This window comes from Thermobia domestica, chromosome 13 (genome assembly GCF_964235325.1).
Source record: "Thermobia domestica chromosome 13, izTheDome1.hap1.1, whole genome shotgun sequence".
In the NCBI taxonomy this organism is placed as follows: Eukaryota; Metazoa; Arthropoda; class Insecta; order Zygentoma; family Lepismatidae; genus Thermobia; species Thermobia domestica.
The window spans coordinates 210,332,961-210,477,139 of NC_137466.1; the positions used below are offsets into that span (position 1 = coordinate 210,332,961).

Consider the following 144,179-nt stretch of genomic DNA (forward strand, 5'->3'; position numbering starts at 1 on the left):
ATTCTCATTTTGCTTTGTGAAGGGAGCACGGTAACTGAGTGGTAGAATGTTGGTTACTTCTGTTGTCAGTAGTCTGTGGTTCGATCCCCGGACAAGTAAGTTTATGGTGGACATCGTGTCCGTGGGTTTTCTCGAGGTACTTACGTTTACTCCCACATTCTCATTCCACCAAATTTTTCCATCAAAATTCACTTCAAAAATAATTCCATCATTTCATTAATTCCCTTTTTCCATCAAAAATAATTCGTTCTCCCTTAGCCTAAAGGGAATAATCATGGGACGTTAGAAAACATTAGTACGCTAAGTAATTAATTCCGTTACTAGAAAAACTATATTTGAAGTATTAAAATACTGTAAGAGAAGAAACCCTTATATTGTAGACGTATTAAAGTTAGTGCTTTATAAAAATATTTTAGAAGTATTTTCTCCACATGGGTCAATTAAGTTAGTACTCATCTGGGTCGGATTTATTAGTTTGTTCGGTTTGAATTTAGCGTCCTATTTCAGCGCCGAGGCTATAGGAGACGTGGACCGATAATTTGAGGTTAATTTAGAACTATCATAGTGCGTTCACATTGCAATAATCCCCCACTGGGAATCGAACCCGTACACCAAATGTCCGTGTTACCCACTAGACCATTGGGGAGAGCTAAAAGATCAATGTTTGCTCTCATATTGAAGAGTTTTACATTTTCAATCCAAAAGTACCTGAAGCATGGAAATACTGCTTTCACATTAATTTCATTTAGGTTCAACTTATCCTTTTTATTTTTTCGAAAAACTTGTGCACATTGTAAAACTTCTTATTTTAAGGTAGAGCTAAAATATGATACACGGAAATTTGGACTTTTTTCGATCATCTTTTACTATAATTTTTTTTTCACTTATACAGGGTGATTTAGAAGGAGTTGAGTTGATTTTAGTTTAGCGTCCCTTTCAGCAGCGAGGCTATATGAGACGTGGACCTACTGATTAACGTGGAATCCGAACCACATGAGCTCCCGCCGGGAATCGAACCCGGGTCTACCACGCCAAAGACGCGTATGCTAACCGCTTAGCCACGAGGGAGCTCGTGATTTAGAAGGAATGTCACATGATTTGTGAGGTGATTCTACATATGAAAATAAACGGAAAAAGTCCTATGAACATGTGTCCGATTTTCGATCATCACGGAACTGGAGCGGGTTGAACACTACACATATTTGCAGGGTTAATAGTGTGAAAGAACGCGGGGGGACGCCGTACCCCAGTTCCTAAAACATTACAATGAAAGATAGGCAGGAGGAACGGCGTGAAGTCATGCCGCTACCTCCATCTCCCACCTTTTCAAATCCACCTTTACACCTGCATATTTGTAAATGATTATGAGGGCCGCGGTGGCTCAGTGGTAGAGCGTTCACCTCTGGTGCTTGGGGTTCCGGGTTCGATCCCAGCCCCCGCCAAGTGAACTTTGTGGTGGACAAACACCGTGTGCGTGGGTTTTCTCGGGGTTCTCAAGGTTCCTCCCACTTTCTTCATTCCACCATTTCATTCATTACTCATCATCACCGTCTCCTTTAGCCTAACCGGCATAACCGTGGGACGTAAAACTCAAAGATTTCATTTTTTTAAATGATTATGAAGACAAGTGAATATTACTCACCGAAATGCTGTGCAGGCGAAGTGGTAGACAGTATAATGGTGGGACACATGATTGATCCATTACACAAGAGGTATAAGGGTTCTCCAAGAGATGGTGGCACTGTGACGTCGCATCGAGGTAACAGCTGCAAGCGTGCCCAGTGTTCACTTTTGGAAGACGTGACATTAGAGCACGGCAAATGTGCAATATGATGGAGCACCTATTCACTGTACCAGACAAGTATCCCAGTATCTGAATAACACATTTCCTCAACGGTGGATTGGCTGAGGCGGACTCATTAACTGGCCTCCCTTATCACCCGACTTAATCCCATTAAACTTCTGTATATAGGGCTGGTTAAAGCGGGGCTACGCTACGAAGGTGGGTACGTGTGAAGAACTTGCTCGCATCACCGATGCTGTTGCCCGCATTAAAGCCCACCGAGATGATGTTCGATGTGCAACACAACACACCCTCCAACGCGTTGCCAAGTGCATTGACATGGGTGGGGACTTCTTGAACAACCTATTGAGGATGAATCAGTCAGCTGTACCATCATTATTCTGTCCATCACAGCGCCTACACAGCATTTCGATAAGTAATATTCACACCTGTCTTCATAATCATTTATGGATGTGTGTAATCTTCAACGCATTCCAGTTCCGAAGGATCGAAGTCGGACACATGTTCATCGGACTTTTTCTGTTCATTTTCACATCTAGAATCACCTCACAAATTATGATATATTCCTCCTAAATCATCCTGTTTATAGTGGTAATAAACATTACAGATAAAATGTAAGTTCCTCTAGATATCTCGGTGGTTTGCTGATGGATTTATAGGAGCCCAATGGCCACGCGTCTTAGTGCAAAAATCTATTCAACTAGTGTAAAATCAGCAAAGACGACTCTATTAGATGCTATTTTCCACCGGCACTGTCTTTCTGTATTTTATGTTTACAACTGAAGCGTTAATAGTACGAAACCATTCTTTTCACTACCCTTGCTCATACGTATACCCACCATCGCTAACGCGCCTGCTTCCTTTGGATGAACCCCATCCAGCCCCAGTAGCTTCGCCCTGCTCTTACTAGGGTAAATAGCATTCGTGCTTTCTAGTGGCCATCTAGCACAGATTTTTTTGCACTGTAGCTTTTATTCCATGCATTCTGAAGCTGTACTTATACGCAAATCGTAGAAGAATTGCAATTTTTCAACAAATACTTCTGGTGAACTCCTTCAATTTTATCTATGCCAAGTGAAATATTTTCATGTCGCCCATCGCAAATCTTTTAGGGGATAATAAGAGGGGAATTAGTGAAAGAATAATATTTTTTTTTCAACAATTATTTCAAGTGATGCGTCAAAGATAAACCTGCACGGAATTCTGTAGGTTTCTGCTGTTTGAGTGATTTACATATTTTTATTTTTTATTTTAGTTCCAGAATTATACCTTTATGAATTTTTTTTTCTTTTGTAGGCGTTCAAGGAAAACAAGAAGAACGAGAAGTGAGACAGCGATTCAAAGCAGCTTAATATATTATTATTATTTTATCACATTGTAAAGACTTCGTTGTCAGGGTAGAGAATAAAGAAAAAACACTGCTGTATTCTGGGAATAAGGAAAATATCACACACGAGAGAGCGGATATCGTATCACAGTTAAAAGAAGAAATTTGATTGGCTTATTTTTATAATAGACATATTTTCCATACTTTCATTTTGTTTGTTCTAATGAAGTTGATGTAAGAGAGGAAACTATATATGTTTTAATTGAAAATTATATTTATTTGTCAACTAGTCATTTAAAATATTACTATTGCAGGCTAGAACGCAATATTTTCGAGAATTCCTTCCTTCCTTCTTCACCTCTTAAAGGGGTTTCATTTGATACAAGCTGTTATTCTGATTGTCTACAATCTGATTTAGTTTCTAAGGCATCACGCTCGAACCTAGCCATAAGAGCTAAATACAAGGTTCTCGTCACGTAGCATACATATAGCATAAATCAAACGCCAGACTTTGTCGGTGCTAGTGGCCAAGAATGCTAGTAAGCAGGTTAGAAATGAAAATCGCTTTGGACATGGGTTCAAACCGAGCCCACAGAAATATATTTTTTATTTTTTTTTAAAAAAAATCATAGCACTTTTATCATTAAAACAGCGAGCGAAGGAGGTTAGAAGCGCCTCAGAGCTTGTTTTTATTCCACTTTTACTCCCATGATAATATCACGAGACATTACGTCACACTCGCGTGATGCAACTTCGACGTAAATCTAACCTCATCCGCTTCCTTGTGGCAACTTAAAAATAGCTGGCTAGGGTAGCGCGTGAAAAAAATTATGCGTATCTAAGGACATTTCAATTTGTGTTGTCATCTTTTTCCGTAGTAGAGAATACTGCTGCTGGCTATAAGATGTTAAGATTTAATTACTTTGTTTCCTTATTTAGGTATTTCCCTCAGATGAGTAGATTTTGAGTTAACTTTGGTTTTCTCTCCATTTTTCTCTATTTTTACAGGTTGATTCCTGTTCAATGTAAATAACTAAATACATGTTTAATAATAAATCAGTTCTCTTCAGCCAGTAATTGTTTAACTGATAGAAAAACACATCCTAGTTGACTGTAATATTATGAATAGTTGTTGTTACTTTTTAAATAAATCGCATGAGAATATTATGGTCTAGAGTTCCTAGCCCTTTGTCGCACCAGCAGTGATGAGTTCTTTTTTTTTCAATCTTCTAAATGCTTGTAGGAGCTAAGACAGTACGGAATAAGATTCTATACCAGGATGTCCACACATGTTGGCGAAGAAAAATACCTGACATTTCCTTGATTTTCCATGACCAAAGTCCCTGACCATTAAATAATTTAAAAATAAGAAAAAAGAAACTCTAGTCTTTACCTTCCGGATAGCTGGCCTTGTTATCTCTCCACTTCGGTTTCTGTCTCTTTACAATTTTCTTTAATCCAAAAGAACGTAAATTTACAATCATATGCATTAGGCCGATATTACAGTTATTATTTCATAAATTCGATAACTGAACAAAGGACCTATATCGATTTTTCCTTGACTAATCTGTCACTTCCCTGATTTTAACTGACACATTTTTACTTCCATGACTTTCCAGAATGTGGACACTCTGTACACGTTACCAACATAAGCTGAAGCGAAAGTTATGAGCTACCTGAAATATGTTGTGGAAGGGAAAGAACTGATTGCAGTACTTGTAGTTTGTAATAAAATTTTAGATTTATGTGCATAACTACCGTTGCTTCGTACTCCTTCAACGGATGCATCCATCATCTTTGCCCTGCCCTGAACTTGAATAGAGAAAAATCGTGCTTCCAGTGACCCTCTAGACAGGATGGTTCGTGTTTTACGTATTTATAAAGTTTAACACCTGTTTACACGCATATTATAAATATGAGCAATTTGTGGGTAGTATATTGGTAAATGTGCATAACAGTCTTTTTAGAGTATATCAAGTTTTACCGAAAAAAAACTATAATTATACTCAAAACGGTTATTTGCCCCTTTAAAGATAACCAGTACCAACGAATGCAGCGCTACCCATAACAAACGATTCTTAAATGTACTAATGATTGATTCAGTAAAATTGCAATAAATTTATATATGGATTCCTACTGTAAATCTGAACCATTAAAAAAAAACTGATTGATTCGACTTTAGTATCTCTTTCAGCAGCAAGCTTATGTGAGATGTGGACCTGCAGTTGAATGTGGGATCCGAACCACATGAGCCAAAGCTGCGTATCTATGAGGAAGCTCTATTGTCTAAATAATACACGGTTAAATTAATATACAACATATCACATACACACCACACTAATTACACAACACTGAACAGATGTAAGCCTCATTTTGAAAACTGACATCTTTCAGTTTAACGTGCCATGATTACCCCATGCCGTAAGCGTTCGTGGACCACCGATGGACAACTAGATATATCTCGCCAAACATTGGCAGCCCCGTAGCAACGATCCACGGTGGCCCCAGTTCCGTTTTGAAAATCATACCACCAGCGTCAGAGACACGACGAAACGCCAATGAACAACAAAATTACTCCCCCAAAATATGTTAAATCGCATATATGCGTAATTTGTTGCATTAAAAAGAGTCTTACAAAAAAAAAAAAAAAAAAAAAAAAAAAAAAAAAAAAAAAAAAAACGTGCTTCGGAGTGAACGCGAACCACCAACCTTTGGATTACTAGGCGCGTGCTGTTCCAACTTGGCCACAGTGCTCCTGTAACCGTGTATATTCGATAATAACAGTTTGAGATTAGATAAAATCCTTTCGCCATGTAATTTTATAACAAAATAACGCGCGTCTATTTACTTTATTTCATGGTTCTCCCATAGTCACTTTCAAATGATCGGCTACAGTTGTCATCTAAATTCATACAATTATACGTATTCATCTCAAGATTTTTCACTTCATGATGTAGAGGCAGGGGATACTCTTGACCCCCGTAGCTCACTTTAGGAAAATTCGTCAGGAAAAATAACATAATAATAACCGCATGCATGTGACTGGCGATAGTTCGTGTTGGCCCCTTCGCGATTCTCCGCGACGAATCGAAGGAGCGCGGACCAAAACGAGGTCCTCGCTATTACGCGGTGGTAACTTCAACACTCGACTCGAGATATCTGTTTCGACTCGACGAAACCCTGCCGCCAATGGCACACTAGCGGCAATCCTTCGACGCGTTGCTATATCGACGATCTACATTTACCCGCAAGTGTGCCACTAGATGATGGCGACATTTACGGCATGGAGAAGCACTCTACCACTGAGCTACCGTGCCCCCCTGCCTCACTTTAAACACCACGTAAGTTTGCATAATCACTATTAAAACCTACTAATAAAAAAGTGGACCGTTATAAAACTAACTTCTATCATTTGGAAATAACCTCATACGAACGACTACAATCATTTAACTTATAGAAAATACAAACAAGTCAACTAACCTGACAGTCTGTCTTCCGCGCTTGGTATCCATTCAGGTTAGTCAATATTATTTAAGACTTTTTTTTTCTCTCTCTCTCTTTGTGTCCACAGGAAATCTTTTTTAGTTTGTGCTTTTTTGTGCTATGATTCAGCCTCTAGCACTACATTTTTGAGAAATTTCCACCTAACTTACTTTAGCGAACATGTGACAAATAAATCCGTTCTTCTCAATAATTAATGCTTTATGAGCAGAGTATAAAGTCTTCTTCTTCTTCTTTCTCATATCTACCATAGGTTGGTGGGCAACATGGAAATTAAAAATTTTTTTTCTCTCTTGGGAGAGCTGTTTTATACTTTGATAAGGTCTGTTCTTCGTAACTACATCTAAATATTCTATCCCTGGTGTTCCTTTTCCTGATTTTTCTTCTGTCTTTCCCTCTATCAACACGGAAAACAATCGGAGAGCCGAATAAGATGGCCAGGCATGCTGTTTCTTCTTTTTCCAATTATCTTCATGATCTGTCGTCCTTCATTAGCTTCCTTTAGTACGTCTTCATTCCTTTTCCTTTCGGTCCATAATATGCGCAGCATTCTGCCAACAGAGCATTTCAAATGCTTCCAGCTTGGATATTTCAGCTTTTCTCAATGTCCACGTCTCTGATCCGTAAAGCGCCGCGCTCCATACCAGTGTCTTAATAAATCCTTTACGAACGTCCAGCGACACATTTCTTGATGTTAGTAGTCTTCTTTTCCTATTGAATGCTTGTTTAGGCTCCGCTATTCTAGATCTTACGTCTTTTTCACTTCTTCCGTCCGAGGATATTACACTTCCTAAATAGGGAAACGTCTTAACGTCTTCGATTATCTCTCCATCTAGCCATGCATTTGCCCCTTCCTGTCCTGCTCTTGTGCACTTTATCACTTTCGTTTTTTTTTTGGGGGGGGGGTCGTTCAGGTTTGAAAGTGCTTTCTTTAAGTCCTTTTCGTTCTCCGCTATCAATCGTATGTCATCAGCAAACCTTATTGTTCTGAAAAACCTGGCCATTTACGCCTTTCTCGTTTTCCTCAAAGAATTCTTTCATAGCCTCTTCTATATGGACGTCGAACAAGAGAGATGAAAATCCACATCCTTGCCTCACTCCTTTACTTATTCGTTCTTCCTTGTGGTTCCTGTAAAGTTGGTATATTATTCTTCTGTCTCTGTAATCTAGTTTCAGATTTTTCAATACTCTGAACATGATATTCCAATCTACGTTGTCAAAAGCTTTCTCTATATCTACAAATGCTATCACAATGGTTTGTTTATTCTGATGTGCTGTTCCATGATCAACCGTAGACTCAGTATTTCTTCCCTTGTTCCCCTTTTCCTCCTGAATCCAAACTGGTCATCCGATAGCCTTTCTTCGATTTTTCCTTCTATTCGTTGTGCGATAATTTTGCACAGTATTTTTGATGCATGGGAAAGCAAACTTAATGTTCTGTGTTCTTCGCATTTCCGTGCGCCTTTCCTCTTCGAAATAGGGACTAATATGCTTTTTCTCGAAGTCTCTTAGTATTTTTCCCGAGATGTGCATTTCTTTAATAAGAGTAAATAGTTTCTTCCTTGTTCATCTTTGATGATATTCCGAGGTTATAAAGAGTACAAGTATGTAATATAAGTTTAAAGTTAACGAAATATGATCAACTCTGATATACAAACAGTAACAGAGTTTCTCGACGCATTTTATCAAGAAATATTCAAGTGTTAATTTATAATAGTAAGCTTCGTCTTTCTCTTCAATTTTTGGGGGATTTTTTTTTTTTTTTTTTTAATATTTCTGAAAACTGCTATGGTCTCTGAGGGAAACCATCTTGGAGGTACTGGGAATAAGTTTCAGATGATTGGTAGATAGTTTGAGGTTTTCTTGTTGGTGAGGTTTTATAGCCCATAAGTGAGAATAGTGTGTCATTACTCGTATGTAATATCTATTTACTCTGGCATGAGAGTCTCTTGATACACACAAAGAATCATGCTCTCATCTACACAAGAAAGAAGAATGAAGATCAAAACAATGAAAGATAGCTTGTTGCCCCTTTTCTTCTCTTTTGCTTGGGTTGCACACAATCTATTAAGCGTTTCTACCTTTAAAATCATGTGCGTCATGACCGTAACTTAGTATAGCGTGCTGTTCTCCGTACTCGGCATAACAATATAAATTAAAATGACATGGAATTACTATTAGGTTTTTCCATGAAATGTTACTTTTTACATCGAGATGGTTGTGATCTACCATCTCCTTAGAGAACAGCCGCCGAAAAGTTATCCCATACATTAGCATCGATTCATCCAAAACTATTTGAGGCAGAACTGCCTAAACTACTCTCACAAGTAAAGGGTCCAAATGGATGAATCGAGTGGCGGGATGAAACATAGTGCGCCTGATAGAGAATGTGAAAATATTTATATGTGCAAAGTTATACTGGCTGAACGCCATACGAATCGAAGGGAGAGAGGGAGGGAAGTTTTTTCTGCTATTTTCTACTTAAGTCTTTGATGGTTTACAAAAATAACTGCAGTAACTTATAATGGTATTAATTTCAATCCAAAAGATAACATGTACGTGTCATTTTGAAATTGACGATTTATTATCTGAAGGGGGAAATTTCGATTATAAGCCGCACCATGGTTTTTCAACCAAAATTTAGGAAAATTGTGCGGCTTATATTCGCGCAAATGCGGCATTTCAAATTCTTTTAGCCAAGATGAGAGAAAGGTTGTGAACTCAAATTTACAAGTTTTAACAAAGCTAGTCCTCCATTTGTATCACCAGATCACGTACTCTTCGTCACCCTGTCGATAGTTAAAAATAAAAACACAAAATACTGCAATTGATTTTTGTACTTCTTTGCTTACTGTACAAGTATGTTAATTAATTGCACAATATTAATCACCCAATCTATCATCAATAACACAATAGTTTTGTTTCTGAACGAAAGGTCTATCGTTAATTATGTATACAATTCATCGAAAAATTTCACACATGACATTCAAAGAAAATTGTAACTACTGCATCCGATGCAAAGAATGATTTTTTTTTTTTAATGTTCATTTTCTTTATCACTAAAAACAAACGAAGGAAGCATAATCAAGTAAAAAAAATGTAGGTAAACTCAATGTGCATAAAACAGAAAGCGAAAAAAACCTGTAAAATGAACAAAGTAGAATCCAAAGAACTTCTTATGCAATGGCGTAAAAAAGTCAGTGTTGCCATACAACGATAAATAAAAACATTAATCTTAAGAGGATATTACTGAAAACAAACTCATTAATAAGAAGAGGTGTCTGTACATAAAAGTTTGTGATAATACAACAACTACAATAACTAGAAGAATCTAAATAATGATCTAACTTAACAACAATGGTTTGGTAACAAAATATTACATTATATGGTAACACTTACTTTTGTTCTACGTCATTAACTTGTAGAATTTCCATAAGGAACTTGCTGAAGATAGGTTTTAATTTACTTTAAGAAGAACTTAGTTGCTAAACATAACATCGGAGGAGGTTCTTGAGGGGAGTCACACGGTAAAAATTAATACTTTATCGGTACACACTAAAGAAGAAGCCTTAAAATATGTATCAACTTTTGTAGACAGTTTGTAGCGACAGAATATGTGCCAATTCCCTAACCATGTAGCAATAAAATGTTGATTTTTAGCAATGTAACTTCCCAGAAAAGCTGCTACTGGATCATTTCGCTTTAAAAAGATTTCTTTGTCTTCTCTGAGGAGATTACATAGTTTGCAAGTCCTCAGTTTGGAAGTATGCTAAACTATGCTATTTGGAAACTAATAAGTGAATTACGAGGGTCATCCAGAAAATGAAGTTATTCAAAATGAAAAACACAACATTTATTGGAAAAACAATTCTGTTACATGCCTGAAGCTTCCCTCACTTCTTTACATAATCACCTCCTACATGGCACGAGCTTCAGAATTTCCATGTTATACTCTTCTCCCGCCAGTTGATAACTACATTCAATTCGGATGGGAAATTTTTGACCATCCACCCGATAGTTCGGACCTTGCTCATAGCGATTTCCACCTTTTTCCTAAGCTGAAAGAGTTTCTGGGCGGTAAACGTTTTGGAAAGAATTGGAGAATGCAGTGACCATTCGTCTTAATGAACTGGCAGCAAAAGAGTATAACATGGGAATTCTGAAGCTCGTGACCATGTAGGAGGTGATTACGTAGAGAAGTGAGGGAAGCTTCAGGTACGTAACAGAATTGTTTTTTTTTTTTTTTTTCAATAAATATTGTGTTTTTCAATTTGTATAATTAAACCGTCTTTATTTCCTGGTTGACCCTCGTAATATAACAACAAAAAAGTCATTCCATGTGCCGGAAACAAACTAAGTTTCAATTTTCTTTGCTTCCACATTTTGATAAAAAACACTATTTTACAAATTTTCTATTATGTGCACTTTCTCAACAGTTACTTCCGTATCTCTGAGCAAAGGTACAACGAGATACACCTTTCACACAGCTGTCCGTACACACAAGAATTCAAGTTTTCATTCTTCAGCAAGACGCAGTACTGCTTACTACCGAAAGAAACATACAATCAACATTACGAAAAGAGGACAAATATCCATCACAATTAAACAATGATTTCTTTTATACAAGAAGCTTATCTTGTAAAGGAAGAACTGTATTATATTTAATGAGTAGGAGTCCTTCTGTACCAAAATCGTGCTCGAAAATCGTCTGAGCACGTGAGGAACGCTGGTGAGTTGGGAGAATGGACTATATGCCTCACTGGGCCATTGTGACCTGAAAAAGAAGAAAAACGAACTTTCAATACATAAAATACACACAGATATTATGCAGGCTTTAAAATCTGTTCTAATTTTACAAAATTCAAATACGAAAACACATAAGTTTCGTTTTACGGTGTAAAACTTCGGTAGACTTCCAAACTATGCTATTTCAACACTCAGACTTGAAACAGTAACTACTGGTTGTAATAGATAAGTAAAATCAAAGATAGAGCCTGTTTCTCGGAAGCTGAATCGACATCAAAAAGTCATTACTTGCAATCACTTACAATTTTTGTTCTGTGGTGATAATGGTTGAAAACAAAAATCATTAATTTCAATCATTTCGACTTCGAATAGAGGATTATGTGAAGATAGAAAATCTGTTCTTGGGACACTAAATCGATTGCAAAAAAGCAAATATGTCACGTTATTAGTTACTTATTGAAAGCAGAGGTATTAGTAAATTCAAAAATTTCCGGTTTCGATAATGTTGCCGGTATACTCTTCAGACGCTGAGTGGTCTCGCGTAGTGTAGTCGCTAACGCTCTCGTCTTTGGTGCGAGCGGTCCCGGGTTCGATTCCCGGAGGGAACACACAGTTGAAAAACTGTAGACCAGCCATCCTGAGTGAGGTTTCTCTGGGTTTTCCTCATCCACACCAGGCAAATGGAGGGAGGGTACCTAACATATAGGTCCCAGGCAGCTTCCTTCCTTCCCTTTCCTCAGATAGTGTGATCGCCGAGTGACGTCATCCTCCGTTTTCGAGAAAATTAAGAGGAAACGAAACTTTTGTGGTGCTACAAAGTAGACAATAACAATTGACAGCTTATGTTTTGCTGAAAAAATTTAATGATTTGTGTAGTATATATTGGCAAAATACGCGTTAACTAGCAGATTCTATGTAATGTTGCTTGTAATTTCTTAACGGTGACACCACATACACACACTTTTACACACATACTACTTATAAACAGTGTTGAATTATGTATTCCATTTTAATTATCATTTGATAATTAAACAAAAATGACTGATCCGTGCGAGAACGCAAGATCTACATGTATCAAAATCGAAACTCCTGATTATTTCATTTATCATTTGCAGGTATACACATTTCACATGCCAAATACTGACACAGACATATAACCATTTAAAACGTGAGCCATCCCAGTAGAAATATCCTTTAGCTAGAGTCCCAAAACTAAATTACAAATTAACTTACAGACGCAGGGCTTAATAAAGAGTAACTTGTTAAATTCAACCTGTAGTTAACACTTTAAAGTAGCATTGAAATTCAAAGAATGAAAATATGTGAGTGGGCTAAGATCGAATTGAAGTTTCTGGCCTATTGTGCCGGGAATTTTAATTAGTGTTTACCCCACCAAAATAATAAATAATAAGCCATATACAAGTTGTTTTTTTATTATAGCTACTGCTACAAAAAGTAAAATATAGAATAGTTCTAACGAAGGTATTCGGAGAAAAAACAAAAGCTTTTATCCAGAAACCTCGACAAAGAACTGAAGAAAGAGCTGATGAAAGCATATGTACGGAGTCTGCAATTGTATGGATGTGAACTATGGACTCTACAAGAGGAAAGTCTTCGAAATATTTGTGTTACAGAAGAGTGCTGAAAATAGGATGGGAATAAGGTATTAAATGAAAAACTTGTACATGAAATGAAATGTAATCGTTCAGTTTAACGTCCCACGATTATGCCCTTTACGCTAAGGTAGACGGCTGATTAAGGAAAGTGAATGACAATGGAAGAATTGGTGGAATGAGAATGTATAAGGAAACGAGACTCTCCGAGAAAATTGACGATGTTGTCCACGAACTTACTTGGTCGGGGATCGAACCAGGGACCCCACGCGCCAGAAGTAAGCTCTCTACCACTGAGCCCCCTTGTAGGAGAAAAAAATGTATACAAAAGACTATTTCGAAAAGAAGAGATAGACTAATTATGCACATTATAAAACATAGAGGAATCACGCTAGTAGTTATGGAGAGAATTGAAGAAGGAAAGTGCCTATAGGATGGTCAAGATTGAAATATATGGACCAAATAATAAAAGATGTACAGAAGAAGAGGTACACGAAAATGGAAAATCTGGCTCGGAATACAAAAGACTAGAAAGCTGGCAATCGAAAGACGGCTGACATGAGAGAACGACGATCCACTGCGCTTGGGCGTATCTACTGTTTTTCTTCTTCTTCTTTGTTTAAACCATTGGACATATCTCCTTTTCTTCTTCTTATTTGTTTAAACCATTGGGCGTATCTCCTTTTCTTCTTCTTCTTCTTTGTTTAAACCATTGGACATATCTCCTTTTCTTCTTTGTTTAAACCATTGGACGTATCTCCTTTTCTTCTTCTTATTTGTTTAAACCATTGGGCGTATCTCCTTTTTTCTTCTTTGTTTAAACCATTGGACGTATCTCCTTTTTTTTCTTATTCTTTGTTTAAACCATTGGACGTATCTCCTTTTTCTTCTTCTTCTTTGTTTAAAGCATTGGACGTATCTCCCTTTTTCTTTGTTTAAACCATTGGGCGTATCTCCATTTTTCTTCTTCTTTGTTTAAACCATTGGGCGTATCTCCTTTTCTTCTTCTTCTTCTTTGTTTAAACCATTGGACGTATCTCCTTTTCTTCTTTGTTTAAACCATTGGACGTATCTCCTTTTCTTCTTCTTATTTGTTTAAACCATTGGGCGTATCTCCTTTTTTCTTCTTTGTTTAAACCATTGGACGTATCTCCTTTTTTTCTTATTCTTTGTTTAAACCATTAGACGTATCTCCTTTTTCTTCTTCTTCTTTGTTTAAACCATTGGACGTATCTCCTTTTTTCTTCTTTGTTTAAACCATTGGGCGTATCTCCATTTTTCTTCTTCTTTGTTTACACAATTGGACGTATCTCCTTTTTTTCTTATTCTTTGTTTAAACCATTGGACGTATCTCCTTTTTAATTCTTCTTCTTTGTTTAAACCAATCAAAAATTAAACACATATTCTTATTCTTTAAATATTTCTATCCAAGAATTACAAATGTAATTTCATCTTGAAGTGGATGTAAGTATTCACGTCATATTTATTAGCAGGCATGGTCGCTCAGCTGTAAACTGCTTTTTTTTTACACCATTGGCAAACAGTACATTCGATTCAAAGCTTCGCGAACAAACAGTGTGGACAATAACAATAAGTTCATTGCTGAAATATTTGCTTTTCTCAAAGGATGTGAGTGATATCCTGCCGAAGTTTTAAGAACCTCTGTCCAGAAAGTGAGGTGAATGACGCCATGCTGCTCACGGTCGAAAGAGTGCGTCACTGCCACATCCCGCACCAGACAGGTTACGACATGTCTGAACAAGTTCCCGAGCAGTGCCGCTGCAAGTGTGTTTATCATTATAAACAGTAACTTGTAGAATGAAGGAGTAGTGCGCACAGTCGAAACCAAAAATGTATACCAAAATGGAGCAATAGACGAATATGCTGTTCTGTTTTAAACTAGGAAAATCAGAGAAAGAGGCTCATGAAATGCTGATAACAGTTTATGAAGAACATTCTGCTGTCTTCAAGTGTGTTTATGAGAAGTTTTAACGTTTCCGAGAAACGTAAAACACCGTGGAAGACACCCGCACCCCCGAATTGGCGGCCTGCAACTGCGTGCACCCCGGATAATGTACAGAAAGTGAAGGAACTTTTGGGCCAGGATCGTCGTGTGACAGCACGAATGATAGTGGAGAGGTGGGAATTGGTCGTGAGATGATACCCCTCATAGTGACCCAAGATTTGGGTAAATATAAGCTTTGGTCCCGACTCACGTCCCACACTTCAACACCGGAATAAATCCAACTTCTGCTTGATGTTCTGTGAAGACTTTATCGACATGGCGGATCGTGATCAAACTTTCCTGAAAACCATTGTCACGTGCAACGAAACCTGATGCCTGAGGTATGATTCCCAAAGCAAGCGTCAGAGTATAGAGTTACGGGTTCAGGGTCGCCGAAAAGCAAGAAAGTGCGAAGTGAGAGATTCTGCATTGAAACAATACTTGTGGTTTTCTTCAACTCTGAGCGTCTCATCCATAAGGAATTCCTCTCTGAGGCCACGTTAAACGCCGCTACGTACATGGAAACATGGAAATGTCTGCTGCAACGGATCAAGTGGTACGCCCGCCCCAGTACGCCAACAAGGCTACTGAACCCTGATCCACGACAATGCCGGCCACGCACTGCCTTTCTAGTACAGTAGTTCCTGACCAACAGAGGAGTTGTCACTCACTCACCCACCATTCTCCCCAGACTTGTCTCCTGCAAACTTTTTCTTGTTTACCAAATTAAAACCAGCCCTGAGAGGCCAGAAATTTTCGGACATCCTATAATATTACGACCCAGTTGAAGGCCATCTCTAAAGCGAATATGCCAGGAGGGGATTACTTCGGAGGACAGTAACTGCTGTTTCCGGCAAGACAACAATCCATTCAAAATATAGACACATTCACCGAACTTTCTGGACAGAGGTTGTATATATATATTTGAAATTTGCTACACATACCGAGCGAGAGAAGTTGTTTTCTGGAAGCGTTTCTGGAATTCCAGCAACAGAGACTAGTAGTCGCTTCGTCTGGAAACATCACATAATCTTCCGTGTGGTTAAAGATTGCTTGTGCTTTGTGTTCTTGTTTCCCTGAAATAAAATAAAATAAATAATATATGTGTCTAGAAGTTCACATCGAAACCTATGTTTTATTTATGATTTATCTGTATCACGTACGTGATTTCATAATTAAACTTTAAAAAATACCATGTTTTTTTTATCATTCAACTTCTCCAAAGTGCCCTACAACGGACTTCAGCATGTACCTAGAATTAAATGAAGTTAAAGCAAAGGATCATAGCTTGTGCTTGAAAAATTAAAACACTACCTTTTCTTCATGTACAGAGTGAATATCATGCTGTAATCTACCAGGTAGAGGAGTATAAATAAATTCGTTACCGAATTATAAATAAAGCCTGCTTCTAACATTGAGTAATCCGTACTAGCTCTGCATTCTCGTTTACACTATTTATTTTAGTGTTATATTGAATAGGCCATCACATATGTACACTCATGTCCAAAATTATTGTCGCATGTCTGTAAATATGTTGTTGTAGGAATATAATTTGATAACGCATTCGCCTGGTATATCTTACAATGTTAGTACGTGAATAATCGGCAAAGACATGTATGTGGCAAGTTTCATGTCAAAAGAGCAGTAAATAAGAACAATAAAACAAAAATAAGACTTTCTTGTCCATTTAGCAACATTTTGTTTTACTAGTGCTACTTTTCGTATTTATAATTCTTTTCCTAAGAAATTTACCACAAATATACATTTCCCGATTATACACATAGTATTTGTATTAAAAGTACCCTGCACATCATTATCAAATTATATTCTTACAAGAAGACAGTTATAGACATGAGCGTACATCTCACAAAACCTACAACTTTCTCCGTTTAAATTTCTAACATGGAGCATACTTTCTTTGAATACTTTTCCATACTAATTTACAGCCAGCACTCCACTTAAAAAATATAGCTACTTATTTACCTGTTGTTCCAGCTCCTGTGTACGCAATAAGACATCTGCTGGTGGACAATTCCCAGAGTTTAATTAACGAATCTTTTCCGGAAGACAGCACGTACTGCAAACAAAGAAAAAAAATACACAATTAAATTTACATTTCCTTTACTTAGTATAACTAATATCATATTCAGTAGCAATTAACACATTAGACTTACTGAAGAGTCCCAAAAACTTGGCACTCGATAACCCTGCAGACCGGATAACTCGGGCACACCCTGGCAGGACGAGAAAACCCCGCGGCGCAGACCCGCTCAACAGTGGCGAATCTAGAAGGTAAAAACCAGGGGGGGGGGCAGCCGAACTCAGACTATGATAGGTATATCATGAGTTTACTATAAACTTTCAAAAACATATAAATAAGAAAACGTATGAAAAAACATGTCTGAATGCTTAAGGATAGGTAGTACAGTCTTAGAAGGAAACTAACTGATTTTTACAAAATTAATGTAAATCAGGTTTTATTAGATTGTATACATAATGGATTACCGTCACCAAAGAGTTAAAAGGAAACATATAGTATATTAAACATATGTACGTATGGTAAAGTAATAACAACTAAGAATTCAAACAACTCGGGGTACATATTCTCATTTTTAATGTTAAGTCTGTCGTATGTGTATTTCACTACAGAACCAAACTGTGTTCATGGCAGCGTACTTACGTTAGATAGATGTTCATGGTTATACACAATCAATATTGGTTAGTCCGTATACCATTAACACTAAACAATGTCTACTGGACGAAAATTGTAAAGAACCACTATAGGCTGGATGTATGAGATTGTAAATATGTGATGATTTAGTAAGATTTTTTTAAGGTTTATATAGTTATTTCTTATACTTTCATTTTTTATTTGTTTCATCGGTTTACGAAATCGAAAAACAAAATTGTTTATAAAATGGTTTATTATCACGTTTTCCAAGGCTTTCCGTGTTCAATAATGCATGTTTTTACTTTCACCATATTATTTAAAAAGATGTTTCACTTTCACTTGTTATTGTTTGTTTTGTCCGAAGGATTAAGTAAGTACTTGAGTTTTTATATCTCAAAATAAGATTTTTTTTTTGTCATAATAACTTAAATTTATGATAGGCCCCCAGCCCCGGACTACATCCACTACTGCCGTTCAAGGTCATTGTCGGGTATTTTTCTGAGGTCTGTCTTATCAGGTATATTACTGTACCGTGTGTTTTTATTAATTTTCATTTTCACGTATGGTAAAGGCTCTATGCCTTCATAAAGTACGTACTTTTCCTTTGCTTAAGGGTAATTGGATAGTTTATCCTCTGTTGTATTTTCAAGCAATCAATACATACAAGCACAGTACAATATTTTCTGACGAAACACTGGTACTTATTCTTTTTAACCCCATTCCCGATGACCCGGCATTTTCACAAACTCGGCCACCCTTCGGTCTACATTAGGCCGAGTTTTCGGGACTCTACTATCCTATATACGGCAAAGTCAATAAATTTCTTATCTTTACACAATGACCCTACATATACAGGTGCCTGGAAAGGAATCTGCAATACTCTGATTGTGGGCAGTTCTAAGTAAAGTTAAAAAAAAAAAAGTTTATAAGAACATGAGTCCGGCTTTCAATGATTACCGAGATAGAATACAACATATGGAGCTGACCCAGAGCACGGGCAGCAAATTACGTAATAAATAATATCACGAACAAGAACACATGCATGAACACTGTGTTCTTCGTAAGCTGGAATAGATAGAACCATGTCTTGACGTCTGGCACTAGGTCTTCAAAGGTGCCGCACTAATCTCAACGCTCTTATCAACCCGTTGCGGAGTACTATATGTTGCACATCATAGCGCATGGAAGTAGTCCTTGATGAACTCACAGGGATTGTTGATTAGGGAAATTGGCAATTAGGATTTTTAGGCTTTCGGCATCTATGGCCGTGTTAGCCCGCTACATATGAAAGATATCCCTCGGCGAGCACACTATCCAAGGAAAGGGAAGGGAAGGAAGCAGCCTCGGACCTGTGTGTTAGGTACAAACCAGGGCATTTGCCTGGTGTGAATGAGAAAAATCCACGAAAATCTTATTCAGGATGGCTGGCCTGTAAAAGCTCTATACTTTTTTCGACCAAGTGTCCCCACCGGCAATCGAACCCGGTACCACTCGCACCAAAGACGAGGGTGTTAATTGACTACGCTATGTGGGGTCACAGCGATTGTTGATGTGGGCTAAAGTTCAGTCCATATGTCCACCTTGTGGCGATACATTTTCCCTTTATTATTATTATTATTATTATTATTATTATTATTATTATTATTATTATTATTATTATTATTATTATTTCAGAATCGCTATACTATCATTTTTCAGAAAATTGCAGATTCCTTCACAACACACTACATATGCGTCTATCCAACACGTGATCCGGCATTTAAAAAATAAGACGGGTTACAAAGAAAGAAAGAAACCTACGATATAGTACTACGTGTTTGCTATTCAAGGTGCATCTCTCCTGTATCGAAACAGTGAGAGCTACGATCTAACAAAGAATGGAACGACCTCTGGAACTCTGATCGTGATGTGGCTCGAAGACGGAGTGTTAACAGCTTTGGATCAGAGAGACGTACATGCAATGATAACTTAAGCTTTAGGATCAGTAAATAACTGCAGGTAACAGATCTAGGAAATAGGAGGGATGAGTAAGTACACACACTTGATTTTAGGCCGAAAATTGCTGTACAACTAGTGCCTAGTTAGCTAATACGTTATTGTGCAGGAGGACCAACCGCTACGTGTTTTACTGAATACTTGAGACGAATTCCGAGAAACTTCTATAGATATCCATGAATACTCGAATACAAAGTTGCTGGGACAAATCCGTGGTGAATAATTCCCTTGTTGTCACCTTCACTTTTACACTTTTGAGGTCGGTATTATTTTACTTTCTTTCTTTTGGTCCTGAGTTCCTTTAATGATACGGACAACGTGGTAGTACTGCGTTCACACTCTCTGCAGCATTAGTCTTGTGTTGAAAAAAAAAATAGTGGGTAACGTATTAGTGAGTGTTCCTCCTTTTGTAACGTGCTGATTGTGGTCGCAAGGAAAAGGAAGAGCAAACTTCAAGAATTTAAACTGGAAACAAAGGCTAGTAAAAGAAGAAAAATCTATTAGACATTGGATACGAATAGTGCTTTAATAAATTTAAGAATGGCGATGAATTTTTCCAAGACGTCAAGGCAGCTATTAAGGTCAACAATGGGCGAACATGGAGGCACTGGGAGAAAAATTCAATTGCAGTGATTAACCATTTGTTAATACATCACGCTGCTTCCGGAACGATATAAAGTGGGACCATAGGTTTTACATGAATTCACTGCGATTCGGAAAGGGACATGAACCCGTGTCTGTCTCTTTGACGTTTCCTTAGGGAAAGGACCCGTTCCTGGACAGAATGCTGATGTTCGATAAGAAATACGTTCTTTATGATACTCTTCAGCGGCGTCATTATTAGTTAGCGCAACAGGAACCTACTTTCCAACAACCAAAATCACTAATGCATGAATGGACAACTATACTCTATGTTTGGTGAACTGTTTGGGGTAACGCACATCGTGAAATGTTGTTGTTACGTAGTCAGATGGTCAATGCAACTGCACGATTACAGCAATTTAAATATATACATGAAAAAAATCGCAAATGTGTTATTGTGCTTCACGATAACGCGAAGCAGCAAACTGCTTAGATTTCATATGACAACCAGGAGCTTGAAAGGATATCTTAAACATATTTTTAAACTAGATAATACCATTTGCATTGCAAAATTAACCTTATTACTGACGTGTGTGAAATATGCAAATTGCATTTAGATACAGTTTTTAAGCGTTTTGGGTTATACGATATTTCTAGTTTAAGTCCACGAAGGGATCATTGGCCACTATTTCTAGAAAATACGATCAAGATATCTCGGTGAATGAAATAACTGTTCATGAAAGAACAATCCCTAACTTACTCCAATGTCGTTCCATAAGCCTTTCGTCCTTCTGGGTTATTGACGGTATATTCGACAAACAATTTGAACGCTCATTCTGTTGAATGTTTCGGTTTTAATATTTTTCGGATTCTGAATTAAACACTGTTTCTGGGAATATAAAGAGTCGGTAAGGCATCTACCTACCAAACTAGGCGGCCCGGGTTCGATTTGGACTTATTTTCTCGTTTTACGCTTATTTCAATGGAGTTCAGAAGTTCATCCAGCTTCTGTAGAAGGGTACTTGGGGAAAGCTAAGAGACCTGACTGTCGTGCTAACTACATCAATTTCTGTATGTGTCGATGTCTATAATCGCAGCAGCCTTACCTTCACAGCCGTCTAGGGCTCTTTACGATTGTCTCGAATGAGGGCGGAGCTCCCTCATGGTTATATAGTAAGTGTTCTTGCTTTTGGCGCGAGAGACCCTGGTTCCATCTCCAGTGAAAGTTTGTCGTTCGGATCTCACGTTACGATGCATCATATAGCAAAAGTGCTCACAGCTGTCTACACTCCAATCCAACCAACTGAAGGGGGAGCTCTTTATTTTTAACTATGGGAATATAATTCACTTTATCTAAATCCAAAGAACAACTCAAAACCAGTAATCCAAGGTCTAAAATTAGTTCTCAACTTTAACAAACAGTACCAAAGTGTCTTACTGTCTTATGCACGAAGTCTATAATCTCGTTGCACAGTTACCGTTAGTTGAAGGATATCTCTGGGGACAGTGCCCTTGTTGGCAATGCTACTCGGAAATGGGTTTTTGAATTCAATGAGGGGTGAGAATCACATGAATCTCTTCCGGATTCCCAATTTGTACCACCATCGCAGTAAGCATCATTCATATTAAGGCCCTGTTCATGAAGTGAAGAAAGCGAGCAAACTATGGGGGATATTTTCAACCTTACACGATTCTCTCATGGCGAAGTCAAAAGAACTGTGATAGACCATTTACAGCTGTCCAACCTCCGTTGAAGATTAGGTTCCTGGACAAGTGGATAAAAAGAGCAAGGTTCCCCGCATGACAAGGAAAAACGACTTCGGTGAAAAGATTGATGCTTGTAGCAGAGAGAACATCTCTTATAATCAGGTATTGTTCTCCACTTGAATAATGTACCGCTTTACTGACCCGGATTTATGATCGGTTTTCTACAGGGTATGAACACCGAAGTGTTTTATCATTAACCCTTTCTACCCGATCTTGCCCAAGTGACTTGTGACTGTTTCAAGAACTGAATTTATTGCGAGGTAGGCGTTTTGTATGAAGCGTCCGAATCAGAATGGCGACATACGCATATACACTTAATACTGAATATTTCACGGGGATAACTATTGGCATCGATCTTGCTGCCGCAAATCTACTACCAGTTACCTTGGTTCTACCAGTTTTGCCTGCTTTTCCTTACTCTTTTCTAATTAAGTGCATGAGTTTATACAATTTCTACTACACTTCTATACTTTTACAGTATACAATATTTGCGGAAAGTTAAAGGGAAAAAATAGCACAGGAGATGAGTAAACAAGCCCAAATAACTTACCTTTCCATTCCGAGAGAACGCCACTGAACATATTTCCGCTCCATCATGCGATTTGAGAAAAGTGTTGACACATCGATTAGACACACCGTCCCATATTTTTATGCTGCCATCTCGTGACGCAGAGGCGAATACTTTTGCGTCTGGTGAATATCTGTATAGGACAACCAAAATGATTATAAACTTCAGACAACAGAACTGTCCTACTGAACTATATTATATCCATTATTATTCTTAGCCTAACACACGTCTTATTTTTACTCTATGGCTTCACTTGTAAGTTAAATATTTATGATTAACTTCTTTCCTAGAAGTAATACAGATGCGTTTATATGAATTCCAAAGTAAAGTCCGAATACGGGAATACTTGTTCACGAGGTTTCAGGTCGAGAATGGCCTGAAACAAGGAGATGTGTTGTCGCCATTATTATTTAACTTTGTTCTTGAATACGATATAAGGAAAATCAAAGATAGCAACCAGGGCCTAGAGTTGAACGGTATTCACCAGATTATGGCATATGCTGATGATGTAAATTTAATAGGGGATGACAGGAGAACAACAGAAAAAAATTCAGAGATCTTATTAAACGCTTGCAGGGACATGGGTTTAGAAGTAAACGCAGAGAAAACTAAATACATGGAAGTGCGTCGGGACCGGAATACAGCAAATTATGGACGCGTTAAAATATTAAATAATACATTTGATAAAATGGATAGTTTCAAATATCTAGGATCAATATTAACAGAGAAAAATCATATTCACGGAGAAATTAAATGTCGACTAAAAGCAGGGAATTCGTGTTACTATTCGGTTCAAAATCTCTTGTCGTCGCGAATTCTGTCGAGGAATTTGAAGCTTAAAATATACAAAACGATAATCATGCCTGTTGTTCTGTATGGCTGCTAAACATGGTCACTTACTCTGAGGGAAGAACATAAAATGAAAGTATTTGAGAACAAGATCCTGAGAAGAATATTTGGACCCAAGAGGAACGGGAATGGGGAATGGCGGAAACTTCATAACGAGGAACTACATAATTTATACGGTTTACCCAACATTGTTAGGGTCGTCAAGTCTAGGAGGCTTAAGTGGGCGGGTCATGTAGCTACGATGGAAGAAAGTAGAAACGCTTTCAGTCTTGACTGGAAGACCCATCGGAAAACGACCATTAGGAAGACCTAGGCGCAGATGGGAGGACAATATTAAGATGGATCTCGCAGAGATAGGAATACAAAGTAGAAACTGGATTCAATTAGCTAAGGATAGAAGTCAGTGGAAAGCTTTTGTGAACGCGGCATTGAACCTCCGGGTTCCATAGGCCATAGAGGTAGTTAGTTAGTTATCAATCTGATAGGAGATGATATGAGAACAGCAGAAAGACATGCAGTTTTTTTTTCTTTAAATGCCTGAAGATATATGGGTTCAAAAGTAAACTAAATACATAATGTTGACTGGAAGCAGGGACTTCGTGTTATTATTCAGTCCAAACTCTTTTGTCTTCGCGAATTTTGTCGAAAAATCTGAAACTAAAATCCCAAAACGATAAGTAAGCCTATTGTGCTCTATGATTGCGAAACATGGTCGATTACTTTGAGGGAAGAACGCAGACTGAATCCTGAGACGAATATTTGGACCCAAAACGAATGGGAATGGGGATTGGCGGAAACTTCATAACAAGAAACTGCATAATTTATTCTGTTTACCTGACATTCTAAGGCGAGTAAGCGATGTAGCCAGAACTGAAGAAAGAAAGGAGCGCTTCAAACTTTTAACTGGAAACCCAATCGAAAAAGTACAATGAGGAAAACCTAAAGATAGACGGGAGGACTATAGTAAGATAGATCTCGCAGAAATATAAATACAAAGTAGAAACTGGATATAGTTGGCTGAAGACAGAAGTGAACGTAGAGCTTTTGTGAATGTAGCATTGAACCTTTCGAGTTCAATGGGCCATACAGTTAATTAATTAGAGACTTGAGCTACTTTGGAAGAATTAAAGGAACTGTTAACTAAAAAATAAAGTTAACAGACATGATAATATACTTATTCACGTTCTCTCAAGGTATAAGATATTTGTGAGTGTGAGAAATGTAAAGAGCCTTAGGGATAGGCCCCTATACAATAATAGCTGCCATCATAAAAACTGGCTGCTGATAAACTCGAAGACGGCTACTTATAGAATGCGATAAGTAGCTGATCATATAAATGACTGTCAATACGACTATGCATGATCGCGAGCTCATGATCAGTGCACAATCAAAAGTATTTGTTCTTACTTTCCAGGAAAGACAGGATGCCGACACACACGAGAATTCACTTCTGTATGAGGAAGAAATACACAAAACGCAGAAAAAGAAACTTTTCCTGGATTCTGAAACTCATAAAGAATGAGAAAGGTTCGTTTGTGTGATCTCAAACTTAACGTAAATGTTCTCTCAATGATACTGATATGCCTGATTTTTTTTTTTTTTTTTTTTAATGTCCAGTTTATCGTCTCACGTTTATGCCCTTTAGGCTAAGGGAGACAATGATTAAGGGAAGTGAACGATGATGGGAGTTTTGGTGGAACGAAAATGTGGGGAGAAACGGAATTACCCCGAGAAAATCCACGGACACCATGTTGTCCACCACAAACCTATTTGGGCGGAGATCGAACCAGGGGCTTCACGCACTAGAGGTAAGTCTCTACCACTGAGCCACTGTGCCATCCTAAGAAGAACACAGGACTGTAATATACACTACGCTACTCGTATCAAGGAATTATTTGATTAATGCTGCCAATACACTTCTCTCAGACACGCCATAATTTTAAGAGAATACCCGACAATACAAAAAAAGACAATAAATTACAAAAACTAACTTACGAATTAAAATTTATTGATTCATGTTTGCATGTACCTTGGCTTTTTCATGGAAAACATGGGGTCGGTACTCTGGAATATGCAGTTGCGACGCTTAACTGATTACACAGAAAACCGCTTTTCGTTATCTATGGCAATCAACGTTGAAACGGAAGTGGTTCATTTCTGTCACTTCCAGTTTCAATACGGAGTTGATGTGACGTGATTTGACAGTTTAGTGTCCCTTTCATTAGCGATCCAGCGAGGTGGATCTTCAGCTTAGCGTGGGATCCAAACCTCATGCACTACCGCCAAGAATCGAACCTGAGTTTTCCACGTCAAAGGCGCGCACGCTAATACGGGGTTAAGAGAAAAGTTGGTATATATTCTTAAAACACTAAATCGATTCCCGAAAATCTTAGCAGACAGTTAAGGAGACACACTGTTCGAGTTTGTAAGGTTTTAACAAGGTGATAATCCAGAATAATCGGACAAACAGGCAGTTTGTAAGAAAGACAAGTGAATAATGTTACTATGTTATGTTTGTGGTATATATGGATTATTGATAGTGAAACCCTTGTTAATGTCAGAATTTGAGCCATAAGTGGTTGATGTGATTATAGAGGATATGAGCCAAAAGTGGCTGAAGTTAGAATATTAGTTACTGTGTTAAATGTAGTAGGTATTAAAAGTTGCAGATTGTATTATACAACAACTAAGCTTGTAGAAAAATACATGTAACAGAACCTTAGTGGTTGAGATGGGATACAGCTAGATACCTTAAGTCTATTGGGATATTAAAGGTGGATAGAAAGAGTATTGAAGTTTTATATTCAGTAGTAATTACTTGTAAGATGAACCAGTTAATTTAGTAATACTCGGCATTTGAGGAAATTTTGGCTAAAAGATTTACAACCCAACAGAATCCTAACTTTAGACCTTCTATATTCTGATCAAATCTGGTAGTTCTAAAGTTTTTTTTTTTTTTTTTTCTTTTCCTCCTGGTCGAATAGATAGTCAATAGATCCCAGGTATTAAACATTCTTGTATTAAACGCTTGGTAAACCAAACTCCTTAAAAATGCTAGAGAACTCACATTAAAAAAAAAAAAAATCAGAAGAAGGTGGAGGTATTACGAACCATTGCGTACCGCCGGATAAAAACACTGCCATATACTAACTCAGTGATCGCCAAACCATCGATCGCGAGCTACGGGACATTTTCGGTAGAATGCGTTAACGCTCAGATTGGTTAACCTTGATTTCTCTTCTAAACTAACGCTAACGACAGGGGGCGCTGACAAGAACTACTTGTTTCTCCCGCGCAATTACCATTATCAGCCTCACCTCACAGTTGATTGTATACGCGTGGGGTTGTACACGTTATGTTTTTCGTGTGTATATTAGACATTTGCTAAACGTTATGTTTTTCGTGTGTATATTAGATATTTGTTAAACGTTATGTTTTTCGCGTGTATATTAGACATTTGTTAAACGTTGTGTTTTTCGTGTATATTAGACATTTGTTAAACGTTGTGTTTTTCGTGTGTATATTAGACATTTGTTAAACGTTGTGTTTTTCGTGTGTATATTAGACATTTGTTAAACCTTGTGTTTTTCGTGTGTATATTAGACATTTGCTAACTTGGAGAGTTTGATTTCGTATTTACTAGAAATGCAAGTTTATAGACAATAAATATTTTTTTTAAAAAGTTGGTAGTTCATTTGGTTGGTAGCTTACAATAGGATTTAAAAACGGTACGGAAGCTCAGGTGGCGATCACTGTACTGGTACTGTACTGGAACTGAACACACACACGGAAGAATCACTGCAGTAAGTTTTATGATTAAGTTTGTTAGGTTTGTTAGTATTACAAAAACTGTGATTTCTTATACGACACAAGAAGCACGTTCTCTTTACGGTATTAAATAACAGATACTCACTTTAAAGATGTCAGTCCTGCTACGTGCTGGTGACTGGGAACACTGCATACGTAACACTGAGCGGTATTGACATCATAAACTCGGATGACTGGATGATTCGTACCAACCACTAGGTAATCACCAGACGGGTGAAACGCCATACAACGAATTTGATCAGCATCCTGGTTCACAAAATAAAATTTTACTTGAGATTCAATTTACATGATAACAGAAATCAATAACAGAAATACTTGCGGTACAAGTTAAGATACCTAAATTTTCCTTTACAGCCACAGACAATTGCCGAAGGCATAAAGTGATATTATAATTATTTTTTGTAAACAGTTTACTATAATAATAATAATAATAATGTATTATATTATATTATATTATAGAATAATATCGGAAATCAATACTGGAGTTCAGATATATTATCAGCACTATACTCAGACAAGCTCATAGTACCAAAAGAAAGATTGTGTTTTTCTTGTGAATAATGTATCACAAAGTGAAAACAGTCAAAGTATCACTCTATTATACTTGAAATCAACTGCCAACTATCCATTATTAAAAAAAATAAAAAAATAAAAATGCGGAGTGAAAATACTTCAGGGCTTGCTAAAGCTTCTGATGAAGGAGACTGAGATTCCTTGAACAGTTCAGTACAATTAAAGTTTGAATATCTATATATATCTATCTATCTATATATATATATATATATATATATATATATATATATATATACAGGGTGATTACAAACAACACCGACAACGTTTGGGAGGTGATGCCTGAAACCAAGATAAGACAAAAATTCAGACGAACCAACCCCGGTGCACAAATGCTTTCTTTCAGAGTTATAGGCTGCCGAAAACATGAAAATACTATGGGACCTACCGTAGTCGAGTCAAAGCTTCACTTATGAACTAATATGTGCACTATCCAAAAATCCATGTTTCAGAATCCTAAGATACTCACGCTACAATTTTTTATAGATGGAGTTTGGCTATGGGCATATAATTTGAAGTACTTACCTACTACCTTTATTAAAATTATTCTGAAACATGGATTTTTAAATAGGACACATATTAATTAGTTCCTACGTGAAGTCTTGACCAGACTACGGTAGGACCCATAGTTTTGGAGCTATGAATCTTTGAAGTTCATTTTTTCATGTTTTCGGCAGCCTGTAACTTCGAAAGGAAGCATTTGTGCACCCAGGTTGGTCTATACTTTTTGTTTTATCTTGGTGTCAGGATTCACCTCTCAAATGTTGTCGGTGTTGTTTTGAAACACTATATATATATATATATCGTATAAAAAGAACATAAATATGAGTCTTTAATAAACTTCCTTATGTATTTTCAAAATAATAATGTACTTCCATTGAGATTCCTTTGTTCTAATCCTACATAATAAACATAACATATACTGTACCGTAATAGTCTTAAACGCTTTTTTTACAGATGCTTTGCTGTAGTCAAATAATTTTATAGTGAAATCTCGACTTCCAGACACAAGAATGGGTTCCCTCGGATGAAACTCCAAGCAGGTCACTTCCTCCAGATGGTCATACAACGTACGGATCACAGGATGACCTTGTTGATCTCCCGCCGGTTCAAGGGCATCTGGCGCGGACTTTGCAAGCATTCTGTCCACATCCAGGATCTATGTAATCAAAAACACAAATAAAGTAAAAATTATTTGGCTAAACACGATGCAACATTAGCACTCTGACGATTAAGAACAGACACTATTGGATGCATATAAAATAATGAAATACAAGAAACTAAAATTGTGACGTCTGAACAACCTTTTAAACTTGTTTTCACATTCAGTTTTGGAGCATAACTGGTCCCTTCGTCAATGTGACTCGAAAGGTGTCGCTGCTAAACGAACTTAACACTAAAGAAGTTTTCTTTGTGATTAATCCTAAAAATTAAATGTAAAATATCTAAATTTTGTATCTTTTTTCCCCTTCCAATTCTGTGAGGGAAAATTGCCGACGTACACTACTCTTAAACACCGTTACCTCGTTAAGAATTTTACGCAAATAACTGACACGCTAACGACAACAGCACTATTCTAGTCATCGTTCCAGGTGCAACGTGCAAGATGTTGCTGTGAACATTGTCATTGCGTTATTCCTGGTACATTTTTTTAAAAATTCTTTTTGCATTAAATTAACGTCTATTATGGTCCCTACTCTTCTTCTACTATCTACCTGTGCGAGTAACTATCAACCATAACGATAAAGTTATACTATATATATTTTATATTACTGTATATGCCTATCTTTGCCACAAGTGAATCTATAAACAAGTCAAAAAAACGATGTTTCTGGGGCGGGCGAAAGGATCAATTGGATTTGTACTAATTCAAATAGTAAAAATTGTTTCAGTTCACGAACAGCGTTACAAAACGGATTAAGTTTGTAACTTGAGGTATCACTGTACTCTCTTCCTTCAAATACTGTGGCAGAATAAACCTTTTTAAAAATAAATTTATCTCTATTTTACGAATATCATACTTTTACGAATATCCTCTTTAAATTGTAAATAATAAAAATAAAAATAAATAAATAAATAAATAAATAAATAATAATAATAATAATAATAATAATAAAATTGCAGGTTTTCGCTGTAAAATTATAGTATTTTTTTCTAAGTTATGAATTGAAACTAAGAAAATAACAGTATCATATCTGTGTATGTTACACCACTAAGAAGAAAATAACGCCGTCAAAGACTATTCGCTCATGTAAATGACATAGTTTGTGAACTATGTTGGTTAAAATTGTCTTTACATGAAAATAGGCACGTACTTGTGTTATAAATATATTTTTATATTATTAAAAAAATAAAAATAGTAAGAAAGAGCTCACCGAACATAGACGGAAATTGGTTTCCCTTTGGAGTGGAAAGCTAAGTGATACGTTTTTTAAATTGTCATGGTGTGCTCTGTGCGCCAAATAGGATTTATTAACCAAAGCACTGGTATTCCACTTAGGTTTCGAATATAATGCTTTAAAAAAAAAAAAAAACTGACTTATGTGAACCCTTTGTGTTGTAAAATGGGATGCGAGAAACGCGCCTTTCACCTTCTAAGTAGTAAAGTATCTAAAAAATGAGTATTGAATGTTACCAACATCCGTATTGTGTTTATGACAATCATAAAGCAAAGCATGTAATATAGTTAAAACCCGAACTGAAAGTTCACATTATTTAAAACAGATGTTTATAAAGCCTACTTCTTTTTACGTACTGCACATGGCGCCACATGTAACCCATTATTTTATAGAGCTTGGTGCCTGTTTATGTTTCAAGGAACTATTTTAACTTTTCTCAACCTTAGTATAGCAAAGGTGAAGTAAGGGCACAGATTTCGAAAAAAAAAATGAAATGAAATCTTGAAGTTTTACGTCCCACGATTATGCCGGCTAGACTAAAGGAGACGATGATGATGAGAAATGAATGAAATGGTGGAATGAAGAAAGTGGGTGGGAAGAGGAGAACACCGAGACAACCCACGCCCACGGTGTTTGTGCACCGGAAAGTTCACTTGACGCGAGCTGCGATCGAACCGAGGACCTCAAGCACCAGAGGTAAAGGCTCTACCACTGAGTCGACGCGGCCCCCACATGGATTTCGAATATGTTAATCAGAAAATAACATGATTGTCTAGGTTCAGCTTTAATTTATCCCTTCTTCGGCCATTTACGTCCTCAGTAAAGTGAAATAAAAAAAAAGAAAGAAAAGAAATCTTTGAGTTTTACGTTCCACGTTTATGTCGTGTGAACTAAAGGACACGGTGATGACTTAAAATGAAAACATCGTAGAATGAAGAAAGTGGGAGGAAATGGAAGAACCCGAGAAAAGCCACGCACTTGATGCTTGTCCACCACAAAGTCCACCTGGCGTGAGCTGAGATCGAATCAGGGACCCCAGTAGTAACGTGAAATAAACATAGGTAAAACAAGTAGATTGAGAAGCAATTTCTTCAATTATTATTAGTTAACTAGATTAAGAAACAGGTTAGTACTCATAAAGAGGAGTATTTAGGTGCAAGGGAAATTTTATGAAAGACTACTGGAAGTAAGAAAAGTAATGATATTCAGAAGTTTGTAATCAACGGGATGTAATGGGTATCCCAAAATTCACGTAAGATTTGAATTTTGTGCCATTTGTGGGTTAAAGTGTTGCCAACGAAAAAACAAAAAAAAAAAAAAAAAAAATGAAATGAAATCTTCAGTTTTACGTCCCACGGTTATGCCGGTTAGGCTAAAGGAGACGGTGATTATGAGTGATGAATGAAATGGTGGAATGAAGAAAGTGGGAGGAAACGGGAGAACCCGGAGGAAACCCACGCACACGGTGTTTGTCCACCACAAAGTTCACTTGGCGGGGGCTGGGATCGAACCCGGGACCCCAAGCACCAGAGGTGAACGCTCTACCACTGAGCCATCGCGGCCCCAACGAAAAAACAAAGACAGCGTGTCAGCTATAGCTCAGGGTTATTAAAAATGAAGCACTACACGAAAGAACAGTGTCTTTTCATTGTTGAGCAATACTTTTAAAATAATGAAGCTTTGGCAGCTGCAGTTTGCAATTTTCGTACAGTATGCTCGGAATAGTGATGTAACTTTATCAACTGTGAAGAGATTAATTTAAGAAAGAATAGGGAGACTTGATCAATTTGTGATCTTAAACACTCTGGCCGTCCTTCAACAAGTCGTTCAACACAAAACATCGAAGCAGTTCGTCCAGGAACATCAACTCAGCACGTGGTCAAGAATTCCACATTTCGAATTTCCCGTTTTGATTATCAGAATTGGCCGCTCAGATCATGCGATTTAACGCCGTTGGACTGTTTTCTTTGGGGGTTCTTGAAGTCCAAAGTTTATGCCAACAAGCCCCACGACCAAAGTCGCCTTGAAGGAGAAAATTGAGCGCTGTGTCAGCGAAATTTAGCCACATTTATGCAAAACGGTCGTGGAAAATTTCAACAAAAGAGTGCGTTATATGCCAGTAACAGGTGTGCACCTACAAATTTTGTTGGGAGACGCTCAAAGTTTGGGGGAAGAGCGTCCAATACTACAAGATACTACGTCTAGGTAGTATTGAGCCGGTGTTATTCTTCATTCGAAAAGACGATAAGTATTTGTTAAGCATTGCCATCTATAGTTTCTGAATAATAATGCTATATTATTTTTGTAAGCAAAGAAAGAGTACAGATAAAGTGCAAGATCAAATCGTTGGCAATATCCATAATTTTTCTGCCACACAAGCACTGTTTTGATAAGAAAATACAAAATGTATGTTGAGTTACGAAGTTTCTTTTCTCTCTCTCTCGAGGGAGAGTCCGAACTGGTGGAACCCCGCGTGGTGGTTCCTTAGCCAGCAAAGCCGTGGAGGTCATTTACTCGGCATGCTACTCTATGCATAACCGTATAGTGTATTCTTTATTAATCATCAAAATTTTTTTACAATTTTTAATTATAAACCCGTATTTTCTATCAAAAGTACTTCTTGCGTGAATATTGGGACACACTTTAGTTCCACAGACAACATTAGTTTTCTGCAAGAATCTGTGCTGAGTTTTTTTTTTTTTTTTTTTTTTTTTTTTTTTTTTTTGTCGAAACAGTCGCAGTTAGATAATGGACTATTTATTTGTTGTTGTTTAATGAACATTGGATATGAATTCTACTAACCCTTAATCCAACATTTAAATCCCTACTTTCTTACCTTACTGTAGTTATTTAAATAATGCCTTACCAATAACACCTTATAGCTTCTATTTCAAGTGTAACGAAAACTCAACATATGGTAGAGCGATGTCGAAACTTTCAGTACTCTGCATTTGGCGAGTACATGCTCTGGGTCCTGCCCATAGGACAGGCATTTAAATGACGAGTAAATTTAAATGACGAGTGACAGGCATTTAAATGAAGAGATAAATCAAGTAGCAATGTTAGAACGAGCTTATTTAATATAGTAAAAAATCTAACTTGTTTGCGGCAAGTGCAGAAGAAAGAATACCTAAACACAGAACCTAAATGAATAAGACTGGAAGAAATTTCAAACAAAATTTTCTCTCAATGTGGATGTCCATATAGACAATGCCACAAAAAATGTCCTGAGGTTATATATAGCCCATACCTTAATAGAGGCATCAACACTTCCAGTAGCCACCAGCTGTCCATCAGCACTGAAAGCCCCAGCTCTACAATTTCCTTTGTGTGACGTCACGTATGCTGTCTCATACAACGCTGGTTCCGGAGCTGTTGTCTGAACATCCGTCTCAAATTCCAAATCCAAGCCAGGTCCAAGAAGGGCTTCCGTCTTTGTCAAAGGTTTCTGTACATCTATAAAAGAATTCAGAATTGGAAAGTCAATACTAATAACAATATCACAATTAACTAGCGTAAAACCTCCATAAACTAACTACATACTATGAAATAGTCACTAACTAACTGATTTATACTAGCTTTGCTATGTACAATAACTTACACTAAAATACAAATGCTAAGCAAAGCAACCTTTTATTATAATAATAAATGTGACAATTTCGGATATCTAACATATCTTTCTTCAGACACTAACATATCATATAACATCAGATATCTAAGATATCAGATTTTATTTTCGATAGTATCTGAAGAAGGATATCTTACACATCAGAATGTGACATTTATCATTTTATTTTTTTTATAATAAAACGTTGCTTTGCTCAGTATTTGTATTTTGGTGTAAGTTATTTTTTTTTTTTAACTTGTGTAATTTTCCTTTTCGTCATTAAGTTCAGAAAAATAACTCATTCACGAAATCATATTTGTTAGTTCCTTGGGTTTCAAGATTGAAGACATTTATTATATATATATATATATATATATATATATATATATATATAAAACTGTGTGAGTCGTGAGTGATGTATTTAGTAATTACATAGTTGGAGGTCCAATGTATTAACTAGGGATGGCCAATTCCGGAATTTTAACTTTCCGGAATCCGGAATAATTTTTACTATTTCCCTGAGGCACTCCAGAAGTAATATTACAAATCGAGGAAGTATTTCCTTTATATCTTATCAAAAATTTTCTGTTAGATAAGTACGAAACAACCCAGTTAATTATACAAATGGTAGATCAAATTTCATTAATTTACATAATATTGTAGCAGGACTCGATTTTCGAGGAAAATAATTTGTATATTTCGATTTTATTTTATGTTTATGTCACAAAATTATTTATTGAGGTTATGGGAATTAAATGTTGTATATGCGAGTAAATGCAAGCTGCACAAAGTTGCTAATGTTTGTGTCAGCAGTTTATTGTAAACACATGTGTACAAGAATGTCATCGTTGAGAGTCTGGCAATGTAGGAAGGAAATGTTGACAATGTGTCTATCCTCACATTAGCCAGATTCTAGAAATTGTATAAAGTGAATCTGTAAGATTTCACGAATTTCATGAGATTACGGATGTACGGAGAATTGCTTAGAATCGGGAAATCAGAACGTGTCGAGGATTGCAATTTTGAGTTTTGACACATGGAAGGAATTTGTCTCTCCATGTGAAAACGGTGTTGCACGTGCTGCAGCAGACGACGGAGGTTGGACAAGGCGAAACAAAACTGGAGGACGAGAAGGTTTTGGGGGAGTTCGTGAACAGTCCTTGGAGAGTCCTTTGAGAGTTCGTAGAGATTCGACAGTGGACAGTACTTCGAGATTTGATAGGAAGTCTATAGTAGAGTCTATGATCAAGTTACAGTGATCATTCTTTGGTTCGAGTTTGGAGAACCAAGTTCTATTCGAGAATCAGCCAGATGACAGGAGGAGAAAATAATTCATATTCCAAATCATCCTAACAACGGAGAACGTCACGCAGAGAGTAGCATTGGAACGGAGTCATACTTCAATGCTCATTTCGTCTTTCATCAGCTAGGAGATTCAGCTTAAAGGAGCCGAGTTCAACGCCGGAACAACGAGGGAAATACACCAGGTCATCCAGGTATGTGTAGCACCGATTCAGTATTCAAAAGCTCAATACTTGACCGTTTCTGTACTCGTCTGGCAAAATGAATCTTAATATCCGTCATTACTAATGTTCTGAAATCTTACAGTTCACTCATAAACATAACGAAATACAGTGTCTTTATTTTAATGAAGTGGACGTATTGTTATTTAATTTATCCCCAAATGAGAAACCTCTCGCAAGTTAATATCAGTGTTTGTCCCACTCATTCTAGATGGTGAGTGGAAGGCGCCTAGTTGCACTCAACTTTGCATCCCCAATTAGGCACTGAGTGGCTAGGTTGTCATGGTGCAGATGCGTTGGGTTAAGTTCCAGTTAAAGAGTTTAAACATTAGTAAATTTAATTCCCTCCCAACCCTCCCATGGTAGGAGATGTTCTGCGTTTCAGTCTCAGTTGATTTAAGTAACGAAAACCCACCCTTCCCACCCTCTCTACGATGAAGTGTAATTTTAAGTATTGTGATCGTATTTTCTCGAATTAGGTTAAGGTAGTAAGTTATAATGTATTAATTGATATAGTGAATTTAAGGTTTTGCAATAAGAAAATAGTTATCCGATTCTCCCGACAAGTTAATTAAGTAGCTCGAATATACGTGTTATAAGAATAAGTTTAAGTAATTAATAAGTAAATGAGTAACGAAAGTATTCGTACGAGAGCACAAAAAGCGGCAAAAGGAGTACAGGTCGGAAATTTGTTTAATATTGCAAGTTCGAGTAAGAAAAAGCAAGACAGTGTGAAACCGAATTTGAAATTAGGACCCGTCGAGAATTTTCCGTCCAGTCCTATAGCAAAATCTTATACGGAAGATTTTACATCAATTTTTCCATTTGAAAGTAGCGTAATTCGTAATAAGCAGTCGAGTAGTACAAAAGAAGATAAAATGGCGACAGGAGTAACATTTTATTCCGATGTAAACAAACTTCCGAAGTTTGACTTGAAGACAGATAGCGATATAATTGGTTTCTTTGATGAGTTTGACGACGCGTGTCAAATGGCAGGCGTAAGTGAGGAAAAGAGAAAAGAGCTATTACCTAGTGTATTTAAAGGGAATGGTGGACAATGGATGAAGGTATTTTCAAAGAGACGGAATGTTAGCGAAACTAGTTATAAGCAACTACAGAAAAGCATAATAGAAGAATTTACACGTACAAATGTAACATTAGATATAGAGGAACGTATAAGAGAAAGGTTGCATCTCGAGGATGAACCTATAATAAATTATGTGTATGATATGCTAGTTTTGTGCGAAAGATTAGACGCTAGCATGGATGATAAAAAGAAAATAGGGATAATTGTAGGTGGTCTTCAGCCATATTTCATGGAACGAGTAGGAACTAACTCGTATTCCACAATTGATAAATTTGTAGAGGATCTTCAGAAAATAGAGAAGAATAAGTGCAAAGTAGAGAAACGCGTTAAACGGGAAAACGGAAAGGTTACTGTCAAAGACCTTTTAAAGAAAATGAGAGAACAAGTAGAAGAGGAAGATAGCGATGTGGAAGTAGACAAGTTGTTGTTAAAGAAAGAGATTAAAAATAGGGAAGACGTAAAAATTAAGCAAGAACCACCGAGTATCACTCAGTTGAGTGAGCTAGAGAAGAAAATAGAGAAATTACAGTTGACATTAGCTGCTAATTTTCAAGACCGAAATAGTAGAGAAGATAAAAGCGGTAGTGATTCGAAGCAACAGAAGAATAATAGTAATAATTTTAGAGGAAATAGAAATTTTCGGAATGGAGGACGAAATTTTTATAAGAATAATGGAAATAGGAATTGGAATCGGAATGGCAATAATAATAGTTATAATAGGAATAGAGGTTCTAGCGGATACAATAATGGAAGAGGATTTAGAAATAATTGGCGTAATAACAGAGGCGGAAGGAAGACAGGTTTTTGGCAACAAAGAGGGAATAGTTGTTGTGCGAATGGTGTTAATGGTCCATCATGGTGCCAAAATCATAACCAAGTAAATAGTCCAGTACAGTATGTTCCAGTGGTACCGAACCAGATAAATGGTACAACTTATTATCAGGCTACAAGTTCAAATAATTTAAACTAAGTCAAACTGTAAATGACAGAGGCACATTTACAGGTGGTAAATTAAAAGTTAGAGAAATAGTAGCCTCTACGTTAACTGATAATAATATGCTCTATGTTCCGATAGAAGTAGATGGTAGAAGTCATAAGGCGTTGATTGATACAGGATCGCAGATATCTATTGTAAATGAAAAGCTAGTCCCACCTAGTGCGAAGGTAATCCCTAGACCAACACGGATTCGTGGAATAACACAGAATGTGTTAGTAGTAAATAAGATTGCTGTGATTAGATTTAAAATGGCCGGACAGACATTTCATTTGGAATTTCGCGTAGTGAAGGATTTTCCGTATCAAGTTTTGATCGGGAATGATTTTCTACAGAGTCAGAATTGCCAAATAAATTACGGTCAGAATAAATTGACATTGCAGAGATTTGGAAAGCCAAGATTGAGGAAAAGGGAAGAACAGGAATCTGTGACTGTGTCTGATAATGCAGCTTTAGGAATAAAACATTGTATTAGACCAAGATGGGTATTAGGTCATAAGGTACGGTTGTTACCTAGGACTAAGACTACTGTGGAAGTGAATTTGGTTAGTTCTTGGAATAACAGGGAATACTTGTTAGAACCGGACAGGAAGATAGAAGCCCAATACAATGTGTTGATTCCGCGTGCACTTTTATCGGCTGAAAATAACAAGATCGAAATTATTAATCCATCTAATAGAGCAATTTTATTAAGACCAAATGTAACGCTAGGAAAAGCTGAAGAATGCGTGGATGAAGAACAATTGAAGAACGGAGGATTATCAACCGAAGATATAGATAGTATTTTAAGATTTCGTAGAAATTTTGATAAATCTCGATTGAAATTTGGGACCGAAACGAAACCGGAGATTAGGAATAGAATTGAGAGTTTGTGCTATGATTTTGCGGATGTTTTTGCATGGCAGGATGACGAATTAGGCCAAGTAAAACATTTTGAGCACCACATCGAGTTAGAAACAAAAGTACCATTTAGACGACACCAATATCCAATTCCCATAGCGTTAAGAGATAAAGTCAAGGAACAAATTAATATTTTGTTAAGACAAGGAATAATTGAAGAAAGTTCAAGTGCTTACAACTCTCCGATGTTGTTTATACAAAAACCGTCAGGGGGTATTCGTGCAGTTTTGGACTGTCGGTTTTTGAACAAATGCGTCAAATTACATAGCATTGCGCTGCCTCCGATCCATCAAATTTTAACGTGTATGGGAGGACATAAATATTTTAGTATTTTGGATGTAAAATCAGCTTATCATCAAGTGCCTATTTCTGAGGAGTCACGGGAGTATACCTCATTCAATATACCAGGCGTAGGAGCTTATCAGTATCGTGTTCTTCCGATGGGATACTTACAATCGCCCGCCATATACACAAAAATAATGGCGATGACCCTGGCAAATGTAAATCCGGAGTCAGTTTCCTATTATATGGATGATGTATTTATATATACGAATAATCAGGAGAAAATGGTAGATGTACTACAATCAGTTTTCAAAAGATTGAGACATTACGGACTCAAACTATCTGTAGAAAAATGTCAGTTCATAGAAAGGAAAATTTTGGCTCTCGGACACATTGTCAGTGACGCAGGATACGAGGTTAGCCCGAAGATAATTCAGGCGATAAAAGCATGTAAGGCCCCGAATAATGTAAAGCAGTTAAAATCTTTTCTTGGTTTAACAAATTACGTTAGAAAATTCTGTAAGGACTATGCCAAAATCACATCAGCGTTTCAACCAATTTTGAAAAAGGGTCATAAGTTCGAATGGAATGAATCACACCAGCAGGCGTTCGATCAATTAAAATCAGCACTACTGAATGCACCATTACTAGCTCCATTTAGGGAAGATTTGGACACGAGAGTGTACACAGATGCATCGACTAGTTCGATTGGTGGAGTTTTAATGCAAAAACAGGCTAATGGTGAATGGACACCAGTAGCGTATTACAGTCGTGTGTTACGTCCACAAGAGAAGACCAGACACATAGTGGAATTAGAAATATTGGCAGTGATAAGTTCTTTAAGAGCATTTAATTATTACTTGTTCAATAAAGAATTTGAGCTGTACACCGATTGTAAGGCATTAAAGTATTTGCAAACGTCACCTAAATTAGCTCCGAAATTGGTAAGATGGAGTTTAGACTTAGCTCAGTATAAGTACACACCGGTGCATTGTCCTGGAGAAAAGAATCCTAGTGATATTTTGTCCAGGAACACAGACATTGAACCAACAGTAGACGATATTGAGTTAGAAACGTTGAAAGTGAATTCCGAAGATCTCCAAGTTAATTTGACTTTCGATGAGGACATTGATGTTGGCGAGTTACAAAGAAAAGATTCATTTTTCGGACCGATTATGCATGCAATTGAACACCCAGAGGATGCTGACGTAAAGGCCGAAAAGCAAGCCCGATGGTATACGGTAAAGGACGATAGGCTTTATAGAACACAAAGAATGGCAGGTGGTACAAAATTATTATTATGTATTCCGTATGCGTTAAGAGAACAGGTATTCAAGAACCTACATTGTTCGGTATATGGTGGCGGACATTTTTCGTACACGAAATGCTATAGACGTGCATTAAAATTAATATATTTTCCGAACATGAAGAAGTTTTTCATGGAGAAGATAGGAGAATGCATAAGTTGCCAGATACAGAAAAGAAAGGCAGGAAGAGTACCTTTTCACGCGCAGACGTACCCCTCTTATGCTCCATTTCAGTCAGTTGTGATGGATGAGGTTGGTCCTTTCAAATTGTCTCGTAACAATAGAAATAAGTACATTCTAGTGTTTGTAGATAATGCAACTAGATTTGTTATCGCTAGAGCGGTACCCGCAGTAACGGCAGAGATCGTTGCGCAGGTAATTTTCGAAGATCTGATTACGAAACATGGAGTTCCATCTCAGCTCCATCTGGACAGGCTATCATCTCATCGCAGCAGAATAGTGGAAGAAATGGCAGAGAAATTTGGAATGCAATTGCATTTTGCGAATACAAGCGCCCATTATTCGATAGGGAGTGCAGAGAGGGCCATTGGCTCATTACAGCAAGTAATGAAGCATTACATTGACAAGGATTTTTCAAACTGGGACGAGATCTTGCCAAGTTTGATATTTACTATTAATACGCAAGTGCATGATGGTACTGGTTTTTCGCCATACTATCTATTGCATGGAGTCGAACCAAGGACGTTTCTTGAGCAGGACCTAGACATTCCTTGCGAATACGTCGACAATGAGGTGAGACTTCAGAGCATAAAAGAGGCACGCCAGCTAGCGTACAAAAATTTGCAGAGAAGATTTAGATCTCAGAAGAAGCAAATAGAGAAAAAGTTTGATCAACCGAATTTTGAAATTGGTCAAAAAGTGTTAATTAGGGAAATGCCAAGAGCAGGTTTGCCCGCATGTTTTGGTAACCGTTACAATACTAAAGGGGTAATTGTGGACAAGATAAACAATAATTCATACAAAGTACAGTATGAAACTAAAAATGGTGAAAAGAAGAGTGACACTATAGACTTAAGACGATTAAAATTATTTGTAGAAAGTAAAAATGGTGAAACATATGGTGAGACAGATAAAACATCAGACGGTGATGAATAAATTTTGATTTGGTGGAAAAAAAAAGTTTTAACATAGGGTCTAATGTAACTATGGTACAAATTGGGTCTACCGATGAAGTGTCAGAAAGGGGGCACTTTCTCAACCAAACCCTAATCCCGAGATTGGAGGAAATGCTAATCTCCATCAGGAAATTTCCCGAATCGATAGACACTTTTTGAATTATAGTTACTAGAATTGTGAATAAATAATAAATGTATGGAATGTAAAATTAAAATTATTAATTAAAATCAGTTGACACCTAGAAAGTAAAAATAAGATATAAAATACATAGGATTAAATAAATTGTTGACAGTAGACTAAAACACGAATAAATAAATAAATGAATAGTAACAGGAAATTAATATTAGGTTTTACTAATTCCAGAATTTTATTCAAGACTGAAAAGGAAACATTAGAATAATGAAATATGACTATAACGAAAAAACATCGACTTATTGCTAAAAACGCCTATTGTTTATGAAAATACTGTATCAAAAATGTTTAATGTAATTTCAATGGGTTATCTAACTAACAATTTTCGAACGTACTATAAGTTACCGGAAGTGGTATACTTAGCTAATGGAATATATCACACACTAGATCGATCGAAATGTGAATTCAAGAGTTTCTTGTATTTTTGCGAGCAGATATCACTAGATGATGCATCTAAATGCTTGAACAACATTGTGTTCAATGGATCGTTAAGTGGTTGCGAACAACAAACCGAGAAATACCTAGGCAAGGTAGTGTACAAATATACTCATGCTGGAGTATTATACTCATCATTGGTAGAAGGATATGTGACTAAGTTAGGTAAACATCACGAAGTTACATCGACGAAGGTAAATTTTGGGAACAATTGCTCGTATTTCATTGAATACGATTCATTTGATAACCTAATTTTTGGAGAATTGGCGATTCCAACAAGAAAAGTAATAAGCGTAAACAATAAGCATCTAAGTTTGATAGGGAATTGGACGCTAAAGCAATTAAATTTTAGTATACACCATGAGGAACTCAACAATCTAGCTGAAAATTTATTAAAACTGAAAGTGGATACCACTGTACCACTACTAATAATTAGAACGAATTACATAATGTATGTAATAGCAGCAATCATATTTGTATTAATTATTTCAGTCATTGCAGTAATAACGTTGTATTGTAGACTGTATAGATCGATAAGAAAATATAAAGGAGAAAATAGTGAACCATAATAATCATAATAATAATAATAATAAAAACAACAATAATAATAATAACGTTATTTAGGATCATATTGTATAAAAATTGTTTGTATTCCGCGAACTAGAGCGAGAAAAGTCTAGAAAAGGTTGTAAACCAGTTTGTAAACATTGGAATTAAGTATTGGTAATTTTGAAAAAAAATCGAATGTAAACAAACAAGTAAATGTGTCAAAGTGTATTCAAATCATGCATTCCATACTCACCAAGCAGCCATCACCAATAGTAAACACCATCACCATATGAAGGTATAAGGTTAAGTAAACAAAGTCTATAGTCTATGATAGTCCATAATAGTCATACTACCCAAACCGGATAGGTTGTATTGTAATACGGTGTACCAAACGATGTCCCATTTCCGTATAAAGTGTGAACGAAATGAAGAAAATTGTGAAATAAGGATAGAAATAGATGAAATAGATAACCTAGATAAATCTAGGATTGTGACATCAATCAAGGATAGATAAAGTCTAAAAACATTTAAACAGTCAAGAAGGGATAAGGTAAATAAATGTAGAAAGTAATAATATTAGTAATAACAACACTAGAAAATAGTTAATAATAGATAAAAATAGACGAATTAGTAATGGGTTACTATTATAGTAATAGTAGATAGTATATATGTATAATTACTACAAGTGTTTTTATAAAATAGCGAATAATAAATTTTATAGTGTATGTAAATGGTGAATTAAAAGGTTAAAAGATGCAAATAAGCATAGATAAAGCTAGAAATAATTCACAAATAGTGTTAAAGAATGTTTAGTGTATGTAGTAATAACGTATTTATTCATTATTTTTAAACTCCGAAAATTTTTGTAAGTTTTAGAAAAGAAAAGAAAAGAAAATAATGTATTTTATTATAATCAGTAATAATCAATCAATATTGATTGAAAAGAATCATTAGAATTATTAATTTTATTCTAGAACGTAATTTGTAAACGAAATGAGCAAAGGCTCACATATTATTCTGTATGGATTTGCGTCAAACAGCTTTAATACTCTGAGCAGCTAGAGGTAAGAATGAGAACTGAGACCCGTGCGAGAGAGTAGCTCCGCGAGAGGCTACGCTAGTCTCCACTCCAGGTCTCGAGCACATGGTAAATACGGAAGATTCCGAGTGAACTCGAAGTGGACACGAACAGGAGTCGCTCTATCTAGCCCCGCTGAAGTTCCGTAAAGCGTGAAGATTAATCCTAGTCCGAGCGTAAATTCATATAATATGTTTTTAGAAATTCAAGAAAAATTAGTATTTAATAAAATTTATAATATTTAACCACGTAAATGATTAAAATAAAGTTTAAACTACATAAATACGTATGAAATAAGTAATAAAAGCTTAAATATAGAGAGATATAGCGAGTATAATTTAATGCTATATTTATGATAGAAAAAGAGTGAAAACACGAGTTTTTAGGTGTGAAACATAGTCTCCAAGTTATGGTTAGACGGACTTCACACATAGCTAGAGTGTTAACGGTCATGCACAAAGATTACTAGGAAAGTAACAAGGGTGCTCGACACAGAAAGAACAAAATAAGACTGCTTCAAAATATGCGACTTTTAGAACGCAAAAGAGTGTAGGCAGACACAAGTTAGGTGTTTTAATTATTTAATTAACTATAATAAATGTAATTTTTCTACGAATTTTAAGTAGGCCTATCCCGACTTTATCTATTTCTCGTCTATTTCAGATAATATCCAAAAGCGAAGGAAATGGACATCAATACAATATTATTATTAATATCAGCGTTAGTTTTAGGAAGTGTATTAGTTGTAATAGTAATTATCACATGTTATATTTTGTTAAGATTAAATAGGATAGAAAATACGAAAATAGTGTAAGAAATGGTAAAAATAATGTAAGATCAAACATAGATGTAGAAGCAAATGGTAGAGATGAGTCTGAGACTTACGCAGTTTCCCAAATATCACCAATTTATGCCACTATTTTTAATAAGAGCAAATCTACACTAAAAACTATCCCACAAAGCACTGATATCACTATTTTTAAGAATTTGCCAGATGGTAGTATAGCGGATTGTAGTAAGAGCACTGAAACTGAACGGGAAAACACACACTTGCACCACATCACTACAGAAGATGAGAAATACACTAATACATCAATGGGACACTATAAATTCACGAAAACCGACGTTTTCAACGAAAATTCCGACAGACACGGAAAAACTGAGTGCCCGAAAAACATAAAAAGTGATTGTTTTTATCCGTGTGACATCGTTATATTATAAATTATAGTGTTTTAAAACTAATAACGCAATAATTGCTACGGAATATTAACACTCGATGTTATCCAGTCAACAGTGACGCGCGAATAGAAAGGCAGGAAATAGAAGTTAGGTTAACCTTGACGCACTTGATTGAAAACTGATGATCTTGCAGTTACTATGCTGGAAGGATCTACATGATATCCAACGCCCTGCGGCTAGATTATATTTCCGTTCATGCTAAAATATCAGTGAATAAAATTTTGATGAAAATAAAACAATTATATTTTCAAGTTTTTACAGTGCAAATGTGAATATATTAACTAACTATGATCTGAAAACTATGTTATAAGTTTTTGTTTTAGATTTCCATTCACATAGCGGTGGAAATAAATGAAGTTGATCCAGTACTGATACGGCCAATAAATTCATTGGTTGGCACGTATGGACAGACAGAGTAGTGGAAGTTTTTGGTAACTTGACACTCTAAAAGCGTTGTCGCTAAGAGAAGATAATTCAAGAGTACTTGCAAACTAACATATATGTAATTATGCACAATCATTCTTGACCAAATGTGATGAGCAAGTAGTTCTGCGAAAACTCACTAGATGTCGTGAGGATATACTTTGCTACATTACATTTGAAGTTTTTGTATTTTATAATTATAAGAATTAAAAAAAAAAAAGAAGATTAAAAATTCAAATATATATATATATTGAATAATTTTAGGTGAAGGAATATTCATTACTATTTATATAATTATTCTGCATAATAATACATGTTTTATTTTATTTTATTTCAAGTTTATATTTATCTTTCAATATTGATTCAGTTTATATGATGTACAGGGTGTTTATGGAAAATCGCCCTCTTACGAGGTCTACCTTGGATTGCGAGGCAACCAAGTTTTTAAGGGGGGCCATGTAGGAGGACTCGATTTTCGAGGAAAATAATTTGTATATTTCGATTTTATTTTATGTTTATGTCACAAAATTATTTATTGAGGTTATGGGAATTAAATGTTGTATATGCGAGTAAATGCAAGCTGCACAAAGTTGCTAATGTGTGTGTCAGCAGTTTATTGTAAACACATGTGTACAAGAATGTCATCGTTGAGAGTCTGGCAATGTAGGAAGGAAATGTTGACAATGTGTCTATCCTCACATTAGCCAGATTCTAGAAATTGTATAAAGTGAATCTGTAAGATTTCACGAATTTCATGAGATTACGGATGTACGGAGAATTGCTTAGAATCGGGAAATCAGAACGTGTCGAGGATTGCAATTTTGAGTTTTGACACATGGAAGGAATTTGTCTCTCCATGTGAAAACGGTGTTGCACGTGCTGCAGCAGACGACGGAGGTTGGACAAGGCGAAACAAAACTGGAGGACGAGAAGGTTTTGGGGGAGTTCGTGAACAGTCCTTGGAGAGTCCTTTGAGAGTTCGTAGAGATTCGACAGTGGACAGTACTTCGAGATTTGATAGGAAGTCTATAGTAGAGTCTATGATCAAGTTACAGTGATCATTCTTTGGTTCGAGTTTGGAGAACCAAGTTCTATTCGAGAATCAGCCAGATGACAGGAGGAGAAAATAATTCATATTCCAAATCATCCTAACAACGGAGAACGTCACGCAGAGAGTAGCATTGGAACGGAGTCATACTTCAATGCTCATTTCGTCTTTCATCAGCTAGGAGATTCAGCTTAAAGGAGCCGAGTTCAACGCCGGAACAACGAGGGAAATACACCAGGTCATCCAGGTATGTGTAGCACCGATTCAGTATTCAAAAGCTCAATACTTGACCGTTTCTGTACTCGTCTGGCAAAATGAATCTTAATATCCGTCATTACTAATGTTCTGAAATCTTACAGTTCACTCATAAACATAACGAAATACAGTGTCTTTATTTTAATGAAGTGGACGTATTGTTATTTAATTTATCCCCAAATGAGAAACCTCTCGCAAGTTAATATCAGTGTTTGTCCCACTCATTCTAGATGGTGAGTGGAAGGCGCCTAGTTGCACTCAACTTTGCATCCCCAATTAGGCACTGAGTGGCTAGGGTGTCAATATATAATGAGGGAGCTTGTCAAATGTTTTTGCAAAATCCAGATAAATGACATCAACTTGATCGCCATTATGAACCACAGGGAGCACATTAAGCATATTATTAAGTATTCTGCCTTTCGGCAGGTCCTGGGACAAATAATATCTTTTTTTTTAATTTTAAATTTGGGCCTGAAAATGTTTCTTTCACTTTTCTCGATCCTCAGCAGCTTCCTCTTTTAATTCCCAATATTTTTTCCTATCTTTCAAATCATCAATCAGCTGTGTTCTTCTTCCTGTTCCTCGCTTCCCTTCCATCTTTCCTTCTATGGCGGTGTGAAGAAGACAATTTCTTCGCAAGATGTATCCAATCCAATTGGTCTTTCTACAAAGGATGGTGACTAGAAGTGTCCTCTTCTCTCTAATCCGTTTTAAAACATCCTCGTTTGTTGCTCTCTCTGTCCATTTTACCTTCTCCATCTCCCTCTAACACCACATTTCGAAAAGCTCTCTAAATATTTCTTCTCTAAATTCCGTAATGTCCAAGTCTCTGAACCATAAAGGCTAATACTCCATATATATAGCACAAGACCAACTTCTTCTTAAGTCCAATATTGAGCCTGCTAGTTAAAAGTGATCTTTTCTTGTTGAATTGCTTTTTTAACTATGGCAATTCTTGACTTGATCTCTTTGGTGCAGTAAGGTCTCTTATCAAAATACTTCCCAGATACTCGGAATTATCGACCTCTTCAAGTTCTCTTTGTTCTACTCTGATCCGTAAGGGCATGTTTCCGCGGGATATTCTCATGACTTTCGACTTTTCGATGTTATTTTCCATTCCATACAGTTTTTCAGTGTTAACTAATTTGTCAATCATCTCCTGTAGTCCTCCTTCGGTTTTAGCTATTATAACCGTATTATCTGCATACCTGATCTTGTTAATGATCTGCCCTCCAGTCTTGGAATCTCCAATTCCCATTAATACTTCCTTCATTAAACATTCACTGTAAATGTTGAATAATTGGGGCGACAAACTACATCCCGGTCTGACTCCTCTTCTAATCTCCACACAATTGGTTTCTCCTTCATTCAAGCGCAACTTCACTCGTTGTCCTATGTACAGGTTTCGAATGAGTAGTCGATCTCTCCAGTTGACTTCGATTTCTTTAAGTATTTTCAGAAGTTTCGTCCAATTGACTCAGTCGAAAGCTTTTCGCCAGTCGATGAAGTACAAACACAACTCTTCCTTTACATCAAGAATTCTTTCTGATATAATTCTCATCAATCCAATAGCATCTCTGGTGTCTTTTCCTTTCCGGAATCCAAATTGATCTTCTTCTAACCTCTCATTTATCTTACTTTCCAGCCGCCTGTTCAGTATGCGTGCAATGATCTTTCCAGTGTGGGGAATGAGACTAATGGTTCTGTGATCGCTGAACTTCTTTGCTTGCTTTTCTCTTCGGCAATGCAATCACTGCATCAAGAAAATCTTTTGGCCATTCTCCACTCAGGTAGATCTTGTTAATAAGTGAAGTAGTACTTTCATTGTGTCGTCTCCTAATTCCTTGAGCAAATCTACCGGTATGTCGTCGTCTTAAGTGGCTTTTCTCCTTCGCATGTCTTTGATTGCTTGAACTACTTCATTTTTCAGTATACAGGGTCCTTTTTCATCATCATCCACCTCTTCCTCTGCTTCGATCGCAATATCTTTGGGGCGGTTCTTCTGATCATACAGGTCTTTTATGTATTCCTCCCAAATTCTAAGGATTCTTTGATGGTCAATGGTTGCATTACCTAGTTGATCTTCGATGCCGTACGTTCGTATATTTTTGTTAGCTTTCCCTCCTATTTCTTGTGCTTTCTGGTACATCAGATCATATCTGCCGCGCCGCTGAAGTTCCATTATTTCTTCATATATTTGCTCCATGTACTTTCCTTTGGCTTTGTCCGTTTCTCTTCTCAATTCATTATTCAGCCTTCTGTATTCCTTGATGTTCGTGTTTTTCTCCCTTCTGCGTTCCTCCATCTTCTTAAGCATTGCTTCAGCTATCCATGGTTTTCTCGGTGCTCTTTCTATCCTGCCAATGTCATTGTGGAATGTGTCAAGTAGATCTGTTTAACTTTTCCCCAACTATTATCTATATTGTCAACCATATCGCCCATTGCACAGAATTTTTCTTCAATCTCTTCTTTCACATCATCGTCGATATTTCTTAGTCGCTCTAAGTTCAATTTTCGATTTCTCCTCCCATTTTTCTTGATCGACTTTAACCAGGTTTGCACTTCTCCCACCAGGAGATTGTAATCAGAATCAATGTCCGCTCTTGGCAGTATCTTCACGTCTCTTATACTATTCCTGAAACGTTGCTTTACAAAAATGTAATCGATTTGGTAGCGTTTCTTATCTCCTGGACTTTTCCACGTGTACAGCTTGTTTTTTCTTTTCTTAAACCACGTGTTCATCACCACCAGATCATGTTGCCTACAGAAATCGATAAGCATTTGACCTCGTTCGTTTCTTCTACCTAGTGCAAATGGTCCCACTACCTTATTCGCAGCTTCTTCTTCTACTACGCTGTTCAAGTCTCCCATTACTATGGCGTTGACCTTACCTCTTCCTTCCTGATGCAATACATGTCACTAATCTGATCATATATTAGGTACTTCTACTTCATTATCATTATGGTCGATTGTTGGCATATACACTTGTATTATCAAAATATCCACTGGTTTTGCATTTAGTTTTACAAACATCAAGTGGTCACTGCAGCATTCTACTTTGGTTACACTTCTTGCTACTTCGTTCTTCCTTGCTATCGCGACACCATTCTCGGCCTTATCGCCACCCGAATAGTATATTCTGTAATTTCCTGATACTATCTAATCTTTTCCTGGCCATCTCACTTCACTCAAGCCCACTATGTCCACTTTACATTTGTCCATTTCCACTTTTAAATTTTCAAGTTTTCCCTCACGTCGCAGAGTTCGTACGTTCCAGGTTCCCATGCTGAAATGAAAGTTATATTTTCTACTCTGATGATTCTTCCCGGAGTAGTCCCCACCCGGAGATCCGAACGGGGGACTATTTTATCTCCGGAATTTTTTACCTCAGGAAGAACCATCATATTTATTTATTCCCCTTCTTGTCCTTTCTGGGAAAAAGATAATGTGGTAGTATTCCCATTTTCTTTCCACATCTCTATGCCGTTGACCACCTAATGGTTCATCCGCCTTTTAGGAATTTCTCCTCCTAAGGATAAGAAGGTGCCCTGACCTCCACCCGCTCATCCGCCCTCCGAGAACGCCGTTGACACTTGGTAGAAGCTATCTCCTTATCTCGGAAGTCGGTCGGTCCCCACCTAGGTTAGCTGCCAAAGACGTTGCACGTTTTCGACCGCGAGGAGAATCTACCATTCAGAAAACCGAGTTGGTTAATAACATCAATCTTGGAATGTACCAAATTATATATATATTTATCAGGGGCACACGAAGAAAATTTTCTAGGGGCGGGGACGTCTACTTGGTTGCTATATTACGTATACATTTTCGTGAGGCAAAGGGGCCAGGGCCTTACCCTTCTCCCTTCTGGCGCTCATGATAATATATATTTTTTTCAAAATTTTAGGTATAACATTCATTACAGAAATAGGTCTGAAATCACTAATTCTATCTCCACTTGTTTTTGGAATAATAATAATAATAATAATAATAATAATAATAATAATAATAAAAAGTTAGGTGATTAATAACTCTTTTCTATCCTTCTCATATACAAATACATAATGTTCGGATAATAAAGAAGTGAACATATGTACTTCTATAAGATCACTAGTCTATATTTATCCTTAACTTAATTTACTCCATAAGAACACTTATTTCTCTATTCTTAACGAGAAATAAAATGACTTTTGGAGAGTAAACAATAATTCTTTTAGCATTAAAAAAAAAAACTCTACAATACTTTTAGCCTGAATTGTACTACCTTTGCATTATCATAAATATACACGTTGAGATCACAGTTAAAACCAGTTGAGAATGCTCCAAGAGCCTTGCCAGAACGAACTTAAAAATATTAAGTTTTTTTATTAACTTCTACGGGCTACATACCAATTGTTTTATGCATTTTTGTAATATATCTATCCATTTGTAATTTCCTTGAGTACTTTTTTTTTTCATATGTTTTATTTAAGAGTTCTGTTAAAACGTTCCACGATATGCTGTTTTACGAAGACATATGCTCAAAATTGAAAAATTCGTAAAATATCATCTCTCTATCACTTACGGTTCCGAGATATGGCTCCTTAAATCTCCGAAATCCAAATTTTTTGCTCAATATCTGGGTAACGGTGGCCAGTTGGCCAATGGTCACCGGTTATTATTTAGTTCCAAAATGTTTACCATCCTCTTAAATATTGATCAACACCAATATGTTCTCCCTATGACTTACGGTTCCCGAGATATGGCATCTTAAATCTCGGTAAGAGTTTCACGAAAACTTCTGTTACTTCTTTCAGATAGTTTTTGATGCTCTACCGAATGGAGGACTCAAAACTGAAAAATTCGCAAATAATAGATTATGATCGACCTTTGTGGATTTATCGCGAATAGGATGACTTATTCTGATTTTGATTTGCTGACAGACGACTCATTTCTCTGTCTCTCTCTTTTGTTTCACTTGCTCCAAACTCTGGTTTCGTGGCTTCCAGCGCTCACAAAAGGTCATCATAAACTATACAAGCAGTCCCCGTCTCCACCGACCGCTGGAAAGATATCGGGGAAGAGAAGGGTGCTTGCCGTAAAGATTAATGAATAAAACAAATTAAAACAAATAATCTATGAACCGTTACAACACACTGTAAACCTACGAGCGATTACGGCTAAAAATTAAACGTGAGATTTAAAATTGCGAGTATTATATATTGTGATTAAAGAAACAATATACAATACACAAACTACAAGCAAATTATATATTTAACAACCTGAGCGCTCAAAACAATTACTTTAATCTTTATTTTCTTTAACCCATTTACTTTAATTAGATGGCCTTCTCAATTTATAAGAGTTACTCTTTCTCAATTTTACTTACAGTTTGCGCTGACGGCAAAGAATGAGAGTAGGGGATAATTTATATAACACTCGCGTTTCACTATGCACACTGTACTGCACAAGGAGGGTGGGGATTAAGACAGCCGCAGTTTCCTCTTCTGGACTATCCTCATCTCAGAAATCTGGTTCTCAAATCCAATCCAGTAGTTCATTTGTCATACGAAAGAAACCTTCAGCAGCTAAGCTGTTCACGACAGGGCTATCGTTTAGGTGCGCCTTAAAACGCTGCTTATGCTGAAATTCAATAACAACTCAATCGTCTTAAAATTGACTCACTACCGTTTCTTCCTTCGTTCGGCCACCACAACACGTTCAATCACAAACAATTAAATTTAGGTGCAAGGTCCATTTCGTAATTATAAAAACTTTTAGGAACGACACTCCCAAACTAAACTTGTTTCGACGGGCTGGGTGCGAGCCCACGTAAAGCTTACTTTACGTGCAGGACGCACGACAGGTGCGAGGCGTACCCCTGCCTAACCGAGTCTCTCTAATAGACTGACTTGGTTTTTTCGCGAACCTCTTGTGTTCTAAAAGGGAAAATCCCAGTTTTGACTTGAGATGCAACCAACTGATGCAATGGCTAAAATTAAAGATGAGTCTTCCTTGTTGGAATGTTCTGCGAAGCGATTCTCCTTTCTTTTTTGCCATAAAAGGGTTGCTGGGCGATTTGATCGAAGTCAGTTGCACACACACACATTCAAACATATATGTATATGCTTGCGAAGAGAGAGTTCTTGGAAAATTTCCATACGAGGCCTGATCATTACTTTGGAAGTTCACACTGCATCGACTGTCTTTCTTTTAATTAACACAATTAATGAGCCACAAAAAATTCGTAATAAGATATACACACAGAGAATATAATCTTTCTTTCTTAAACGCCAGTTTAATTTTAAAATAAAAAGGAAGTCTATTTCTTTGTGTCCCTCGAACGAGCGTCACAAATATCTGTCTTCTGAGAGAATCTACGTGAGTGTTAAAAGTATAAATAAGTATTGGTTACGCTCTTTAAGCCTAAATGTTACAATAGAGGAAGGACACACATGTTACTAACGGTGAAAAAGCTAACTAACTTGTCTTAAGGAACCTGGAAGTTCATCTTCGCATAAACAAAATCTCGCTTATCTTATTGGCTTCCGAGCCAATCCAGTACGGACTGTTGTTACCAACCTCCAGATCTTAATATATAGGGGTTGTGGTGGTTCAGTGGTTCATATGGGCTATTTTCTCTCGCATCATATCCTTTATAACAGCGAGTCCTATGAAATTCAAAGTGAAAAATCTGCGACTGGACCGAAAATCAAATTCGGATTTTTGGCTTATCGTCCCAGTGTGCTAACCCCTATATTATCCACCCCACTTCCTGACCAGTCACACATCTTCACTCTTCGGATTGTTATTCGTAATTTAGATCTCATGAATCAACAGGATCGAAGCAAGGTTTCCAGGGTTTTTTCAAACTGATTTTCCCTGACAATTCCAGGTTTTTCAGGCCAGATCCATTATTTTCCAGGCATAATTCCTTCCACCACAGGAGAATGAATGGAAAACCCTCCACAACATCCACCCACTGCCTTTCATTCATTCTTTTTTTTTTCTTTTTTTTCTACATACACAATTAACAAGGTTTAAATCTGTGATACATCTCTTTCATTATACTAAAATTACACTAGCATACTTATGATTGCAGTCTATATAAATAATTTCTGTTATAGAACTTCACACTAAACAAACTAGTACTGCATGTTTCCTTAGTTTTAACAGTTCTCTACCTTAAGGATGCTTTCACGGTCTCAATTTCATGCTCCAAATTTTTTCATTCAATGGAAGTCTCTATTGAAAGTTTTGCTTTCTTTTTTTCCTTTTCTAAAATTGTAATTTGATCAGCTATGCGCTTATTTTCGTTTTTCTTTAATTCGTATACAGTGGTTTTCGTCCTTTTACTTTGCATGGCTTCTTCATAACGTGCATATGATCCACGTACGTACTGAAGCATTTTTAAGTCTATACCAATGCCAAGAAATCCTCCAGCACCATGAACAACTCGTAAACTCACTAAAGATTCTTCATGCATATTTTCCACCAGCATGTCTTTGTTAACTAAGAAACTCTTCTCAAGGCAAGCATTTCCATGGGAAAGGACAAGTAACATTTTTAATTATGTCCCACAAATTAATAAATTCACTATTATCAAGTAGATTGCAATAAAAGACATCTAACCTTCACTATTATCAAGTAGATTGCAATAAAAGACATCTAACCTATCTGTGTATACATTAAATGATTCGAATTCCTTCTTCGTTTTCTTTTTCTGAAACACACAATTTGGAAAAGCGATGTTTTAGTTTTTTAGCTTTGGCAGCTACAACTATATTCTTGTTATAGAGTTCCTCAAGAACATTACACATCTTTTCCTCACTTACACTTTGGTTAGTACAAATTTTATTTGGAATAAGACATGACAGATTTCGCACTATTTTGTATTTTAATGCGCATTTTTCAATAATTTTTTGAAGTTGTGCCTATCAGAATGTATACAAAATTCGATTACATTTCCAGGTTTTCCAGGATTTCCCTGACACAAATCAATTTCCCTGGCATTTCCAGGTTTTTCAAATTTCCAGGTAGCTGGCAACCCTGTCGAAGGCATTTATGAATTAGACATTGGTCTGTCCAAGCACAATGGAAGTTGCAGTAAGTTTATGTAATCTAAATGATGAGCATTGGTCTGAAGAGTGAAGATGTCTGTAGTTGGTCAGGGAGTGGGGTGAGTAGTAGAGGGTAACACACTTACATGGTAAGATGGAGACCTGGGCTCTACTGACAGTCCAGATGAATATTTCTTCTCTCTGAATTTCAATTGTATGACACCTACTTTGCAAAGCATTAGCTCTACAGACCTATTCAGCGAAGTAATTTAATTCATTGCATAATGTCTCTTTACTAATGCTTTGTAGTCAATTAGCTACAAGACATTTAATTTTTAAGCTTTCTGAACAACTGATAAATCGTGAACTGAGACTTCGCCAATTTCGTTATACTACCCTTATGTTTTGAACGAAGGAAGTGTGTTAATTTTGACACAGCAAGATGTTGAATCCGCGGAGTTTCCTCTATTTTATATGATTGGCTATTTGAATGGCCTTTTGCTGAGTTAAGGAGTAGCAGATCTATCCATGATAAATCCTAGTTTCCTAATTTATGCACTGTAAATTCTATTAACTGACTAATCTATGCATAGTAAATTATATTGAGTCTATAAAACTACCATTTTCGAATCTACAGTACCATCAATAATCACATGTAACCAAACTAAGTTGAACACTGTTTTAACATTACGCTGTCAACACGTAAGTTACTCATTCCAACATACAAGAAACAACGTGAATGCCAACAGGGCAAATACTTAACCTCCTGTTAAACTCAAGTAATGTAAATGGCATAGATCGCAGGCAATACAACACTCTTAAATACATCAAGTTTCCTTTAATAAAATAATAAAAAAATAAATATACATTTTAATTGTTAGCTGTGTTTATAGTTCACAAGTAACTATTAAACTAATATAAATTTAATTTAAAATTCAATCAATGAAAAGTAAATAATAAGACTGGGCCAAGAATCCCAGCTGGATCCCGATTCGATTAGTGCTTAGCGAACCACTATGATGAGTGCCAGAACAGACTTTGTTGGGTAATAAATGTTTAAGGTATCACTAGCCTGACGTTACTATCTTTTTGCAATTTAGAGCGGAAGAAGAACAAATATTACAGATATATTTTAAACTCTATGATTCGAATCATATTTTGTGGGATGGTTGCATTTTGTGTGTTAAATAAAATATCCTGTCAATCTACTTATAGGTTTCTGTAAATCCTGAATCTTTAAATTTCCAAGTTTTCGAGTCTCCCCTGGAGTCTTGGTGGCGGAGGTTAAAAGCAGGAAGAAACTGAACAAAAACATCAAGGAATAAAAAGGAACGGACTTACCAAGGGGAAGAGTTGTGTGGAAAACACTTTGTCAAGTACGTCAGCGATCTGCCGATGTTCTTGAAGCAAACTCATTTCCACACAGCTCTTCCCCTTGGTAAGTCCGTTCCTTTTTATTTCTTGATGTTTCTGTTCTTTTTCTTCCTGTTTCTTAACCTCCGTAACCAAGACTCCAGGGGACAGTCGAAAGCTTGGAATCTTAAAGATTCAGCAATAACAGAAACCTGTAAATAGAATGATAGTCACAATTCCTGAGCGTGGTTCTGCAATGTCTAAAAATATTCTGATTGATTTATATATTTTCTTTCAGGGATTGAAAATGAAATGAAATGAAATCTTTAAGTTTAACGTCCCACAATTATGCCGGTTAGGCTAAAGGAGACGGTGGTGATGAGAAATGAATGAAATGGTGGAATGAAGGGAGTGGGAGGAAACGGAACCCCAAGAAAATTCCACACACACGGTGTTTGTCTACCACACAGGTCACTTGGTGCAAATCGGGATCGAACAAAGGACCCCATGCATCAGAAGCGAACGCTCTACCACTGAGCCACCGCGGTCTCTTTTAGATTGAGTTGGGCTGATTTTGAGTTTAACGTCCCGTTCAGCAGCGAGGCTATATGAGACGTGGACCTACTGATTAACTTGGAAACCGAACCTCATGAGCTCCTGCCAGGAATCGAACCCGGGTGTCCCACGTCAAAGGCGCATATGCTAACCGCTTAGCCACGAAGGAGCTCCCATTTTAGACTGATTTACGCATTGGTGTTATAGGTATGCCAATACCATAGAAAGGTGATTTGAACTTCAAAAACAAATTAAACAACATTGAAGCTATGACACAAAGGTGATATGCATTTTCGCCCAAAGCCAATTAATCGCAATTTAGTATATTTTTATCTTATGACGGTCATACAGTAAAATTTTAGTAAATACTAGAATAACGGTGTCAGCCTGAGATTGCAACAAGTTTGATCACTTTTGAAGTCTTACACAAATGAAACTATTGTTACGCCACTGTCGTTTAAAACATCTTTCAATACAATTGTTTATAATATGGCGTAAATGTGATGCTAAGGCCTAACCTAATCTCGCAAAGAAAGTATATAAATCATTCAATATTTTATAATGCACAGAGTGAAAAAATGCATGATTGGACCGGAACTCGAACCCAGGGTCTTCGACGTATCGTGTCGATGCGTTAACCATCCATCCAGTCCGCTCCCAGAACAGCCATACGTCTCCAACTCTTTCGATGTTCTTCCAAACCACGAGGCTTGTACCACACCATAGCTGTTGTGCTTGGACAATCCAGTGTCCATGTTCAGGACATCACTAACGGTTGAATTATCATTATATTCATAAAAGGAAGAAACAACCGATTTAAACTTATTTTTACATACCAAATCCTTTGTAGGTGCGAATTCAATAATACACAAAGAATAAAAAGTACATGACTGGATTGGGACTCAAACCCGGGGTCTTCGACGCATCGTGCCAATGCGTTTATCACTACGCTACCCAATAATGCACTTTTTCATTCTTTGTTATATTATTGAATTCGCACACGTTTAAATCGGTTGTTTCCCCCTTTTAGTATTTTATTTAATAATAAAAAAAATACAACCATCCAACGAAAATTACAAAATAAAACGTATTTATAATGTCTTCTACGCTACTTTGTAATAAACTAATAACGTAGGGTAGTAACAGAACCTTACTACCCAACATATCTCCAGTTCAGTAATAAGTTTTCATCTTTAGAATTTTAGTGAATCTACACTTACATAGAATTTGGTGCTTAAAAGAACTGGTTGTTTCTTCTATTTTGCATATATATATCTTAACCAACTTTAATAATTTTTAATCGAAATGAAATGAAATCTTTAAGTTTTACGTCCCACGGTTATGCCGGTTAGGCTAAAGGAGACGGTGATGATGAGAGATGAGTGAAATGGTGGAATGAAGAAAGGGGGAGGAAACGGGAGAACCCCGAGAAAACCCATGAGCACGGTGTTTGTCCACCACAAAGTCCACACGGCGCGATCGCTGGGATCGGACCAGGGACCCCAAGCACCGGAAGTGAACGCTCTACCACTGAGCCACAACGCCCCCAATTTTTAATCGAATTATTATCCATGTCTTACAGTATGTAAATGTCTATAAACTTTTAGTATTGTACTTCTTACCTGGCTCGTGTTGAAGACCTAAAAGCACAAGATGCATCAACCTGTCTGAAGGCGGGCACGGAGGGTCTGCTTGGACAGTCTGGGATAAAGTAACAGCCAATGTCTGATGTCCATCATAAAACAACTGGCTAAAATCAGTAACAGTACACAGGTTATCGTATATATTTATTTAATTAACAATCTAATTAACAATTAATACTTGAATTTTTATGTATTCTTATGACTAGTAATTTCTGTGAATCGCGGAAATTATTTGACATATAATACCACGAATCATCACCTTTAATTAAAAGTATACAAGACGCTTTTAGTTACAAAAGAAATGGGTTTTAACTCTTTAAATTACAAAAAATAAAATTAATCTAACATTGTAGTTAAGACTGTAAAGAATACTTACTTGACATTACTTAATGACGTACTAGAATGTATATTAATATTCGGACTAAATAATTAGAAATTAAATTTGTACTCACTTAAGAACCCAAAGAGTACACAGTAATTTGATGCAACGTTTCAATGACCAACTGTCAGTTTCTTCATGTGTATTCCTTAGGTTAACAAGTATTTTTCTAGCGATATGGTATGACATTTATATCGGTCTTCAGATCAAGTTAGAGAAGAGAAAGTACAAGTAAGGGAGATGTGAGAAAGCAATTATTTTTACACTAAAATACAAGTAAACATTAAAGTACACTTGGGTGTTTTACAACTGACCTAAGTGATTTCGCTGAAGTTAGAGCACAGACATGTACAGTAGTTACCAGTTGAGAATGCTCCAAGAGCATTGCCAGAACGAACTTAAAAAGAATGGAGAGATGGAGCGGGAAGGATAACTGTGGTTGTTCTTACATGTAAAAGTAAATCTTTTTTATCCGCACTTTCTTCTGTTTCTCGCAAAAATTCGCAAAATATAATCTCTCTATGACTTACAGTTCCCGAGATATGGCTCATTAAATCTCCCGAAATTCGAACTTTTTTTGGACAATATCTGGGAAACGGTGGTCAGTTGGCCAGTGGCCACCGGTTAGTATTTGGTACCAAAATATTCACCATTCTCTTAGATATTGATCAACATCAATATCGTCTCTCTATAACTTACGGTTCCCGAGATATGGCTCCTTAAATCTCCGGAAAGCATACATTTTTTGGCCGATATCTCGGGAACGGTAAGAGGGACAAGAAAAATCCCATCACTTCCTCAGATAGTTTGTGATATTCTATCGAATGGAGGGCTGAAAATTGGAAAAAAAAATCGCAAATAACAGACCCACATACACAGATATAGAGAATTCAGTAACAAACTTTTTAAGTTCGTTGAAAATTAAAATTATGTAGGCGCATGAAAGGATGATTCAAATTAACAAAAAAAAAAATGGTTAATTACAAATATATCCTCCCGTGAGAAAACTGTACAGTCGTTGTTCTTATCGGCAAGTTAGTAAAAAGAACACAGGCTAAGAAGTATTTTTACAAGTGGTGTGGTGTAATACTTGTACCAATCTTCAGGTCAAAATAGGGGAATACATAAAGTTAGTTAAACATAAGTATTTAACTAACAGGCATATATTTAGTGCACATTCAAAAACCATTACAGAGGAATAAAACAATGGGGTCTGAAAAATAGTCAGAAAAATATACTAAATCGTTCTCGTTTTCCAGTCATTTTTTATAAAATTTTATTTTAATCCTTCTGTAAATTACCCTTATTTTTGGGAGTAGGAAGACAATTCGAACCCTCCAACCTAGCTCCTCATAGATAAAATCCTTGACTTTTACGTCCCATGGTTACCTCCTCATAGCGAATCTTTACAAAACCTTTTAAGTTAAACATTTTTGGTATGGCCTCTAGACAGATGTAGATAAAGCCTGGACGAATGAACAGAAATCGAAAAATCATGTTTTCGATATGTAAGGGCCATGCAATGTAAATCGGTTGAAATCTCGTATGTGATCTTTTTTCTCGATCACCATGTTTTCTTCTATCGATCTGCTCGAAATTAGAAAAGTGAGACCATGTTCTGAATAATAGTAATACTGCTGTGTTTTTTTATTAATAGTGCTGTGGTTTTTGCATTTTTTGGGGGGAGAGGGGGGTAAAAGTGGTTTTTTACAAGGAATTTTAAGAGCAGTGATTTAAAAAACATTATATTTTTTTTATCTATTATGGGGGGAACTGATCACAATGTTTAGTTCTATGGGTAGCGAATTTACTAACGAGGAAACCGATTCAAGTGTGACACAAAATTGTGGACGAGTTTATGCGCAAACAAAGTGCTTTTGTATACAATTAAACGCATTAGAGGGGAAAATCCTGGATCTCGATCCGGAGATATAGAGAAATAAGAGGAAGACTGGTGCTCCAATATTTTGCAAATTTTTGCATATGCAGCTATGGTACAAGTAAAAGAGTCTTTAAAAAATGAAGAATTCCTTCATCCACGAAACTTTAGTAATACGTCGTCTTAGACATGATTGTTATAAAACCGAAGAGTCCATAAAAATTATAGGGGAAGAATGTTATATAGAGGGAAGGTGAAAATAACGGAGTTCCATTGTTACATGAAATACGCGTGTTAGGTGTCTATGTATAGGTTTCTCGGTACGCTGAATCGAATAAAAGCATCATCAGGTCAAATAGGATGAAAAATAAAAAATAAAAAAAAAAATAAAAAATGGTGGCCGTGCGAACTTTTCAATCATTTATAATTTCTACAACTATTAACTGATCGGAACGAAAAATGGCCCAAAAGTGCATTTTACTATAATAGTCGAGGGTGAAAATTGGAATCGAAAAAAGAAAAATGAAAATGACAGCCGTCTAAACTTCCCAAATAATTGTAATTTCCGCAATTATCAGCCGATACGAATCAAAGTTGGAACAAAAATGGGTGATTCCAATACCTTAGGAGATTAGGGAATATCAGCATAATAAAGTTTCAAACTGTCGACCCTTTGTAATTACAAAGATCTACTTGTCTCTTTCAGCCCTGTGTCAAAATGTGAAATACGATTTGTAGTTTTCTATGTGACTTTGGATGCTGATTTAAATCAAATCATTGATGGTCAACAAAACGAACACTAATATAGTTTTGTTGTGACAATTACTAACTAACTGCTATTCAGATTTTGGTTTTAAAGAAATATTCCAGGAAGGAACGTCAGACAAAAACACGTGAATGACAAAGGAGATACATCACATTGTCGGTTGTAGTGTACAAGAGGGGGATATCAGTTGAAGCTTCTTTTGGTACAAATACAGTTTTCTCGTTTTCTTCGAACTAAAGATATGATATATTAGCCAGTAATATCATACAATATTGTTCTTCGTGTCAATGACGTTTGTTATTCCTCATAGCCCCATCTTTTTCCCGCCCCAGGTAAAAGCTACATCACTCACCTCAACATTAAACATCAATTTATTCGATCTGGTGCATCTTTTTCAACGGCTGAAGTCAATTTTCAAACATATTCACTTGCAACGTAGCCGAAAATCCAAAAAATATCAGAGTACCAACCTTCCCCTTACCCCTCTATATCACCGAAACGGTTGAGATCGAGAGTTTTTCCCTCTAATGGAATTCACTGTTCACAAAAACACTTCGATTGCGCGTAAACTTGTCCACAATTTTGTGCCACACTTAAATCGGTTTCCTCGTAAGTGTTACGATGTTCCAACCGGAGTCTGTTGGTTCGGTTCCATGAACGGACTTTTGGATTTACGTCATCTACTTCATTGGATTTTATTTATTATTTTTTTTTTTTCATAGTAAACTTTGCTTTGCAAACTTAAGCTTCCTGGAAGCATTTCTGTATACCTTTTTGTTTTATAAAAATAAGTGCAATAGCAGATTCCTTCAAACAATAATGTGTCAATATTCTTGCTCATTACTTTTACCTTTGTGCAAGTAAAAGTCTTACCATGATAATTTCAAAGTTTCTTTTTCATTGTTTTCAGGAACTGCCTAATATAGACAGATCTTTAACACACCTTTTGATGCACTGAAACATCAGCAATATTGCTAATTCAGAGTGTTAATTTATGAAAACTACAATTTCCCTAATTCCCCCTTACAGAGGCCACATCCGATTATTATAGGTGGAAATGAAAAATTCTTTTTTTCTGCTCCATAGTTTCCAAGCTACTCCAACTAAACAAACTTAAAATTAACGACAGAACATCCATACGTATGAGTTATGAGTCAATATACATGTTTTGCAAAAAAAAAATAAATAAATAAATAAAATAAATAAATAAATAAATAAAAATAAAATAAAATAAAAATAAATTGATTTACACCTTCGGTTACATCTGGCAACACTGTGTGGTTCCTAGTGTACTTCAATCGTAGCTTCCTAGTTTAAAAATATGTGCGTGAACAAAGCTTCATTTTGGTATAAACATTATTTGTGTATCGCTTCAGGTTTAAAAGTTCTATCCCAAACTCCGGGTTGTGTTGTATATTGGACAATCTGTACCATTAGAATTGTCATACGAACAACAAAGTTGACAGAGAGGAGAGTATAGAGAGACATCTGTTGAAGAAGGTAAGTAACACGGCGAGACATATAGTGACAACGCCAGACGAACACTATCAATTCTTTCTTTTATCTATCTTCAACTGCTGCACTTCAAAATATGAAATTTGTATTAATTATCATTACCTATGAGCTACACTTCCAGTATTAATTGTTTTGGTAAAGTTGTAATTTTGAATTAATATTTCATTCACAGTCCAGCTCTTATAGCTAGTGGTGGAGAGAGGTCCCCTAGGTTTGAAGTCTAGTGGTTACCTAATGATAAAAGAGTTAGACCTAATTATGCTAAATACAACAGCAAACCTGTCATGTTACACATAAAGAACACGCACGAGGAAGATAACAATTGACCATTGAAACGTTGTGTCCAATTATGGTTCATCATTTGGGTACTTAAGTGAATACAGTTTTCATTTTTAATTAAAACTTATTTGAATTTTTGACATTTACCTTTCCAGTCCATAAAGACATATATAATGCACGAACATCTGCAATATTTAAAAATACTACTCAGTTTTTCATCCACCGACAGTAATGATTGCTACTGTTTTTTTTTTTCTTCTTCTTTCTTTCTTTCTTTTCTCACATGTCCCTATTTCTTACAGATTTTACTACCGAGATTCCTTCGACGTGTGTGCGTCTCTTCTACCAGATGTACTAAAAATTTATAACTTGGAACGTAATTGACGTACCTAAGCCTACAAAAATATATTTACAGCTTTTCAATGATATTAACTTACTTGCACTTAAGGGGGCAGACTACTAAATATTTTTGAAAAACTAATAATTTTTCTTTTGCCCGTTTTTCGTAAGTGGAAAGAGGTAATAAAATGTAACTTACCACAATAATAGATAATGTTATTCTACACCCGAAAATACGAATCGGAAGAACTTTCAGTGTTGCCATCCATAGAAATTACAGTGTGGCCAGAATTTGAATTACTTAAAAATCTAGGTAAAGGCAGCGACTAGAAAAATGAACTCAACGGTAATTGATGACTTATCATGCTGTCTACCTTTCTTGTTTACTACTTTTTAAAAAAATGTTTCTATTTATTTTGTAATAACTTATTTATTTTGTAATAATTTATGTAAGTTTTATAAAATAAATGGAAATATTATTTAAAAAGTAGTAAACAAGAAAGGTAGACAGCATGATAAGTCATCAATTACCGTTGAGTTCATTTTTCTAGTCGCTGCCTTTACCTAGATTTTTGAGTAATTCAAATTCTGGTCACACTGTAATTTCTATGGATGGCAACACTGAAAATTCTTCCGATTCGTATTTTCGGGTGTAGAATAACATTATCTATTATTGTAGTAAGTTACATTTTATTACCTCCTTCCACTTACGAAAAATGGGCAAAAGAAAAATTATTAGTTTTTCAAAAATATTTAGTAGTCTGCCGCCTTAACACATTTTTTTCTTCGTAATTTCTCACCATTTTTTACACTTTAAAAACAGATTATTATTTACAAAACCCCTTTTATTAAATCTTTTGTAGTATATATTGTTAAAATGGATGACTCCGTTCTTATTAAATTTAAAAAACCGTATGAAAACTGGCAAAGACTAGCGTAAACTTATGTTTCTAATCTAAGAAAAGTGACTTAATATGTGCCCTAACGCTTCTATAAGTAGAAAATTTCTGATCTAGTTTCGTTCTGTATGTTCTACTCCTTCTCCAATAAATATTCTGGCAACGTTTCTTCACGGATGTGTAAAAATAAAATAATTCAAGGCGTAAAATTAAAATCGCAAAACTCCGGGCTGGAATCTCAGATGTTTGTGCTAAGATTTAGAACTCAGAAATGTGCAAAATAAGAAAATGGCATCAAGTCTTCTTGTATTAACCACTTAAAAAGTACATGCATTATGTTTAAATCACTTACTAAGTGAAATCAAATATGTATGTGTGCTCAAGTGATAATATCCACAAGGGGCTACAGACATCCAAAGAACTGGCGCAAGACTCCAGAAAAGTGGCCGAAAGGCTAGTCCCTTGTAAATATCACCGCATTCAGTGGCAAGTACACACATATTTCTTCCTATAGTTTTCGGTTAAGCTAAATCTAATCGTGAACAGCGTTAACCAAACTCTGGATTACCCATCATTTAGGGATTTAGCACCAAAGCCAAAGAAGATCCTGAAGAAACGATGTCCCATTATATTGAAAACGAAAACAAACAAACAGACAAAAAAAAAAATCGACTCGCTCTCAATACTGTACGCACCTTCGTTGGGTTAAACTTCCAGTAGGAGCTCACGTAGTTCGGATCCCACGTTAACCTGTAGGCCCACGTCTCACATAGCCTCGCTGCTGAACGGGATGCTAAACATCAAATCAACCAATCAAGCAATCTCTGAACACGACTTCACTTTTCTTTATGTAAACCGTCAAGATAAATACTTTACAAAACAGCTATAGTTTTAGGAGTCCACCCACTTACCTTATAATCAAACGATAAAGAAGCTCCCTGTTCTTCAACACATTCTTTGATTCGGCATTTTCTGTTTCCTTCATCATTCGCTATTATCTAAAATAAATAAATAAATATACATATATATATGTACATATACTCTCTTATGATGGGAATAGTCGACTACATACGCAACCATCAAAGTCAACAAAAACGTATGAAATATTTCACTCACATGACCCCAAACTGGAAATTGTAATATACTTTTGTACGCGTGTGTATGGGGGAGGGGTATGTGCTCCAATTATTTTTTAGACGTAAAACTCCCACCTTCCCATCAAAGTTATTTTGTGCTAATATGTGAAACAATATATGTTACTCAATATCATATATCTTCTGTTTTTTCCCATAAAATTCTAGGGATCTTCCCTTTTTCTCTCTAGAAAAAATCTCGCAACCCTAAGTTTAAAGTTGGATCCGAATCATCCCCGAGAGAAACAATCCTTCATCTAGACTCAAAAGAGGGACCCCTTGATTACAAATGCGACAAGTCTACCGACTTACCCACGGAAGACACCTCATAGAAATACGATGTACTGATCTTGCATACTTGTGAATATTTTAAGAGTCACTTCAGAAGGACGAAAAGATATACAATTGCACAAGTATAAAAGCTGTACAGAGTTATATGATTAAAATAAATGGACAATTTCAAAAGGCCACAGACTACAGAAGATTTAATTTTGTCCAAGTTATTTCAAGGAGCAAGAAATACGACGACTTAATTCAATTTTCATATCAATAAAACAAGTGAATAAAGATATGAACCATTTGAGTTCACTTTGGCTCTCAACCGTTTATACATATACATATAAAGAAAATACTTTTGATTTTAATAAAGCCCCGGGTTCGATTCCAGGTGGCGACAGTCTATAAGATCTAACAGCTATTTCAGGAGAACCATCCTGAGTGAGGTATTTGCTGGGTTTTCCTCATTCACACCAGGCAAATGTGGAATAGTACCTACCATACAGATCCCAGGCCGTCTCATTTTCCACATGCTGTGGAATATTATCCCTCATACGTGACAGGCTTAAAGCCGTAGATGCCGGTAACACCCAAAAATATGTGTAAATGAATAAATAAAATAAGTAATTTTAATAAAATATTTACATTCACGTTTCCTGATTTTGTAATGTCAGGGCTCATAGTGGTCTGGTCTCTTGTAAATAGTTGAAAAGTGACCAAAAAGTGACCAAAAGCACATGAAATGGTGACCAAAAATTGGCCAAAAGCATACGAAAAAGTGATCAAAAAGTGACCAAAATCCCACCATCCCCCTTTTTTCCTTTGTCAATTTCTCCATCACCTCTCCCTTTGTGTGTTGTTTTGTTTCATCGTTTTTTCTTTACTTCTTTTTGAGCTTCCTCCTTTCTTAGGTTTTCTAAGTACAGTAGAGCGTCGATTATCCGAACGTCGGTCAACCGACCGACCGCTTAACCGAACTGTGTATTCGCTCGCACCTGTTACTCTCCCACCCTACCGTCCATCACCCCCTCACTCCCAAACCAAGTTTCCCACAGTAGTCGCCGCACTGAGCCACCGCTGGCGGAACATTGCTTCTAATGGGGCCTTCATAAGGCGCTGCTGACCGGCCAAGCCGCCAGTCGCTGTGTTTCAACAATCAGCACACTTCTGTCGGTTTGGCACTGGCTGTAGAAGTACAGTACAGTACAGTACAGTTCGATTATCCGAACAAACCAGTTTTCCGAACACCCATGTCCCCCAATTACTTCGGATAATCGACGCTCTACTGTATGCTTTGTAGTTACGGTAAGCAGATTTAGCAGATGTAAGAAGCTTCTGAGTAAGTGGAACCAGTTCTGGCCTATTTCCGAATTTCTTCACTCCAGACATTATATTTAACTTAGCATTAAGAGTTCTGAAAAACATGAAATATTCAAATTCATCACCTACTCTTCAGAAGAACATAACACAAGACGAACATAATGAACCACACAAACACACACATACAACGTTAAGCGGAGCGTTAACTAACTTACAAGAGAAAACTAAAAGACTATCATGATAGAAGAAAGAATAGACACAGAAGGGTTCTCATCAACCCCACCTTGAGAGCTTAAGCATCCACCAACCATCCACTGTGCTTTAGAAGCAATAAAAGCTGAAGTGAGAATAAAACTGACTGTTTCACATGTGGCAGCAAGTACTGAAACTTTCTGAAGAGTAATGAGTAACAAGTTTCTTCCTTTTTCCATTTATTTTTATATTTGTCTTAGAAAACTGCCAATGCAAAACATAAATCACACGAAAAAGTCACTCTACTTCCCAAAAACAGTAACTTTTACTGACAAATTTGAAAAAAGTAACTTTTAGTGACCAACTAGTTAAAAAAAGTGACTCGCTATGAGCCCTGTAATATATGAGAAAAGGTCTTCCGGATAGTTTGAGATGTGAGGAAGTTTTACCATTAATTTCATACAATTTGTGACATTATTGCCTTTAAGTTTATTTATACTGGTTTAAACTAGTTATCTTCTTTTTAAAGATCATCTTGATTAAAACCAGTCACAAAATTTTCTAAACAATTGTACAAATGTAATCTTCCTAATAAAGTGTAGCTCAAGTTTTAGGCACACCACATTTTCAAAAATTTACAGATAAAACTCAATACTCAGCAGGGAAAGGTATGTTTATAAGGAACAAGTTTCTGCAGGGGCCAAAATGAAATAGTAAGAAATACGGTTGTATTTCATGTTTCCATGTGTAGGGTTACTAGTGTAAAATCATTACAATTGCTATACGACGGTAAAAAATGGGTGACTGCATATAAAAGATGAATGTATTAGATATTACTTTCTGTCTGCAGAGTACTTCTCTCTGCACAGTGAACAAAGACTATGATTTATGTTCATAGGTGTAGTGTTACTAGTATGAAACTATTACAGTCGCTAAAGGAACTCGAATCAATGCCAAAACCAGTTTTTTCACACCCTCGCTTACGATTATACCCATCGTCGCTGACACGCCTGCTCCCTTCAGAAGCAACTCGCGCGGGCCCATCAGCTTCGCCTTGACTCAGGTAGATAGCATTAGTGTTTTTCTAGAGGTTATCTAGCAAAGCGTTTGTACCGCATGTCCGGACGTTCTTTCTTATGCAAATCGTCAAAGAATTGTAATTTTCCATAACTACTTTTGGTGGCCTTTGAACATCATCTCCACTGAGATACCGTTATGTCGATCAGTGTAAATCATTCGAAGGTCAGTAAAATGGAAATTAGTGAAAGAATTATTTCCAGTGGTGAGCCTAAACTTGACCTGCACACTCAATAGGGCATTTATTCCGAAGTTGGGCGTCCGCTTTCGCCACGTATTTTCGCTGTTATTCCCTCTGCACACCTTCTGCAATTTGTTATTAGGTTGATTAATCCGTGCTCTTTACAAACTTTTAAAAGGGTTTGCTCGTTATCAACGTATTGCTTCACAAATGTTAAAACTGTTAGTTCATTGCCCTTGTACATTCGCCATGTTGATAACATAAATGCTCGTTTTTTCCCACAATGGAGATGTTCGGTTACCTTGCGCCAAGTAGTTATTGCGCCCTCCGGTCGCCGTATAGTTCCATGTTTATAACCGCTTATATATAACAAATAAACAGGTATTTCGAGAATCTTATATATTATCAAGCACACAAACGATCAAATTATCCATATCTTTCCTGTAAATTTTAAAAATTTTGCTGGAAACGGACGCCCAACTTTGGAACTTAACCCTTATGGTAAACCAAGCAAAACCTATATAAACTAAACCTAATGTGTTTTCTAAACTACCAGGCATTAACACAATTTATGCCTTATATAGTATTAACATTAGAACTCAATTGAAGGAATCGAATCATAGCTCCCAAAACATCTCGCATGTCCACGTTAATAGACACACTGTATATACTTTCCAATCAGACATGGCTTTCCATTGAAATTTCCTCTACAGCATATATGACAAAAGCTATCTTAAATCTTACTATTAACATTCCCCAATAACTTCTTTACCTTAGAATGTTCCAATCAGTAAGCTCTTAACAACTTAAATTGTATTAAATTATAAGTAAACAATTTCGAAATCCTTCGCTGCCACCGATGTTTACAAACTTATTCTAGCGCTTTTCATTTTTCACTTGTTTAAAAATTTTAGTTTTTATCTTCTGAAAAACTAGTAATCAAAAAATTTCACAAAATCCTTTCCCGAAAATTCCGAACTATTATAACTCGAGAATGAAACGTGTGATATCTGGTGCTGAGAAGTAAAGTAGTATAAGTCATAAAATATTAATTTTACAGGAGAAGCAATAAAGTGTTTTCAAGACAATATTTTGTTGAGTTGCGTCGATTGTTTATTGACGGAAAACTTGTTCACTTCCTTCTTTCCAGTTGTCCAAATCTCAAAACTTTCCTAGTGTCCTACATAGTAATGTGAGAAAAAATATGATCGGCCATTTCGATCAAAAATTACTTGGCATAGTTTACCTCTCAGCCCAGAATGCCGTGTATGATGCACATGAAGAAAGTGCAATCCTTTGGCATAGTTTACCTGGAAATTGAAGTATTTCACATAAGCAGATATATGTAAGGAAGGGGAAATGTTACCGGTACGGGGAAAATTACTCTATTTGCAGAAAAACATTCTCAAATTAGAGGTAACAGATGTCCGTATTTAGCAGGACAAATATGTATTTATAAGGCTTCGTGTAGTCAAAATTTAGGTAAATATACTTACATTCAGGGAAGAGTTGCATTAATGGGCGCAGATTATCTTTAGGAGAGGTGTCCGTCACCGGTATAATAACAATGTGGGGACTTATGGCATAAAAACTGCAATGCAAAAGACACTAGTGTTAGCTAACCACTAAAAATCGAGGGCCTTATGCAGAGTCGTTCTGATGCTTGATTAGTGCCATACTAACATATGTTTCCTGCAGTAGTCAGGCCTTTAGTATGATGCTAATCATCCCTTAAAACGACTCTGCATAAGACGGCGAGAATTTTGTCTGAGTCAGTGAAGAGTGAAGTAGCGGGTGTTGTAGGGAAAAGACGCATCAGTGCATAGACAAAGATGGTGGCAAAGTACCTTATATAGCATAAAAACATATGCTTTGAGTGTTGCACAGTTTTGCGACTTTTCTGTGATCACTGTGTATACTGTCTTCATTTAGCACTTCATCACGGGTTCCTTATGGAGTATGCTGTGATAAAGAGAACACATTAACTTTCGAATTTGTACATTTCTGCAGTGCAAAAATTTAGACTGTCTTACAGAGACTATGTAAAAAATAAATACCTAGATCCTTTCGAATTCCCTAAAGCTTGTTATACATAATCAAATATTCCATCAAATACTGTATCAAATGTTTCAAAAAAGTGGAATTTGAATTTGTACAATACCAAGTTGCATGCAGTTTTACTATACAGATCCATAGTATAAGTAGTAATAGGAGTAGGGGTAGGAATGGGTTAGATGCCCCGCAGGGGTTCGTTGGATTCTGTTCTCGACATAAAACGATCAAATTAAAGACTTCCACAAATTTTTACATACATTTTACAAATCTGTGGATCCGTATAGTAAAACCGCACCCCAAGTTGTATGCAACTTTTCGGTTGGTTACAATATTTGATACAACTGTTCTAAAATAAAATATGTTCTATTTCTATCCAACATTGTATCAAAGAAAACAAACAAAAATCACCGTGCGAAATGGCGCTAAACATGGACACGGGAAGCTTATTGATAACTGCAAGCAACATCGTGTTTTATATAACTAAACTTAATAAATATTACAATAAATACAAAACAAAGAAGTCTTGGAAAAAATTGTGACTGAAGTCAGGCTGTCAAAACCAGAGACTACAGGTTAGTGAGCATTCACATTTTACATGTACAGTTCATATTCCCAATTGCTCGTTTATTCTAAGATTTACAATTTAAACAGCTTACTTTTAAATAACTGCCTCAAGCGATACTGTCTTGAACTCTATGCCTACCAACAAATGTAACAATTAAATGAGGAAATGTAAACAAATGAGCAACAACATTAAATTTTGTATTTTATCGCTTGTATTGCATGTAAGAGTTTTAGGACCAGTCCTATAATATCCTGATATTCTTTCTGATTACTATCAGGAAGTTGTCAGTTACTTTAACCCGTGGTTCGTTCTACAATGTACTGTGCCTGATATATACTCTGTCAGATAGTTAACCCAAAGCAAGGTTCTAACGGACCATTTGATTGGTTGGTTTTCTGTTGCTCATACTGAAAACAATTGAAACGTCAAGTGCGTTTTCAGTGTGCTTGTTTAAATTATCCTGTTGAAAACATGGGAAACAGAAATGAGTACCGGTATTTTTTGTTATGCACGTTAGAGTCTAGGGGTACACTATCGTAAAGGCAAACACAAACTTAAGTAATAAACACTTTTTAGGCTACACTTACATATGCATTGGTACCATATACATAGAAATATTGCTGTTCGTCCTTACAACCTAAGAAGCAATACTAAAATTTATAACGTTAATTTCGTTATATATTACACTCCATTTTATAATCCTACACGTGATAACACAATCTGACCTTTTAATTAATTCATTTATTGGTATTTATTCCGAAGTTGGGTGTCCGCTTTCGTCAAGTTTTTTCGCTGTTAATCTCCTTTCCACACTTTCTGCAATTTGTTATTAAGTTCATTAATCCGTGCTCTTCACAAACTTTTAAAAGATTTTGCTCGTTATCAACGTGTTGCTTCACAAATGTTAAAACTGCTAGTTCATTGCCCTTGTACATTCGCCATGTTGATAACATAAATGCTCGTTTCTTTCCCAGAATGCAACTGTTCGGTTACCTTGCGCCAAGTAGTTCCCTCCGCTCGCTGTATAGTCCCATTTTTAGAACCGCTTATATATAACAAATAAACAGTTTTTTCGAGACTCTTATATATTATCAAGCACACAATCGATCAAATTATCCATATCTTTCCTGTAAATTTTAAAAATTTCGCTGGAAACGGACGCTCAACTTTGGAATTTAACCCCATTTATTTGATATTCCACCTCTAGAAATATGTAAATTAGATTAATAATTTAGATATGTTTTACATATCATTCAATTTCAATAATTAAACTATATTTTTATATAGAATATATTTCTTCATCTCCTAACTACACAAATTACATGGCGCTTATATGCGGGCACTTGTAGCCAACGGGTACTAGTTATCGTTATAAATTGACATATATTCGAACTAAAACTTATCTATCAGTTTGAGTTCTTATCTTGTCAGCAATTTCCTCATGCAGTTGACGACAACTGTCTTTTGTCAATAGAAATCGATCAAAGAACTCTTCTCCAGCCGATTTATCAAAGTGATCGATTCGTTGTCTGATGATTTTTGGTCTTCTAGACCTTGCTATATATTGAACAATCTCCTAATCGTCCTCTGACAACATCAACAATTCTTTGATTTCGTCCATGATTCACTACATGACAACTAACAAGTAGCTGATAACTGTTAACAGGCAATTGAACTTCCTGTCAAAGTACCAACCAGCTGATAGGGTTTATCAGCCACCTGATTGTTATCAGGACGTTGTAGAACACTTGTCGGAAAGATGTCAGGAGGATATTTATATCAGACAGATATCAGAAGATGGTAGGATTGGCCCTTAGCCAACTTATTTGATCAAATGATTATCAAAGATGAGTTTGATATATTTGATAGAAAACTATGACCATGTATAATTGGCTTATGATCTGATTCATTTTCCTTGTATTTTTGGTAACAGGTTTGGAAATTGAACGATAACAGATATGTTCGAATATTGAACGAAACTGTTTATATGCCGTAATTTTGTTGCCTGTATCATGAAAGAAATGAAATCTTTGAGTTTTATGTCCCGGTTATGCTAAAGGAGACGGAGATGATGAGAAATTAGTGAAATGGTGGAATCAAGAAAGTGTAAGGAAACGGAAGAATCCCGAGAAACCCAAGCACACGGTGTTCCTCCACCACAAAGTTCACTTGGCGCGAGCTGGGATCGAGCCAGGGACCCCAAGCACCACAAGTGAACGCTCTATCACTGAGACACCGCACCGTGGTCCCCTTGCCTGTATCATGTAAAATCAAAACAATATGCGTGCTTCTAATCAAAATGTTCTCATGAACATAAATCCGGCTCTCAACGATTTGGAAGCCACTTATTAACCATTTCGGACACCTCCCTAAAGAAAAGTATTTTTCACTCAGCATATAGTTGATATTCTGAGAAGTGATATACGGCATTGGAATTGTATGAGAATGGCCTTTCTAATGATTTATAGCATGGTACTCCAATTCATATGATAGGAAAATTATAGAGCCAAATTTCCAAAATTCTCTCGAAAAATCTTCCCTTTTTCCGAATAATTTGTCGGATTTGGATAGGAACACTGATGCCGACGTAGCACTGCTTAAACCCGTTGCATAACAAACATCGATGAAAAGTTTCCAGTCACTTTCAGTTTTAGTTAAGTGTAAACGAAAACAAACATCAGATTTTTGATTAGTTTCACAAAAGAGTTATCGTTTGAGTGGATGGTGACCGTGTATTAATTACGTTCGTATCGTCTCTAGATTCATATTAATATATTGACATTCAGTTTTGTACTTGTGTAATCAGTGATTGTATTAATTTTAGTGTATGAAGATTTTGTGCCAATATATTATCCTCCTTGGAGGCACTTATTTAACATGGCCAACCAATCGAGCGAAGTGGCTTTGATTCTGCATTCCGATTCTCAGACAGAAACCTTACCGGATCTAAATATGTGAGATCTTCATTAGACTCCCAAGTCTGGCTATGGAAGTAACAGTTACCACCGATCAATCTTCCTCTTCAGTTGTTTTCCAGCCTCCTATCACCTATAAATCTACCCATTTCACCCTTATGTGGCGTCCAAACCTGTGAGTCCCAAAGTCTCTTGAATAAGCCCTACTTAAATTAAAAGTTATGAGAATTACCTATTTTGATATATTAGGTCGCAACTTAATGAAAGCAACATGTGGCAGTGCTTTTCTTGCTAGTGACTTGCTTGCCAATGAGACATTCCAACTACAAGGTTGGACGGCCTTACATCTCTCAGTACGCCGTTACTGCTATGGGTGTTCTTAAAGGTGTCCCAGTAGATGTCTCGAAAGTCGGTCTTCATACCGACATACGGTGTCCTGTAATTCCTGCTGTTCATGCACACAGAAAAGAAGGAATGGTGCAGAACTCATACTCTTCTCTCAACCCATCAGCTGCAGCTATCCGAAGGTCAGATGCTCCCAACGCACCCGTTTCCAGCCGGTACAGTCATCTCGTATCCCTACAACATCAGTGGTAGGCCTCACTGAGGTAGACAACTTTTTATGGCCAATTGCTAATATTGAGTGCTACTTATATTACTATTGTTTTCAAGTCACTCCATATGTACCAATGGCAAAGATCTGTAGAAAAATGTAAACGTTATGGGCACATAGCCAAAACTTGTAAGTCCGCCCGCAGGTGTCGCAATGGTGGGCAAGGACATGACTCAGATCAATGTTCCAATGCTACAACCTATATACATTGTGGTAAATCCCATGTGGCCGATGATCTGCTTGCTCCGAACACCAGCATCAACAACGATTACTGGAAATCATGGTAAAATCCAAGATATCATACAACGAAGCCCGTCACTTACATATCCGACAGTAAACCTAGGTATAAACGGTACGGGGAACATCACGCAAGATCTTCATTTAGTTTAGGTGCTCGCTCCTCTGGACCATCTCCTAGTTCGCATCGCACATCACTCACCTCGCGAGACGCAGTGTACCGACAACGTACCCTACTGAAACCAAAAGACAGTCACGCACAGGATGGCACTTCACAGGCAACTCAAAATTTGAAGAGGTGAAAAGGTCTATCCTTTTTCAGGGAATCCTCCCTTTTCTGCTTTGTCTTCTTCTTAACCAGTTTCGGACTAACCGGAAACCGTCAAGAGATGTAGTGTGCTCAGATCAGTACACTTCACCTCCTTCAGCAATGCAGGATAGTTCTACAAAAGGTCCAGCTCCGAATGCCTTAAACAAACACAATATAAAGCTATTCGTAATGTACTGTTTCAGTAACTTGTAAACACAAACATTCTCAATAACAGTGACCTGCAGCCGTCGCTCACAATTATATCTCATATTTTAGGATGACAGGAACAACTCTAACTACAATACTACAGTTCGTGGCTTAAAAATCCTTACAAAAATTTTAAGTCCAAATTAATAATAAACTTAGTACTTAGAAATACATGTCTGGATCGATTAGTTATTTCTGGTATTTAATCCAACTTACTCCCCTTCAACTCTACTTGTCTTAAGCGATGTGTGTGATGTAATATACTCTTTCCATTAGAATGGATAAAACAGGAACCAGGTTTACAAGGTTCATAGCTCTAAACCAGTCTCTTCCATTCGTGTGTTCTGAAATGCCTTTCTAGAGCCTGAATTTAAAAAATGTTCCCATAGCTTCATGAACGCCTTTATTTGCATTCTTTCCCTTTCTCAAAGACTATAAGCTAGAAAGAAGATCCTTGTGAAATCTATAGAAATTAACAATCACAGCAGTAGGTTTTGTGCTTTGCAAAGTTTGTAATGTGGGCGTAAGGCTCTAAAACCTACTGACAGAAATGAGTGCCAGTTATTGATTAATTTCATTTCTTGTCAGTAATTGCAAGCCAATGTTCCAGGGGCGTCATTTGGGAAGGCCAGAAGGGTGTAATTTCCCCTCCCTTGAGCTTGAAAAATACATATTGTTGATCAAATGTATAGCAATGCACTAATAAAAGAGTGAAACTCTATGTGGGCGGAAAATCTCCGCCTGCCCCCGGGCAAAATCTAAAATGACGCTGCTTTTAACAACAAACCTGTAGAGTTACGACAGCATATTGCTAAAGCGCTTACATTTGGTTTCAAGAGTCGGTTCGAGCCAAAGTCATGAGTTCATAGCGGACGACATTGAGAGAGAGATTCAAATAGGACACAAAGAGAGACGTATCACATATGAAAGTTTAGAATTGGAGAAAACATTATAGGACAGCATCTATATTATGACGAAAATTGTGATTCTGTGAAACAAAAGAAAAAATGAAATCTTTGAGTTTTACGTCTCACGATTATGTGGTTAGGCTAAAGGAGACGGTGTAAAACAAAAGAAGAAAAGGTTCCTAACTGCGAGGATCGCATTGGGCAGTTGTTGAATTAAGTTGGAGTTGGTTTTTAAAGCATCAGATGATTGCGAAATGAGAGAAAGACCCTAAGATGTGGGGAATTAAGAATTTAAAATAATCTTTATCTTCCGAGACGGATTTAAAAACCTAACCTTTTAGCTATCAAACGATGACAAATTGGCGGACCGAAGCGCCACTGAAAATCACTTGGCTAAGTTTTTCGACGATAAACCATAAAAGTTTACACCAATGAAATTATGAAGCTACCCGAAAAATGGTAAAAGATCATAGATAATAATGGTCAATATGTACTTGATTAAAATTGATTTTTAAGTAAAGAAATGTTTTGTTCAAAAATGAATCGAAAAACGACGGAGACCTTTTTATGTGACCCTATATATGCAATTATAACTAAGAAGTAGAAAATAATTAAAACAAAGTTGAAAGACAAGTTTGTAAACAATCATACTTGAAAGGAAAAAATGTATTTTAAAACCATTTTGAATTTGTGCATGGCTAAAAGGAAGGGAGGAGTACTCATCTGGAGTGCCACTTTTAATCTCTTCGAACCCGAAAACTATGAATCCCACATTAATAATTTTTGCATTCAATTACTTTTACATGTCAAACCTTCCCCTCTAAGGATTGGTGTCAATGTCTTACCCTCCAGTATATTTTTCCAGATGGTAATTTATTCGTATACTAAATTTGTCTAAAATTTCTCCATTGTTCATGTTCCATTATAGGTCCACTATACGTTTTTTGTAAGTCAAACTTCCTTATATATATATATAAGACCACGAGCGTCTCTGGCGGGGGGAAACAAGGTGACATGTCCCCCCAAATATTTTGAAGTACAAAATATTCATTATTTTATTCTAATTTAATTATTTACTAACGATAGAATAACATATAAATAATATTTTTATTTAGAATATAATATTGAGGCTGTGAAACGATTATAACAGAGTTCTTGATATACTTCAGGGGATCCGTGAAGGTAAGCAGAAGGGTAAAACTGGAATCTAAGATAATAAACAGGTTGGACTAGGAAGTACCATTTAAATCAATTTCTTTGATGTTCCCCCCTCAAAATTTACATGCCAGAGACGCCAGTGTATATTACAATAACAATGGAATATTGTATTACCGCTCAACAGTCGTCGTTGTGCAAAAATTCATGATATGAAGTAGGGAAATGAGTTAAAATAAGGTTGTAAGATTTAATATTAAAATTGAAACATCGCAAGTTAAAGAAAAGTATGTAATAACAAAACACATATTTGAAAATAATTCCGACTTAAACTAGCTGCGACTACGTTAAGGCAAACATTGAACTTTTGGAATGCACAGTATGAGCGTAGCTAAAAGAGAAAAACACTTCTATTAGCTAAAAAATCTCACTAAGAATGGGTGGGATTCGAACCGAGGTTCATCGGTGTACAGTACACTAACCATTCATCTACCAGGCAATACATTAAACACTCTAGTTTTAAAGTTATATGTTCGCATCCAAGTGACACACATGCACATTTCTATTGCTTTTTTTAAAACTTTTACTTTTCAAAAGTCAATCAGTAGTAACAAAATTTAGCTCCTTTAAACGTATTCCTGAACAACAGGAAGTTCATTATTCACCAGGTAACTAAGCTATATAAATTACTGCATAGAGGTATATGTAGCTGAATGGATAAAGTCATTGTTTGATAGCTAAAAGGTTCGTGGTTCGAAACCTGTCTCCGAAGCTAATTATTATTTTAAATACTTGATTCCCCACATCTTAAGATCTTTCTCTCATTTCGCAATCATCTGATGCTCTAAAAAACCAACTCCAACTTAATTCGGCAACTACCCAATGTGATCCTCGCAGTTCGGAACCTTTTCTTCTGTTCCACAAAATTACAATTTTCGTCATAATATGGATGCTGTCCGATAATGTTTTCTCCAGTAAGTACGCCAGAAATTTTTACTTAAGGGGGTGTTCAAAATAAAAGGGGGGTGTGCTCTCAGAATAGTGATATAATTTTTAAACAAACTCAAATAAGAAAACAGTGTATTTTGTTACGCAACTATTGCAATACTATTATTATTATTATTATTATTATTATTATTATTATTATTATTATTATTATTATTATTATTATTAATAATAATAATAATAATAATAATAATAATAATAATAATAATAACAATATCAACTCTTTGCAGTGGTAGGTTCAATAAAGTAAGTTCACACATTTGAGTATTTATTATTATTATTATTAAACTAAGTAATACAGTGTAACCTCTCCAAATGGACATCGGTGGAACCGGTTATTTGTCCGTAAATGAGAGGTGTCCCGAAAAGAAAGGGTTGTCTCTCATAACACCACATCACACATATTTATGGCATGGAAAAATAAGAAGATTTGTCCTCTTACGAAGATGTCCACTATTGAGAGATGCCCGTTAAGAGAGGTTTCAATGTATGAGGAATTAACTTCCATTATTTTACCTAGTAATTACAAGTAAAATAATTACATACGAATTATTGTAGTCTAATTATTTCAATTTATTCACCTCAGCAAGTTTTAGTGGGTGATTTTTTTAAAATATTAATTGGGAAAAAATTCCCTCGTCCCACACTGAAATCACATTCGTTTAGTACGGTAATTAATAGTGTACATAGTTTCAATTTCATTTCATTTAATATTCTAACCCTGTTGTTAACGTTAATTGTTGTAATATTTTTTGATCTCTTAATCTCCGTTCCTGCCCCTTCCTGGCTACGTAATTGGCTCTGAATATCTTTCATAAGAAAATTATTCATTGATTTAGTTGCTTTCCAGAAATCCAGTTTTTCAATTTACAAATATGTTGTATCTTTCTGTTTTGTCTTCTTTAATATACCCTAATTTTAATAATCCCAGGGCACATAGTGGACTGATCTCTTGTAAATAGTGGAAAAGTGACCAGAAATGGCCAAAAGCACACAAAAAGTGACCAAAATCTCATCATGCCCCTTTTCCCCTTTGTCAATTTCTCCATCACCTCTCTCTTTGTTCTTTTGTTTCTTCTTTACTTCTTTTTGAGCCTCCTCCTTTCTTTTCAAGGTTTTTTTAAAGTATGCTTTGTAGTTACGGTAAGCAGACTTAGCAGATGTAAAAAGCTTCTGAGTAAGTGAAACCAGTTCTGGCCTTGAACGGAGCGTTAACTATTACGAGAGAAAAATAAAAGATTATTATGATAGAAGAAAGAATAGACACAGAAGGGTTCTCAACCCCACCTTGAGAGCTTAAGCATCCGCCAATCGTCCACTGTGCTTTAGAAAGAATAAAAGCTGAAGTGAGAATAAAGCTGACTGTTTCACATGTGGAAGCAAATACTGAAGCTTTCAGAAGAGTAATGAGTAACAAGTTTCTGCCTTGTTCCATTTGTTTTTATATTTTTCTTAAAAACTGCCAGTGCAAAACATAAATCACACGAAAAAGTCACTTCACCTCTCAGAAAGGTAACTTTTAGTGACAATTTTTTTTAAAAAGTAACTTTTAGTGACCAACTTGAAAAGAAAGTAAATTTTAGTTAAAAAAGTGACTCGCTATGAGCCCTGTTCCGCTCAATGAAATTACGTGAATAAAAATAGCGCCAAATGCGTTCCTGCATAACACTAGACTCAGTCTAGAAAATATATAATTCTTACTTCGATCGATCTCTTCATTTCTAAAAACGTCTTCAGTACACCATTGTAACGTCCGTCCGTTGATACACCACTTGCAGAGCAGGCTTGAAACCAGCCACAGAACTTTGGGGTCCATGAATATGTTAGGAGGGGTCAAGTCATTAAAAATTCTCTTATAAATATCTAAATTGTGCATTTTGTATTGAGCTCTGGACTGGACATGAAAAACTTAGGGAGGGCCAGGCCCTCCTTAGCCCCCTTCTGGTTGCGAGCCTGTTTCAGAGTAGCACTTACCAACTGAATCTGGTGTAGGCTTATTACTATATTGTCATTTTTCGTTATTGAGAAAGAGGTAGGTGAATGACCGCTCAAGACGTTGCCAATTTCAGTAATCTGCATCTGTCCATCAACCTGTTTCTCGGAAACGACCGCGGAGCCCAGGAGGGCAGGTATCAGCGGTCAGTTTTGTCAATTGTTTCGATCGAAACGGCCTGAAATAATGAGGTCATGTGGTTCTCGAAGCCATACATGAGAACGAGGTCGCTTCGTATTTTGAAGTGAAATAAATAAATAAGAATATTGCCTTCTTTCCTAAACGCTAAACCTTTTTTAACTTGATGTAATAAATAACCTATATGATACTGATTGATACAATTGGATTTGGGGGAGTATTACTTTTCCATGCATGGGTGTGTGTGAAGAAATTTGGAGGGGTGTTAGGGGGGTGTTGGGGGGGTGTAGATTACTCCCTGGTTTTCTCCAATTCTAAATTTAATATGTGATTCATCCCTCTCTGTCTCCATATTTGAATCTCTCTCTCTCTCTCTCTCTCTCTCAATGTCGTTTGCTATGAACTCACATGATTTTGGATCAAACCTCCTACTTTTGAAACCAAATGTAACGCTCTAGCAATATGCTATCGTAACTCTATAGGTTTGTTGTTAAAAGCAGCGTCATTTTAGATTTTGCCCGGGGGGAGGCGGAGATTCTCTGCCGACATAAGAATTTCACTCTTTTATTAGTGCATTACTATACATTTGATCAAACAATATGTATTTTTCAAGCTCAAGGGAGGGGAAATCACACCCTCCTGGTCTTCCAAAAATGACACCCCTGGAACATTTGCTTGCAATTACTGACAAGAAATGAAATTAATCGTTAAATAACACTCATTTCTGGCAGTAGTTTTTAAAGCCCTGAGCTTGTATTACAAACTTTGTGAAGCACAAAACCTACTGCTGTGATTGTCAATTTCTATAGATTTCATGAGGATCTTCTCTTTAGCTTACAGTATTTGAAAAAGGGAAAAATATGCAAATAAAGGCGTTCACAAAGATATGGGAACATTTTTTAAATTCAGGCTCTAGAAAGGCATTTCAGAACACACGAATGGAAGAGACTGGTTTAGAGCTAAGAACCTTGTAAACCTGGTTCCTGTTTTTTTCCGTCTGAATGGAAAGAGTTTATTACGTCACACACGCCGCTTTAGACAAGCAGAGTTGGAGGATTGAGTCGGATTGGATACCAGAAATAACTAATCGATCGAACCATGTATTTCTGAATGCATAAGCAAACGGGGCAAGAGTTTGTTATTAATTAGGACTTAAAAGTTTTGTAACGATTTCTAAGCGGCGAATTGTCCAATGGAATATCCACCAAGCACAGTGAAGAAATGGCGTTACAACTACTATGTGCTGTCTTTCGATCAACAATTATACTGCTTCAAGAAATCTGAGGCGTATTCCACCATTCAACTTTGCAACTTTCCACATTTCGCTTCTCACTTTGCAAAATTTGCTAAGTGAAAAGTTTTTGAGTTCCACCATTATTTTTGAAGAACTTTGCAATTTGATGTACTGCAACTGCAAAGTTGCAAAATCTTTGTAAAGTGACAGTTGAACGTTGAAGTGCGACTTTAGGTGGTTTATTCTAGTTCGTATTTTGCCAGGATTCGTAATAGGAATTTTAGTGAATTATTTCAGAAATAGGGCAAATATGTAGTTTAGAAAAAAATAACAGTTCTTCAAGTGGTCAAAGAAAATCGTAATATATGGTTTGGTTCATTTAAAGACAAGGTGACCAATGCTATTCTATATCTGGAAACCTACCACCTTATGCAGAGTCGTTTTGACGTATGATTAGTGTCATATTAAAGCCCTGAATACTGCAGGAAACATATGTTAGTCGAACTCTTTTGTATCGCAATTATCATGCGTCAGAACGACTCTGCGTAAGGCCCATAATGTTTAGAACAGAGTTAGAAACACATGCACTGTTCTAGAAAAAAAAGTTGCTTTTGACACACGGTGCATTTATCCTAATCCATTCATTTAAGTACAATTTCCTAGCCAATGAAGACAAAGGAGTACTTGTTGTCTGTTATTGTAAGGGCTTTACTACATTTTGTTGTTCTTCCCAAACCCGGTCCCATGTGCTCTAATACGAATTCTACTTGCTCACTTGTCAAACGAAAGCATTCTTTAAACTGAAATAAATTCATGCCGTTGAAGTTGATTCTGTTTTTATACACTTTCTTAGGAATTGCATCCACACTTGATGAATATAATAACCTTCGAAACATTTTCAAACAACAATGGCTCTTAGTCAATCATTCAGGCAAAGCCAAATTTTTCTTCGCAAAATACGACACAACTTTGGCAAACTCTGGCTTTGCACTTTTTAGTTTTAAGATTATGTTGGAACAAAAGTCAGATATTTCTGCAAAGTCTTTGTAAGTTTTCGTTTTGCACTTTTCACTTTGCAGAAATATTTTCTTTCGTGGAACATAAACCTTCCTGCAAATCGCAAGACGCAAAGTGAAAAGTTGCAAAGTTCAATGGTGAAATAGGCCCCCAGGTCTTTCTTTCCTAAATGTTCTACTTTACATTACAGGATATTGACTGATCTATGAGTACTGATCGAATTATTACGGCGGTATTGCTCTGTGGAACAGACGAGGATCTTCAAACACTCCCATCACTGGTATACCTCGTCCACCGTCTCGTCATACTCAATTGCAAGGAGTGTGTTTTGGGGCTATAAATTTTATCCATGTGTGTTTTCCTCCAAAATATCCTACCCATACCTCATATTGGACTCGATTGTGCCAACTCTTTCCATACTCCAGTGTTATACGAGAAGATCCCAATTCGAAGAGCAACTTGTGAGGTAACGCAAGAACGAACGCGGCAGTAACGGAACTAATTACAGTAATAAGACTCTGCACTTACTAGCAAATGACAGCACTCCTACTGGAATGCTTCTCTTCAGGCAAAACCTAGTGCTTCTGACATCACCCTTCTCAGTCCAGAGTTATATATACAGCATAATTGGAGAGTTCTTGGCACTACATATGGAAGTGACCACTTTCCTATTCTACTGTCTTTACAATCATCACGAGACGCCCGTCAGGCATCTGGATTAGAACAGCTGCTCCCTAATTCACTTCCCAAAGTACCTCTACCATTTCGTACAACCGCATTTCAACAGAACTTTCAAGATATCTTCGGTGATTGCGCTATGAACAACGATCATCAATCTGTGCAGTTCCTAAAGGATACCATTGCCCTTGTAGCCCAAAAAGCTGTCATACTTACGAAGCCAATTACATCTGCCTCCCAAACCTGTCGTTCAATAATCCCAAGCACTTCTTCCTGGTGAGACATTTGAGTGCCAACAACCACAGGCGTTGTCTATTTGAGCACCTACGAAGTCGATCGACAGAAACTTATCTACGTTACCAGACACTCAAGCTAACTTTCGACGTGTACAATGCTACAAGAAGAAAGCTCACTGGTTGCAGTTTTGTCAAATTCTTACTTTATCCACATCACCTCGACGATTGTGACATTATATACAAACTAAAATTCAAGGCCATATTCAGAAGCCTCCAGCACCGTTCTTCAACAACGACTGGATTACTTCGTTTCATGGAATGGTCACTCCAGCCACTCCTTTACCAAATTGTCACAATCTTAACACCCAATCGTAGAGTCCCACCTAAAGTAGATCATACATTTCTTCCTATTTACGTTTGCAGAGCTGAAGCGAACACTTCAGAGTTCCCCTTTAACCTTTCCTGGTGTGGATGGTATTACCTATAATCAGTTTCAAATGCTCCCTGTAGTGGCTTTGAATATCTTCTGCAATTGTATAACAGTTTTCAATGCCTCTCATGTGCCGACATCCTGGAAACATCATTTAGTTGCACCAGTCTCGAAACCCAATGTGCTCTCAAGAGACCCATCACACTGTTACCTCGCATATCAATTTTGTTTTGAGAAAAATATCCTCAACGTCTTGTGTGGACGGAGTATTATGACATATTTTCCCCAACCCTTGACGGCTTCCGTAGATTCGCAGCACCTATGATACTCTTACCGATCTTGTTACGGATATCTGAAGCACCTTTCAACGTAGGGAATACTTTCTGGCTGTCCACATCAACATTACGACAGTGTACCATTAAATGCACTTGTACCTGATCTTTCTACACTCAATGTCTCAGCAAGAAACAAAAGTTGTATTCATAATTAGCTCATTCAATGCGTGTTGTATACAGTTATACTGATCCCATAACGTTCTCCGAAGGATTAACATAGGGCTCGGCACTTTGCCCGCTCCTCTTCAATCTCTTTACCATCATGCTTTATCTTCAGCTAAGAGCATTAGTTCGCCGTTGGAGTTAATCAGTTCGTCGCCGATTTTTTTGCTGTATGTACTTCTATAGTGATTGATGGTGCTAATACACTTCGACATGCTTCCGACACCTTACAACAATGGTATAGAGAACAAGACCTTACCGCAAACTGACGCAAAAACTAGTACATTATCTTTACTAGAAAACGGAGAATTGTCGTTTCCCCATTAGTACTTCAGGACGCAGAACTCTCGTCAGTGACTTAGATGAATTACCTTGGTACGACACTGGACTTTCCTCTGCTTTGGAACCCTCACCTCGATTCTCTGTCAAAGCACAACCTCTTCTTAATCTTCTCAAAGAAATTAGTACCAAACGATGGAGCATGGATATAAGTGCACAGCGGTGAACCTTCCATTAGTGTTCCCTGGTTCTCTATGGCAGCTCAGCTCTTTCATCTTTATCTCAAAGGCTCAGTGACATGTGTGTGACAATTGCAATTTAAGCGCGATTCGTTCATTACTGCGACAGCCTAGAAACTCTCCGACTAAGGCACTCCTTGAAAAAACGGGAATTATTCCTTATCAAATCCGAGCATTTCATGTGAACACTCTTCATTTTGAAACTAATGACAACTACAACGTCGCTCATCATCCCTAAAACACAATTGCCTTATTTCAGTAATCATTGAAAAACTCTAATTTATTGTCGACAACTACTTTGGGCTTACTTTGCCTATATTAGTTAAACAATGGATGAATTTTATTTACCGAACGCCTAAACTTCCTTATTATCAATCATCTTACTCCAACTCCTTTCCAACTATTTTGCCCTACTTGTTACGCAGCGCTCCCCATTCCATAGCGGCGCATTTATGGGAAGGTTATATTACTCAACATCATCCACAAGCAGTACTCATTTATACGGATGCCACTAAATAGGTAAAGGCAAGACGATCGCATGTGGCCATTGGGGTTTATATCCATCATTACAACCTGAGCTTTATTCAAGGATTGCCTTGTTACACTTCAGTATTTATGGCAGAAGCTTTAGCAATAGGAGTTGCGTTACAAGGTGTTCTACTTTTAAAACCACCAATTAGCTGTATCTGTAATGATAGAATGTTCTACGTTGTCTTCTTCCTATCACACAACCTGCTTATTCTAACTGGATCCTGGTCAATATCCAACAACAGATATGTCAAATTCAAAGCAAATTACTTCAGGCCACTTTTATATAGTGCCTAGGACAGAAACAGATTCCTAGTAACGAGGAGGTCCACCAATAGAGCAATCAATTAGCATTATTATGGTCTATTGAACTGAAGTTACCAACCATTATATTCATCCCATCTCTTAGAGCTTAACAGCAGAATGAATGGTGAAATTATCAACATCATGCTAAAGGTAGACCAGGTAAATACCACTAACCTGTATTTCTTCCTTCCTTGCACTTCTTGTATGGATACGTGTCCCATTCCAGTGTGCACTATTCTCTTCCTAAAAACGCCGCAGGAATCTATCATGTACTTCAGCTTCTTCTACTCAATAATCTTCTTCTGTAGTCATCTACAACACTTCCCGTTATCTTCACCTCCTCCAAATGTCTCCCTAAACTAAGCCGACTTCTAAATCATTTCTTTTCTCTGTACTACCCTTGTTCAAAGACTTTGTAGCTTAGAACATAAGGGGGAGTGTTCCTCTATCCCCAGAAATGAAGTCAAGTCGTTCTCTATCTATCTATCTTCTCTCTCTCTCTCTCTCTCTCTCTCTCTCTCTCTCTCTCTCTCTCTCTCTATTTATTTATCTACCTATCTCTAATTGTTTAATGCTCCAGGAAGTGTGCAATGAGCAATCCAATCAGTAAGAAGAGGATCTATATATGTAAAGAAATATCTTCCATTGTCCATTTGGGAACGAAGAGAGAACGTACAATAGAGCAAATCATTTCAAAATGAACACTAACAGACTAGAATATACAGACCGCAAACACAGCGAAAAACTGGAAACTTGGCGACAGTAGCGCCTCTAACTCAAAACGACGGAACTAACCAATCGATCTGACGTCACCTACGTGGAAATTTCGAAAGTAACTACAGACTAGATTTTCGCTCCTTTAGTTGCATTTGGGGAACAGCTTTTTCTGTTGACGTACCTCGCGAAACTTAGATATTTTCAAACTGAACTCTTTAAAAGAAAGAAAAATCTCTTAATACAAAAAAAGCTGGAATGGAACGTCTGGTCCAGAGACAGTGCAAGAAAAAGTGAATATTAGCTTTCTGATGTTACTGTACTACATCTAACACTGAGATGCAAGGCAGACGACTATCCACCGGTTACTATGACAATCTATAACGTCACGTTCCAAGACCGATGGCAGCGCCATCCACACGCGACGACACTGATTCCGCCCACCGAGAACGTTGATTGGTTCTTTCGCTGTATATACGATCCTAACTGATTTCAATAGCACATACAGGAAGTTGCTCGTCTGTATGTATTCTAGTCTGTGCTAACAATGACGGAGACATTATATACCACATGCTGCTATGAATAAAGAAAGCACTCACTCTTGTACACTGTAACCATATTATAGATCGTAGTTGTTCATAATGTATTAATGAACAGATGATAATGAACGAGATAGTTTTTGTTATCGAGTAAGTAGACTACTGTTACGAGACTAAATAATAAACAAAGTGAATGAGTTTGCTGAGTATCGGATGGTAAAAATGCGTTAATGAACAATGGAAGCTCAAGTGGTCGATGGAAGCTTCTTGTTCTCCACAATAACACAAACGAGAGGGAGCACTGCTGCTGTTTATATTGCTGGATGGGAATCTTATATCTGGAGTTGAGATCTGTGGTACGGAGACGGAGGCGAGAATATAAACAATGACTTTTACTTGTCCTATTGTTAGGATCTTCCCATTTTCTCGTGGTGGGAAGAGGTTCTATTTGCCAGTTATAAATCCCCGGTTATGATCGTCGTTGTTGGTAGATGCAACCCGCCATTTGGTTTGCCGTTACTGTAACAACGGCTCGGAGAAGGCGGAAGCTAAAAGACGGAGATCAGTAAGCGTACCATGTTGGGTTGCATATCTGCTCAGGTTATCACTGACTTTGTTCCCTGAAATGGCGCAGTGGGATGGTGAATGAATTCGTGTAATAACTTGATTATTTTTGTCTATTATTGAAAGTTGTTGACGAATATTAAAGTGTAGCCATGTATTTGTAGTTTTGTAATGAAATGATACAAGCATTGATATTCTGTAACAAGCACTCTGTAATAGTAAGCCTTATTAATGATTGATAATTACCATTATCTGCTTCTAACCGAGATGCTCTGATTGTCATAAATAAAGTTCAATAATCGGCTTTCAGTTTGTTTCTAATACAATACTTTCGCAGTAACTCTATTCTTCTTTTCATTCGTTAAATATTGAATTATTTTGCAAACTGGATATAACACTCTTCAGGTGCCGCGAGCCGTAGTTTGCACATCACTGCTCTAATGGATCCAGCACTGAAGTTAGAAGTTGCTGTCCTTTTGTAATAAACGAGAGAGTATATTTGTCTGAACGAAGTATATAGAAGGGTTGGATGAAGGTAATAGCAACATTATTATAATTCGAACACTTCTTTTATTCCTTCAATCTAATCATCTCTCACCTCTATCACTTTCTGCTACACGAATGGAAGGCGTCGGACACCGTTAGCACGTCAATCTTTGTCAATGTCCCACACTCTAATAACAAAGAGATACCTGGGACGTTCCGCGGACATCCTATTTACGTCGTGACGTCCATGAGATATACGCGAGACGTCTCCAGGATATTCTCTGCTATTAGGGCAGTGACTGCTATATGGCACGGATGATGGTGTCTTTTGTGTCGAAGTGCTTTCCGCGAAGTAATTCCTTCATTTTGACGAAAAAGTCGGCACGAAGTCCCTGGAAACATTGTTGTGCAGTGCGAACATACGCCACTTCGCTCTTGATGCACACACGTTGTTCGCTTTTCCGAATCATATTGTGATTGCACTTTCTCTTTCCTCCTTTACGACACTGCTCTTTTTGACTGAATAACACAGTTCTTGCCAGTCGCCATACTACATCGTCTCACATTCCTTTATCAGCTACGGAGCTCCCTCTTAGCTAAGCGGATAGCGTAGGTGCCTTTGGTGTGGAAGATCCGTGTTTAATTCCCGGCGGGAATTCATGTGGTTCTGATTCTACCTTAAGATGTAGGTTCACGTCTCATATAGCCTCTTTCCTGAAAGAAATCCTAAACTCAAAATCACTCAACCAACCTTATCAGCTACGAAAATCTTGTAACACATCCCTGTGACGTGAGAAAAGTGAGGCCACTACTTTTTATCCTATATATATAATTTGAAAAGCCATAAATTAAACCGAATACTTTATGCTGCAAACCCTTTAATTTTTATAGTTAAGAGTGAATTTATATTCATGGGAAGTATGAAATAAATAAGAAAATTCCTGTAATATTACATTTATTAATCCATCGTTTGGTGTGCATACATTCATAGTACACATTACTTCTTTAACAGTCATTGTTTTTTGATTATACACAATGATTTAGTAAAGAATCACCTCTTAATCCCTTATGTATATTATGCACTTTTTTCTTTACAAAGAAATTACTTGAACATTTCTGAAACATAAGGACCATTATGGTCCAACAAATATGCTATGTACATCTCACTTAACTTTACGTTACATAAAAATGGGTAGATAACTCTTTGAAACAAACTTTCGACTATCATGTTAACATATGTGGATCAAGTTAAAAATGTCCTCTATCACTAGTATGAAGGTTTTGTTTGCTTCCGAACAGGTTAACCCTAAAATGGAAACAAAAATGTACACATGTTTTAGGTTAATTAAAGTGTGGTTTAGTTCACTCTGAGATTAATACGCGGTTTCTTTACACTGATGAAAATAAATTCAATACTAATTTATTTCTTGAATCATTGGCACACGCTAAAGAATAAAGGCGTCAATAATGTTTTACCTTTTATTATAAACAAGATGTCTTCCAAGTATTTCGTATACTCTTGATGAGTTTTATAATTGAATGTAGGAACATGTAGTTGACAAATCCATATCATGTATATGATCCAAGGATATAATAAATTGAAATTGATATATTGGTAATGATGGTTAACAATGAGTATCTAGCATGTATGTTTAAAAATGTTCACAAACTGACAAATATAAGCAATGGATCTCGCCGAGGTGAACATGGGTTAAGTTCTACAGATGGCTCCCCAAAATTACGAAATTTACGGGGAAAATTAATAGAATTATACGAAATTTAAGCACCAGACAAACGTAAAAAAATTAATAAAGATCGTTACTGTACGGTGATTAATTACGGAGAAAAATTAAGTTTAATCTTGGACTGTTTGAAGGTACGTAGTGAGGCTATATTATGTAAACTGACAATAGAGCATGTTTCAATCCCACTGTTTTAGTAACTAGCCTAGGAAGTGTGTGATGCAATAGGGAAGAGAAAGGTACCAATTGATTCTAACAACACTCGACAATGCCCCACAACGTATCACCCCTTCAAGGCTTGGTGATATCGAGGTTCATATTCAAATTCATCTTTTTCACTTTTTTTAAAAAATTATGAAGTTCCTTGCTACACTGAACGATTTACACAAAAATTTAAATATCAACCGTCATAGTTAAATAATAATAAAATTTCATCATTGACATTGATTCTGGAATTTCCAATTATTTAATGAAGAAGGTGTGAAACAACATTTTCAGAAACTGAATTGAACTGTTCGAAATAGGTTGTGATTCTTATTAAATATAAGATTAAGTATAGTTATTACGGGATCTATGATAAATCTATATGAATTATGTAGTTCAGAAATCTGAACTCTTGCAACCATAATTATAAGTAACGAAATTCACGTAATTTATGTTTCGAAAACTGAAGTAATATGACAAGCATCTGAATATCATTGCCTCCAATGCCACGAAGATGATGTACCAAAAAGTTAATTAATGATTTAGGTTTATCGGAATTTTCAATTAGGGTATTGATTACAGAGAGAGAGCTGTATTCAGTCGCTTAGAGGTGTTACGGTAAGTCTCTGTCATTAAACTGTGGCAGTGTCTGTGTTTTGGACAGAACTACAATTTTCTTTTAAACTCCGTACAGCAAACGGAAATTGATCGTTAATTAGGAAGAATACATCTACAGTTGATAATATTCTTATTTGATATACATAATATTGTTAATGTATTTGTGGATACCTGTATTCAGTCACATTGTTGGCTTTAAGCACGTTGTAAACTCTACATGGAAACTATTCTATGATGGTCGATAGTTGATGGCTAATTGATACTCTGTACACCTGACATTAAGTAACGTTTTAAACACATGGTCATTCATTGCAAAGGTGAACTGAAACATTGTAGGAATTTGGTGACATGTCCACTGTCATCGACGAATACTCAAATTAGTAATATCAACCGTGAATTATATTTGTGTAAACGTTAGTGATAACACTGTTCTTATTTCGAAGCAGTGGCGTATTTAGGGGGGCTTCCGGACTTAAGCCCGCCCCCCCCCCGAAATCTTACTTACTATAGTAAAGTATATGAAATATCTTGCAGAATTTTCACATTTTCACGCAAGGCTCCCCCCCCCGAAAGTTAGCAAAGCCCCTCCCGAAACAAAATCGTAAATACGCCACTGTTTCGAAGTATATGAAATTAATTACTTTATTTTCTGTCTAAATATTGTTTATTCTAGTTTCGGAACTACATATAACTTACGAATAAAATTTAGGCTAAAGCAAACACCCATTAATAACTAATTTGAGTTGCAGTTTCGGCAACATCCATTGTCTTTATCAGACACACTATCTGATAATATATCTAACGAAGGCAAAGATTTGTTCTTGAAACTGTAACAGATTGGTATAATAAGTGCCCTGGAGAGATTTTATTATTTAATTTATTTTCTTATGTATTGGAGTTGAAGCCTTTATTTTTCAGCGTGTTGTTAGAAACGTCTTTTAGAATTTAAATTGGTACAATCTTAACTTGAACGTAATATGGAAACAAGTATAGAATCATATAAGTGTATGTATATATTGGGGGAAAATGGTATATAAATATACATAACATTTTAATGATATCACAGACAGCACTACTGCCAGGAGACAAAAAAAACTCGCCTTGGTATATAACACTCGCTTTTATATAAACATTACACTAAAAAAAATTAACATGCCTTCATTTTTGTGCTTTTAACAGGTAACAATTGTAACGACGGCACATTCACCATTGAACGGAACTGTAAAGGACAGGCATTTAATTTTTTGTATAATATGTACAGCACACTTTCAAATATTTGGCACATCTAAAGCTCTAGAATAGCATTTTTTTTGAATAGTTCTTTCTTTGATCATTAACACAAAATATTAATTACTTACATATTAGAGCACGTAAAAAGCTTTATTTTAAAAAATAACACCATTCTTTGTCGTAATAATTAATTATATTGATTTGCTTGCTCAATAAACACTAGGAACAATATAAAATATATATATGTGTGTATATATAAACATTATTTTTTTTAATCTGTTACAAAAGACAGCAACTAAAAAAGTATCTTTTTTAAATAACTTGTAGCATTAACTTCAGCATTCACGCATAGTGGGTTTATTTTTTCAAAAGCTGAATCATCGTAAAGTTCTATCTTTAAGCTTGAAAGTACAGTATTTTATTATTTTAACAATAATTGGCATTAGCATTGGATAATCGTGCTGCAAAATGTATTCTTGTAGTTTCATAGAGGAAATTACTAAAATTTTGTTAAAAATAAAAAATTAATTGTAATTTAGTTGTATTATTCTCTTTCTATTCATTGATAATTTACAATAATAAATAAATAAACAGGATGTCTATTGGTCACGAAAGTCACGAAAAAGTCACGCAATCAGGAAACGGTCATGAAAGTCATGAAAAAGTCAGGAAATTTAGCTTTTGGGTCACGATTTTTTTTATCTGTACAAATATAAGTGCAGATCGGAAAATTTTGTTATATAAAACGTCAAAATTCACCACCAAAAAAGTCTATGGTCGGCTTTAGACGCTACCAAATCGCAACCAAAGGATGCTTCTATCGCATGCATGAAAATTTAGCCTAATTCGCACCCAAATTCGCACTTGAGAATGTTACGAAACTTTATGGTTTGGTAAAGAAAAGGTCACAAAAAAGTCACGAAATTTCATTTTGAAATTTTAGTAGACACCCTGATAAAAGTGAGTCAGTTTATCTCTCTGTAGTGCAATTATGCAACAAAGAAAGGAAAAACACACAAACACCGTTTTATCCAGTGTATGAATCACAGAATATCATTTAAAAAATTACCACAGGGAACCAATACAGATATGGCTTTTGTGAACATTTTATATGGAGAAATTTATCTCTCCAAGTTGAGAAAGTTCCACTAACTACGGATAATTCGACTCTTACCTTAGCAAATTATAATATCAAAATGAATTATAATATCTTCACCAGTTCAGGTAAGATGTATACAAACTAGCGAACGATCAGCTAGACAATAGTGAAATGGCCGAAACAATGACATATTTCAGCCATTTGACTGTTGACTTTAGCTGATCATTTTCTAGTTTGTATCCATTTTACCTGAACTGGTCATATTATTATAATTCGTTTTGGGGTAATGAATCTCTTCTCAAACACCCTATGACAACACACTATTAATAGTATTCAGTTATTTCATAAAAGCAAACTTGGGAACGTATGATACAACCTAACGATTAATAATAGTAATAACAATAACAAACAATATTACTATTGTCTTTGCCTCTGAGTAATTTTTAATAATTAACTGTCAAGCTTCTTTTTTAATAAGAAAAGAAAAATAATACAAAAGCCTATTTTTCCTTTTTGTTTGGCTGTTCTGGGGAGAGGATTGGGTGGCATAGTGGTTAACGCATCTGCACGGTATGCGGAAGGTCCCGAGTTTGAGTCTCGGTCCAGTCAATCAGTCTTTGTATATTATTGAATTCGCACCTACAGAAGATTTGGTGTGTAAAAATAAGTTTAAATCGGTTGTTTCCTCCTTTCATGAATATATATTACTTTCCTTAATTCTGATTTGTTAATTTTTAAATGAATTCTTCTGACAATTGCGAAAAGAATTTTTTTTCTGGATATGAGTATCAGAATAGAGATTTTATAAATGGTATAACCAGGGGCGTAAATAAGGGCCTCGCAGACCCCGCATTGCGGGGGGCCTCAAGCCATCAGGGACCCACAAATCGTGAAGTTGGACGTAGAGAAGGGGCCCCACTCCACGCTGTTTGCGGGGAGGCCCCCAAACCTTTAGTTACGCCACTGGGTATAACATCTAAATATTGCCCTAAGTTCGTCATTTCAGAATTTCTGAAACTAATTAAAACGTACTTTGCTCACTAAATGTTCTATAATAATATTCAAGATAAAATATATTTAAACTGATGTATTTTCCGAAGATTTTCTGCATTTTCCTTTTTATTTTTTCACAGAATTTCCTCTTTCTAATTGAGAATACATCCTCTATTAATGCCTTCTTTAAATATTATATCGGAACTGTATAGAAAAACATGTTTATACATGTCTGGCCACAAAACTTAACAAGTTAAATGTTCAGGTCTGGCCATAGAAGAAATTGCTATCATACGTTACAGACTGTTATCCATAACAACATATAGCTACATATTTATAAATGTTATCGTTATAATGGACATTGATCGCATCATTACTTTCAACCAGCAGATATGTGAATTCGTTTAGAAACATTTCCTAAATATGTAAAATCATATTTGGCAAAAATGAGACGAGTCGAAATAGATCTTCTTATGGTCACAAGACCATCATAAGACCCACTTGCTTGTAATATACGGTAGTTGATGAGAATGCTCACATAAGTTAAAGTTCTAACATGTTCATTCTGATAGGGAACACAGTATTGATACAGTGGCAAGATTTTGATTCTACGGAAACAAATTTCAAAGTTTCTTAAGCCAGATAGTTAATAAGATATAATTAAGCCAACATATGCATTTAAAATTATCAAAGCTAGTATAATAATACGCTTATATTTAATTACTTGAAACATTGGAGCCAATGTGTTAAATGAACACAATGAAAGATTGTACGATGATTCAGCTTATTTCATTGATGGGGTAGCCATAACAACAACAACAACAACAACAACAATTGCAACTTAACAAACATTCTTTCAGAGCTTGACAAGTTTGAAAAAAAAATAATAATAATAATAACCTATAATTTTGAGATTCATGAAAGATATTCAACTAACGAGTCATTATGAGCGCTTTGGTCAAATAAAGTCACGTACAATCTAACCCTTTTAGTTGTTACGAAATCTACGTGAATTAAAAAAGTAAGTTGGTAGTTTTTAATCTAGAAGCAATACTTATTACGATTTACGTATAAGTAAGCAAAGAAACCATGTAGTCTAGCTTAGCGTTAGTGGTTATCACAGCTTTCAATGTATATTCAAAGTATAAAGAGTTTTAAATCTACTGCCTAGGTAACCATTCGAATTATGAGATAAAAATTGTGCGTAGGAAGAAGTAGAGTACAAGGGTATAAGGACTATTTACATATTTATAATATCCATTCGATTAACTCAGTAGGTATACATTGATACTTGCCTTTCTCTCTTTTTATCGCTAGTTTTCTCACTAGAATATATATCTGAGAAATGTAGGCAATTATCGATTTTCTCGAAGCTTTTAAATAAAGTAACCATCCATTTTTAAACGGATTTTGCTGTCATACTAGCGCCATGACGGAACTATTAGTGCCTGGAGGAAGTTAAGACATTACGGAATATAATACACGCTTTATAGAAAAGTTTATTACTCATATCTTTGATGACTGTTTTTTGATACACAGGCAGTTGCTGTTCCGTGGATAATGTTCCTTTACAATCAAAATACGAGGAATGTTCAGAAAGTCAAAGACGTTTTGGTCTATCGTGGAAGTGGGCGGGGCTAGAGTCGCCATCTTGGTGTCAGAACGTTGCCACACTCAGTACGCATCAAGCTGTCGTGGCGTGAAAACGGTGACTCTCTTACTGTGCTTTCTGTAACGTGTTACAATGTGCGCTGCAATAGTAAATCCCGCCTCTTGTGAAGTGCGTGGTTTTTATTGGCAAAAATCAAAAAAACACGAGCCAATTGAATTCCATCGCTCTAAAATGTATGGACATGGAATAATGAGTGAAGGCCGAGTGAGGCAATTGATTTTAAAAATGGCCGTTCCAATGTTCACGATGACGACCACAGTGATAGGCCTAGCCTTGTATCTGATGAACTGGTGAAGCAAATCGAGGACAAAATTCGTGCAAATTGTCGTAGCACGATTACGGAACTTGCTGAATATTTTCCTCAAATTGCATGTCGGTGTAAATGATTGAAATCGGCGGTGGCAGATTTCTACCGCGACGGTATTGAAAAACTTGTGCTACGGTATGATAAGTCCCTTAAGCTGCATGGTGATTATGTGGAAAAATAGCTTAGGAGTGTACCTTCAAATGTATATAATACAATTTGGTTTGTTTATTCTGTTACTTTTTTAAAAATTTCAAAAAGTCTGTTACTTTCTTGAAATCCCTCGTACAAAGTAACATGATATTAACTGTGAAAAAAATGTGTGAGATTTTTATAGTGCCTTACGGTTTCAAATTACATAGTTAATGTGATAAAAACTCAAACAGATTGAAAATCCTTGGGTAAAATATTGAATATAAATGCAATGTTGCGACTGGAAGGAGGATCAAAGCTTGGTTTCGCTTCTTCAGATCTGCCATACATTTTTTTCTTTTCAGAGAAAGATTCAATTTAACAGTTGAAGTGTTAAATTGAGCCCCTCTTTTAAGTTGTGATACAGATCTCTTAATACAAGAAGCACGATACAAAAACTACTGCTTCGAAATTCAATATCCAACCAAATGTTTCCTTGCTCATACTTCATGTTCATATCCGTTACATTTTACCCATAATCCTTGGTATTTAATCGGTTGGTAATACCATAATCCTTGGTAATAAAGTACTTTATGAAAACACACTTCAAAGAAGAGTTTTAAAGTGGAACAATGTAAGAATCTAACTTTTCATTAATAACTGTTTTAACTTACGAAATGTATTGCAAGTTGTAATTTCTAAACACTCTACTTGTGTCTAAGTGGTAAATTTTGTTACATTACTGTCAGTAACTTAATGATATGGATATTTTGTTATTGGACCATGTAAAGAAAAAGGGCGTACAAAAACTTTTACTAGAGGGTCTAAAAGTACAAATATATATTCAGTGTAGAGTTCTGAGAAGATGAAGCTTAAATCTCCGTAAGTCAAATGTGCAGACGACAGAAAAGAAAAGAAGAAAAACAATGCGTTTTGGCGGTCTGTAGTAGAGTGCGTTTTAGAAACAGAAAGAACTATATTGTGTGATTCAAGAAAACTTGAGGAAAAAGGGCATGAATTGTAGATATTGAGAGGAAAAAACAAGCGAAATTTAGTAAGGTTAATTTTTGTGTGTGTTGAAGATAGTCGTATTTTCCCCCTTAAATTAAAAAAAAAAAAAAATAGTTCATGTGGTGTTAAGTAAAAGTAACATCAGTGGATGCTTGAGAATTCCCGGGGTTATGACTTTGACTTCAAATTACAGTTTGAGTATGGCTCAGTAACACTACCGTTACATATAATATCTATCAATGCAGTATGTACAGTAGATCTAATTGTTAGTGGTTTTGTGAAAGGATATTCTCTACTCTATAGAAGTTCGGAAATTTGAATATTGAATGGGTTTAGATTACATTGACGTACATGCAAAAACTACGTAGAAAATTAAGTTTAGCTTTTTACTATGTAGAAAGTTCTTGTATAAATTATTTTTGTTTTCGTCCATCTTAACCCTTGACTTGATAAAACATAATGTTTACAAGGGTTTCTATTGTCTTCCAACTCTGGAACGAGTAGTGGGTGTCAAGTAATAAAAATTTAACACGTGCGCATGAGAAGCCATATTGATCTATTAGCATGGAACGTTTCCTCAACATTTTATAACAGAGTAAAATTAATTCCAAGCAACCAAGATGGCGGAACGCGCAGTAGTGTAATATATGAATCACATTATATGACTTGACTTTATAAGCAATTAGGTACCTCTATTATATACGTATAAACTCTAGGCTCTTGGAACATAAAATACATTAAAATAGCCAAACTTGTCAAGCTTTTACAACTCAGAAGACAAACAAAATACATACATTGATGCAATATATTTATTATTATTTACGATTAGGCCAGTATGAGAGAATTCAATTTGGTTCTGTTCTTATGAAATGCGTTATAGGCTCGGTTTTCATTCTTTCGTTCAACCGTTATTTCTGAATGTCTTCTTGAGTATTCAAGATGGCTGTGTGTATATATACAGTCCTTGTGACTCATTCGCTTGGCAGGAAAGATAAACCAGGTTAAGTGCAAAAAAAGATTATCAAACTTTGTAGTAAGATAGCTTGTTTACAAGATGCTTACTGAAATTCCTGTAAACTGAGGATAAATACAATTCAAAACAAGACAATTTTTTGGAAATGAAACAAGCAAAATGCATACGTTTTGTTAGATTTTGTTCAGGTATGCTATTAATCAAAATATGATGATTATTCTTTTTAATTTTGCATTTACACTTGCGTTCTGGGAACAATATCAACTTTTAGATACCAAAACTAATAATTCTATAATACCATGTATTACCAATTACACTCGCTTTGACTACTAAATAAACGTGAACTACAAATTTTCTTCTAATAATCAATAATTGTAGAAAACGATTTTTTCCTTTAACGTTGGCGTTTCGCATTCTGTATTATTATTGTTATTACATTAAAAATTAGCACCTTAAATACTTACAAAAATCATATATAAGTTAGGGTGCCTAGTATCAAAATCCATCAGATCCACTTTTTGTTTATTTAGTTACCGAAATAGAGTTATGTATCGCTTATTATAGATCTGATCTACAGGAATTCAAGTGAAGACACTTTTGTTTAGAAAGTCGATATATCTTGCTAGCAATATCTGCCAAATCAATCACGTATTTCGTCATTGTTAGTTTCAAAATCTGACAATTCCATTTAAACCAATCTGTACTCACAGTACTATCACGTGACGTGCAGTACTTTCTCATCATTCATTGGGCAAGTTATTTATTTTTTGTGCTGAAAATATAAATTTAATAAATGTATACTAGCCAGTTTGCAATAATTATTAAAAATCCAGAACTGGCTAATAGCAATTGTACGGATTATTTTGTCCTCAGGAACAATGGAGGACAGTGTTGGCACTAACTTAAAATAAAGATAACAGGACTTTTGGGATTAGTTTTGACTGTCAAAAAATTGCTTCATCTAGATTAACAGATCAGTCAGCATATTCCAGCCCGCAGCTCTTTTTTATAATTTCACTATCGTTACACATAACTCCTCTTACAAAATTAAAAAGGGGCCATGTTAAATATTATACTTGGTGTGAAAGTGGCTGTCTCAAAAATTCAACTGCAATTTCGTCGTGTCCATTATCACTTGTTTGTTTGTAAGGAAAAGCAATGGTTCAATGATTTTGTGGGTGAATTATTCTAAAGAAGAAAGTATTCTTGAAGGATTTTTTAATTCCAGATGAAGTATTTTACAGAAGTGAAGTTTGTATGGGTAGAACTGTAACTAAACGGTTCCGAAACATAACGTACATTTGTCCGAAAACTCTTGATTCTGAAGTTTATATAAATTCCACACTGGTGCGTGACATACCAAAATTATTGATCAAATATTATGGAGATGATTGGAGGAATAGAGCGATATTGAGGAGTATATCGACTTGGCCAAGATCCAATAAACCATTGGTGAATGAGGATCAAGACACGTACAGAAGTTGATACAATGCATGTAATTTAAAATCAGTACAAGGGAAATATAAACTATTTTGTATATTTTTTTTTATCAGGTGAAATATACTTTGAACAACATCAATAACACTGACTACAAATTGGTTTTGCTTCATTTTATCCCACTACTAACGCTTTGCTGTTATGTTAGATTAAAGCAATCCCTTTGTAGCTTCCACGTTCGACATATGTTGTTTACAGAATCGACCAAATCCCAATTTCAGCATCAAAACCCTATATTTAGGTGTATATAATCTCGATATCATAATATCTTATGCTTTTAATATTTTCTAATCTTACCCAGGATTATCAAAATAAAATTCCAGAAACAACAATATGACATTGAACTAGTCAGTTACTTTACTACATTTTTTTTTTTTTTTTTTTTTTTACAAATTGCTTCAAACTTAGTATTTTCCATTCTTCCATTTTAACACACTTAAATCTGATTTAAAGTACTCGCTGAGCAAATCAATACGATTATTTTAAACAATATTAACGTGTTGATTTGCTTAGTGAGTAGTTTAAATCAAAACTTAGGTAAACGGATTTTGATACTAGGCGCCTCAAATGTAATCAAAACCAGTAACTTCATAATTTTCCACATTCCTCTTGCTGTTTCATAAACATAACAACACATTATTGTACCATAATGTTTTCTCTTGTATTTTGTATTATCGCATAAAGATAAAATTCATTTTGATAATAGCAATTGTACAAGAATAAAAGCAAAGAGTATTGGTAGAATTACTACAAAGAACTAGTTGCAACAAATCTATTTTGAAATATACTGATTATCATATAATTTTTAAGAAGAGTCAATTTTTAAGTTACTCAGCTGTGTTGGCTCATATTATCATAATGATTCAAACTATCCCGAACTCGATTTCACAAGGAGGACAAAGATAAATCAATAATTTTCCCAGTTATGTTTTGATTATGTCTGTCTGTTTAATAACTGTAGTTTAGTATTAATCCTTCTAGTTTATTATTCAGTGATAACTAAAACCATAACTTGAATAGATAAAAATTGCCAACCCAGAAGAGTTAAGAATAACTGTTATCAAAATTATTAGTTTTGAAATACTTGTTTTACTAAAGCAAAACTTGTCTGAACAGTAAACACAATCTACATTCATTAGAATGTTCAGAAACTCTCGTCCAATTTTCATCGAAGCTTTTCGCTTGAATTTATGTAAGCCCTATTTATGCACTGTTTAATCGTTTAATAAGTAAATACTCACATATTTACAACATTTTCTCCTTAAGGAAATTAGAAAGCTGTCGCAGATGTTTTTACTTTCTTTTTTCAAACAGTACGTACAATACTTAAGAGTCGGACACTAAAAATAATACAAAATTTACCATTTTTCTTTTGCTTGTTTTTCATAAGTGAAAGGAGATAACGAAATGCAACTTACCACAATCATAAATAATGTTATTCTACAACAGCAAATATGAACCTGAAGAATTTTCAGTGTTGCCATCCATGGAAATTACAGTGTTGCCAAAATAACAATTCCCCAAAATCTAAGTTAAGGCAGCGACTAGAGGAACGAACTCAACTGAATTTTATTACGTGTCATGTTGTTTTGGTGTCCTGTGAACTACTTTTTAAATAAACAGTTATTAAAATTAAATAATAATATTATTTAAAAAGTAGTTCACATGATTCCAAGATAATATGGTACGTAATCAAATGAAGTTGAGTTCGTTCCTCTAGTCGCTGCCTTAATTTAGATTTTGGGGGAAATGTTATTCTGGCAACACTGTAATAGATGGTAATACTGAAAATTCTTCAGGTTCGTATTTTCTGTTGTAGAATAACATTATCTATGATTGTAGTAAGTTGCATTTCATTATTTCCTTTCACTTATGAAAAACAAGCAAAAGAAAAAATGTAAATTTTGTATTTTTAGTAAGTCAGGCTCTTAATCAGAGTATTTTAGCCAGCAAAATATTGTAACAATGTCTTGTTAGGTCTAAAAATTAAGTTTCTTCCCAAGAATAACTCTTCGGCAAGTTAACATTATTGTTAATATACAATAGAACTTTATATATATATATGTCTTTATCGAATATACCTTATTTCCATTGATGCAAAATAATATATAATCAGGAATAACTAATATTCAAAACAAAATTGAAGTTTGCTGTGAAAATTCACAAAATAATTTGTCATTACACTTCAGGTGTATCTTTAAACGATTTGGATTTTGTTATATATTATTTTACATTTGACGCATTATTTTAGAGGTCAATTACTGATCCTAGTAATATAATCACTAAAAGTATTAAAATTTCGTGATACATGCGTATATTAAATATATTTTTTAAGTATTTTGTTCTTTTCTCATATAATATCAACACGTACATACTCATTGTTAAGCATTTATATGAAATTTTAAATTTTATATAGACTTTGCGAGAGACATGCATTAAGAATAAGGAAGATTGTACGCATACAAGTAAAATTTAGTTTTGTAAACTTCTGTAAGCTCAATCAGGCTTTATTGTCACAAGTATAATAATGTTTTGCTCTAAAAGCTATAGTTACATGTATTTGTTTTAGCTTATTGAAATTATTATTATGAAGTTATACAGACAAATTTTTAAGTACACTAAGATACAAGTATATATGTATATATTCTGTAAATTTAAAATTTCTAAAAGTTTTAAAGCAGAAGATATTTTAAAAATTAAATTTAATGATAAGTTGTAAACAGTGTCGTGCCGTGGGGGGCAAGTGGGGCAACGGCCCCGGACACCAAAGTAAGGGGGCGAAAAATTTGGGAGGAAAAAGAAAAGAAGGAAAGAAACAAGGGAGAGGAAAAATTACTTGGAAAATCCTCTTCCTGCTGTAGGAAGTGGTTCCATAATGTTACTCATGTTAGGAAAATGCATATGCAAATATATAAAATGGAAGGAGAAAAGTAATAAAACGTACTCAAAATCAAGGAAAAGCAGAGTTTTTTGTTACGTTCGTTTCGCGCCAACCATGGTGGCGCTTAGCGGCTGGTCTGTCGACCTCATTTAGTAATATGTACAGGGGCGCCGGCGTATACTCTCACCCAGGGCACTGATTTTACACGGCACGGCACTGGTCCTAAAGGTAAAATGTTTGACAATAATATTTCTTAAGCTTTCGGAAGTCATAAATATGAACCTATTTATATAGGGCACGAATATGTTACGACTACTTCCGATTTACAGTCTGATACTTCGAGGCAATGCACTGTTTTGAGCAATTGTCTGTAGGAAATATTCTAGTACTTAAACTATTTTTTTATATATCTTATCGTATAACTTAAATACTCTCACATATTTTATAGTAGATCTAACATTACAAAAGAATTTTAACACATACAATATTAAAATATGCAATTTGATATGATTTATTGTACAAATTAACACCAGTTAATTGCATAACTCTAGAAAATATTGTTATTGTTTTTTTACTCTAGTCAAATAAATATATTTTTCCAGATTTTTCTTAAATCATTACATTGATGATCACAAGTAGGTTAATTACTTAGTTCTGTAATTGATACGATCTGACATTAAGATTTTTTCTTGATATGAAGATTTCAACCAAGTACAACCTTGTCAGTACAGAATATTATGTATTCTATTTAAATTACAGAATTTTTTCGCAGAACACTTGGAAACGATTGTGCTTTTAATGATTGTGCGGTAACTCGAGAATCACCAATGAAATTTGTTAGTAGTGATTTTAAAATGTTATTTTAATGAACCACAAATGAAGAACTGTCATCTTGAAAAAGAATAATAAAATATATTAGTATTTATTTGGTTATTTTATTTGTTATTAAATATTTTCTTCTATACTTCATTTTGGCTTTCATGTTTTGAATTTGACTCACTTTGTACATTTTCTTTCGTTGAACGTATTTCACTGAATTTTATTTTTGCTGTTCAGTAGAAAATAGTTTTTTTAAAAAAAACTTTATTATACTTTATTAGTATAGCTACATTCTTTTCTTTAAAATACTCAATTTAAATATCATTATACCTGTACATATTACAGAATACACATCAATAATTTAAAATAATTTTTTAATTTACAGTTTGCATAATAAATTTTGGTGTTTTAATATTTGAAACTACTATGAAGAGATCATGGAATTGAAGTGAAGTAAGAAACGAAACGTTATATCAATAATACATATTTATTTAACATTATGACTTGATAAGGGACAGTCTTTGCTGTATTCATAGTTGGTTTTAACATAAAAAAAGTAACAAAATGTATTGTAATAGGTTTCATGCACTATCAGTTTTAACTGATCAGTTTAACTGAGCTAGAAACTGACTTAACCGATCGTACGATGAACTGAAGTGATGGTGTGTGGAGTACCGTCAGTTAATGGAGTTCAGTCCTTCAGTTCCTTTAGTTCAGTTGCTTCAGTTTCATCAGATATTCTGGGGAGTGCACTTATAAGTTCCTTGAAATACCAAAGCCTTGACACTTCCTCATCTCCAATCCCTGATTTCTTAGATTCGTTCACATTCCGCAGTTCCTTTCTAAATATCGACCATAGGTTGTTTAATTTTTTAATAACAGTATCGCATGTCACCTGAGATTCCAACTCTTAATTTTATAAGTAACACATCATACGTCTCCCCTCTTTTATACCTATTCCCATAATACATATGTTGCAATGTTGAATGTCCCAAAGTTCGGGATGACCATAGTAGGCTTCAATAAAAGCCAACAGTGTCTCAGTTTTACTAGTTGTCATGATGACAGGACCTGAACTGAGACAACTGTGTGTTTTCTTCAGTTAATAGCACAGTTATCGCAGCAAACGACAGTTCGTTTGTTCAGTCCAAAGTAGCCGTTCTTCAGTCCAAATAATCGCATGAAGAACTGACAGAACTGAACGCATGCCTCCAGTCCGCACAGTTTTTCCTTCAGTTCTGACGTCACGATCAAGTTTTTCTTCAGTTAAACTGATAATGTATGGCCCCTTAAAAATTCCTACAAATTATTTAAGTAATTTAAAAGTATTTTATTGTATTGGTAGAAAAATATACTAAATAAATAATCTCGTTACATTGTCACTTGGATTATTTTATGTTCGATTTATCATTTAACTATTTTTTTTAAAAAAATTATAATCCGAAAACTGAATAATTTAGTTGAAACATCCGAATTTTCTCTTGTTTGTAATGTTATTTTGTTTACTTATTTTTCTTTCATGAAAGTTTCTGTTGTTTTTTAATTGACTTTTTTCCATGTCCTTCATAATTAATATTATTCAATCATTATTTCAATTACACTCGAATGAAAAGCAATGAGAATGTTCTGTAACTCTATTAGAACATTCAATTTAATCTTATTTTTTAAAAAAATAAAATCTGTTACATACATGTTATAATTCTCTTGTAATGTTTTGTTTAAAAAAGATGATATTCCGTTATATATATGATATTTTAGTGTTACAAGACTAACTATATTAAATATTACTAAGTCTAATGACTTAAGATATTTGGATTTTTAAAATCTATTTTATTGTTTTATTTTTATGTTGATATATTATTTGATTATGTATCTCTCTTAATTTAAAGTTTGTTAGTTAAAATTTCTTCTTTATAGAGCTGATTGTACTGTCATAATACAGGGTATCCATAAATATACGATCATGCTTTGAAGTGGTATTACATTGCTTTGGATTATCGTATTTAAATGAAATTGGTCACATTTGAAAGAAAAACTCAAATACTTTTTACTTTACCTCATAGACATTGAATGTGGGCCCCACGAGTGGCGATGCAGATATCAAGTCGATATTCACATTCACGCCACACACGCTCCAACATATCTGATGAAATGGACTGGATAGCAGCACTGATACGAACTTGCACTTGTTGCAGGTTTTGAGGCGTTGGCGGTACATAGACACAATCCACTACGTAACCCCATAAAAAGAAGTCACAGACCGACAAGTCAGGGAACTTCGGCGGCCACTTGTAGAAAACATTATAATCATTTTCGGTACGTCCAATCCATTTTCCTGAAAGCCGCCATAATTCCTTAAAACTTATTCTTTCATAACAATACAACACAACGAAAGGAAATAAATTTACGTTAGCACATTATTACGGCTTACCAGTACAGAAACATAAAAGCTTCCCAAGTGATCATCAACAGAAACAGCAACTGCCTGCTAAATATCCAACAATGAACTCACATCGATTAATCATAAGGTAAACATGAGTGAATTTACTTTTTCTGTGTTTGATGCCGTCCATTATTGACAGTTGTCCATTGTGGACATGAACAAAAATATTTGAGTTTTTCTTTCAAATGTGATCAATTGCATTTAAAAACGATTGTCCAAAGCGACGTAATACAACTTTAAAGTATAATTGTATTTTTATGGACAAGCTGTGTATATCGACTTCTGTAATGTCAATATCACAAACATGTTGCAAAATAATATAATTTAACATAAATTTAATACTAATGTACTTTCTGTTCAGTTCAATAGCTGAAAAAGTCATTCCATGTACATTTAAGATAGAAAACAATTTTTAAAAAAATCCCAAAGAAGTCGAAATCAATATAAAATTATAAACGAAACTGATGAGGTTTTTGCTTATTATATGCATTTCTATTAAACGTAGAATAATTTACCAATATCAGGTGTCATTTCACCATGTTGACCAAAAAATACACTTTAATTTCCTTCTTAAGAGGCCTAGTCACTGCAAAATTAAAATACCGCTAATTTCACAGCAATTACGTGATATCTTCAAATAGATAAAAGATAATCGAAATGTGGAACAAGAGCGCGCTAGACAATATTACTTTGCATAAGGTACCGTTATCACGAATCACCTAGTAGCTTTCTGTTTGCAGCCATTTAGAAACGCGAAGATAAATGCCGATGTTTAAATGGCTAGAAATCGAAAGTAGATAAGTAAGTTGTGATAATGGTATCTCATGGAAAATAATATTGTCTAGCGAGCTCTTGTTCCATTTTTCGATCATCTTTTACCTATTTGAAGATATCACCTAATTACTGTAAAATTAGCGGTATTTTAAATTCGCCTCTTAATAGGTTCGCATTTGATTTTGTAGTTTCTCTTTGAGATGCATTTACATTCTTAAATGTTAATATGAACATAAATTAATTTAACGCTATTATAAAATACTGTAATTGAAACAATATTGACTTGATAAAAAGAAGTTTCTCATTGAAAGTTCACATTTCCAATATTTTGTCGCATCTATAAAACAACCTATACAGAACAGAAATATAGTTCTGTTAACTATACAGAATAGAAATATATTTGTGTTATATTTCTATTATTTTCAATTTCAAGAGTTCCACTTATTAGTATTTTACTGAAAGTTCTCGAGGTCTAAGATCGTGAAGAGTTAACCATTTTTATTGATTATGTTATTATTAAGCTCTCAGTTTGATATTCAAGTCTCTTTTTACCTTTAACTTCTCGCGAAAACATAAAAGTCAAAACTGTCGTATTTTTTTTTGACATTCATAATTATTACATTACTTTTCTTTTTCTAAATTGCCCTGAGGTTTCTAAGAAATTTACGTTTAACATATCTTGTATTATTACTTTTTTTTAACATATATGACATTTTCTGATTAATTTATTTTCATCTTATACATATTTCACATAAAATATCTACGTAGGTTTGTAACGTATGTGTTGTTTTAACTTACCATATTTTGATTAAACATTGTTATAAAGTTTTATACTTGTTTCATTTTAAATTGTCGAAATGATATCTTTACATGTGTTACCATAAGTTGGATTTTTATTTAGATAAAAGAAACAATTAAAGTTTTTTTTTAAAACACGCTCACCAGTTGCTCCAGAAACGTTTATGTGACCAAACTTAGACTTGTCAAAGCATGCTTTCTTATATCCTTTGCTAGACTGTTCAGAGACTCATTTTTTTTTAACTCTTCAAAAAAATATATTTCTGTATGTGTGTTTATTTTGAAATTCACTTTTCTTCTATGTTTTGTACTAACTACCATTGGAAGCACCCAATGAAATATTGTTACCACAATCTCACCACTATTTTAGTATAATTTTCAGTATGATTTATTTAGTTTTTTTTTCTTTATTAACACATAATATTGTAGTGAACAGCCAGACACAATATACATGGAATGTAATTTGTTGTTCTTAACTTTTTGTTAATCACTATAAGATCACAATTAAATGTAGAGTGATTCACGATGTTTTAACCTCAATGAATATGCGTATTGTTGGTGCTTATTAACTGGTTGTTTTGTTATATTCGCCATCGCACAACCCATTGCAAACTCAAGAATACGGCAAAATGTTTGAAAACAGAACCACGGCCATGGACTGGGTGGTTCAGCGCCAGCGAACATGCCGTAAGTACTGTACAGGCGTCCGATATCAGCTATGCATAACAAAACACCCATGATAGCAGTACCGTATGTAATATGGAGTACCTTCTGAACCTCACTCTTTCGGTTAGGCTTATCTTTGTCATCACATGTTAGCGCCGCTCTATTCACGTACGCGATGTGGTTCAGGATGGAATGCAAAGTAAAATCTGGTTTGAGCGTTTCGCAGTGGGACAGCAAACTAGTTTCCGCCGTTTCCTCGTCGGAGAATTGTGGTTCAGAACTTGGGCCTGCTTTCCTACTACCTTTGCGAATGTGTTGGGAAGAAGACGGTTCTTGTCCACTGGTTCCTAACCCTCCATGCTCACTCCAAGTTCTGCTAGGTTTACGGCTAGAAGGTGATGCTGGTGCTATGTCCATGGAAGAAACACTCGCTTTACGACTACCAACGTCATGAAACGATAGAGATTTTTTACGCACAGGATCTTCAGCAATACCGGCTAAGCTGCACCGTGATCCCAATCTACTACGAGATCCAACGTTCTCCACTTGTAGCCCAGAAGTCGAAGCAACGTTTGGATTTAACTGAAGCTGATGCACTGAACCGCAATCACTGCTTGATCTTCTACTTCCAGCACTGGTACAGTCAATCGGCCTTAAACTACATTCACTACTTCTTCGGCTACACTCGCTCCCTCTTCGGCTACATTCACTCCCTCTTCGGCTACAATCGCTTCCCCACCGGCTACCCTGGCTACATTCACTGCCCCTTCGACTACATTCACTGCCTCTTCGACTACACATGCTAGCTCTGCGACTACTTGGCGATATGGTTATACTTGGAACGGCTATTGGTGAAGGTCTTGCGTAGGGCGGGGGCACGCGACGTGGGTCAGGACTTCCAGGGCGCACAGGGGGCATCGGAGGTGGATCTGGATCAAACACGGGGTCGTTTGTACGTCGAGAACACGAAGGAATGGGCGTAGAAGGGCGCTGAAGAATTGGTGAATCCTTATCGCTGGACGAAGATTCTGCAAAGTAAAAGAAACCTTTTAAACACTACGGTAGACAACATTTTAAAAGATTAACTGTTTTATATTTCATGTTGAATAAATAATTGGAATCATCAATTTCAAATAAAAGGTTTAACCTTTAAACTACGGGATATTTTGTTTTCAAAATGCTCTGTTTCTTGTCTTAACTACAGATATTTCGATTTCGAAATGGTACTACAATAACTTTTTTAAACACGTTTTGTTTCATGTGTGGATAAATAGGACCACTGGATATATAGGAGTGAAGAAATGGACTTCTTTGTAAACCCTTACGAAAACGCTTTAAATGTAGTTTAAAGGTTAAAGGTAAATTACCTCCGTAGTTTACAGGTTAAAGACTTACCTCCGTAGATTAAGGGTTAACTAATTTATTTAACATTAAAAGCATCAGTTTACCAGTAGCTACTAAATTATGATAAATTATTTTAATTTGAAATTAATATTGCGCATGAAAACAAAATTAAACTTATTTTATTCCAAAGAAGGAAGACAAAAATGTGAAAAAGACAATTTCGATGTGAATTTGTATTTCAGTGTAAAAGTTTTCTTTCTCAGTCTTTAATTAAAGTCCCGCAACAACCTATATTCGATCCAATTAATTATAAATACTGACAAGGAATAGCAAATAATTGAAATTTTGACATAATTGTAATATTTTTATGTCATTTTTTTATAATCATGTGAATTTTTCTCAAACATATTGCGTGGAATGTTCATTACAGCCCCCCCAAACAAATTGTAGTTAACCCTCCTATGTCCCTTCAAATCTACACACACGCTCTCTCTGGGATCTATTTGACCCCAATTATTTAATTTCTTATAAGGGCATGCAAACATGAAAGATATATGAAATAATCGTTAATCTTGAGTGGTTTAATAATAATAATAATAATAATAATAATAATAATAATAATAATAATAATAATAATAATAATAATAATAATAATAATAATAATAATAATAATAATAATAATAGGAAAAATATAATATTAGACATAGGGTTATTATGACCCCAAGGTCTGATGTGTTATCTTTTTAATTAACAACGTTATTTAAAATAATTAACTTTTAATATTCGGATTATATAAAGAACTAGACTTGGTCGAGGAATACTAAAATAATCAGTAACTGAAAACATCGTACAAAGAAGCTATTGAAGAAATAGGTGTCCCTTGGGGTCATATTTACCCCAAGGCCATAGGACGATTAACGTAGAATACTGAAATTTTGAACTTGTATTGATATATATAGAAGAGCGAGAGATACTTCGGTGTTAATTGTAGAAAAAAGTGGTCAAATATTAATACGTATAAAGTTCAATTGCTTTTTATTGATAGTAAAACAAAGAGTATATTTTCTATGAACTATCTCAACAGACATACATATCTGTTAGATAATGTAAACTTAATTCTTTTCTTTTTTTGAAAATTTTGCCAAAAATTTTCTTAAAATTTCAAAAAAATTCCAAAATTTGAAGTAAATATTGTGAGCCTCTTATAAATCAGGAGCTGGACAAAATCAATAAATTGTAGATCAATGTAAAGTGTATAGTTTATTTGTTCTGTAACAGGTACAAATAAACAATGTTATGTGTACAAACGTTCTCTATTCCGCTTTAATATTACCTGCAAAACAGATTGAAAGACATTATGTAGGAAGTAACAATTCTGTAAGCTCCGCAGCTTATAAAATGCATTGTCTATACATGTCAAGAAATTTTCGTTCGTGAGATTCATAAAATGTTACAAGAGTGGCGTTTATACTTTGAACTATGTGTTCCATCATAGATGAACACTTTTGAAAGTCCTGTGATGTCGTAGTTTTGCACTAATGGATTCTGACTTATGTGATACCAGATAGATTGCTTGGATAATCATAAAGTAGGGTTACAAAACCTGCAGTGAAACGTGTATATATATTATTTCACACAATCAGTACAGCCGACATGTGGTACATGCATTAGATTTATTTTTCGAGATAGTCTTCATATCGGTTGTGTCACTTATCGTATCGTGGAATGAGTTTGAAGATTCCCTCGTCCTTGCGTGTTCAGCCACGTTGTCACGAAGTGTTTCACCTCCTCCTACTGCAGGATATTGTGCACAATGTGACGAACGTTTCCGAACGATATTCCCAATTCTGCCATCAGATGTCGTAATGTGATCCTCCTGTTGTTCTGAATCAGCTCCTCCATGCGAGTTTTGTTCAAATCTGTTGATGCCGTCGTGGATTCGCCACTACACTCTTCGTCGGTGACGTTTTCTCTACCAGGCGGAAAAGTCTCAACACCATTCTGCAACATGCTGACGAGAACATTATAGTCTTTCCATAAACCTCTACCAGCTGCCGGTGAATTTCAGCCGCGGTTACATGTTTCGTCTGCAGAAATCGAATAACAGAGCGGACTTCTTCACGAGATAAATTTTCCAAACCAGTTGCTATTTGTGTTTATATACAACTAGCACCGTAGCAGGCGAGTGGCTGAAAATCTGCACAGTTGCCAACTCCATGTTTTAAAATTACCGCACATTCCTCATTCTTCTATAACAGACGAAACTTCAGAAATATCGGTCTTGTAACCTTAGTTTTTGCTCTTCCCTCGTAATTATATAACAAATATGTGAAACATTTTGTAAAAAAAAAAAAAAAAAAAATTATTTATTATTATCGTTTTCTTGTGCGATTCTCTAAGACAGCGTTTCTCAAACTTTTTTTTCTGAGAACCACTTTTTAAAAAATGTTTTACGGACCAGCAAGTTCAAATTAACTTGAGCTGAGTTAAGTAGGTTGGAGCATTGCATAGGGAAACATGTAGTCCACGGTAGGCACATTTGGATATCTTTCTTCCCATCTATTTCTATAATAGTAGAACCCATTTCTTGTATATAGGGGATACAGTAACTTCCCCTAAAAGCGAATGGATTAAAACTAAATTTAGTCAATTCATTCATATTACGAATATCGAATTCAATTCGTCATACTGTTTCAAAATGGAGGCCGTTTGAAAATTTTAAAACTTCATAACTCCCTTAATTTTGGGTCATATCATAAAAAAAATAAATTGATTTCTAAATTCGGTTTTAAAAAAATGGACAGTTGTTAAAAAAAGTTATTGAATATTTTAAATGACTTAATAATGTGCATCACGAAGATTGAACCAGACATTGCCGCACTAGTGAAATCACACCATGCTCAGTTATCTCATTAGCTTTCAATTTTAATTGTATTTCAATATGCAGTTCTCATTAGTTTCATATCGTATCTCTTTCATTTAAATTGATTTTTAAACAACTCTGCGCCTGTTGAAAAGGTTTAGTAGGCCTATTTTTTTGTTGTTCTTAGCAGTATGTATAAAAATAAAAACATGCCTATCAGAACAAAATTCAAAATAATATTTAAAATACTATTTTAAAATAATTTCCAGTATTAGATTCTAATTATATTTATCTCTTCCGCTTATCTTCGTGATCCCCATGAAACCCCCTCGCGAACCCTAGGTTGAGAAACCCTGAACTAGATGTATCTATGAAAATAGGTAAACATGGTTAGTAGTGAACCATATAGTCATTCACTAACTTCAGAAATAATCACTTTAAAAGAGAGAGAGAGAGAGAGAGAAAGAATAAACAGTACCTTCATCAATTACATCATCTGCTCTTCGATTTGTTGGGTCATTCAAGTGGTTATTTTCACTGGCGTAACTAAACGATTGCTCATTTTCGTCTGTGATTTTGATTTTCGGTGTAAGAAGCGTTGGCACAAGGGCTGCGGCCACGGAAGAGGCAAGATTATTGTAAGGAGCAAGCATTGCTAGTTGCATTATACCTAAAAGATAAAGAAAACAATAACACAATATTGACGAAGACCCTGTTAATTATTTTAAACAGTTAATATTAAAATTTCTCTATGTAATTTTGTAACATTACTTTTGAGTAAACTTCTATGCTTGATGTACTTTTCATTTTTACTTAGTTTTCATCTAAGACCACGAAATTATAATTTACTTAGATATTTTTTTTTTTTTTTACAATGGGAAATATGTCGACAATATAAACTATTACAGTGGGCAGTATTTTCTGATTACTAAATACTAGGCTGTATCAAAAAGTGCATGCAATCACCTAGAAGAAATCCACTCTGGAGAACTCTGACATCATAATAGTATTAGCCCTTCTCTACGTAGTCACCGTGCCTAAGCGACACTTTTTTGCCAGCGGTTCTTCACTTTCCGTAAGACCGTTTTGTAAAAGTCTGCAGTTTGGCTTTAAAACTACAGTTTAACCTCAGAAATGACGTCACCTCTACTGTCAAGGTAGCATTCCCTGAATGGATGCTTCATTTCTAGCAAGAGAAACAAGTCACTTGGCGCTAGGTCTGGTGAGTATGGGAGTGGGGTAATACATCATATCCTAATTCCACTGCCTTCATCATGGCTGCATGCTCGGAATGAGCTGGTGCATTGTCTGCCAACAACAGCACCCTTTGGTGACCAATTCACTACGTTTCTTCTTTAGTTCCTAACTTAGTCAGGAGATGGGAATAACAGTTGGTCCTGTAGTAGGTAATAATTTGTCATGATGACCCTTTCACAGTCCTAGAACGGAAAGCATCACTTTGGCGGCAGACTTTTGCACTTTTGCCTTTTAAGGGCGGCGAAGGCAGGAGCGGATCTAAGGGGAGGGCTATAACCCCCTCCTTGACGCTCAGGTATACACTGAATAAAATGGGCTTTAACTCTACTTTCTTTACACTGGATAAAGCAGCAAACTATGGTTTAGCCCTTCCATTGATCATATTCTAGATCTGCGGCTTGGAGGAGGAGAGGATATTTTCATTGTTTGTTTATTTTCTTTGTTTCTGGGTCATAAAGGTAAACCCAACTTTCATCCATTGTCACCAGTCTGCCGAAAAAGTTTCTTTCATCCATTGTCACTAGTCTGCCGAAAAAGTCTGTTTCATCAATTGTCACTAGTCTGCCAAAAAATCTGTTTCATCCATTATCACTAGTCTGCCGAAAACTCTGTTTCATCCATTGTCACTAGTCTGCCGAAAAAGTCTGTTTCATCCATTGTCACTAGTCTGCCGAAAAAGTCTGTTTCATCCATTGTCACCAGTCTGCCGAAAAAGTTCTTTCCATCCACCTCACAGCAATACAAATTTCTCTTGCAGCGTCCTCGCTATTTCTCTTCTGGTAAGATGTGAGCTATCGTGGCACCCACCGTGCTGCAACTTTATGAAGAAGCAGCTGATTGTGAATCATATTCAAGGCAGACCCATAACTAATACCTATTGCACACGTAACACTTCCAATGGGTACCCTCCTGTCTTTCATCAGGACGTATTCTGAACTTTCTCCGTCAAGGCGGCATCATCAGTGCAAGATGGTCTTGTAATATTTTCCATAAGTAGAAGCTTTGCTTTGTATATACTTAAACACAAACAAATTATTTGCTGAGCAAAACAATATATTCACATAATAAACTACATACGTGTTACAGTTTCGGCAACTAACACTTTGGCTTCATCAGACACTATGAGATACAGGAGAAATGTACAGTCTTATATAAAAACAATAGCCAGGAGCCAATCAGAAGCAAGACATCTCAGCTATTGTTTGTATATAAGGCTGTACATTTCTCCTGTATCTCATAGTGTCTGATGAAGCCAAAGTGTTAGTTGGCGAAACTGTAACACGTATGTAATTTATTATGTGAATATTGTGTTTTGCTCAGCAAATGTTTGTGATGATTTTGTGTTTAAGATGGTCTTCCAGATCTAGAGGTGTCCGCGGTGGTCATGTGTCCAATTTGGAATTGCCGTTTCTACTTGGATACCATCTCATAAGATGCGCTTTCATCCTCATAGACTTCTTTCATCTCTTTATGGATCTGCTTTGCTGATTTCTACTAAAGATAAAGTAATTTAATAACGCTTGTCAATCATCGCACTTTCAGTGATTTACCTAAAAAAAAAAAAAAATCCAGAATTTGCATGGCTAACATACAAGGGCCTAACCATAAAATGCATGTCCGAGTAGGTCCATAGTTCATCACTTTCAAGGCAATTGTGCAAACTTTTTGATACTTCCTCGAAGTCATGCGTAGAGCATATTTCTAATGTTCATTCTCTATCTTCACAATATTTTTAATTTAAGAAAAGAATAAAAGAAAAGAAAAAACGACAATTGACAAGCACCCTTTATAAAATATTGCATATGCCGAATCAAGATGGAATACTTACTTGGTCTTCTTATGGTCACACATATGAAGAAACATCAATAAAATATAAGGTTTTAATATAACTGATTTCTTAATTTCGTAGTATACTTCTTTTCAACAAAAAAAGTTACTAGGTTTGACTCTATGGTAAGCTATAGGTTCACATAGCACTTACACTTGGTGTTTAAAAGATAAAATTAAAATCTAGAAGTTTAATTTTATAACTATATTAATTTTATATTAATTTTCATCTAATATATATTGACAACTTTTCGAACATTTCGATTGTCTACAATTATTCTTCAGGTGAAAGGAAGAAAGAAAGGAAAGGGGGGAAAGAAAAGAAATTATTTATATTTGAATTTAGCATCCTTTTCAGCAGCGAGGCTATATGACAATTCGACCTACAGCTTAACGTGTAATCCGAACCACATGAGCTCCCGCCGAGAATGAAACCCGAGTCTTTTGTGTCAAAAGCTAGTACACCATCTACATAGCAATGAAGACATCTGGAAAAAAAAAATTAAAAACTCTAGAAAGATAATAATAATTTAATTTAATATAATAACATATTTACGAAGTGCTAAGAACAGTGTTAGCCAAATATAGCACTGTACAAGGTAATTGAATATTTTGTGCATAATACAATTGAAGGCTTTTAATTCAATTTTAATACCATATAAAAGTTGTAATATTTCATAGTTTAAAACTGAGTGATATAAAGTAAAATATAACAAAGTGAAACATTAATATAGCCCCAATCTTAATGATTAGATTATCTAATAATAAAATATAAATATAACTATTTGTAAAAGACGCATTTATTTATCGTCAGGAGACGCTAGAGCAACCTCTTTTCTACTGCAACGCATCAGCATGGCAGTACAAAGAGGGAACGTTGCATCAGTTTTGGGAACGCTACCCTCTGGTAAGGAACTGGAGGAGATCTTTTGTCTGTAACCTCGGCGAAGGTTTCAGGATGCTGTTGCGAGGCTTATCACAATAACGTGTATTAGTGGATAATTATATTTTGATATTCTGTAAAATGTAAATTGTGCACTGTTCAAGGAATGTAATATTTTGTAGTTTTGCTAGCGGACTTAATGCAAAGTGGGTTCTGTGTGTAAAATTGTTCGTGTCTGGTTCCTTAGTTGCTATTCACGCGATATGTTTACATGCAATATTTAGTCCTATGTTCATTGGAATGTTTTTCAATTTATGTAGATACCTTTGTTGCTGTTGCGGTGGTTATTCTATTACCTTATTGTTGAAACGTTGCGTTGAAGTAACAATGGAAAGATTGTTATGTTTATTTCTTAATGTTGTCCATGTATATTACGGTCTGTAATAACATTTATAAATCAAGTGAAAACTGATAGTTATGACAAAACAAAATAAATAACTATTTGTAAAAGAAATTAATGTATCAATTGTTGTTATACCAGGATAAAACATTATAAAACTACTAAAAACCTAACACTACCCTAATTTCTAAAAGTCCTGTCTTCTGTTATTAAACATAGTGAGTAAGATGCTTAACACAGACTTCTTTGTGCCGTTCTTACACAATAAATTTGTTTTCCTTACTTTGTGAGTTAGTACTCTGTATGAGTTATTATTTACAAGGTGCTGACTCTAGAGTGGGCTCTAAAATTCTTAACGCTTGTTGTTGTCTTCTTTGTGATAAAAAGTCTAGATTAAAAATCTAATAATCTCTCGTAGTCACAATAGTATTGGTACAAATAAAAGATGAAACCAGTTGAGAATGCTCCAAGAGCACTGGCAGAACGAAATAAAAAAGAATGGAGAGATGGAGCAGGAAGGATAACTGTGATTGTTCCTACATGTAAAAGTAAATCGCCATACTTTGTTATCTACGCCATATTTTGTTTCTCGCAAAAATTCGCATAATATCATCTCTCTATGACTTATGGTTCCCGAGACATGGCTCCTTAAATCTCCCGAAATTCGAACTTTTTTGGCCAATATCTGGGGAACGGTGGTCAGTTGGCCAGTAGCCAGTTGGCCAGTGGCCACTGGTTACTATTTGGTATCAAAATGTTCACCATTCTCTTAGGAATTGATCAACACCAATATGATCATTCTATAACTTACGGTTTTTGAGATATGGCTCCATAAATCTCCCGAAATCGGGACTATTGTTTGGCCAATATGCCGGGAACGGCAAGTCATAGAGATGATGATGTTGGTGTTGATCAATACCTAAGAGGATGATGAACATTTTGGTACCGATATTAACTGGTGGCCACTGGAAAACTGGGCATTGGCCAAACCAGTGGCCGCCGGTTACTATTTGGTACCAAAATATTCACAATTCTCTTAGGTATTGATCAACATCAATATAATCTCTCTATAACTCATGATTCCAGAGATATGGCTCCTTAAATCTCCCGAAATCGGCCATTTTTTGGATAATATCTCGGGAACGGTAAGAGTGACGCGAAAAATTCCATCACTTTCTCAAATAGTTTTTAATGCTCTATCGAATGGAGGGCTCAAAATTGAAAAAAAAAATTGCCAATAACAGACAGACAAACACACAGACATAGAGAATTCACTAACGAACTTTTTAAGTTCGTTGAATATACATATTTTATAAACTTTTTGATCCCTTTCTATTTTATCATAATTTTTTCTGCTAATATTTGATCAAATCGCACTTGCGGAGTCAAGTTTAGGTTTGATAAGAGTTTTATATAGTCTTATATACGTGGTGTGATTCTTGAAATTCTACAAAATTCTAAGTTAATTACTTGTAGCGATGTTTGCTTGTTTGATAACATCATTCACATGGAGATTGAATGTAAGTTGATGATCAAAAGCTACTCCAAGGCTACTCGGTATTTATATATTTTGCGCCCCTGTGCTCTAAATAATTTGCCGCTCCCCGCCGAACAAAATTCCCCCTCCCCAGAAAACGATCAATATTAGAGTTGAATTCACAGATTTGGGGTCGCTGAGATGAATAGTGACCGTTTTAATAAAATTCAACTTCGAGGTCATACTCCACTCCTCAGAGAAGGGGCAAGATTTTAAAAGTAATCGAAAACTACAGAGATTAGTGTTAAATTCATAGTTTTCGAGATCGCTAAGTTTAACGGCATAAGTTTTTATGATGTTAAAGTTCATCCTTACTCATTGGGGTGGGGTGGAAGAGGATGACTTTTAAAAAAATAATCAGATAAGCTAGCTAATTAGTAACTACTGTAATTAGAGCGAATTAAGCACATTAACGTATTTTTTCGCGCTTGCGCAGTTCTCTGTAGGTTCCTAGTTTTAAATATTACTTTATTGTGAATCTTTAAATAATTCAAAATTTTGCCGCCCCGTAAGTTCTGCCGCCCTGTGCTCGAGCACAGAATAGCACTTACCTAAATACGGGCCTGCTCCAAGGTCCCTGACAGATTCTACCTTTTCTATAGTTTTACTGTTTATACTATACATGTATTTTATTACCCAAGTACTGAATTTTCTTTGTATGTGTTACATGTTCGCATTTACTGTTATTTATGCTCATATCGTTATTTATAATAATAATAATAATGTTACATGTTTTTAAATTTATTATAGGTGCTGCAGTAGATATTTCAATAAGAAATTTGCATATAGCGTTAGGCTTACTAAATAGGCCTAACTACACACAAGCATTATCATATATAAATTATAAAACAATTCTGCTAAACAATCATTAACCAGAATGTACCACTGGACACGTACTTTAATACCAAATATGATTTTTACTGAATTGACATCAATATAAACTCATATATATATATAATTTAGTAGTATAAACGGATACTTAATATACACCTATAAAAGACATAAACGAACATAAAAAAGCACAGTGAATACAATTCTTTCTTCTTTTAATATGTTTACATATTGCCATTACTAACGCACTTAACACATCTTGCCAATCTCCCAACATCTTCCCCCGGTTTCCGCAAAAGAATGTTTTGTACCTCTTCCCTTCCTTTTTCCTTGGACCTCGTTACTACCTTCCTTCTTGATTGATCACCAATCCATACCAATTGTGAGTACTAAGTTTCCTGAGCACACAGCTCCATTTAAACTTTAGAGCACATAGCTCCTGTTAAGCACTAAACTTCCTGAGCGCACAGCTCCATATAAAACTCTGAGCACTAAGCTCCCAGAGCGCACAGCTCCATATAAACCTCTGAGCACTAAGCTCCCTGAGCACACAGCTCCCTTTGAGCTTCTAAACACGAAGCTCCTTGAGCACACAGCTCCATATAAAATTCTGAGCACTAAGCTCCCTGAGCACACAGCTCCCTGAGCACACAGCTCCCTTTAAGCTTATGAGCACTAAGCTCCTTGAGCACACAGCTCCATATAAAATTTTGAGCACTAAGCTCCCTGAGCACACAGCTCCATATAAAATTCTGAGCACTAAGCTCCATGAGCACACAGCTCCATATAAAATTCTGAGCACTAAGCTTCCTTTTCAAATGAGCACGAAGCTCCATTTTGATCACTTAGCACACATTTCCCTCTGAGCAAAATCTCCGATCTCTGCACATGGTTTTTTTCACGTTCACATTCTATTTCCTTCTGTAACTTTACTCATGCACTTTACCGTTACTTTTTCACCTTGACTGAATTTGTTTGTGTACCTCAAATAAACTTGCACCATCATTGCAATTGTCATGAGCCGATTCATAAAGTTTTACAAAGCGTAATGGTCCGTTTTAAGTACGACTGCGCCATTTGTTACAAATAATAATAATAATAATAATAATAATAATAATAATAATAATAATAATAATAATAATAATAATAATAATAATAATAATAATAAAGGAAGAGGAAGAAGAAGAAATCTATAAAAGAACATTGAATTTCAATTTGATATTATTTCCTTGCTACCAATTACTTTGCTTACTGACTGCAAAGCAGTTAAAAATACTTAAAGTAAGTTAAAAATACTTCACTTGAACACTTGACTTTGAAAAGTAACAAAACAAAAGAAAAAAATGTTTTAATTAAGTTTTATATTAAAGCTCATATGCCACATAATTTGTAGAGAATTTTTCAGCTGAACGAGAAAAGCTGTTGTAAGTTCACTTCGAATTTCGTTCACTGCTCACCCTAGAACCACAAACTGACAAGACCAGTGGTTTATTTGTGGATTTTGTAGAAGGGGGGAATTTTTATAAAGGATTGCTACTAAAACGTGAAGTTGAATTATTGTACTTTATAACAGATTATATAGCCTATGAAAGAGGTATTTTCCCTGGGAAGACTGAACTAAGAGACAAGGAAGTCAAAACTTAGAAGGGGGGAAATTCTCAGGCTTCCCTGGCTACAAATAAATCCCTGGACAAGACTCACATGAACCTGAGTAAAATTCACAGCTAAGAGAATCTGAAGCTTTCTTGGCGTCTAATGTAATACCTGTTCTCGGAATATCGACCAAATGATTTGTACCTTGTCGAACATCTCCCTCAAAACAGATATTATTCTTATCTTCAGAGTCAGTATCTGGAGAGCATTACCTAGCCTACTAACTTTAAGATTAAAAAAAGAAAAAAAGTTTTCGAAACGTTGAACAATGTACTGTACTTATCACGTTGTGGATATTCCGACAACAGCTATCAGGCACGTAGCCAGGATTTCGTGAAAGGGGGGAGGGGGGAGTCCGTGACATGAAATACTGTGGTCATCACATCAGGGGCTCGATCATTCTAAACTATTTTACTGGAACATATATTGGTTCGTTTAGCCAGGATTTCATACCGGGGGGGGGGGGGAGTAGCCATGAAATTCTGAAGGCCCAGGAGCTCGATCAATCTAAACTACTTTGCTATCAACATATATTGGTTTGTTAGGACAATAAAATGAGGATATGTTGGTAAGTATTTTAATTTTAAGAAAAATATGAAGAAATCTCGAGTAAGATACAGTAATTAAAAAAAAACACACATTGAAAAAGATTTTACAATATTTACGTCCTTCCTCTGTTTCATTATGATCTCAACTATTATAAAAACTACTGTCGGCTCCAAATGGCAGGTTAAACAAGCAGTACAAAATTATTTTTGAAATAACATGTTTGATACTACAAGGATGCGATGATGAAAAATGTCCACGCTGTAACACAACGGCACTATACTTTCGGAAGCTTAAAATCTCCCTGACTAGTAGCAGGAATTCTGAGAATTCCGTAACTTTTCTAGAAATTTCAAATTCCCTGACTCTTCCATGATATCTCGCTTACCTTGCCAGTAATACAAATCTCCTCATAAGAAAGAGTAACCAAAAGCTTCCTGTAGTTTTATTTATTTATTTATTTATTTATTTTTAATTTTTAACGCTGATCCTTCATTTTATTATTTCAGTTTGTTTCATCCTCCCTTATTTTTTTTCATTTCTGGTCTCGAAGGGGGGGGGGGTCCGGACCCCTCGGACCCTCCCTCCCCTTGGCTACGTGCTTGCAGCTACTTGTTCTATGTAATTTATATTCTATTTATAATTTTTGTTGCTAATAATTTCGGAAAATTCTAACTTTGCTGTCTTCGTCAAAGCCACTAAGAAATTTCAGAAATTACAGAAGGTAAAAATACGTAAAAGTAGTGCTCTATTATTATTATTATTATTATTATTATTATTATTATTATTATTATTATTATTATTATTATTATTATTATGTATTCTGCCTTTTGGCAGATCCAGGGATTAATGAGGATTGCTTTCTCTTTTCTCCTTAATTTTCAGTTTGAGCCTGGAAATGTTTTTTCCATGTTTCTCGATTTTTAGCTTCCCCTTTTAACTCTCAATATTTTCTTCTAGTTTTCAAATCATCGATCAATTATGTTCTTCTTCCTATTCCTCGCTTTTCTTCCATCTTTCCTTCTACGGCGGTATGAAGAAGACAATTTCCTCGGAAGTTGTGTCCAATTCAGTTGACCTTTCTACGAAGGATGGTGGCTAGAAGCGTCATCTTCTTTCCTATCCGTTTTAAAACGTCTTCGTTTGTTACACTTTCTGTCCATTTTATCTTCTCCATCTTCCTCTAACACCACATTTCGAAGCTCTCTAAATATTTTTTTTCTAACTTCCGTAATGTCTAAGTTTCTGAACCATAAAGTTCAATGCTCCATATTTAGCACCTGACCAACTGCTTCTTTAGTCCAATATTAAGGCTGCTAGATGAGAGTGGACTTTTCTTGCTGAATACTTCTTTGGCCACGGCAATCCTCGATCTAACCTCTTCGGTGCAGTAAGCGTCTTTCGTCAAAATACTTCCCAAATTTTTGAAATGATCGACCTCTTCAAGTTCTCTTTGTTCTACTCTGACCCGTCAGGTCGCATTTCGACGGGATATTCCCATGACTTTCGATTTTTCAATATTTATTTCCATTCCATATAGTTTCCCAGTGTCAGCTATTTTGTCAATCATCTCCTGTAGCCTTTCTCCGGCTCTAGCTATTATAACCGTATCATCTGCATACCTGATCTTGTGAATGATCTGCCCTCTAATTTGGAAATCTCCAATTCTCATTAATGCTTCCTTCATTAAGCATTCAGTAAATGCTGAATAATTGTGGCGACAAACTACATCCTTGTCTGACTCCTCTCCCAGTCTCTACATTATTGGTTTCTACTTCATTCAAGCGCAACTTGACTTGTTGTCTTACGTACAGGTTGCGAATGAGTCGTCGGTCTCTCCAGTTGACCCCAATTTCTTTAAATATTTGGAGAAGTTTTACCCTCATATATATTTCGTAAATATATATATATATATATATATATATATATTCCTATCGTTACACTATCTTATTCTTGCAGATTCGTTGTTTCTTGTTTCTTCAAATTTTGCTTTACTTTGTTCATGTGATGGTAGATTGTAAATTGCTGAATAACTCACCTGTGACAACTTCAGACAAACACTCAAGAATTCTTACAATCATTCTACTTCCAGGTAACAGTAATTCCTACAAACAACTTGAGTCTTCTAAACTTTCGGCTCTCCGCGGAGCCGTGGCCACGGAGATTAAAACGGAGATTAAAATGGAGAAAGGAACAATAAAAACATCAAGGAAATAAAAGGAACGAGCTTACTAGAGTCAAGTAGTAAGCTAGAGTCAAGTAGTAGAGTCAAGCATAAAAAAACACTTTGTCCAAGCTTCTGATAAATCAAATGGTTGAACAGAACATTGTGATATCGCGAGCTAAATTTGCGTATTCTTTCGTTTTGTAATGCAAGGTTGCCAGCTCATATTGTTCATGTTATTTTATTTTCATGCTAATGCTATTTATACAGGGTGTATCAAAACGGACTTTACAACTTTGAAAACTCATATTGATTTGTTTATTTAGTCTACAGACATAGTTTTGGTGTCATTTTGTAGCAAGTTTTTACCTTATACCTAAAGAGGTTCAATATGGCTTCCATTGGTGATGCAGCATTTATCCCATCGGAAGTCTCACTTCTCTACAACGTCTCCAGACGTACGGGGACGACCTGAAGATCTGTTGTGTCTTACCGAACAGCCAATTTCAATAAAACACTTATGCCATTGATAAATAGTAGATCTACTGGGAGGATTTTTGCCATACTTTGTACGAAAATTACGTTGCGCAGTTGTCGCAGACTGGGATTCTTCAAACCAAAACACATCGCTAGCACGCTCAGGACCAGTAAAGGTAACCATCTTTGTTGCAACTGTCACTAGCGCTTGCGGTGGCTTGTTTCTGAACTAGTGTACTACGTGAGACAAAACTTGATGTATTTTGCTGAAAAGGACACCAAAACCATGTCTGTAAGATAAACGAATCAATCAATATGACTTTTCAGAGTTGTGAAATCGTTTCTGATATACCCTGTATATTTTCTTTATTACTGCCTTCCATTTCTTACTCAATCATCCTTTATCTAAATTCAACTTTAGATTTCTTAAACAAAGAGATTAGTTTTCGAAAACAAGTCTCAATGTTTCATTTTTTGTCCTAATCAAAATTCTTCAGTTATCAATATGGTGTTGTATTTTTTTCAAATGTTTCGACAGTCCCGATACGGGGTGTTCTGCTTTGACGTCCCAGAGAGATTCTTCAACCAGTATTTTGAGGTTAGCGAAAGTAGAACAAATGAAAAGATGTTAATTGTGATTCAGTTAATGGAGTTTTAATAAATAAATAAATAAATAAATAAATAAATAAATAATCATTGATAAGCTTGATGTAACTTATTATAAGATCCGAATATACACAATTCATTATTGATTACTAGCAATTCAATTAAACATTTTACATTAAAAAACAACCACTCAAGATACTCAAGAAGCTAAGCAATAGTACTAATAATAACAATAATGTTACGCTGTCGCCTGATACCCTTAACACGTATTTTGTTACTTCCGTAGAGGAAATCAAGAAAAGCAATGCAGATATTAATGGAAATATGTATTAGTATTTAACTCGACATAGTCCATTTAAAAATTCTTTTGTTATTAAGCACATTTGCCCTGATGACGTCATAAAAGTAGTAAGTGGACTGTAAATGAAAGCTTCTGACAGTAAGAATATTTTTGACATATCGAACAACCTTATAAAAGCTATCATTAATCACATTGTGAAACCCCTTAAACATGCTCCAATAAATGTTTCTCTCAAGATATTTTTCTTAAAGCGCTTAAAATAGAAAAAAATATTTTTATATACAGACGTGTTCGTCTAATTACTGTCCAACATCTCTTATTCCGGTTTTTCTAAAATTATGGAAACTGTTATTACAGATCAGCTATATAAATATGTGACTGACCAAAATATAATTCTGGAAGCTTGATTTGGATTCAGGCCTGGGAAATCCACAACTGATGCAGTAGAATCACTAACGAAATAATATATATATATATATATATATATGAAGTTTTTGAAAATAAGGGTTTTGCTCTAGCTACATTCTGCGATTTAAGTAAAGCATTTAATTGTGTAGATAATAAAATCCTATGTGATAAATTAGCGTATTACGGATTAAATAGCAACAGTTTAAGTTTTGTAAAATCTTATTTAAATGAACATAAACAGATAGTTAGTGTTAACAATATGCATTCAAACATCTTAGAAGTAAAATATGGAGTACCGCAGGGTTCTGTTCTGAGTCATTATTTTTAATAATGATAAATGATTTGCCTCTAAATACTAATACTACATCAATTCTATACGCGGATGACACTACTCTACTTAACATAAATACAAGCTTTGAAGAAGTGTATATAGAAGCTCAAGGTGCATTAAGAGAGGCAGCGACCTGGTTTAAAAGAAATGGTTTTGTGCTAAATGGAAAGATAAAACAAAAAGTAACCTTTAGTTTCAATCACTGCAATGAAAAAAAAAAAAAAAAAAAAAAACTATGATGAAAATGAGGTTAAATTTCTTGGTATATGTATAGACACCCAACTAACCTGGGAACAAAATGTCGAATATGTATGTACAAAGCTTATTTGAGTGCCCTTTCTGTTAAGAAAATTGAAAGATACAGTTCCCTATAAGTATATGAGGAACTCACATTTTGCAAAGCGTAATTGGATATGGGATTTTGCTTTGGGGTAACAGTAGCCAAGCACATGATGTTTTAGGTTTGCAAAAGAAAGCCATCAGGATTATCGTTGGAACACAAGATAAAGAACACTGTAAATCACTATTTATCAGGCTTAAGATAATGACGGTAGTTAATGTATATATTTATCAAGTGCTACTTTACACTAAGCAAAACCTGGCAAATATGACATTCAGGGAAGTACATACATATAATACTAGATGGTGTAAGAAAATTGATATACCCTTTACTAGATTATCGAAGATCAAAAATAGTTATTTAGTTATAGGACCGAAGGTGTTTAATAAACTAACATCCTTCATATAGCAGCTGCCGTTTAAGGTTTATCAGAAAAAGTTATATGATTGGCTAATAGCGAATTAATTTTACTCGATTCAATGTCAAAAAACTGTGTCGTAATTTGCAGTGTCACTTTATTTCAAATATTATCAGGTTGACCATTATACAATTAACCAGCAACTGATTGTCTGTATGTTATGATTACTTTTTTCTTATATCTGTATCTATATGTATATCTCATTTGGATGTTGTCTATTCCTTGTAAAGCTCAATTACAACGAAATATTCTATTCTATTCTATTCTACATATGATTTCTAAAATTAAGAGGCTCAGGAAAGCATAATGGGGTAGTACATTTTCTAAGTTTCGAGTAAACTAGGAAAGAAGGTTTAAAATTGCTATGCAATTTAATGCAATGACACATGACAATCAAGCTCTCCCTGCCATCTGCAGATACATTACCGAAATTAAACTACCTACATACTGTTCTGTAGTTCGATCCCAACCTATTCCATATAATAACTCAATTTTATCGGAAGTGGTGCTTATCGCCTGAGCCTCTCAATTATTCCGGAGAAATTGTTACCATTTTGTCAGTCTATGTACTAAAAGAATATGACTAATGTTACGGTTTTTCGCAAGAAGTTAGTTAACTCAGTTGCTGTAAAGCGCTATTGTACTATTAAGGGATATTTAAATGGTTCACTAAATGAAGAATTGACAACAAAAACTTCTCCTCATTACGTACCAGTTGTGGTATGAATCATTTACTAATTAACATGTAAATGGTTATACTTATATACTTAATATCTCCTATTTTATGGTTTTATATTTTAGTAAGATGCATAAGTGCAATACTGTCTTCTGCTACCTAACACCTTCTACAACCTGATAATATTGTGTAAATATTTTATTGACACCTGTAATGCTTACGTGAGCATTTCTCGTGAATTTGTCAGCTAACGAAAGAGGCAAATAAATGAAATGAACGACAACTAGAGAGATTGTCTTGTTGTTTAGGAGGAATTCGAAACTTTCTACAACATAGGACGGTATGGCTAAATAAAAATCTGCATATAAAATGGGGGAAGCCCCAAATCAGATATATATATCTTTACTTTTACTTTTTATTTTTTAAAAATTTTTATTTATTTAAGTTTTTGTGCCTTACGTATTTTTAAACATTATATAAAAAATTGATAAGAAATTGATCAGGTCGGAAAGCATGACGATTTAACTAACTAAGATTACGTTTCGGAAGTTCAATTATTTCAGAAAATCATTATTTACAGCTAGGAGTCATCTTTATTTATTAATTTACTGTTTGTAATACCTGAAATTTTCTAACTCATCCTTATAAAGTACTCCAGAGAATACGGTAGGGAGAAAGTTGTCGAAATCGTAAACTACACTGTAAGACTGGACAGTAAAATATTACTTTATTTTTAATAATAAATAGTGACTCGTGCGAAAAAAAAATCTTATAGGAATAATGTTAATTTCTGATCTTCAAGAAATGTACATCATTTATACTTTCTTATTATATCTGCAGATTCATTGTTAATATTGCTTTAAGGCAAAGAGCGTCTCTACTATTTGCTTATTCTTTCTGTACTAGGCATGAAGACATACTAATTGGTTACCTTTATGTTGTCTGTCCGTAGGATCTCTCTGTAGCAACCCTCCAGGCATACTTTTCAATAACTGCATCACCTTGTACCCACCATACAGGAAAGCTACGCATAAAAATATTCCCCATCCTAGAAACAGCGTTTGGATTATATACAGCAGCATCTGCAAAGAAAGAACAAAATTAATGTATTTATTAAACATGCATATTTATTTAGGTATGACTCAGGAAGGTTACTCTTGTGACGGTTTTAAAGGTCTTCACTACAGCGAAATTAAACTACCGCTAATTTTAGAGTTTTTCTGTAATATCTTCAAAACAAATAAAAATATTTGAAAAGCAGGAACGCAGTGAACTAGACAATACGAGTTTGCATGTGATACCGTTATCACAACTCATCTATCTGCTTTTGATTTGCAACTGTAGATACATTTAGCATTTTTTTTTTTTTTTTTTTTTTTGCGGGTTCTGTAAATAAGAGCATATCAAAAGCAGATAGGTGAACTGTAGTAAAGGTATCACATGCAAAATCGTATTGTCTAGTTCACTGCGTTTCTGATTTTCGAATATTTTTATTTGTTTTGAAGATATTATAGAAAAATTCTAAAATTAGCGATAGTTTAATTTCGCTGTAGTGATAAATCTTAAATAAGGGTATGAAAACATACTAAACTTAGAATAACATTTATAACCAATTCAAGAACTATTACATGAATGCTAAACAGAAATCAGGAATTTACAAAATAATGTGCAGTTGTCAGCAGTACCGTGTAGATGTGACAAAACAAGCATACGTAAAATATACAAAATCAGATAGGTATCTTAGGAATTGAAAAACAGAACACACGGTTTTACGTTTCTCAAGACATTTAAAAGAGACAAACAAAATATTTTTAATTCAAGAATTTTATTTGAAGCCTAAAATGAAACTCAAATACTGTTTCTTGTTCCTTTTCTTCTTTAATTCATTTGTTCTTTTAAAACAGCCAAGATTTAACGTAGTGAAAAATCGTTAAATAACAAATCTGAGATATGATTTAAAATATACAACGTATATTGAAACAGCAAACATAAATTGACAGTCTTCTTTTGTCAAGCAAAAGAAGACGGATTGGACATTCCATTTCACGGCAAACTACGTCACCACTTGATGAGTGAAAAATATGCAAGTCAAGGTGCTTCTGCAGTGCTCTTTCCCGGTGAATACGTTTCTTTTACATATCTTATACGTTTTACTGTTTTTATTCAGTGTGGATGCTAGAATGAGGGGGAAAGGAGGGGGACAGACCTTGGTGATATTGTCTGGACCCAGAAATGCTGTATTTTAACATAGGTCAAGTAATGTAAGAAAAAATAGCTGCCTTCAAAATGTGTCTCTGCTGCTCCTCCTCAAGAAATTAAAACTGGCGTCACCACTCCTTCTACTCTTTTCTTTATCCTCTGTGGCCAAAGCGTGATTAGAGAGCCATGAACTTAAAAGTGCGAGGATTATTCATAAATTATAATTTGAAGTAAGTAAACTATTTGGTAACACTTGCACCACCAGCCCCTCTGCCTAAAGTGCCCTTGTACAGTCCGCAGCAAAAAATTCTGCAACACGAGCATGTAAGTTTATTGTGAAACTACGGCTAACAGCGCAGTGAATGAACATAACGTCTAAGTGGCACGAATCACGCCAGGACAAACCTCGGCGTCTTCTCCTGCACATTTATTTTGGAGCAAAAGTTTTCGTCATTTTACAATAAACTTACATGCTCATGTTGCAGGTTTTTTGCTGCGGACTATATACCATCTGAACATTTTCGATTTTCAAAAATGTAATTTCGGCGGATGTTACTCCTCATTTCTTTGTTTACATTTCCGGATTTTCGTATTTCAAAGGTTTATATGATATAGACAAATAATGTGATTTATTCACTTTCAGTGTCCAAATAACATTAAGTCACATTTATCTTCACGCATACTCTTTTCCTTTATTTTATGAAGTTTCTTCTTTCCTAAAATGAAAAAAAATAAATACAATTTTCTCTTTTTCAAAACAATCATTGTAGCTTTCGTATGCAGGACATTTTTTGAAAACTCACAGGAAACAAACAACACCAGAAATAATGGCGTCATTACTTCACATATTATCAATTCATTGTGCAAATCACCCTTTGGCATGTTTCTTCTTACACGTTGGCCAATATCGAACTGACTCAATAGGGTTCATATCTCACAAATATCTATAGACGGATAGGACTGATGATGGGTGTCAGTTTGATTACTTGTCTACACACTTGTGTTACAAACGGTTGCGCGACTTCCTGGTACACCCTGTAGACTAATCAAGTAAATGTTTGTGTTCTTCTTTCTAATTCTGACGTGTTCTTCTAGCTTGAAGTATGTAATATGTTTAGAATTCACAGAAATATGGAACTCAATTATTATTTGCTTTCTTTGTGAACTTTTGAAAATAATAATAATAATAATAATAATAATAATAATAATAATAATAATAATAATAATAATAATAATAATAATAAATAGTATTGGATTAAACAATAATTCCTTGACAAATTAATACGAAATATTTTTGGTCTTGAAACAGATACATCGTCAAAAATTCTATAAATAATATTTCGTTGAACTTTAAGTATTTTCTGAATAAAATTTCTTTCAAATAAGTTTACCCCTGTCACTTTATGCCTGTAATCTCCACAATTGATTCCAGTATTCATAACTATATGATAATCTCTATCCATTTTACGGCATATTAGCCTAATAAAATATTTTTGGAGTTATGTTTAGCAGAAGGGGTCCAGAAGCCCATAAAAAAAAATACAAAATTTTCAGGAGAAATGGATGATGCAAGTACTTAGACCTAACATAACGTATCTAAATCTAATCTTATCTAACCTAAACTAACCTGAAATAACCTAAACTAACCTAATATTAGTAGAAATAAGCGAAATTCTATATTGGAAAATTATGCTGGACCCCTACACTAACATAATCTAACACAAACTAACCTAACCTAACCAAAGCTAACCTAACCTAACCCAATCTAAAGACAAATTACCGAAATTGTAACGTTTTTAAGAAAAAAAATTGATGGACCCTTTCTGCTAAACATAGGTCCAATTTTTTTGCCAATATTATACAAATAATATTCCAAATAACTACACCAAACTCTAGTCTTGATCTTGTATAAATATACATATGAGCTGGCATTTTTAAACTACTACTACTACTACTACTACTACTACTACTACTACTACTACTACTACTACTACTAATAATAATAATAATAATAATAATAATAATAATAATAATAATAATAAATCTTTAATATCTTTTGAAGTTATCGTTCTGCCACCCTACGCTACAATTATGCATTAATGACATTTACTATCCGACTTCGATTCTACATTTTGTACTCGACTTGTAGCTGTTTTGCATTTCTCTGATAATTTTTGTGACTGGTCATAGCTCTGAAATGAAGTATTTCAACACGCAGGTTAGTTTTTACTTATGTCTTACCTCGGTGTCAGAAATCACCTTTTAAACCTTATCGGTGTTGTTAAGGAACACACCCTGTATATACAGCGAAGAATAACAATTGTGTCAGAACACTTCACGTGAACAATAAGTTTCTTCGTTCTATTATTGACTTACTTAATTATCTACAACTCGAACTCAAACTTAGAAGAGACACTCCCTCTTCTTATGGAAAATTAGAAGGAAAACAAAAGAGTATTTTAACATTTTCCTAAAGCTTCCTGTCTCTAATAGCATTTGATGTTTTAGCCAACAAGTGTTTCACCCATGACATTTCGCAAGCTCCTATTCTTTGTGTGAAGTAGGCGTGGCGTATATGTGTGTGCGTAGGCGCCATCTGTTTTTCTGTTTCTCTTAAAAGGTGAAATTTGAAACTCCTTTAAATTGGAAACGAAAAAACGACAAAAGTGTAAAAAGGAAAGAAAGAAAGAAAAAAAGAAAACTTTCAACTTGTTTGTGGTTTCAAGTGATGTCATGAGAAACTTATTTTGAAAACAGGTGTGCTTCCTTGCTCTGGGCTTTTGATGCTTCTATTTGCCTTCTTTCGTAAAGAAAAAATACTTCCATAACCTTAAAAACTGAATTTACATAATATCCTGGTTTATTTTCTTTTTCAGTACGTCAGGGCAAAATATCTTAGTACGAACTCTTCATATAATTCATTTTTAATAGAGTATAATTTCATTTTTTTTAAAAAAAAGTAAGGATAATACGAGTACGAGGAGTGGTCAGTAAGCGTCCAGTAAAACGTATATATACGTTTTTCACTTCCTCGTCTGAAGCGAAGCGATGGCTTCCTTCAAATGCGGGAACAGGTGAAAGTAGCTTGGAGCGAGGTCTAGGCTGTAGGGAGGGTGGTCGATGATGTCTTAGTGAAACCGCTTTAAGCGTGGTGGTCTTCTGGGCTTTATGGTTGGCATTTCAAAAGTTGTGTTCTTTATGGGACACCCTATACAAATCCAACTCGTTGTTCGTCAACTAAAATAAATGAATGGACTTTGGAATATTTTTTAACCCATTCATTTAATGTTTTTAAAACATCGATACAAGAACGTGATATGATTAAACGTAATATGGATCCAAGAAAAATTAAAGAAGAAAGTCTCATATAGATATATAATGTAGGCTACGTTCTTTGGATCTAAAATATATGTCTATCACATGTCCATATCTTTCCAAACGGATGTCTACTTGGGTGTGTTTGACTGTTGTAGCTGGACCGAGAAAGATTGGCACAAGAACTTCTGGACATCTCGACATAAATTTAATGTTAAATCATGTACCCTTCTTTGAATAAGTTCAATCTGCCTAGGGTAAAAGATAAGAACTAAAAAAGCTTTACTAAAATACGTTAACTTAATTACAAAACTTCTCCAATAGAATTAATTAATGTCTACGTAGTTCCTTGGCACTTAACAGAGTAAAACACGTACTAACATCTCCAAACGATGTTTCCTGAAATATTTAAGCGAGGCCATTAGTCCAAAGCGGCTGCTATTCCCGTGGTCTTTAAAACACTCTGCTGAATTCTAAACAGCACAGATCACACCAGAGGCAAGTCTGTTCAAGACAGTTTTGGGAAGGAATTGGAGTGACAGAACGGTGCAACAGGCAAAAGTAATACACGTCACGACCAGGAGTTACATGATACATTTCTGCGACAGTAAGTTTCAAGCAGAGTAGGTTATTATTATTATTATTATTATTATTATTATTATTATTATTATTATTATTATTATTATTATTATTATTATTATTATTGGTAGTGGTGATCTCGTGCGCACTAGAAGCGAGCTTCTTTTTAACTTAACATAAGTGAATTCAATCACTTGATCTTGAGAGAGTTAAACCTAAAGCTAAAGTAACAATTCCTAAACCTCGAAGATAACATACCATGTCCCATGTTTTTTTTTATTATTTTATTTTTATTTATTTATTTATTTGTTTTACGAAACTTATTTTGAAGCACGATACTGCAGTTCAATGTCAAATCATCGTTTTATCATTGACTATCATTCTAATGGTTCCCTAGTTGATTAGGGTTCATTGTTCCTTTTGAGCACCGAGGCTAAACGAAGCGTTTACCTACAGTGAAAGTATAATCTGAACCATCAAGTTTCAAGGCTCTCTCCACGAGGAATCAAACCCTGAAGCTCCGTCCACCAAATGCGCACATTTTAACCATACACTAGCTACGAAGGCTTAGTAGTGCTTCCGTGTAGAGTAGAACCTAGATATGCTTTCTTTTAAGATGACGAAATTCACCCTTCATTAACTCCAACTAAAATCAATAAGAGACATTCGCCATGTTTGATCTCATACTTTAAATCCTTTTTAAAGAATGATGTCAGTGAATTCACCCCATTGCTAGCTCGTCATTAATGTCACTCACAAATATTAGGGATAATTTTAAAGTATTAAAGAAAACACAGTGTTTTTTTCTAAAGTAAAGTTACCCTGAAACATTTTGTTAATTTTATGGGGTACAGTCTTAGAGAAAGCACCTACCATGCTTCATAAAAATCGGATAATTAATTTTAGATGTGGTTTTTAAGATAGGATGAATTCACTCCCTTTTGGACCTGGCTGATTTCAACCATAATTAATATGATTCACTGAGAAGTCTTACAAGAAAGTTACAATTTTTCCAGCTAGTATTTATGTGGACATCCTAGCATCTTGTGAGTAAACCTTGAATATTTCCCCTGATTTTTCTGCATTTTTTCAGCTCAAGTACATTATAGTCAGGGGTGCCCACAAGAAGGGGGCTATGACGCAAAGTGCGTCATTGAAATATTTAGGGGGGTAAAAATCTGTATAAATATGTTTGAGGGAGTGTAAAAATTAATCGAAAAGATTTTTTTTCATGGAAGAACACCTACGGGTAGACAATTGGGGGGTGCGTCATGGACATAAGGGGGGGGGCACCATTGTTATAGTCAATTCATTTCAGACACTTCACATGTAAAGATATGTTTGGCTGTTTCTATTCAAAGACAGAAATGTTAAAAAACATCAGATCTGCTGGAAAATATGAATAATTAAAATCAACATGAGTATTCATGAGTACCTTAGGGTACAAGAGGCCTAATCACTGCAAAACTAAAATACAGCTAATTTTATAATTAATTATGTTATATCTTCAAAAAGATAAAAGATAATGGAAATGTGGAACAAGAGCACGCTAGACAATATTATTTTTCATGAGGCACCGTTATCACGAGTCACATGGTAGCTTTCCGTTTTCTGCCATTTATAAACGCGAAAATAAATGCCGAGTTTCTAAATTTCTGGAAATCGAAAGCAGATAAGTGAGTCGTGATACATCATGTAAAATAATATTATCCAGCGACCTCTTGTTCCACTTTTCGATTATCTTTTATCTATTTGAAGATACCACATAATTACTGTAAAATTAGCGGTATTTTAATTTCGCCGTGATGGAGCCTCTTAATGATTTTTCATACACCTCAATATATCTTACATAATATTGTGAAAGCAAACTGGGAAGTCAAGACAAAATTTATGAATCTTATGTCGAAAGTTATGTTTATTCAATGCGTTAACGAGATGGAAGTGTGATGCCAGCATTATAGCGTTTCAAAATTTGGTACTCCTATCTTAAAGGAAACACACTCATGTCACATTAATATTGGACAATATTGAGGAAAAGTCATTTTTAACTTTCAGTTTGTTTTTTTTTTTTTTTTAGTTAGAGGAAATTTTTTTTTCATGCTCCTAATTTCAATCAAAACTCCAGATTCAGAAACAAAATACGTGCTATTTAATGACAGAATCTATTTGTGAACGTAGGAGAATCTATTCCAGGAATAGACTTCTTTAATTCTATTCTTGAGTAATTTAAATCCCATGCAACATGAACCATTAAGAAATTAAGAAGAATCTTCAGCCTATAGGCTGAACACGGAATAATTTTTACATAAGTTACAATTTATAATGTTTAATGAAACTTTCTGATCAACATCGAACAAGATTTACGGAAATTACATTTTATGATGTTCAATGATACTAACTAACTAACTCGATGGCTTATGGAGCCCGGAGGTTCAATGCCACGTTCCCAAAAGCTCTCCACTGACTTCTATCTTTAGCTAACTGGATCCAGTTTCTACTTTGTATTCGTATCTCTGCGAGATCCATCTTAATATTCTTCTCCCATCTGCACTTAGGTCTTCCTAATGGTCGTTTTCCGATTGGTCTTAAAGTGAAGACTTTGAAAGCGTTTCTACTTTCTTCCATCCTAGCTAGATGACATGCCCACCTAAGCCTCCTAGATTTGATGACCCTAATAATGTTTGGTATACCGTATAAATTATGTAGTTCCTCGTTATGAAGTTTCCGCCATTCTCCATTCCCATGATACCTCCTGACCAACATCGAACAATTTTTACGCAAGTTACATTTTATGATGTTCAATGAAACTTCCTTACCAATGTCGAACAATTTTTACGCAAGTTACATTTTATGATGTTCAATGAAACTTCCTTACCAATGTCGAACAATTTTTACGTAAGTTACATTTTATGATGTTTAATGAAACTTCCTGACTAATATCGAACAATTTACTAGCCCCAGTTTAACCAATTATTAGTAATGAATACCGCAAAAAGATTTACGAATATATACTTACCATGAATTTTTGTTGGAATGCAATAAGGACGTCTGCAGCAATAATAAGTGAGAAATGAGCAGTGATAATGAGTGATAGGCAGGACTTTCTTCGGAGTTTCTCTGGACCCAGGTTGAGCTAAAAAATAAAATCAAATATTTGAGTTAGAAACAACTGATACAATAGCGAAAGATACAACACATAATCTGGAACCAACAAAAAATTTTCTTGTTGCGTATTGCCGAAGCTATTGAAATGAAGATGAGCCTTGTCTGAGATCCACACATAACTTACTCTGCAGCATGAAATATAGTTACAAAGCAATAAATTGATTTATGTTGTAAAAAATGGTGGCAACCTCTTCGATTTCATTTTTCAAAACATGGAGTCCATATTGTGAGTACTGTATTTACAACTAATTGCATACTCCGTGCTATTTATCTTATCTTCATGAATGCACTGGTCGAGGTTCAGCATCTTGTTTTATTTTCAATTTCAAAATGGGCCATACTTTTGGACACCCTATAAGTTATATAGGCTATATTCCTAGTGTTTCAAGTCCCTTTCAAGATCCGTACGGACGTATCTATATTGAACTTAATGTAGGAATATACAATTAGGCTAGGGGTACACCTTTTTGGATGATGGTTTGCGGACGACCGCCATCTTGAATTTCATTTTTTTTATTTCAAACGATAGGTGGGTCGACCTTAGGCTAGAATTTGCTCAGGACGTTAAATTTGAAATAAGATTTCATGTGTCTTTATTGGTTAGAAGTTATTCCTCTTTATTTCATGATTATTCCTCTTTTTGCAGGTGTTGAGGAACGGACCGTTAACAACTGAGGAAAGCATCCGCATCGTCAAACTGTGGAGTGGGAGAAGTGCTGGTGCAGTAGCAGCCGATTTCAATCAGCATCATCCACAACATCACTATGTGTCACATGTGGAGCACATTGCGTAACAGGTATGGGTAACCAGGGCAAGAGTGAACACTTTTTGTAAATCAAAGAATTGCTGTGGAATGGTGACAGAGAAAAACGCAATATATTCTCTATGTGGAAGCCTGTTATCTCTAATAACATACACAGTTTAATTGCGGCAAATCAAGCAGAGGATACAGAGGAATAACATAGTTTTGACGAAGGAAAAGAGTAAGTTAGGTAAGGTGGGGTAAGAGTAAACAATGGTTGGGGCAACGTACAGTAGAATCAAAACATAGAAACGTACGCATAAACACCAAAAAATACATTGAATCATAGATATATATGTACTGGTTACGTGGAACTAAGGAAGTTATAAAATACCAAACAGATTAGTGTCAAATGGAACTGTCAACAAATGTTACAATACTGTATATCATACATGTTATAATTACAAAATATGAAAATAGGAGAAATTGGTTCAACATTCATCACGAAGCCACAAAAATGTTACTTGCGGTGCACACAGTGGTCACACACATACACAGACTTCCTTTGATTAAGATTGGAACATTATTCGTGAGACCACAAGCATATGATAAAGAGAATCCTCATTTCACCGTTTGGTGTATCTGAAAACAATTCCCAACTGAATCGGGTGGACGTACACATGAGTGTGGATGACTTTGATGATAATTTCTAACTTCTTTTGTGTTCCCGTGTGACATGACATATGCTCAAGAACTCGGGCTGCGAAATTCTAAACGATAATGCAAACGTTTTTTTAGTAGTCTATAGCCACCAACTTCTGTCTTACCTCTGCAAATGTTTTTTGCTCAATGTTACGTGTTGACTCCTACATTTTCTTAACCCAACTTTAAAACAAACGGGAAGTGTGAACGTTCACACTTGCCCTGTACATTCTTGCCCCGCTTCAGGTATCTTCCAATAATTGCCTGCCATCTCCCACCAGAGCATTTTTTTTTCTTTTGCGTACCACTGGTAAGAAATACGAGCTCATACAGCTTTTCCAGGAAATATTTCCAATCCTGCACCTTCAGCTGAAACTACGTTATAAACTGTGACACTTACCTACGAATCTTTTACTTCTTTCCTTTTGCAACAAACTTTCTACTCTGCTGCTCTTCACACTGCATGCACACGGCTCCCCTCCTTTTCTGTTCTCACATGTGTCATGCCGAACTAATTTTCAACATTCGTTTGTTTACCGACGTTGCCACTTCTTCGTCAATAGCATTTTCACTCTTGCCCCAGCGTTCACTCTTGCCCTGGTTACCCATAAACATCAATTGTCGTTGTCTATAACTTCTCACCAAATAAAGATACATGAAATCTGATTTCAAATTTGACATTCTGAGCAAATTCTAACATAAGGTCATGCATCACATGACCCAACTATCGTTTGAAATAAAAAAAAAATGATGGCGGCATTCAAGATGGCAGTCGTCGGTGAACCATCATCCAAAAGGTGTACCCCTACTCAGTGATTTATCCAGAAGTTTGAACTTAGGAAGGGGGGGTGTTCAAAAAATCTGGGGGTGCAGTTTGCATTATTATTATTATTATTATTATTGTTGTTGTTGTTATTATTATTATTATTATTATTATTATTATTATTATTATTATTATTATTATTATTATTATTATTATTATTATTATTATTACAAATTTTAAAATTTGTCGATGCAACGAACGATTGCATTGGATTTCCTTCCCTTCCTCAGCCAGAGCCAATTAATGTCGACTTTCTCATGCTTGGTGTGATGTCGAGATGAAATCGTTGGCAATCGATTGATCAAACGTTGTTGTGACGATCACAGCCATGTAAAGGTTGATTTCCATTCAATCTTGCGTCCTGTGCTTTGCTTGAAAATTTATCTTTTCACATGCATGTTGTTTTATTCTATTGGCACTTCAAAACAAGAATTCAAAATCTTTTAAAAACCAAAATTGCAAGATTTTTAATGGTGTCTTCCCGTTCTGCCTAAAGGCCCTTCAACACTCTGCAGAAAATATTTTAAATCATCTTATTTTTAGGCAGAACGGAAACTCCCATTCTGCCTAACCTTTCGAGACGAGGAATTCTGTCCAGGGAGGGATTTCTTCCATAGAATTTTTATTTAGTAATTGTAACAGATTCTGTAAGAATAACTATTTCTTTAAGTTTTATCATATATTTTAGATGTTATTCTACTTGTCCTTTTTTGGAAAAATAACTAGATACAGTTCTGTTATTAACAGTGTTATTTACATTTATTTCAGTAAAAATTAATGTGATTTTTTTTTTAGAAAAAAGCTACCTGCAGAGAAATGGAAAATTTGTTGACTCAGTTGCAAGAAAGCCGTTTGACATTGTAGCTGAAATGAAGTTAAAACAAACTTACTGCGGTTTAGTATCAAGTCATTTCACAACAAATTTTATTCAGTTTTCCAGTAGTTCACCTTCAACATGCTGAGGCTTGCAGTCAGGGGTGGCTTTAGAATATTAATTTTGGGTAGGCCCGCTCCCTCGCGTATGGATACATATTCACATTTGATTGATTTATGACAATAGAAAATTACTAATTATTATTTCCATTAATATAATTAGTAGAAAATATATTTACTCTTTACTGTATCTTTTAGTGTTTATATATTTTTTCAAAACTTTTGAGTAGACCCACCTACCCGGCCTACCCTCTAAGACCGCCACTGCTCGCATTCCGTAAAAGGTATCACAGTTCACATCCTCAAGACATGTTTGGACATATATTAAGCAAACAATGCAAAAAGATGCGTAAGACGGCCCTTATCTATCCCCGATTATCTGACCTTTTGGTTTGATTGAAACTAAAAAAAAAAAAAAAAAAAAAAAAACACAAGTATTTCAATATTGGTATTGATATTTTGTATTGCTGCTATTTGCATTGACAATATAAATATGAAAATAGAAGTATATATGATCCTATTGCATATATAGTATAGATTTATGTATATAAGACAAATCAGCTGATAAGGTGATGCCGAAAAAGGAGTTGTGATGTGGAACACTAACATTCTTTCTTAAGAGTCGCTTTATGCATCCTCTTGCATTGTTTACTTAGTATATGGCCAAACATGTCTTGAGGATGTAAACTGTGGCACCTTTTAGGTACTGCGACTCTTAGGATGTTAGAGATGAACGACTGAAAAAGTGAATAAAATCTTGATGTGAAATAATTTGATATTATACCAAATTAAGTTTCTTAATGTTCGATTCAGTTACAATATCAAACAGCTTTCTTGCAACTGAATCAATCAATTTTCCATTTACCCGCAGGTATTTTTTAAAAAATCACATTCATCTTTACCAAACTAGATGTGAATAACACTGCTGATAAAGAACTGTATCCTCATCATTTTTCCGAGAAGAACAAGAAGAATAACATCTAAAATGTATGACGAAACTTTAAGAAATAGTTATTCTTACAGCCTCTGTTAGAATTACCAAATAGATTGTTACGAATGCAGGATAATATTCAAGAGAACAAATCGCAAGGAAAACAGACAAAACGGACTAAATTCAAGCGACAGAATCATAGGCACAGATTAATAAAATAATGATTTTTTTCTTCAACTATTATACATGTAAAATGTTATCTGAAATTCTTCACTTTACGGAAATAATATTTTTTAAAAATGCTGAAAACCCAATAAAAGACGTAAGACTCTTATAGTAAGTATATATTTCACATTTTAATCTTTGCTAAAAAAAAAATCTTGATCAGTATTTCAGAATTAAAATAAATATTTATACATTACTCAAAATAAAAGACTGCTATATGCTACCGCACAAGAACGACTTTTTAAAAGTCAAATAGCATCACAGTTACTTTTCGTAATTAAAATGAATGGTCTTACTGTAATATGCTAAAGGAATTTCAAATATATTAAAGGTATAATAAATAGGAATACCCAGAACTTTTCATATGGGTATGTGTGAAAGTAATTAAAGCTAATCTGCCCTTTTATTATAACATTTTTAAGCATTTTACGAGTTTTCAGCATTTTAAAAGAAGGAAAATGTTATTTCAGTTGAAAAAACACAGGCAACATTTTAACATATATGACAATTGAAAGGAAAAAATAATCATATAGGGTGTACACTGGTATATCCAATATATACTCCTGTGATATTGTCTTTGGATTTTGTCCTCTCAGAATTTTCCTTGCATTTTGGCCGCTTGGATTTAGTTCGTGCGCCTGGATTTAGTTAGAAATGGATGTTACTACAGCCATTTTATACATGAGTTCCGATCTGCATAAATCACGCTAAGAATCAATCTTTTCGGTGCTGCATTTCCCTAAAAATTTCCTCCTTGCATACAATTCCCTGTCTCCAAGTTCCGCCTAAAGATAAGATCATTTAAAATATTTACTACAAAGACCTGGAAGGCTTTAGGCAGAATGAAAATGAATCATTTTAATATTGCACCCCCCGAGTTGGGGGATGTAAGAAATTTATTTCTGGGGGTGTCAGAAAATTTTAGGAGGGTGCTGGGGGTGTAGATAAATCACTGCCCCTAGCCCTATTGTATATTTCCTACATTAAGTTGAACATAAAAACATCCGTGCGGATTTTAAAAGGGGTGGAAAGAACTATTGAAACACCCTGTGTATATAATGTGAGTATTTTGATTCATTCTATTCAGACTCACAATTCACACTTTTTTCCTTACTAATGTTTGTGTATCGTCACTATTTCTATTAGAAGCGGACTGGCCCAGCGTGCTAAATTACAAATGCATGGGCCCACCCCAACCCTAGGCAGAGGAGTGGCCACATTAAACTTCAGACAGCAGACGAGCACATAAACGTGCTAAAGGAGGTCGTCGAAAAAGAGGTTCATTACTAACGTTTTTGTCGAAGACATTTATCAAGAAGTTCTTCTTCAGATTCAAACATTATTAATGAAAGGTGCAAATTAGTGCAAGTACTGAAATTGACCGTACTCAATACATTACTGTTATTGAACATTTAGCATTGTGTGTTGGGTACGTACTACATGGTGGGTGAAATAAGAATGAAACTTCTGTCGATAGAGCTATATGGACTGGAAATTTACGAGTACATATCTATCTATCTATCTATGGTCAATGTAACGGTATGCAGACACAGCTTATATATATATATATATATATATATATATATATATATATATATATATATATATATATATAGTGGCGGATATATATATCCTTGACGCTCCCTATATCCTATATATCCTCCCTATATCCTATATAACTTCTGAAACTCCTTGTCTCCTATATTTTTAATGAATTCTATTGGTATGTTATCTATTCCTGTTGCCTTTCCATTCCTAATCTCGGATATAGCCTTTTCAAACTCATCCCGAAGAATGCTAAATCCTTTATCATCCTCGCCTACTTCATTTTCCACTTCAACATTTAGGCTACACGGTCTATCCCTACTCTCATATAAGTCTTCAACGTATTCTTTCCACCTTCCTATGACCTCATTTCTCTCGCTGACTACCTTCCCATTCTTATTTTCTACTGCCATCATAATACTCCCTTGTTTCCTCCGAAATTCCATAGATTTCACCTCCTTGTACATTTCCTCATATTTCCCAACTCTTTCTAATTCTTCTATGTCCTCGCATTTTCTTTTGTAAAACTCTTCCCTCGCTCTGTCTGTTTCTCTTCGTAATTCATTATTTAACTTTCTGTACATCTTTCTGCCCTCTTCTGTATCAACCTGTTTCCACATCTTCCTCTCCCTCATTTTCTGCAACATCTGCTCTGTAACCCATGGTTTCTTAGCAGTTTTGTGTTCACGGTAACCTACTGCTTCTTCTGCAGCCTGCTGTAAGCAACGTTTAATATGTTCCCACCGTTCGTTACTACCTGCGCCTATCCTTTCCTCGTTTGAACATTTTTCTTTGAATTTTTCAGCGAAAAGATTTCTTATTTCCTCATTTTTCAACTTTTCAGTATTCAACACTTTGTTACCTACTTTTCTTCTGCCTACATTTTTCAGTTGAATATCTACTTCGGCCATTACAAGATTATGATTATAGAAAATATCAGCCCCGGGAGGGGTCTTCGCGTTCTTTAAGCTATTCCGATACCTGTCCTGAATCATAACATAGTCTATCTGATATCTTCCGCCGTCTATTGGTGATTTCCATGTACATCTTCTTCTCTTGTGCTGATTGAACCAAGTGTTTCCAATTACTAGTGAATTCTGTCTACAGAAATTCACCAGTCCCTCTCCCCTTTCATTTCTTTCGCCTAAACCATATTTGCCTACGATACTACCTTCCTGTTTTTCTCCCACAACTGCATTGAAATCTCCCATTAGAATTATGCATGCACCCTTCTTCTCCCTATCTATAATTTCGTCTATTTTCTCATAATTTTCCTCTACTTCTTCATTTGCATGCGAAGTCGTCGGTGGCCCCTGTATATATATATATATATATATATATATATATATATATATATATATATATATATATATATAGGATGCCTCAAAAGTGCCCGGACATAGGGTAACTCTGTTATTATCAGAGTTACAACAAAATGTAACAGGGGAAACTGTCTCCAAATATAATGTTTTCAATCTGAAGTGAAGGATTTTTTAAATCGGACGAGCCGTTTGGGCTGTACACTCTTTATGCGCCCAACGTTAAATAAAAATGCAGCGGTGCCATATACCTGGACCCACAACATAAGTGAATGAAGTTATTGTCTTTTACGCTAACGTGCCGATGAACGGCTCCCATTACAAATAGTAACTTCATTCACTTATGTTGTGAGTCCAGGTAAATGGCAACGTTGCACTTTCATTTAACATTGGGCGCATAAAGAGTTGAGTTGATTTTAGTTTAGCGTCCCTTTCAGCAGCGAGGCTATATGAGACATGGACCTACTGATTAACGTGGAATCCGAACCACATGAGCTCCCGCCGGGAATCGAACCCGGGTCTTCAACGCCAAAGGCGCGTACCCTATCCACATAGCCACAAGGGAGTTCGGGCGCATAAAGAGTGTAGGCTACAGCCGAAACGGATTGTCCGATTAAAAAAAAATCCTTCACTTTAGATTGAGAACATCATATTTGGAGACGGTTTCCCCTCTTACACTTTGTTGTAACTCTAATAATAACAAGGGGGCGGTGGCTCAGTCCCTGGTTCGATCCCAGCTCATGGGGCCGCGGTGGCTCAGTGGTAAAGCGTTCACCTCTGGTGCTTGGGGTTCCGGGTCCGCCAAGTGAACTTTGTGGTGGACAAACACCGTGTGCGTGGGTTTTCTCGGGGTTCTCCCGTTTCCTCCCACTTTCTTCATTCCACCATTTCATTCATCTCTCATCATCACCGTCTCCTTTAGCCTAACCGGCATAATCGTGGGTCGTAAAACTTAAAGATTTCTTTTCATTTCATTTTCTAACAATAACAGGACTAATTAACGGACTGGGCTAACAGTGTTTCAGGAAATAT

The 144,179-nt window shown here is 35.5% G+C and overlaps 2 protein-coding genes across 3 annotated transcripts in view; both read right to left on the bottom strand.

Annotated features, from left to right (window-relative positions):
- Positions 1-9,451: 9,451 nt before the first annotated feature.
- CstF50 (cleavage stimulation factor subunit 1 Cst50) lies at positions 9,452-69,110 on the bottom strand. Its single transcript, XM_081737288.1, has 10 exons — positions 68,876-69,110; positions 64,836-64,922; positions 57,848-57,975; positions 33,476-33,681; positions 28,755-28,985; positions 27,342-27,502; positions 22,562-22,712; positions 16,980-17,073; positions 15,941-16,072; positions 9,452-11,406 (listed from the first exon to the last, which is right to left on the bottom strand). The coding sequence occupies exons 2-10, from the start codon at positions 64,910-64,912 to the stop codon at positions 11,294-11,296; spliced, it is 1,293 nt and encodes a 430-aa protein (XP_081593414.1). The 5' UTR covers positions 64,913-64,922; positions 68,876-69,110; the 3' UTR covers positions 9,452-11,293.
- Positions 69,111-106,369: 37,259 nt separating this feature from the next.
- LOC145668982 (uncharacterized) overlaps positions 106,370-144,179 on the bottom strand; it is a 351,060-nt gene continuing 313,250 nt past the window's right edge. For both annotated transcript variants that reach the window (XM_081737290.1, XM_081737289.1), the window contains 4 exons: positions 135,779-135,895; positions 127,601-127,751; positions 112,493-112,684; positions 106,370-108,835 (listed from right to left, as the gene is read on the bottom strand). In XM_081737290.1, the coding sequence (XP_081593416.1) occupies positions 107,646-108,835; positions 112,493-112,684; positions 127,601-127,751; positions 135,779-135,895 (1,650 nt within the window). In that variant the 3' untranslated portion in view covers positions 106,370-107,645. The remainder of the gene's footprint in view (positions 108,836-112,492; positions 112,685-127,600; positions 127,752-135,778; positions 135,896-144,179) is intronic.

Coding starts and splice junctions, on each gene's coding strand:
- CstF50 (XM_081737288.1), bottom strand. CDS start 64,912: ATGATGAAGGAAACAGAAAATGCCGAATCAAAGAATGTGTTGAAGAAC. Junction 27,503..28,754: donor AAGCGTTTAAGACTATTACG/GTACAGTATATG, acceptor TTTGTGAACCAG/GATGCTGATCAAATTCGTTG. Junction 17,074..22,561: donor CGTTCTCTCGGAATGGAAAG/GTAAGTTATTTG, acceptor CTTTGTTTGCAG/TACGTGCTGTCTTCCGGAAA.